We start from the raw sequence: 144,179 nt of genomic DNA on the forward strand, positions 1-144,179 counted from the left end.
TAAAAAGAGATGGCAATGACTAAGCACTGACTTCCAGTGCGAAACGCGTTGGACATACTGTATGTTGTTGGTTTGCAGTGACTGTATGCACAGTTGAAAAATAAAAGACATCTCTTTTTAAGAAATTTTGGAGTGCGGCTGTCCAGTTTTCGTCCTTTTTATTTTTGCTTTAACTCTTCTGGGAAGGCTGTCCACAAGGTTTAGGAATGTTTGACCATTCTTCCAGAAACGCATTTGTGAGGTCAGGCACTGATGTGAACAAGAAGGCTTGGCTCACAGTCTCCGCTCTAATTAATCCTAAAGGTGTTCTATTGGGTTAAGGTGAGGACTCTATACAAGCCAGTCAGGGTTCCTCCACCCCAAACTCATTTATCTACACTATATTGCCAAAAGTATTGGGTCGTCCCTCCAAATCATTTGGTGGAGGGGGGGATTATGGTGTGTTTTTTTTTTTCAGGCGTTGGTCTTGGTCCCTTATTTCCAGTGAAGGGAACTCTTAAGGCGTCAGCATGCCAAGTCATTTTTGACAATTTCATGCCCCTAACTTTGTGGGAACAGTTTGGGGATGGCCCTTCCTGTTCCAACATGACTGCGCACCAGTGCACTAATCAAAGTCCATAAAGACATGGATGATTGAGTTTGGGGTGGAGAAACTTGACTGGCCTGCACAGAGTTCTGAACTCAACCCGACAGAACACCTTTGGGGTGAATTAGAGGAGGCTGTGAGCCAGGCCTTCTCATTCAACATTAGTGCCTGACCTCACAAATGCGCTTATGGAAGAATGGTCAAACATTCCCATAGACACACACTCCTAAACCTTGTGAACAGCCTTCCCAGAAGCATTCAAGCTGTTATAGGTGCAAAGGGTGGGCAAACTCAATATTGAACCCTACGGACTAAGACTGGGATGCCATTAAATTTCATGTGTGTATAAAGGCAGGTGTCCCAATACTTTTGGAAACCTAGTGTAGATCGATGCATCTCAAAGATTTTTCTCTACACAAGCCCTTAAAGCTGATTAGCTGGTAACTGACTAAAGCTGGCCATATGTGGATGGAAATTTGGCTGATTCAAGAGGGAACGGCTGAATGTTGATCCATGTGTGGGCACTGTGGTTTAACAGAAGATAATCTACTGATCAACTTCATCAAAGCAAAAGAGTGCTGGACACCTGAGCCTATCCTAGTAAGGATGTGTACATGTGAAAGCCTCATTTAATGCTGCTCCTCAGACCATGCCCCCTGATAACGTAGTCAGTACAGGAACTCTGCCCCTAGCCCATCTCCTCACAACTTTCTGCCATTTTCTCACTTGTTTCAGAAAATTGTTCCATAGTTACACACATAGTTCATGACTGGGTCCTTTAAACCATCAATATCTTAATATACAATGCTTTCCATCACTAAACGGAGGCATGCCTTCATGTGACAGAGCAACACAACTACAACGTTCTGTACCATCATGTTGTATGACCAAGCTTATGAACATCAACTTCTGCAAAGAGAAATCGACTTCCATACTGCATATGTAAATTCACATTATCAGCAACATCCTAATACTGCATATTCCCTAAAACTATGCTAATTAATTAAACCAAACAGCTTTGAGTAGCATGATTGATTGCACAAGCTGTCTTTTTCTTTGCGAAGATCATGTGGATTGGTTGCTGGAAGTCAATAGAGCTTCACCTCATACACTAAACCAGTGTTTCTCAATTCCAGTCCTCAGGCCCCCCCAACAGGTCAGGTTTTCAGGATTTCCATTATTTTGCACAGGTGATTTGATCAGTTTCACTGCCTTAGTAATCACCACAGCCTTTTCATCTGAGGGAAATCCTGAAAACCTGACCTGTTGGGGGGGCCTGAGGACTGGAATTGAGAAACACTGCACTAAACTAAGGGAATATTCTATGACAAAGTGAAAATTTCCTTGCAAATCCAACCACCTGTTTGTCTTTCGAAAATCCAACCAATCCTGGGTATCTTAGGTAGTTACCAAATTACCCATCCACCATTATATCCAAGTCCAGAGCTTTTTTTCTCAGAAAATAGGTGCAGGAACTCAACCACGACCCGTTCAGATTTCACAAACAGTGGAAGGGTCTTAAAGGGGCATTAAATACAAAAATTGCATTACATGCAGAGTGCAGAGTTCAGGGGGTTACACAGCTGTCACTTGTAAACACAGAAACCAGACTTCTGTGTTTACAAGTAATTGTGGTGAACAGGCACCAAAGGGTCTGGGCCAGAGGTGGTGGAACTGAGTTCCCCCAAGTTCCCCCTGAAAAAAGCACTGTATCCAACAATTACAATATATCCACTGCAATGTATTGTGGACAGGTGGGCCACACAGGCAAAAGCGACATACTGGTACATCGCTGTCTGTTTCTGGGATTTGGACACCAAGTCTGTCAGCAGATCCCGGCCAATGCATATAGGTTACCAGAGAAGTAGAGTGACTTGATTAACCTTCTCCGAAAACTGGTAAGATGGAAAGACAAGTGCCAGCTATAAGAGCCCCCACCCACTCACAGATTTTTGCCAATAGCAGTGTTTGGGTGCCATGGCAGCATGCCTGGTTTATCTGTAAATGCGTCAGAGTCCCTCAAATGTACCACTCCAGCCCTCTCCGGGTTTGACCCTTATGGATCTGCAATTATACACTTGTGATATTCAGTTTAATATGGCTTGCAATATCAATATCTTGCTTGTACTTACATTTTCTCATTTCTATTGCTCGCAACTGCTTTGCTGTTTTTCCTGTGAATTTGAAAACATTAATAAAAACATTGAAAAAAAAAAAATCATAAGTGTAAACCTAGCCTTCAAATGCACCTTTCTCCTTACTTTTGCAGTTCCTTTCAATACACTGAATGTGCTAACAGTCTTCAACAGTATAATCTTCTCTTTCAAAAGTTGATTTAAAACTTTAAAATTATACGTTGTGCATGCCCATGGAGAAATAAAGCAATAGCAATTATCCAATGGACCACAGCAACAAGGTGGGTGCAGGTGGGGGGTAGTTTTTTTTTTATACCAGGCAGTGTATACTTTGTAAGGAGGTGTGATTCATATTAAGTCCCTTTTGAACATGCCACAGTTTTTGTCAGCAGGCAAAAGAATAGTACTAGTGTTGGAGAGAGAAATCATCAAACTCTTGCAGAGGGGTAATAAAGAACAACTGGGTCATGATTTGACTTGATGCTGTGTTATGAGGACTAATACAGGGAAGAGGCCATGAAGAATAAAGTAAATAGGAGCCAGGGGTTACATCATCTTTGTTGTTGCATGTGTAAATTGGAAAAGAGAGAGCGGGAGTAGTAGGAGGACAGAGTGCAGAGGCAAGCTCTCAAGCTGAAGTTCCCATGGCTTTTCTGCATCTTTGTCATTACCACCATCATATTTCTCACTTTTAGATTAGCTATAGACTTCATTGCCAGCACTACCGCCATCTGCACAGGCATGGAAAATGACAATTGTTCCACCCTCACAGCTCTCCTGCATTTCAGCAGTGTATCTCTCTTTTAGAGCATATTATTCTGGTTAATGGTCTTTTCTCACACAGTATGCCTGCTGCTCAGTTCCATATTGGGTCTTAGATTTAGAAATGAGTTAGATTTTACTTTGTCTATCAAAATAAAATGCTGTAAGTTAAAATAACTACTCTTAGCTCTACAACTTCAAAATCTAAAAGCTGATATCACCAAAACAGGCATAACTCAGGGTATAACTGAGATGTACTGCATGTGCAATACATATGCATCCTAATGTCTTCCCTTGTCATTTTATTATTTTAAAACATCATTTAGATTTAACAGTGCTTTTTAATCGATTGTAAAAACTTGTTTTTTTCCCCAATAAAAATATTAAACATGTTATACTTACCTGCTCTGTTGCAGTGGATTTATACAGAGTAGCCCAGATCCTCCTCTTCTCAGGTCCCTCTTCTGTGCTCCTGGCCCCTCCCTCCTGTTCAGTGCCCACACAGCAAGCAGCTTGCTATGAGTCACAGCTTAAAAAACAGAGAGCAGTGCAGCGCTAATAAATGATGTATACACTTAATCAAATTAATTGTGCATAAAAATTCATTCTAAAAGTGAAATCAGAAAGATTAAAAAGAAAATTTAGTGTATAAAGAAAAAAGTCCATTTGAAAACCAAGAAATAAAGTTCGTGTGACTTAATCCAGTATACTTTCTTGTGAAAAGAATTCTTAAGTAACCAAATGTGATAAACTCTTGATTGCTGTGAGATAAAATTCACCCGTGCACTCGTGAAGTAGGATTGCCTGCTTACCAGAAACAAAGACTGTTTTACATCAGTCTCATAGGGCTTGTGGGAAGTCTGGTCTCCCTAAACCTTTTCAATTTAAATGATGGCAGTGGAACTCAGCATTCAATCCAAGGTGTCATATAACAAAAAATAGCGTATAACATTTGTCAGAGAAAGAATCCGGCTAATCCCCCGTAGAAGTCCTTCTTGCGACAAAACGATTGTTGGGTGCCGTGACGTCATCGCGTTCCGTCTTGAACGCTGGCCGTGTTTTGCTGACTGTGTAGCGAGGAGCATTGGAACACTACAGCGGAGGCGCTTTCCTCCTGTCCATTATCTACGCTGCTCTTTTACAACTTAAGTGTAAGTGCATTGCTTAATAAATTTCTTTCTCTGACAAACGTTATACGCTATGAGAGGACCTTTCTCTTTTTTTGTTATATGACACCTTGGATTGAATGCCGAGTTCCACTGCCATCATTTAAATTGAAAAGGTTTAGGGAGACCAGACTTCCCACAAGCCCTACGAGACTGATGTAAAACAGTCTTTGTTTCTGGTAAGCAGGTAATCCTACTTCACGAATGCACGGGTGAATTTTATCTCACAGCAATCAAGAGTTTATCACATTTGGTTACTTAAGAATTCTTTTCACAAGAAAGTATACTGGATTAAGTCACACGAACTTTATTTCTTGGTTTTCAAATGGACTTTTTTCTTTATACACTAAATTTTCTTTTTAATCTTTCTGATTTCACTTCAGAATGAACTTTTATGCACAATTAATTTGATTAAGTGTATACATCATTTATTAGCGCTGCACTGCTCTCTGTTTTTTATGTTTTATTTTGTTGTTGTACACAATTTAGTGCTAGCAGCTTTTCTTTATAAGGTAACATATCAATAATTATCTACATATCAACAATTATCCACGATCAGCGCAGCGTCAACCGTTGTTTTTTTTTATAATTATGAGTCACAGCTCCCTGTGTCCAATCAGACACGGAGCTGTGGCATGGCCCCACCCCCTCTCTCTCCTGATTGGCTGACTGACTTTGATTGACAGTAGCGGGAGCTAATGGCGCTGTTGCTGTGTCAAGGCCAATCTGAGGGCCAAGACACTCGTGGACATCGCTGAAAAGAGAGGCCTCAGGTAAGTATTAGAGGGGCTGAGGGGAGATGCTGCACACAGAAGGATTTGTATCTTAATGCATAGAATGCATTAAGATAAAAAAAACTTCTGACTTTACAACTCCTTTAAGAGTACAAAGGAAGTATTACAGAGGCTGTAAAGGCTTTTTTTTCCAATAGCAAACATGTTATACTTACTTGCTGTGCAATGGTATTGCACAGAGTGGCCTTGAACTTGAGCTTTGGTGGTCCCTAGGCCCCTCCCCTTCTCGGTGTACCCCAATAGGAAGCCATTTCCTATGGTGGTGGGCTCTCTCCTGAGCCAGACTGTGTGCATCCATTGTCACACACAGCTCACCTCAGCCCCTCCCCCACTCCCTCCTTACAGTATTTGATTGACAGCAGCAGGAGCCAATGCATTAGCATAAAACAATGTCTAGCCTTTAGAACCATTTTAAAAATAAGGGTTGCGTTTAAAGTAGACTTGCCACCTCAAAATTATCCTTGCCTTGCAAAAGTGTGTTAGTTAAATTTATTTAGGGCTCAGCTCTGTTCATGTTACCTAAACCAAAACAAAGGTCACTTTCCGAACATTTTTCACATAGCAGATAAACTACCATTTAAATAGCTGCTGCATCTCATAAGGCTTCCTTCCAAATTCAGCTTTAGATCTGCTAAGAATTTGAGTTCTGCCATGATTGAGTATTCTGCTGCAGTTGCTCCTCCCCTTTAGTAATGTGGTTGCAAAGTCAAATCTATGATATGCTTTTCTTCTTCCTGTTTAAGAACACACAAAGTACAGTGTGTGTTTTTTTAATTATAATGCTAAATACCCTTTTTGCCCAGGGCTGCTGTGCAGTCACACGCTCTCTCTTTTGCTAGCTTGCATACGTCAGAATTGAATCTCAGCCATTCCCATTGTACTTCCTTAGATCGGGAAGGAGAACAGAAGGATGACATGTGACCACACAGCAGAGCTGTGAAGGTATTTAGCATTATAATAAAAAACAGACACACTATACTTATTATGTTCCTAAAACAGAGAAGATAAAAGTATATGTAGTGGTACCCCGTGTAGGGGTTGCTAAGTATTGTGGTTTGTCTGTTACCCTGCTCAGTCCTGCATTCACTCTCAGGCTCTCCGAGACATAAAGCAGTCAGTGAACCTTTTTTTTATATTGAGGAAAATAACTTGGATGGGGATGGGAGATATCGAATGCATAGCGCAGATAAAAAGCAATTGGTTTTGGGACAACTATGTACACTCCCTGTACATACTCTTTCAGCTTCCTCCTGCACATTACTTGCTTGAAGTCTATCACTCCTCACTCCTCCAGCCCTCCTAGGTGCACTCTCCCGCTGTCCTCTCCTTAACCTGCCAGGACCTTTTCACGCGTTCCTAAAAGTGGTCCCGACTGCACCCGAGCCCAGACCCATGTCCCCCCCCCCCAGACTGGGGAGCTCCCTCAAAGGCCCCAACAGCCTCAGCACTCTCTAACTCAAGCTCTTCTACCCAACAACTACTCAGCTGGGCTATCCCTGGGTATTTGAGGAGACCTGCCCCTGCGAATCCAAGTTGGGGATTGGTCAGGTCTCCCCAGAACAACCCAGGTGGCTCCACCTTCCCTCCAGCCTCGCTTTCTAGAAAGCCCTAGAACCTTCTAGAAAGAAGTAGAAGGTCTTAGTGATGTCACCTGTGAGTTACCCAGCACTACTCTAAACCACTCCCAACCCAGAATGAAAAAATAATAGGCCTAGCATACAGCCAAGCCTGCTTAAATTTACCTAACCTCTTTAGTACACTGCTAGAGGGTGCTACATATGTAACAGATTTGACTTTACAACCACTGTAAGGAAATGGAGTGGGAGAATATCTGCCTTAGATGCAGCAAGATTTTGTTTTAAACACAGTTTGTACACATATGCAAGAAAAATGAATGTATTTCAATGAGCCTAGTTTACACAATTGCTGTGTTTTCATGTGATTTAAAAGTGTATCATACTGCATTTTTTTCATGTAAACATACCAGAATGTATGCATGTGAATGTACTTCATTAACCACTTCCTTACTGGGCACTTAAACCCCTTCCTGACCAGAGGACTTTTTGCGATTCGCCACTGCGTCGCTTTAACTGACAATTGCGCGGTCGTGCGCAATTAACAAAATTAACGTCCTTTTTTCCCCACAAATAGAGCTTTCTTTTGGTGGTATTTGATCACCTCTGCGGTTTTTATTTTTTGCGCTATAAACAAAAATAGAGCGACAATTTTGAAAAAAAAAAACATTTTTTTACTTGTTGCTATAATAAATAGCTAAAAAAATTTTTTACGTTTTTTTTTATCCTCAGTCTAGGCCGATACGTATTCTACATATTTTCAGTAAAAAAAAAAAAAAAAAAAAAAAACGCAATAAGCGACTGGTTTGCGCAAAAGTTATAGCGCCTACAAAATAAGGGACATAATTATTATTATTTTTTTTTTTTTTACTAGTAATGGCGGCGATCTGCGATTTTTATTGGGACTGCGACGTTATGGCGGACACATCGGACACTTTTGACAAATTTTTGGCGCCATTCACATTTATACTGCAATCAGTGCTATAAATATGCACTAATTACTGTATAAATGTGACTGGCAGGGAAGGGGTTAACACTAGGGGGTGAGGAAGGGGTTAAATGTGTACCCTAATTAGTGTTCTAACTGTGGGGGAAGGGGGGTGACTGGGGGGGGGTGACCGATCTGTGTCTCTATGTAAAAGAGACACAGATCCGTCTCCTCTCTCCCCTGACAGCACCGCTGTCTGCGAGAGCCGGGAATGAGAGATTATCTCATATGTAAACATATGAGATCATCTCTCATTGGCCGCACAGATCGCCTAGGAAACGGCCGCTCCGATTGGCCGTTCACGGCGATCTGTGACTGGCTGTGTCCGAGGGACACGGCCAGCACAGTTCCCCACTGCGCGCTCGGGAGCGCGCGCGGGGAACGTGCAAAGGGGCGGCCGTAAAAAGACGGCCTGTTAGAGATTGGGAGCCGCGCTGAGGCGTACAAAGTCGTACGGCCGTCAGCAAGTGGTTAAAGAGGAGCTCCAGGATCCGTTAGTCATCCTGATGAAAAACCTGCAATGCACTGGTTGTTAAGGAGCAGGGCCAGGAAGCTGGCTGCTGTGTCCTTAACAACCGATGAGTCATCAGCTGTTAATAGGTTTCCCTGCTGACAGCTGAACAATAAAAAAAAGTGCCGGTTAAAAAATAAAAACGGCTTTGGGTCCCCCCCCCAGTCCATACCAGGCCCTTTGGGTTTGGTATGGATTTGGAAGTGAAACCCCAAGCCAAAATTAAAAAGAACAGGTGTGGGGTCCCCCCAAAATCCATACCAGACCCTTATCTGGGCATGCAGCCTTGCAGATTAGGAAAGGGGGGGCGGGTGTGAGCCCCCCCTCCTGAACCATACCATGTCCTCAACATAGGGGATGGGTGCTTTACAGCGGGGGAGCTCTGACCCCCCCCCACCCCAAAGCACCTTGTTTCCATGTTGATGGAGACAATGGCCTCTTTCCGACAACCCTGTGCACAGCCGAAACATAAGTCAGGGGGTCGTCAGCAGCCGGGCAGTGCAGGTACAGAAACGTGAGGCTGAAGCAAGAACAGGATACAAGCTGGGTTCAGTACACAATCGGGCAGCAAGGTACTGGAGTATAAGACAAGAGCTGAGTCAAACACAGGCCAAGGTCACTTAGGCAGGCAGAAGTCCAAAGGAAGGTTCAGGTGAAGCCGGGTCATAAACAAGTAGACAGGAAACATATCCGAGCACAGATTAACAGGAACAAGCTGAAAGACCAGTCAGCAATGTGTTTATGTCATTGCTGGGTTTAAAAAGGCTATCTGGCGCCAGAACGTGCATGTGTGTGTGCATGCACTCACGCATGAACCAATACAAGTTTCTTATTGTGCACACACTAGTGTGCCCGCGCCTGTGTGCCAATGTGTGTTTGTTTACTGGACTTCTCTTACATTGCCCTCCCAATGGGCAATCTCTGGATGCCCATTTGCAACATATTTTCAGGATGAGCCTGGAAGAATGCTCGTATCAGTCTCTTGGCATGAAGATTGTTTTACAGGTTCCATGAGTTCTCTTCTGGTCCATAGCCTTTCCATTTAATTAGATACTGGATAGTGTTCCTTCTTTTCCTACAATCCACAATTGTCTCGACCTCATATTCTTTGGTGCCATCAACTATATCAGGTGCTGGTAGACCTGACTCGCGACCAGGGAATGGCTCTAGCCTTGCAGCTTTTAGTATGGACACATAAAAGACAGGGCTGACCTTGTATGTCTCTAGGGAGTGAAAGTTTGTAAGCTGCTGGGTTGATTTGTCTTTTGACAGGAAATGGACTAATATACTGTATCTAGGCCCCAGTTTTTTGGACGGCATGACAATTTTAGATTGGCAGTAGATAACCAAACTTGGTCTCCTATTTCAAGTTTTAGATCACCTCTCCCTTTTCTGTCAAAAATTATTTTATTGTCCTGTTGTGCTTTGGAGATGGTATCTTGCAACGCCTTGTTGTTTGACTGCAGAAATGTTATGCTTTCCTGGACTGTAGGAACTGGGGAATCTGGCAAGATGTTGGGTCTGCTTGGTGATGTCCCTCCTCCTCTGGGTACGTGCAAGATAGCGCATCAGGCTTGCCGTTCTTGGAACCCGGTCTGTAAGTGATATGAAAGGTTGGTACTGAGCAAAGTCTTTATCCAATAGCTGGCACTAGGAGGTTCTTTCCGGGGGTCTGAAGTGAAAGTGACAAGGTGATATGTGCAGATCTCCTCCTCACAGAACAGTTGGCAAGGTACCATATTTATCGGCGTATACCGCACACCTTTCCCCCCTTAAAATAAGGGGAAAATCGTGGGTGCGCGATATACGCCGATACCCACTTCCCGCGCTCAGTTTGAATGCCTGCACCGACATATACCGAGTGCAGTACACTGGGCTACATTCGGCCAGGCACTGCTTCGCTCGTGCTCACGCATAAACGTCACAGAGTGTGAGCACGAGCAAAGCCGAGCCTGGCCGAATGTAGCCGAGTGTACTGCACTCGGTATATGTCGGCGCAGGCGTTCAAACTGAGCGCGGGAAGCGGCGATTCGACGGGGAGACAGTGTGGGAGAAGCCGGGAGGACACCACCGAAGCCGCAGACAGACGCCGGGCCCGACGAGGCCGCCGATGGACGCCGCGCAAGACACCAAAACTGTAAGTACTAAAATGTTTTTTTTTTACAGGAAGCACTATACGCCGGATCGCACAATACCCCGATAAATACGGTAAGTAGAGGGAGTAGACTTGGATTTTGTGGGCCTTACAGGGCAGTTCTGAAGGTTATGTCCTGCTACTCCACAGTACAAACATAAGGTATACGGTCGTCTCCGCAGCCTTTCTTTACTAGTGAGTGGAGAGCGCAAGAGCCCCAGTTGCATGGGCTCTCCCCTGGAATTCATGGACATGGTGGAAGATGGATGAGGTGCAAGAGCTAAGGGTACTTGCCGTAATGTCCAAGTGGGTCTGGTGCTGCCAGCTCTTTATGTTCTTCTCTCTCTGAATCTGCGATACAGCTGAATAACAAAACAAATAAGGTTTTCAAGGGCACTGGGCATACCCACTCTAGCAAGTTCATCTTTGAGGCCTTCAGACAGGCCAAGGCGCAAATAATGTAATAGGGTTGCATCATTCTAGGTTGTATCAGAAGCCCACTGGTGGAACTCTGCAACATAGTCCTCTACGGGTCGGTGACCTTGTTGTAAGATGTACGGAAGATGTACTCAGCAGTAGTAGATCGCTGGGGGTCATCGTAGAGCTGAGCTTTTGCTTAAAAAAATTATGAGATTCCAGGATTGAACTGTTCTGTTCCAGAAGATGATGAGCCCATGACTATGGTTCTCCAAGAAGCAGAGATATGGCACAACCCACCTTAGTGGTCTCAAGTGAAAAAAGTCCTTTGTTGCAAGGCCAAATAGAGTTCACAAGAGTTCTTAAATGCCTGGAACTTGTGCCGATCACCGGAGAATTGTTCAGGGGCAGGTACCCAGGGTTCTGGTGATGGCATAACCACTGTAGGTGCAGGTAAAGTCCATTTAGACATGGAGGGGCCAGGAGCTGCAGCAGGTGTGGAGATGGAGGTCATGGATTGGATGTGACTCTCTAGCTGGAAGTAGCTGTCTTGCAGGGTGTGGCCTGCCTGGTTAAGAGAGGTAATTTGCTGGCACAGCATCTACAGAGGCGAAGCCCCTCTCTCGATCTTTGACATCTGGCTGAGTGGTACTGTCACATACCTGGTGGAGACTGAGCTGTAGAGAGGGCTTCTCTTGCACCTCCTGTCCAACCCCCCTGATAGAGATGAGGTACTGATTCTGCTCCAAGCGTGTTGGTGTCTCTAATAGTGTCCCCACTCACAACTTCAGGTGCAGGCTCTGTAATCATGTAGGAAATTGAAGAAAACAGCTTAACACCTTTTACTCGTGGCAAAACAGTGTAAAAAATCCAAAATCTGTTACATCGTGGTGATGGAAGGTACAGACAGGCTAACACGTTTCACATCAATATAGATTCTTAATCATAGCTGGTGACCATAATCAGACTGAAAATATTTATAGTGAGATAAAACCAATTAGGGGATAGACAACCCCCAGAAACTCCTCCCATATCTAATCAGGCTAAAGTGGAAACCAAATGTGCAAAGAGAAATGGGCAGCACATTAATGTTTACTTAGTAAAGTCAGAATAGAGCTTGTTCACTGTTTTGACATGCTGTCCTTTAGCAGATAATATTGCTAAAAGAATTCTAATATAGATACAATATACAGTATAACAACATGACAAGGCACTGAACAATGCATTAAATGTATCTGCACGGCTGAGCTTAATCAAACATACCACAGACAATAGTAGTGAGAGACGATCACGATAAAGATGACAGGGAGTGTAAGACACAGAGTGGCACTAGGGCCGGTATAGCAGGTGGCACCATCTGGGGCTTGACAGGAACCCGATGACCGTAGATCAACCCACAGGCACTGGAAACTGGAACTCCGTGTTGCTGGATCAGTAGGCAGGAGTGTAGCCAGAACATAAGCCAGGGGGTCGTCAGCAGCCAGGCAGTGCAGGTACAGGAACGTGAGGCTGAAGCAAGGATACAACAGGATACAAGCCGGGTTCAGTACACAATCGGGCAGCAAACACAGGCCATGGTCACTGGTAGTCAGGCAGAAGTCCAAAGGAAGGTTCAAGTGAAGCCGGGTCAAACACAGGTAGGCAGGAAAAGTGTCAGAGCACAGGTTAAGCACACGTGCACCATGCATATACGCCAATGCAAGTTTCTTATTGTGCACACACTAGTGTGGCCACGCCTGTGCGCCAATTCACTTTTGTTTACTGGACTTCTCTTACACTGTCGTTCGTTTAGAATTTTTGCTTTCTTGATTTCCTTTTTACATATTCTGTTATATTCTTTGTAACATTTAAAAGATGATAGCGTTCCTTTGTTTTTGTATTTTTTAGAAACTTTTAGGTGCTAGTCTTTCTATCAGTCTGTGCTATCATTGCCTTCCCTGTAGTCAGTCCAATTCATGTAATCAATTCGGCATAAAAAAGAACTACAGTAAAGTGCTATCAGCTAGTGGTTTATATCATATACCAATAAAAGCAGTACAATTTAAAAAAAAATTCAGTGGATCACAGCACAGAACAATGAAATAATAAATAATAAACAAAGTGCAGTAATCTATATTGGCTAATTGAGTTTCTTTTTACTGTGTTTGTTTGGTTGCTATAAGTTACTGTATGTTACATGGTTGCATAAGTCACCTAAATGGAGTTCACTTAACCCTGCAGTATTTGAGTGTGCAACATCATGGTAACAGGTCTTGCCATAAGTGACCACGTTATAATTCATACTTTATCTGTAGTCTGCAGCCCAGCAGAATTTCCAGCTCTTCATATATTTTAATTTAGCATTAATGTGCATTATCAACACTTTGTAAACCCACAAGTCTATTAATGTTTAATGGGAGGAACGTAGATTAATGAAAAAGAGAACATCTCAGAGGAGCCATAAATATGTGCCTAGTCTCTGAGATACAGGAACATTTTTCCCCAGCAATCTTTCAGTAGGAATGCTTTGGCTTTGAATCATTAAACATTTTTCATTTCTTGTATTATATTTTCATTTTGATGTAGAAATTGGTATAATTGCTATATACAGTATGTGATTTACGTCTTTATGGTTATTAGCACTGTGTGAATATTTTGTATTTACCGTAAATAAAATTGTGTAATAATATTCATACAAAGGCAGTGTGTGATATACACATATAGAATAAACATTTATTAGATTCAGCTTTAAAAAATATCACAAATAAACCGAACAAGGGTATACAATCTAAATCCCTAAATATTAAAAAAGCTGAAAACCTTAAATGGCGCCTTCAGCTCTGCAGGACATTATAAGCTGCAAAGTGAATAGTGAAAGCCTCACAATTGCTTCCAAACAGAAATATATTAACATGTATATTGTAGGTGCTCTTGTAAAAAGTGTGTAAGGCACTAAGAGCCTGGTGTGATTGATATTGTATGTGGAAAGAGGAATATCAAGCAATACCATCAGAAACTATGATGTCATGTGATTTACATGTGTTATACTAACCTGCCACCAAATCCAAGAACACTCTAGGTCTATGTACTTGGTTGAGTTAAGCCGCATACACACGATTGGTCCATCCGATGAGAACGGACCGATGGACCGTTTTCATCGGTTAACCGTTGAAGCCGACTGATGGTCCGTCGTGCCTACACACCATCGGTTAAAAAACAGATCGTGTCAGAATGCGGTGACGTAAAACACAACGATGTGCTGAAAAAATGAAGTTCAATGCTTCCAAGCATGCGTCGACTTGATTCTGAGCATGCGTGGATTTTTAACCAATGGTCGTGCCTACTAACGATCGGTTTTGTCCTATCGGTTAGGAATCCATCTGTTAAATTTAAAGCAATTGGCTTTTTTTTAACCGATGGTTAAATAACCTATGGGGCCCACACACGATCGGTTTTGACCAATGAAAACAGTTCATCAGACCGGTATCCTCTGGTTAACCCATCGTGTGTACGAGGCCTTACTGTTTGAGCTTGTTAGCTGTTGGTCCTCCATCATGTGTCTGTTTGTATACAGTTTAATCTCTGTTCTGCTCTAGTCCTTAGTAAAAGAGTTATCTTCATACTTAAAGTGGAAGTAAACCCTCCTATTGTTTTCATCCAAGGAAGCTGTCATCTTGGCCTCTGTTAAGTTTTCAAATGTCATGATGCTGCACATGTGATCAGTTATGACACCAGCCAGTGGATGGTTTGACAGTTTGGTTGAAAGCACAACTAAATGTGACAGTTAACATTCCCGGCATGCCGGGAATGTAAATGTTTTTTGAAACTGTTAAATCGTTGGGTTTACTTCCGATTTAAAGTGTTACTAAATCCACAACAGTAAAATCTATCTGTATATGCAAAATAGCATGCTTGTTATACTAGCGATGGAACTTAAAGCGGAGGTTCACCCAAAAATCCACGTTTTGACATTAGCTGTAGCATACTGCTAACATCTGCAGTATGCTGTTTTTTTTTTTTTTAACTTGTACTTATCGTTATATGAGCCCTTGTTTTCCGGCTCCGAGCGGGGAATCCTGCGGGGAATGGGCGTTTCTAAGCGAAGAGGAGTTGATTGACGGCTGCTAAGGCGCGTCTTGGCCTCTGTTTAATCTTCAACTGCCATGATGCTGCACATGTGATCAGTTATGACACCAGCCATTGGATGGTTTGGCAGTTTGGTTGAGAGCACAACCAATGTGACAGTTAGGCCCCGTACACACGACCAAACATGTATGCTGAAACTGGTCCGCGGACCAGTTTCAGCATACATGTTCGGTCGTGTGTAGGCGCGAGCGGGCCGAATTCCAGCAAACATTTGCCCGCCGGGCCTTTTCCCAGCGGGCAAATATTCGTGGACGTGTTTTAAAACCGTCCGCTGGAATCCTGCCCGCTCGGACATGTACGGTCGTCAGTACAGACCTACCGTACATGTCCAGGCACCCGCCGTCCCTCGCATGCGTCGAATGACTTTGACGCATGCGTGGAAGCCTTTAAATGGCAGGCCCGCCCACGTCTCCGCGTCATCGCCGTGTCATCGTCGCGGCGACGAAGCGGACACGCCCCGCGTATTGTTTACGCGCGGACTTCTGTACGATGGTTAGTACAACCATTGTACAGAAGCCCTCTGGCAGACATGTACGGTGAAAACGGTCCGACAGATTATTCCCTCCTGCACTGCCTATCTTGCAAGGCCATATAATACAGTGAGGGTAGTCATCCTGCACATGCTCAGTTTAATCTCTATTGCTGGAGATAACATTTCCTGTTTCAGTTGAACTGTTCAGGTCACATGATTATGACATCACACATGTGGGCGTGTATACAGGCAGTAGTGGAAATCTCCTCCTACTTGAACTCTCAGCACTGGACAAACTGTGCAGTTTATCATGTGGCCATGTTATACAGATCAGCAAAAAAGGTATATAGTGGCAGTATTTTAATGTAAAAAGAAGATTTATAAGCTGTGTGCTTAGTAACACTTTAGGTTCCAGAGTGTCAATCCCTAGCTAGAATCAATCTCTCTGGATGTTTAGACATACAATACCTAATGGGTCGTCCATAGATGTGTGAGTACATTGTATACTGATCTGCAACACACTACGGTGCGATTTCACTGCAAAATCGTGTTTAAAAATAGTTTTGTCCCTTTTGTAATACTAGGTAGGATATGCTGCGAGTTAATATGCAATGCACAACTACTTTGATTCCTGAAAAGAAGGTCATTTTATCTCTTGATCAGCTCATTCATAAACCCAATTAAGCAGCCTGCTGCTTGTAATGAATTCTCCACTGGATATTCAAAGGTTGTGAAGTTCTCTGTAGGGCTCTAGAGTGTAAGTTATTTGGAGGCAGAAACCATTTATCTTGGCTATTAGTGGTTAAGTGAGCTCTTAGTGTAAGTGCACAGTTGCGCACTGCACAGGCAGCGGGCCAAAATATGGAGGAGGATTCCTGAAAATAAAGGTCAGTGTGCAATATGTACGCAGTCACAAGGCTCTGATAAATAGCAATATGTCTGTCCCGGGCTGATGAAACAAGTCAGACAGCTGCATTTGCTGAAACCATTTCCTCTCCTGTGTCAAAGCATTTATTATATAAACAGAACTAAAAAACAACATCTGTGGAAAAACAGGAAGGGAAACACTGAGAATAATAAGACACGCATTTGATGTAACAGCATGGGAAAAGGTACAAATATTTCCACTGTGTATGAGCAGAATGCGTAATGAAAGTGGATACGATAAGGCAGAACTCAGCACAATAATAAAAATCCATGGCTGTTCTATATAGTATTACATTGATAGTTATCATACTCTTTTTCTGTCAAGCATATGTGAAAATGATTTCATACATCCAACAAAGTGTCCCAGCATAAAGGTATAAGGCCCTGTACACACGATCAGTCTAAACCGATGAGAAAGGACTGAAGTTCAGTTTCATCGGTCCAAACCGACCGTGTGTGGGCCCCATCAGTCAGTTGTCCTTCGGTCCAGAAGTGTAGAACTTGCTTTAAAATTGAACTGATGGACTGGTAACCGATAGGTCAAAACCGACGGTTAGTATGCAAAAGCATCGGTTCCAAACCCGGGCTTGCTCAGAATCAAGTCGACGCATGCTTGGAAGCATTGAACTTAGTTTTTTTTTCAACACCGTCGTTGTGTTTTACGTCACCGCGTTGGACTCGATCGTTTTTTAAACTGATGGTGTGTAGGCACATCAGACCATCAGTCAGCTTCATTGGTTAACCGATGAAACTGAACTTCAGTCCGTTTTCATCAGTTTGGACTGATTGTGTGTACAGGGCCTAAGAGGTGGGGTCCTTCTTTACTCTCCGAAGGACCCCCAGGGAACACTTTCACTCAGAAGATCAGCCTGGGGGGCATTAATGTGAAATGAAAAGTATCAGTCATTGAAGTGCACCAAAACTCAGTATATAGTGGCACACATGAGGTTACTCATACTGACTTCTTGGTAGCTACCCTGTCATGTTGGGTGAGTGCCTATCCTCCATTCTCTGTGCATTACTCAATGTATCCTCTTGTGCAGCATACATTCTTTTATAGTGCAGCTGAATACAAGGAGCACATCCGTGCTTTTACTTTAACCACTTTAGCCATTTTAGCCATTTTTTGCAATACGGCACTGTCTTTACCGTAACTGACTATTGTGTGGCCATGCAATGCTGTACCCAAATAAACATATGCCATTTTTCCCCACAAATTGAGCTTTTTTTGGTGGTATTTGATCACCACTGCGGTTTTTATTTTTTGCGCTACAAACAAAAAAAAGCCAACAATTAAAAAAAAAAAAAAAGATTTTTCACTTTTTGCTTTAAAACATATCCAATAAAAAAAAAGAAAAATCCAATGTCTTCAAATATTTATGTCAATATAATGGGTTGAATAGGTGAGAAGTGTACTAAACAGTGAACAACACTATGAATGATCTAATAAATAAATATATACTGTGCAAACAATGCGTAAATAAGAAATGTGATCAAGTGAAAATTAATGGATGAATTCCAATCAAACATAAAAATGGAATAAATTAGAAATTGACAGCAAACTGTCAAAGTTCATCAAAAATAACAATAAAGATTCAGTGCAATCCTATGTGCAAATGAATAAATGTTCCAAATAAAAATGGTATATGAATAAATAAGATTCCCAATGAAAAAAGTCTAATCCAGAACAGCTGGCAAATAAAATAATCAAATGGCAACACAGATGTGTCTTCCTCTTGTGGAAAAATCGCCTAGAATAACCTCCAACCAGATAGATGGAAACTGCAACGTCCTGGGTGCTGTATTGTAGATCCTGGTCTTCAAAACAATGTAGGCTCACCATAGGGTGCAGGTATTATCCAGAAAAGAACACAAACATGGAGACTTCCATCGTGAAATATATCAAAAGGAGGGTGATTTATTAAAGACTAAAAACTGCTTACACACATAAAATATCAAAACGCTGGATAACACAGAGTTCCGGTCGGACGGGGTTCCGCGTCACTTTCGGTCATGTCCATCTATCTTTTCTTATGCGTTACGTCACGGCACGTGACTTCATCAGAGGATCTTTATTCGTATTTATGCCAATATGTTTTTGTTAAAAAAAAATCACAATAAGCATATATTAATTAGTTTACATGAACGTTATAGCATCTGCAAACTACAAATACATACTGGAATTTTTTTTTATTTTTTTACTTGTAATGGCGGTGATCAGGAACTTATAGCAGGACTGCGATATTGTGGCGGACAGTCGGACACTAAGTAACACTTTTGACATTTTTCAGGAACCAGTGACACTAATACAGTGATCAGTGCTAAAAATATGCACTGTCACTCTACTAATGGTACTGGCTGTGAAGGGGTTAGACATCTAGGGCGATTAAAGGATTAACTGTGTGCTGTATTACTGTACTATCTGTGATGCTTTTTCTAGTAGAAGAGATGGATTTGAGTCCCTGCTTAAACAGGCAGAGCTCCAATCTGAGTCTCTGCACGACGTTCGGCCAGTGCCAGCTGACAGCGAGTGCCTGGCACACACGGATCGGCTTCTGCTGTGAATATTTACAGCAGAAGCAGTGCACCGGCGGCACACGCATGCTCCCTGCAGGTGGAAGTCCGGAATCACATATATACAGTCTACGTGATTCAGCGCACAGCTGCCACCCTGTAGCAGTAAAACTGCCGTTTTCTCCTCGAAGTGCTTCCCCCTGCAGTGTTGCCTGTGTCACCCCTCCTGCCCCTTAAATAAACACAACCCCTCCTCTCACAAACTGTTCCTCCAATCCCTACATACCTCACTTTCTGAACTAACTTTTGTTACCCCTGCTGTCCCTTATCACTCCTGTCATGCCGGCTGCTAGCTCCTTTGCAATCCTCTCGCTCCAGGCCTTTCTTTCTCTAGACAGACCTATAGGAACCTTTGAACTCTAAAGATGTGTCCTCTTTTAGCCCTTTTGTTTGGGGGGGGGGTGACAAATAACCCTCCCCAAGTAGGATATTGCACTAAACCTGCAGGTAAATAAGAGAACCAGAACCTTCACTAAGTGGAAGAGAGGCTTTGATAACAAAATTGGCGCAGCCTCCACCCAGGACAGGGCCTCTGTGAACAGAGGGGATTCCCATCTTCAGAAATTAACCAGCAATCTAATCAAAGTAATTGGGAGCAGAGGAACTACTGCAAACCAGTACATATCATTAATTATAAGTATATAGAAGCACACCAGTATAGATGTAAAAAGAGATTAATAACTGTACATATAATACATCCAATCTACAAACAGTTATTATCAGCAAAGGGTCCAGCAAGAGTCCTGGTGGAATTGTGCACATATACCTAACGAGCAGGGCCCTCTGATCCCTCCTGTATTGATTTGTATTGTGACTGTACTGTTTCCCCTGATGTAAAGCGCTGCGCAAACTGTTGGCGCTATATAAATCCTGTATAATAATAATAATATACCCAGGTATATACAGTTATTACTAAAGGTACCTCTGGTTGAATGTTGCAGCAAAGTCCAGTTGCAGGGGCTCTTGAGAATAATCACAATGTGGCATCTGTCTTTGTGTCAAAGATCTGAAGACAATATCAATAAAGTGCACCACACCTGCAAAATATAATAGATATCTATGGCAAAGTGCAGCATAAAAGACACAGTGCTGCACCTATGGTGTGGGTAAACTGCATCAGTGTGAAAGCAGCCTTAGTTCCCTTTCACACCATCGGTCTGATCAGATTCACTTGTCCATTTTTCAGGTGGACCCTCCATTCACCTCTATGGAGTGTCCGTTTACACCTGTCTACCTCAAATCTGATCACTAAAATAAACCCAGAAAGGGATCCGTTCCCTTCTATATGGGTGGATCGGATCGAAGGGCACTTAGAGTATAGCAGGCTGTGTCCGTGTCACAGTGGATACGGACCTGTCATCCGCCCCCCTCCAGTCAGCGGAGGATCAGCAGACAGATCCCCTGCTGAGCAAGATAATTCTGCCCCGTGTGATTATCCCCTGCAGCAGGCTGCCAGCTTTCCCTCTTCTCCTCTCTCTCCAGCTGCTGCAGGGGATATTTTAGAATGGAGAACAGGGAAGGAACTGGTAAATATGTATGGCCCCTTCCTTTTCTGCTATTATTCATTATTATTTAGTATACTATTCAAAAAGGAAAATAATGAAATTCTGAACTGTTTCGTTTCATTGTGGCCCACAACTTGGTGGTTACCAAGCCCTCGCTCTTCAAAAGGTTGAACACCCCTGCAGTAGCCTATGCTTGTTATTGAGCCCTGAGCTAAAACTATCTAGAAAAAGACCAGAAGGGACAGGGTTATCTAAAATAATAGGAGCTGTTCAAATTGGGCCTATAGCAATTTGATGGCAGAATCTAAATTGCTGCATTTGTACATTTCGAAAGCAATGTAAAGGAATTGTAGTGGTAAAAAGAAAGCACTTGTGGGTTTAACTAATATTTTTTTTGTATCATTTTCCTTTAAGGGGGCACAGCAGGGGGTGTGTCCTATGCCCACAGATTTTTGTTAAATGGTTTCCGTTATTCCTATCTCAAAAATTAGGAATGTATGCAGATCTTTCTATCCCGCACTGTTTGTGTGAGATAACAATAGGACAGAGATACATCTGTCATTAGGATTCAGATCTAGAAGTTATGGGCAGATACAATAAAACTGCCAAAAACACTGGAACAATAGTACCTGCTTCTCATGGGCGTCCGCTCCATAGGGCAAGGGGGGGGCAATTGTCGTCCCTGGAATCGTAAGAGAAGACACTTGACTTTCCGCCCGCCTCTGCATCAGCCGTGGACTTTTTTTTCTAAGTCTGCTGCTGGCCTGGGGGCTGGGGCGGCTCTCAGTCTGTTCCGACTTATTCACTGCGATACATACAGACACATTCATCCCTCCCTCCTCACCCCCGGCCTGAGCATCAGATTGGGTCTGCTGCTCGGGCCTCTGCTTAACATCCCGGCTGTTCTGTTCCATGATTGGCTGCCTCAGCCTGCCTGCCTGTGTAAATGTATGTTGCACTTGCTATGCCTATGCCCATCCGGCCGGCCGGCGAGGTGCTGGCTCCTCCCACAGGTGCATGGCGTGCAGTGGCCGAGACGAGAGAGTATTCTGTGCCACACCACTGTGTCAGTTAGGAGGAGAACATTTTATATTGCAATTTTCTGCTTGTAAAGTTGGACAGCTAAGCTGAGCTATTGCTGGAAAAATATATGTGTGTGTAACAATGTATGTTATATAATCTTCAGACTTCTTCACTTTGTATGGAACTTCATGACATTGTCAAAAAGGGACAGAGCATGGATGACCTTAAAATTATGCCCCCCCCCTCCCCCTCAAAAAAGTTCCGGACGCCCATTTGGTTTCTGGTCTGGATTTGCAGCATTTCTTTCATCAGGGCACGTGGTCTCCACTCCTTCCCCTTCTCTCTCTCTACTTCCACCTTCTAGGGTTTTTAAAGCCATCCTCTCAGAGACATATACCTAGCAGCTTACAGTAGAGGGCAGCAGATCCCTACACTTATTTCTTCTGTGTTAGTCTACACTGTTGTAAGTAGGATGGGACTTGATGGTGTTTCTAACTCAACTTCATCGAGGGCCGCATCTGCATTATGATTGCCCTCAAAGGGCTGGTTGTATCTATAATACTAGATGTCCAGAGTAACCCACCCCCCTTACATCAGATGTCAAGAGTCCCCCCCCCATACACTCCCTTTAATCAAAGTGCACCCCCTTACCTTATGTTGCTAATAGGAATAAGCTGGGGGCGGAGCTGGGAATAGGGTTGCCACCTCATCCCTTTAAACCCGAACACATATTAATTACACAGGTTCTGTGGCTGATTTAGGTGGTAATTAACTCACTTGGTGCCTTTCCTGCATTAAATTAGACTCAGAACCTGTGTAATTCATGTGTGTTCGGGTTTAAAGGGATGAGGTGGCAACCCTAGCTGGGAAGCAGAAAGTGCAGGGTCTGGAGGAGGCCCAAAGGTGGGCTGGACCTCTACTGCAGCTCTAGGAGAGGTGCGAGGGCCCTTTGAAATGCTCCCATAGATTTCAGTATAAAGACACTTTTACAGACATATATGTTTACAAATATTTACATCTCAGACATCTGTTTTAAAGCTAATATTAGAAACAGTTTGTAGTTTGGTTTCCTCTGTTGGTTGGGTGGGCTATATGGTAGAGGGTTTTGGTGTTGTACAATGTCATACCTATATTTGGGAAACAGTGACTTATTGGGGGGACTGAAGGGATGAAATTAACTACTCCTACTCCTTATCCTACTCAACCCTGCCCTAGACCAGGTGATCTGTTGCCTCTGTTTCTTGCCCATGCTAAAAGCAGGTGCACAATAGAAAATTCTCAACAAATTCTCACCCACAGTGCATGCTAGAACCGGTCTATTTGGAGTAGGACACATTGATCCAGATCATCCCTGCTTAATCAGTGGAGCTGAAAGTGAATGAGCTGATTACTTTGCAAGAACCGGAGAAAGGCTTAAAACAGTTAAGGACTAGCTATAGTGAAACAAGAAATAGCATTTTCCAATTGAAAAAAGTTACAGCAAGCTAAAATAGAAAGTGGAGTTGGTCTGGATGAATCTAGACTAAATAATAACTGTAAATATGTGCTGCAGTCAGCTCAAAGGAAGGGGAATGGAATTACTCCAACAGCTGTCAATGCAATAGAAGGATGAAAGTCCACAAAGCATCATAGTGCATAGTGATTTATAATTGGATAAAAAGGTAAAATACAGTAACAAGAAACAGAGTGGGAATGCAGAGCACTGTACTCTAAAGGAAACACTGTATAGACACAAATTGGAACTAATGTAAATCGAAACAATCTGTATGGAAACATTACGCATGCACACAGGCACAATGAATGATTTGGTATATGATTTGTAACAGGAATATCTCCTAGGATTGTCAGCTTTATCCAGTGCCTATAATGCGGTATTTTTTTAAAATCCATCAATAAAAAAAAAAAAAGTATGTGGCCACTAGATGGAGCTGATGATCATATGAGATAATCATATTAAAAACACTAGACTATCACTGTGCCTGTGCAAATGCATTAGTCATTTTATGCTGTACATGGGTCTCTTAAATTTAAAGATTAAGATGATGACGGTGTTTGTTAGTATGCCATGCTGAAAAGTCAGCAGGATAAAGAGAGAGCAATGCAAAGCATCATAATTTAGTTAAGTGAAGATTATTAAGAATAAAAACAAATAAAAAATACTCCCCTAAGGCCCCATACACACGATAGAATCCATCCGCAGATAAATCCCAGCAAATGGGTTTCTGCGGATAGATCCTATGGTGTGTACACGCCAGCGGATCTGTTTCCGCGGAGAAATCTCCTCTGGGATGGATTCCAGCAGATCGGATATTTGCTGTGCTGCACAACAAATCCATCTGCTGGAATCCATTCCAACGGATGGATCCGCTCGTCTGTACAGACTTACCGGATCCATCCGTCCAAAGGGATTCCCCGCACGCGTCGTAATGAATTGACGCATGCGTGGAATTCCTTATATGACAGCGTCGCGCCCGTCGCCGCGTCATAATCGCGGCGACGGCGCGACACGTCATCGGCAGAGGATTTCCGCGCGGATTTCAATGCGATGGTGTGTACACTCCATCCCATCGAAATCAGCGGAAATCTTTGAGAGGATTTATCCGTGGAAACGGTCCGCTGGACCGTATCTGCGGATAAATCCTCTCGTGTGTACGGGGCCTTAGAGTGGGAATGCAGAGTATATGGAGCACAGTTCTACCCAAAAGTTTTCTTCAATGACCAGAGGATGTGATGGAAAAAAAACGACATTTTCTGTGAAGTAAAAAACAAAGTTTTTGAAACTTCAATTTTCAAAAACGACGTTGCCTACACACCATCGTTTTTTCACCATGCTCTAGCAAAGCGAGGTTACGTTCACCACTTTTTTCCATTGAAGCTCGCTTCATAACTAGCTTCTGGGCATGCGCGGGTTTAAAAACGTTGTTTTAAACGTCGTTTTTGCTACACACGGTGATTTTTTGTGAAACAAAAAACGACGTTTTGAAAAACTACACAAAAAAATTGAAGCATGCTTCAAATTTTTTTTGTCGTTTTTCACAAGACATAAAACGGCGTTTTCCCCCACACACGGTCATTTTAATTGACGTTTTTCAAAACGTAGTTTTTTTTCATCACATAAAGTGATGGTGTGTACGCGGCATTACTCTTTCAGTGTTATGGTAAAAGGGTCATCTGGACCAATTGCCCCAGATTCACAAAGCACTTGCCCTGACGTATCTCGAGATATGCAGCGTAAGTGCAAATATGCACCGTCGTATCTGTGCGCCGGGCCCACAATACTAAGGCCCCACGAGAGGATCCATCCGCTGAAAAATCTCAGCGGATCGGTTTCAGCGGATAGATCCCCTGGTGTGTACGTTCCAGCGGATATTTATCCGCGGAGATTTCCGATTTCCAGCAGATAAAAATTTGTAGACATGCTAACAAATCTATCCGCTGGAATCGGCTCCAGCGGATCGATCCGGTGGTCTGTACAGACTCACCGGATCGATCCGTCCGAACCCGTCCCTCGCATGCGTCGTAATGATTCGACGCATGCGTGGAATTGCTTATATGACAGCGTCGCGCATGTCGCCACGTCATCATCGCGGCGACGGCGCGACACGTCACCGCGGTGTAAATTCGGCGCGGATTTCGATCCGATGGTGAGTACACTCCATCGGATCAAAATCCTCAGAGGATTTATCCGCGGATACGGTCCGGCGGACCGTATCCGCGGATCAATCCTATCGTGTGTACCAGGCCTAAGATACGCCTAAAAACAGGCTTCATTCCACCGACGTAACTTGCCGGCGCTGAGTGGGCGCATATTTACGCTGGACGCATTTGGCGCTCCCAGTGATTTTATATTCAAATATGCGCCCGATGCAGGCTACGACTGGTGCGCGTAAGTTGTATGTACGGCGTAAAGTTAAGCCCCATAAAGGAGGTGTAACCCAGCAGCAGACATGCAAAGGTCTGCGCCAGGGAACTCAAGCCGGCGTATTTTACGTAGTTTACGTTGGACGTGAATATGGCTGAGCGTAGGTTACGTTCACGCTGTAGGCAGTGATCCGACGTATCTTAGGGAGTAGTTCCGACGTGATTCTGAGCATGCGCAATGGGATGCGTCCACCGGATGGCCAATGCGCCGTTCGTTATACGTATCTGTCTGGCGCTCGGCCCATCATTTGCATAGGGTCACGCCTCATTTGCATGGCTCACGCCCTCTTCCGCCTATTCCGCTTACGCCTAGGAAACCCAGCGCAGTTTTGGGAGCACTGGCTTTGTGAATTCAGTGCTTGCCTCTTTGCGCTGCGTCGGCGTAGCGTACAGGAGATACGCTACGGCGGCATAAATAAGCGCCGCTGTCTGTGAATCCGGGCCATTATTTGTGCCCTTGCGTGCCTGACTCAGCTGACCATTTTAGTCACAGGCATAGAGTCAACTCATTGGATACATTTTATTGATCTGATTCCAATATGCATTGCCCATCAATTAAATAGATAATGCAATTCTACATAATTGAGTGTTTGGCTGGGGGACATTTAGAGCGGTGCTTTGCCGTTGTTTTAGTGGCGGCACTTTACGGACGTTAGCGGGCTGCTTTTAACCACCAAAAATTATATATAAAACAGCGCTCAAGTGTGTGTGATCCACACTGTGATGAATAATAAATAATAATAATCCAAATATAAATACAAATGAGTCAAAAGCCCGTGATAAAAGTGTTCATAGAAAAACATAAAGTTCATGGAAGAGCGAAAAGGAAAAACACTTCTTTCTCTCCTTCAAGGTGTAAAATCTTCAAAACATATTCAAAGAAATCTTCCACCACACCCAATGTGAAAAAATTGTGAATCCTCCACCAATAGAAATGGCCACTCACCGGAACTATATGCCTAGCACTCTCGTGTTTTGGCACAGTAGCTTTGTTATAGTTAGTTTACATCAGCAGGCGAGCTTCCGTTCCCAGACAGGTGGACAAGTAAGATCCTCATAAATGAAGAAAGTGTGACATACTTTCTTCATACTTTCTTAAAGCGGATCTCCACTCTAAAGTGGAGTCCCGCTGATCGGCACCCTCCCCCCCTCCGGTGTCACATTTGACACCTTTCAGGGGGGAGGGGGGTGCAGATACCTGTCTACAGACAGGTATCTGCACCCACTTCCGGCCCTACGATACGGGCAAAGGACGGGTTTTTTTTCCCCTTCCCGTCCGTCCCCCGTTGTATGCTGGGAACACTCGGCTCCCAGCACACAGCGGGAGCCAATCGGCGGGCGCAGCGCGACTCGCGCATGCGCCGTAGGGAACCGGGCAGTGAAGCCGGAGCGCTTCACTTCCTGGTTCCCTCACCGTGGATGGAGGGGGGAGCAGCAGGGTGACGAGCGATCGGCTCGTCATCTGCTGCGATCACCGCTGGACTCCAGGACAGGTAAGTGTCCTTATATTAAAAGTCAGCAGCTGCAGTATTTGTAGCTGCTGGCTTTTAATATATTTGTTTAGTGGCACATCCGCTTTAATAATTGACTTATTCATTCCATGAATAAGTCAAATTTTACGACGAAACATGTCGGAAGCTTGGTTATCATCTGATCAGTGACCAATTGCTAACGTGAGAAGATAGGCCAGTTGCGTGTTTGTTCGCCAGTGACCAGCGTTCGGTTTTTCGTTCACGCCAGCTTCAATTTCACTTCCAACACAGTGTGGAGATCGAGTGGTGTGAGTTGCCTGGGTTTTATTTTTTGGGTCCGCCGAGACCGTTGCATTTCAGCCGCACAATACAGAGGAATCTTTGCTGTGTATTTATCACGCTTTTTAATTTTGGCATTGTGTGAGTGCATCTTTTGAAGATTTTGCTTGTGGTTTGTGATTAAATTACTTTTGCGGTTTTACACTATGTCACACTTTCTTCATTTATGAGGATCTTACTTGTCCACCTGTCTGGGAACGGAAGCTCGCCTGCTGATGTAAACTAACTATAACAAAGCTACTGTGCTAGGCATATAGTTCCGGTGAGTGGCCATTTCTATTGGTGGAGGATTCACAATTTTTTCACATCGGGTGTGGTGGAAGATTTCTTTGAATATGTTTTGAAGATTTTACACCTTGAAGGAGAGAAAGAAGTGTTTTTCCTTTTCGCTCTTCCATGAACTTTATGTTTTTCTATGAACACTTTTATCACGGGCTTTTGACTCATTTGTATTTATATTTGGATTATTATTATTTATTATTCATCACAGTGTGGATCACACACACTTGAGCGCTGTTTTATATATAATTTTTGGTTTATTGGTTTAAACACGTTATATATACTTTTTCATATTGACACTTTTAGAACAGCAGCTGTGATTTCTACTATTGTTGTTGTCCTGAGCGCAGAGGTGTGAATCAATAGGGCGCCATTGTTTGATCACATTTTTTTGCTTTTAACCACCGCCAGCAGCTGAAGAAAGGGTTAATAGCACCCAAAACGCTCTGCAAGCGATTCAGCATCGCTGTCCATTCATTTCAATGGGCAGGGGTGGTAGTGGAGTGGTGTATACACCTCCACCTATTTTTAGCCCAAACGCGCCTGGAAAATGCCCCAGTGTGAAAGGGGTCTTTGAGAAAGGTCTAACTAGTTGCTTATTAAAGTTGTTGTAAGCCCCCCCCCCCCCCCAAAAAAAACTGCAAGACAAAGGCACAATGAGCTAGTATGCAGAGCATACTAGCTCATAATGAAATACTTACCTTAGATCGGAGCCCCCGCAGCAACCAGCGACATGTGATTGGCCGGAGACACGATTACGTCACTCCCACACATGCGCATGGGAGCCGCCGTTAATGGCACAGCAGCTTAAGAGATGCACAAGCCATTTCTTCAGTGCTCATATGCCGATGACGTTGGCACATGTTAATACAGTGAATATCTCCTAAACGGTGCAAGTTTAGGAGATATTCAGCCTTATTATAGGTGTACCTGTAGGTAAAAGTGGTGTGTAGGGGTTAAGAAACAGATTAAGAAATTGAGAAAGATTATTTAACCACTAGGGTACCGCACAATACCCTATTGTTCTGACAGGACGTCATATGACGTCCTGTCATTTAGACCCGTCGCGTCACTGGGAACACAATGCGCGTGCCCGGCGGCCGCGATGGCCGCCGGGCACCCGCGATTGCCCAGTAACTGAGCAGGGACGTGGAGCTCTGTGTGTAAACACAGAGCTCCACGTCCTGTCAGGGAGAGGAGACCGATGCTGTGTCCCTTGTACATAGGGACACAGATCGGTCACCTGCCCCAGTCACCCCCCTCCCCCTACAGTTAGAACACTCCAAGGCTACACATTTAACCCTTTCCCCGCCCCCTAGTGGTTAACCCCTTCCCTGCCAGTCACATTTATACAGTAATCAATGCATATTTATAGCACTGTTCACTGTATAAATGTGAATGGTCCCAAAAATGTCTGATGTGTCCGCTATAATGTCGCAGATCACCGCCATTCCTAGTTAAAAAATAAATAAATAAAATCATAATTATGTCCCCTATTTTGTAGGCAATATTTTTTGTGCGCAAACCAGTCACTATACAGTTATTGCAATTTTTTTTTTCTTTACCAAAAATATGTAGAAGAATACGTATCGGCCTAAACTGAGATACATTTTTTTTTTTAATGGGATATTTATTATAGCAAAAAGTAAAAAATATTGCGTGTTTTTTCAAAATTTACGCTCCTTTTTTTGTTTATAGCCCAAAAAAAATAAAAACCGCACAGGCAATCAAATACCACCAAAAGAAAGCTCTATTTGTGGGGAAAAAAGGAAGTCAAATTTGTTTGGGAGCCACGTCGCACGACCGCGCAATTGTCAGTTAAAGCGACGTAGTGCCGGAAGCTAAAATTTCATCTGGGCAGGAAGGGGGTGTAGGTGCACAGTAGGCAAGTGGTTAAAGGTTAGAGCAGGCCTGCCATCAAAAAATATACAGTTTTGCTCAAAAGTTTGCATACCCTGGCAGAAATCGTGACATTTTGTCATTGATATTGATAATATGGCTGATCATGCCAAAAAAACTGTTTTTATTTAAAGGACAGTGATCATATGAAGCCAATTATTTTTATATAGTTGTTTGCCTCGTTTTTGAATCATAATAACAGAAATCACCTGATAAAAAGTTTACATATCCTGGAATGTTTGGCCTTAGTACAGACTAGAGGTGAGTTTCCCCGTGGGGTCACGGGTGACCCCACCCCCCTCTGACGCATCACAGGAAACCCCGTTGCGTCAGAGGGGGCGGGGTTACCCATCCACGTCACAGGTGGCCCCGCCCTTTGTTATTTAAGAGCTGTCAGATGGGTCGTGCATCATTTGGCGGGCGCTTCCTATGGAGGCTGTATTGATTGCAGCATCGGGTCGTAGAAGGATTACAGCGTTGGACTTGTCCCAAGCTGTGTGTGTGTTTTTTTAATGGTAGGGGTACAATGTACCCCGTTACCAATTCACATAGGGGGGGCAGGATCTGGGGGTCTCCTTTGTTAAAGCAGGCTTTCAGATTCCGATAAGCCCCCCACCCGCAGACCCCCACAACCACCGGGCAAGGGTTGTGGGGATGAGGCCCTTGTCCCCATCAACATGGGGACATCCTCCCCAAATTGAGGGCATGTGGCCTGGTACGGTTCAGGAGTGGGGGCGCTCCCTCATCCCCCCTCTTTTTTTGCGGCCTGCCAGGTTGCGTGCTCAGATAAAGGGTCTGGTGTGGATTTTTGGGGGGAACCCCATGCCATTTTTTTTAATTTTGGCATAGGGTTCCCCTTAAACTCCATACTAGACCCTTCTTTTGAGGGGGACCCCTACGCCATTTAAAAAAAAAAGTTGGTGCAGGATTCCCCTTAATACCCATACCAGACTTGAAGGGCCTGATATGGAATTTGGGGGGACCCCCAAGCATTTTTTTCGGATCTCTTTCCAATAGCAAAAGGCACTCTGTAGGGTTGCTCTCTATCTCCACCTTAGTTTGTCCTTGCCATAAAACCCATTGCCAACCTAATAAGAGAAAATCCAGACATAAAGGAGTTGGGACATTACCACATGCTCAGACAATTTGCTCATGAATGTCTTATGCCGTGTACACAAAAAGTCTGATGGGAGGTTTGCATCTGATATTCCGACCGTGTGTATGCCCCATCGGACATTTTCCGTCGGAATTTCCGACGGACTTTAGATAGACAGCGTGTCCTCTATTTTTCCGTCCGAAATTCTGACAGAGTTTTGCCTGGTCAAAAGTCAGACCGTGTGTACGCGGCATTACTGTTCATTTCACTCCATAAGTCTCTAAACCCAACTTCCTCTGATCTCTTAACTTGATAGCGCAAATTCAAGGCCTTGAGGTAAATACCACAAAATCAACAGCTATGAATGTTTCACTCACCCCACCAGATGTCTGCTAACTACAATATTTGTTTCCCTTTTACGTGGACACCATATTCATTGGCATATTTTGGAATTAATTCTTTCCTGTTCAAGCCCCTGCATTTTATCCTGCATAAAGGAGGATTAATCAAATCCAGAATTCCCAAAGACACCTTACTCCAACACAAATTATGTGGGGGACTAAGGCTTCCCAACCTTGCCAAGTAATATCAAGCCTTGCAGCTGGCACAGCTTACTAAGCTTCATGCCATTTTGTAAATTGTGCTTGGATCTCCGCCGAAAAAAAAAAATATTAAAAGCCAGCAGCTACAAATACTGCAGATCCTGACTTTTAATATTAGGACATTTACCTGTCCTGAAGTCCAGCGCCGTCGGCAGCAGAGGACGAGCGATTGCTCATCACTCTGCTGCCCCCACCGCCATCCTCGGTGAGGGAACCAGGAAGTGAAGCATTGCGGCTTCACTGCGCGGTTCCCTACGGCGCATAGGCGAATCGCACAGCACCGTCCTCACTGGTTCCCGCTGTGTTCTGGGAGCCGGGTGTTTCCCAGAACACAACGGGTGGGGGCGGGAAGTGACGCATTCCCAGCAGAATCCCCGCAGTGACCGTACCAGGTAACAATCCTTCAACATGGGGGTGCTCCCACCCACCTCATGTGAATGAGTATGGGATACATAGAACCAATACACATTCACCAAAAAATATGTGCAAAGTAAATAAAAACACACAAACAGTTTTTGACCTTTATTCAAAAAACCCTAAAAAATAAATGTCCCCTGAAGTAGTTCCAACGTCAATCATGATAAACACTGGCTGACAATCTTAACGAAAAAGAACCCAACCGGCACCGACGCATGGCTCCTGCCGAATGACAGCTCCATCACCTACCCGCTGCTAAATAAAATACAGGGCAGGGTCACCCAATGATGCCAATGGGTGACCCTGCCCCTTTTGACATAATTGAATCAGGCCTGGCTCATCATGACCCATCATGCCCGGTCCCAGCCGGGCTGCATGCTCAAATCTCATATCTCTCAGAAGGGTCTGGTATGAATTTTGAGGGCATTTCGTTTTTTGTTTTTGACATGGGGTTCCCCTCAAAATCCATACCAGATCTGAAGACTCTGGTATGAATTGGAGGGGCCTATGCTTTTTTTTTTTTTACAAAATACAGTTAATCTTCATTGGCATTGAGTCTAAATCAATGCATAATTGTGATATCATCGAAATTGTTTGTATTATTTCTATCCAGTAATTGATTCTCATGCTGCGTACACACGATCATTTTTCAGCATGAAAGAAAACTGTTTTTCAGCATGTCCAAAAAACGAAGTTTTTCCAACTTCATCATTAAAAACGACGTTGTACACCCACCATCGTTTTTCAAAAATGATGAACAAAGCGCGGTGATGTACAACACGTACAACGACACTCTAAAAGGGAAGTTCTATTCGCCTTTGGGCTGCTTTAGCTGATTAGTAAAAGACAATTCACGCTTTTTTGTCTGTTACAGCGTGATGAATGTGCTTACTCCATTAGGAACGGTAGTTTTACCAGAACAAGCGCTCCCGTCTCATAACTCGCTTCTGAGCATGCGCGGGTTTAAAACGATGTTTTAGCCCACATACAATCATTTTTTACAACCCGAAAAACGTCATTTTTTAAAACAACGTTAAAAAATGCAGCATGTTCAAAAAAATTTTTTTTGCGTTTTTCAGAAACTGAAAAACGATGGACGGGCTGTCCATCGTTTTTCAGTTTCTGAAAAACGAAAAAAATATTTTTTCGAACATGCTGCATTTTTTAACGTTGTTTTAAAAAATGACGTTTTTCGGGTTGTAAAAAATGATCGTATGTGGGCTAAAACATCATTTTAAATGACGTTTTTTAAAAACTATGTTTTTTTCATGCCGAAAAATGATCGTGTGTATGCGGCATTAGACCAGTGAGCTTACATATTTCTCTGTCAGTGGGAACAGTCACATTTTATGTTCCTTAAGCAAGAGCTGGTATGCAAAATGTATCCAAAATGTAATTGTGCATCTTCTCAAGCACTATAATTTATCCATAACAGCTTCAAATGGCCCTTTTTTTAAAAGTTACTTTTCTTACCTTCTGCATAAGCGTTCCCCAACACCGGAAAATGAATGAATGAACACAGTTTTACTCCCCGAGTGAACATTAGCATAAAATTGCCTATGCAAATTTTCCAGCATAATTTACTGGCTAATACAGTTCCATAAATATAGTAAATCTTTCTAATTGGAATTCTCATGCATCAGGCCCATTGCTCCTGCTACATTTACGTTTTGTGTTTACACCCAGCTGTACAAGATGCAATGCCTCCAGAATGAAATAATTATAATCCTATTATTTCAAATGGAAAAGCATTACTTTTTAAAACCTTATTTGCATTAATACAAAACATTAGGTTTATTTAGAATACATGCCTATTGCCTTGCTGCGATTGTAATCATTAAATATTTAATGGTTCTTGCTTTTGCACGCTAATCATGCCGTATGCCTCAGGCATGGTGTCTTATCAGCAATTATTATAGAGTGATAAGGCTCACTTTTAAATGAAGCAATAAATCTAGAGCAAACAGTAATGAAAGTTCTATTGTACCTGTAAGCTCTAATAAAAAACATAATTAAAGCTGCATTATCATGGGTTAGACTGGATGCAGCAAGGTAAAAATTAAGTACAGGATGCCAGGACTTAGAATTCAGACACTTTTTTTATAAGAATCTTCCTGCTGATGCTGAACAATGGCAGCAAAAATGATTTCAACAAAAACATAGAACAAACCAAACAACATGGATCATCCACAGATTGCTCTTAGAATAACTATAATCGGTGTGCGCGGCCTATTGCATTAGGGTGTGCTCCTCAGAGCACAAACGCACGTGCGTGTATATCAGCTGAGCAGTGGAAGGTGTCAGTATAGAAGAGATTGGTGCCAGTAGGGCAGTGGACGGTGTCAGAAGTTTTTTACTTTTATTAATTTTTTACAATTTTGTTTGTGATTTTATTTATTTTTTTACAATTTTTGTTTTGCAATAATTGTTTATATATATATATATATATATATATATATATATATATATATATATATATATATATATATATATATATATATATATATATATCTTTTTTAGTTTACTATGCTTTAGTTAGAAATGCACACAGGAGCGATCTGTACAGATAACTCACTGTGTTCATCCAGAAAAGGAAGGGGTAAATTAAATATTTACCAGCCCCTTCCCCCCGCGTTCCATCTAGAAGCATCTCCTGCAGCAGCTGGCGGGAGGGAAGCTGGCAGCACTGCAGGGAGGAGACAGAGGGCACCAGGAATCAGGGGGAATCAGCACTGCATAGGGCAATTAGGGTATGCCCAGGCACACCCGGCACACGCTATGCGCACGCCTATGACTGTAATAAATGATAGGTAAAAAGCTGTTTCAAAAGTTATGCTCTAAGGGCCAGATCCACAAAAACCCGGCGCAACGTAACTTTTTCAATTTAAGTTACACGGCCGGAAAATTTCTACCTAAGTGCCCGATCCACAAAGCACTTACCTAGAAATTTTCGGCTGTGTAACTTAAATCCGGCCGGCGCAAGGCGTTCCTATTCAAATGGGGCGAGTCCCATTTAAATTAGGCGCGCTCCCGCGCCGGCCGTACTGCGCATGCTCACGACATCATTTTCCCGACGTTCTTTGCGCGGTTTTACGTTGCGCCGGGTTTTGAGAATCGCGACGGGCGTAAAAAAATACGAGTTGCGGCGGGAAAAAAAACATTTGAAAAAAAAAAGACGGCGACGCGGGATAGAAGGGTCTACTTTTACAAGGCCTAAACAGTTTAGGCCTTGTAAAAGCAGCCCTAATTTTACGATTGCAAACTAATACTTACGGAGAAAAAACAAAGTGTAAAAGCTTCGTGGATCTCCGTAAGTGCTAATTTGCATACCCGAAGCGGCATTTCGACTCGAAATGCCCCTAGCGGCGGATGCGGTACTGCATCCTAAGATCCGACAGTGTAAGTCCCTTACACATGTCGGATCTTCTGCCTATCTATTGGAAACTGATTCTGTGGATCAGTTCCAAAGATAGAAACAGGGATACGACGGTGTATCAGTAGATACGCCGTCGTATCCCTTTTGTGGATCTGGCCCTAAGGCCCTAAGTGGGATAATGGCATTGGTTCTCCCAGCTCCTTCCTTTTACAGCTAATCAACCTTTTACTTTGGTTATATTATGGAAAAAAACTAAAATATGCTATTTCAGAGGAAAATTCTCTTAAAGCGGGGGTTCACCCTAAAAAAAAACAAAAAGAAAACGATTACCCCCAGATGGGACTTTAAAGGCCAGACTCCAGTAAAGATATATAAATTTTATTAGGTGGTTAAACCAAAATGGGTTGACATTTGTTTACAGAATAATTCTGGATGTTGGATTACAAGAGTCTTCTGGAACAGTCAAAAATTAAAAACATAAAGAAGATAATGTCCCTAACGCTGGTAGGACAACACACTTAAAACCACGGCATTTGGCATCAGGTTCCCCTATACATATTCAGCTTGGGATTCCCCCGAGCACCGTTAAGAGGACCGTCCACATTGGACTCAGTGAACTCACTTACCTGCTGCACTCTTGCCCTTAAAAAGTCCCATATCTGGGACACCGTGTGTTTGAGGTCAGTCGGAGCCATCCCTCCCTTTCTCTCTACCCCTAGGACCTTATAATCGGCTCTGGGGACATCTAGAACCCAAAATTTGAGGGTCAATTTTCTAAACCTTTGTTTACTACAAACGAGAGAAAAAAAGCTTGTAACCATACACTCCTGTGGCCCCTGATGAAGGTCTGTTGCTCCATCAACAGACCAGAAAGACGTCGGGCAATTCTCCACTGCTCTCTACAGAGTGTTTTTTAATCTATTTTGTATGTTATTGTCACGAGGTTTATTTTTTGTGTTTTTTTCTGGGTTCCATACACGGGACGTGTGTCCCAGGTGTCACTCTATTATCTTCTTTATGTTTTTAATGTTTGACTGTTCCAGAAGACTCTTGTAATCCAACATCCAGAATTATTCTGTAAACAAATGTCAACCCATTTTGGTTTAACCACCTAACAAAATTTATATATCTTTACTGGAGTCTGGCCTTTAAAGTCCCATCTGGGGGTAATCGTTTTCTTTTTGTTTAAACTACCAGGGATGTGGCCACCCTTCCAGTTCAGGGACATATGAACCCCTCTTTTTTATATATTTCTAAAAAAAAACAAAAAACTGTTCTATCCAGCATACTGCTGACATCAACAGTATGCTGTTTTTTTTTTCTTTCGGTCTGTACTTACCTTTTTCCGTCGTTTTCACCCGACTTCCGGGTTCTCGCTCCCCCGGGGAGTAGGCGTTCCTAAGCTCTGCATAGATGAGTGACGTGCGCGTCATCGCCTTCCGAAAATATCCGAGTGGGACTCGGCACTTTGCGGCGCCTGCGCAGTTAGCTCTACACGGCAGGCACAGGCGCCGTATAGTGCCGTAAAGAGCCGAGACCCCGTCTGATATTTTCGGAAGGCGATGACGCGCACGTCAATCATCTATTCAGAGCTCCCCATCAGGGAAAAGGAGCGACACGCCCACTCCCCGCAAGAACGAAGACCCGGAAGTGCGGCTGAAGACAGGTAAGTGTACACAAAAAAAAAAAATTGACAATGCTACAAGCCTTTATTAAGGCTAGAGATAGGTTAGGGAAAAAAATAATTTTAGGGTGAACCCCCGCTTTAAGTAAGGGGAAATCCCCTCCTAATCAGTTGTGCCTACTGGTCCCTAATTTATCCTTATCTCTTTTTTGGGGATTTCCAATCATGTTCTGTCTTGGTGATGGTGGTCACCAGACAAAGTAGAAGAGATTACTCTACCCAGCAAAAGCACAGACAGCAATAAAAGCATTGCAGGGGCTCTAATCCTTATATTCATACTGTAACTAACTAAAAAAAAAAAAAACATTTGACTACATTTTAATGAAGAAGGGACCTTCAAATGAATGAAGCTGGTATATATTCACTGCTCTATATACAGTCCTGGTTTGAGCACTATACGTAAAGTATATACGGAGTTAGGGACCTGGCTTTGCAAAGGTGCCTTGATGTGACAGTGTGATTTCATACAGATTTGCAAATGTATGCAACAAAACCTTCCGTTTTTAATATAAATGTTAGTATCAGTCTAATTGGGTGGTTTGTTCTAACTAGCTAGATCGACTGCTGGGTAATTATTGTATTGCTCAGTGTGCACCAACTCATGTGTACTGTTCCTTTGCTAGGTATAAATTGATTTGAGTCTCTGCCACTTTTGTTGTTGTTACCTTATAAATAATGTACACTTACAAAGCACTTATGCTTACCCATACAAAAATATGCTCATGCACTGACAAAAAGATGGAAATGTTTTGCAAAATGGCCAAAAATGTAGCCTTTCTGAGATTGTAACATCACCTATGATTCTCAGACAGTGAGGTTAACTTACTAAAGGAAAATGCACTCTGCAAGAGCAGTTACTCCAGAGCTTATTAAATGAGGGGAAGCTCTGCTGACTTCTATCATCCAATCATGTGGAGGCAGTTTTTTTCTATTTTCCTTGCACCTGATTGGGTATTCTTTGTAAATTGAAGCTTTACCTTGTTTACTAAGCTTTGGAGCAACTGCATTTGCAGTGTGCAGCTGCATTTTTGCAAAGTGCACAGTCTGTTTGCCTTTAGAAAATCAACACCAGTGTGTCAGGGTTTGTTTTAGAACAGCTTGGAGGGGTACCATTATTCAGCAAAATCTCCAATCATTCTTGAAAAAGCTTGCCATTCAGACCAGATATTCCCCCAGCACTCTGACCCCTCTACACCCTAGATATCCCCCCAGCACTCTGACCCCTCTACACCCTAGATATCCCCCCAGCGCTCTGACCCCTCTACACCCTAGATATCCCCCCCAGCACTCTGACCCTTCTACACCCCAGATATCCCCCCAGCAATCTGATCCCTCTCAATCCCAGATATCACCCCTGCACTCTGATCCCTCTATAACCCAGATATCTCCCCAGCACTCTGATCCCCTCTACACCCCAGATATCCCCCCAGCACTCTGACCCCTCTACACCCCAGATATCCCCTCAGAACTCTGACCCCTCTACATCCAAGATATCCCCCAGCACTCTGACCTCTCTACACACCAGATATCCCCCAGCACTCTGACCTCTCTACATCCAAGATATCCCCCAGCACTCTGACCTCTCTACACACCAGATATCCCCCATCACTCTGACCTCTCTACACACCAGATATCCCCCCAGCACTCTGACCCCTCTACACCCCAGATATCTCCTCAGAACTCTGACCCCTCTACATCCCAGATATCCCCCAGCACTCTGACCTCTCTACACACACCAGATATCCCCCCAGCACTCTGACCCCTCTGCACCCCAGATATCCCCCCAGTACTCTGACCTCTTTACATCCCAGATATCCCCCCAGTACTCTGATCCCTCTGCACCCCAGATATCCCCCAGCACTCTGACCCCTCTACACCCCAGATATTCCCCCAGCACTCTGATCCCTCTACAACCCAGATATTCCCCCAGCACTCTGACCCCTCTACACCCTGCTTTGGGGAAAGTGCAGGGGCCCCGCATGCAGCTGGGGCCCCTGGGCAGTGCCCAGGTGTGCCCTTTCATTAAGACAGCCCTGGAAGCAGGTCATACCTGTGTTTTTTAACCTTTTGTTAGTCATGACACCCTTTGAAAAGTATGCACTCTCGAGGTACCACGGTTTAACACGTAAAAAACGTAAAAATGACTCATCAATGGAAAACCTGAGCCTGAGGAAATGCACATGACCATTTTCATTAAAAAACGTCACAACAGAAGCCCCTGTTTACATCAGCAAAATGTTGAGGAGAAGATATGGACAGCCGCAAACCAAAGAAACCTTAAAAAGGTGGCCTTTAATGGTAAAAGAAAAACAGGCACTACAAAGCACAGCAAGCAGTGGGGTATATATCTGACGCGTTTTGCACTGGGGTTAAGTGCTTAGTCATAGCTAAAAACAAAATGAAATACATTCCAAATATATACACCCGTCTGAAAACATTGTATGATCTGCCCTGCCTGTGATTGGTCATTGCACAGGCAGGGCGGATCATACAATGTTTTTAGACGGAAGATAGTCACCGCTCCAATAGGGTATGTGGATGAATCCTTATCCTCTCAGAGAAACCCAGGTGCTGGCAATGCACGAAGCAATAGTAGAAAGAAATGTTTGGACAGCCGCACTCTGGAAAAACCTTCTTGGTTGCCTTTTATTGATAAAAGTTTTCAAACCATACACATCACAGCAAAGACAGGGGCATACAGATCATGTATTTTCTGTGATGTGTATGGTTTGAAAACTTTTATCAATAAAAGGCAACCAAGAAGGTTTTTCCAGAGTGCGGCTGTCCAAACATTTCTTTCTACTGATGTTTTTAGACGGGTGTATATATTTGGAATGTATTTCATTTTGTTTTTAGCTATGACTAAGCACTTAACCCCAGTGCAAAACGCGTCAGCTATATACCCCACTGCTTGCTGTGCTTTGTAGTGCCTGTTTTTCTTTTGCCATTAAAGGCCACCTTTTTAAGGTTTCATTGGTGTGCGGCTGTCCATATCTTCTCCTCAAAGTTTTGCTTTGTGCATTGCCGGCACCCATTTGGTTCTGAGAGGACACTGATTGCTTAGTACACTCACCTGGAGCGGCAGTTTTCCTCTTTCTGTTTCCCGTTTACATCAGAGTCCCCCCAAAACTTCAAAGTCCCCCCAATCACACAGAGCCTCAGTCACTTCAGAGCCATACCTTTTGGTTACAGGAGTGCTACAGAGGGTGGGAGGTGGAGCAGGTCTGGAGGAGGACTTCTCCTCTCTCTCTCCTCTTCTGAATGCTAGGAGTAGCCCTGTACACTGGAACAACATAATGCATTGCCATGATCCAGATGGGCCAACACCATAGCAATGAATGACGGTGTGTTTTCTGGACCTAGAGCATCATTGGTTGTTATGGTGCTGATGGACAGCCTGCCCGTAGCATGGCTGATCCAGACCAAACTAGGTCCTGTGCTTACAGCACCCCCGGGGATCCCAAATGGCCCACACTGCCAGAGGTGCTGCGGTACCTTCAATTAAGAAACACTGGGTTAGACAGCAGTTAGATTAATCTCAATATGAAGCATTGGCTCTGTAAAACAGCAATAAATTTAAAATGATATAGACAAAAAACACACATGTTGTGTACATATGAGATCAGGTTTATGTTAACATTCAAGCATTGCTAAATAGCAGGACAACCATCCACCAGAAAAAAGTGTAAAGCGGCGTACACACGACTATTGTTAATGTCCTAGAAAAAACGTTTTTTTCAACGCGATTCTTGTCAAGCCTGCCTTGCATAGACATCAATCGTGAAAAAAAAAATGCTTGAGCAAAGCGCGGTGACGTACAACACGTACGACAGCACTATAAAGGGGAAGTTCCATTCAGATGGCGCCATCCTTTGGGCTGCTTTTGCTGATTTCGTGTTAGTAAAAGGTTGGTGAGAGACGATTCGTGCTTTTCAGTCGGTTACAGTTACAGTGCTATCTCCATTACAAATGCTAGTTTTACCAGAACAAGTGCTCCCGTCTTATAACTTGCTTCTGAGCATGCGCATTTTTTCACGTCGTTAAAGCCTACACACAATGTGAAAAACTATGTGAAAATTTAGAGCATGTTCTAAATTTTTAATGGCCTTTTTTCACATCGAGAAAAATGCTCTGGAGCCTACACACGGTCGTTTTTAATGACTGTTTTAAAAAATTGCATTTTTCACGTCATAAAAAATGGTCGTGTGTACGCGGCATAAGTGGTGATGACTGCAGTTACTGAATTATGGGGAATAATAGCCAGACTACCAAGTTCTGAGCTACAAGCATTGGCGCTAGTAATATCTGTAGCAGTGCCCAGGAAGTAGAACTGCGGTTTTCTTCATAAGTGTTTTTTTCTAGTGTTTGGATGCAGAGGCCCAGCAGATGGGGCTTAGGTAATACTCAAAAGTCAGCTTCCTCCAGCATCCAAATAGCAGTTTCAGAGCACTAATGAAGCCAATCAGGAAGCTACTAATTCTCATTCAGCAAGAACTACAGTTGTGATATAAACATAAAGGGCACGCAGGTTACCCTGTTGCCAAAGGCACCCCAGTGCAGTGTAACCAAAACAGCACACCACACATGACATGCATAGAGGGGCGGTGTATTGAAAAGGGGAATTGCCATTTTTTTTTAGCTTAATGGTGGCTGCAAATCCATTTAAAATGTATGGGATGCAAATGCAGCACAGCACACCCAAATGAATGCATTGCATTTATGCAAGTTCATTGACACAATGCATAATAACATCTACACAGGCTGCCATTGCTGACCTCTCCTTCAGAAAATGATTGTTACCTGGCTATCATGTCAACTGTCTGAATCACTGACTTGTAACAAGTATACAGATAAGGAGTTCTGCTTTCATCCACTGCAAGCTTGTACTGGTCCACTTGACCCAAAGTAATGAAAGACAATCAAGCAACTAACATTTCTTAGGGAGGTCATCAACTTTTAACCTATATACTTCTCATATGCTGCGTACACACGATAGGTAAGTCTGAAGAAAACGGTCTGATGGACCGTTCTCATAAGACCAAACCGATCGTGTGTGGGCCCCATCGGTTATTTATCCATAGGTTAAAAAAATATGAACTTGTTTTAAAATTATCTGATGGATAAAAAACCTATAGAAAAAATCGATCGTCTGTGTGTACGTCCATTGGTTAAAAATCCGCGCATGCTCAGAATCAAGTCGACGCATGCTTGGAAGCATTGAACTTAATTTTTTTCTGCACGTCGTTGTGTTTTACGTCACCGCGTTCTGACACGATCTAACTGATGGTGTGTAAGCACGACTGATCATCAGTCAGCTTCATTGGATAACTGATGGAAAAATCCATCAGACCGTTTTCATCAGACTAACTTATCATGTGTACGTGACATTAGTGTTTAGGTTCTCAGTTTTGTTGGGAGTTTGCGTTCAGTTGGTTCAAGTTACACAGAAAAATATACATGTACATAAAACTACTGGTAGTGTGTCCTACAAAATCAAAAGCAACAATTGTGTCTCTTTAACACGGACCTCTGCTAATGAAAAAGTTAATCATCTTTTTTAATGAAATAAATATTCACAAACTGGCAGGTTCTGTTCTTTTCTGGGCTTTCACATGGAAGCTATGACACACAGAGATTTCCAATGGCACAGACGTTTTCCAGTTACTAAATGATGCCCAATGTGGCTTTGACCCTAAATATGTTCGGTCCAAGGTAAAATGACATCTGAATTAGTATATAAGTGATAACGGTGTAGTCCTTTTAAATTAGTAGACTTGGAATGGAATTAAATCTGTGCATTTATTTTTCCACACAAAACAAGCATTTAACATCTGTAATTACATTTCTTTGTTGGGTAGAGAATAAAATAACAGACACGTAAGAGTCATAAATGCTTTTAGAGATTGTAGTTGACTGTTATGCTAATGCTGAACTATCCTTGGGAAGCAAAATAACCGTTTCTCAAAAATTCCCACAGCGACAATTTATAGCAATTCTTTAAACTGTACAATAGTGCATTATTCAGAACGAGAAAATCTCTCAAGCAATTCAGTTATTAAATGCCAGATACAAAGCAGCTGTAACCAATGCAGCTGTGGAGAGCTGCGAGCAGAAAAATTTGGGGATTGTGTACTACCACAATATAAAAGTTGTTGCACAATAGATACCTAGAACTTTAAAGGAGTTTCCAATTTTAGCTTTGAACTTATGAAATTCAGTCTTGAACCTCTTGACAAAATGATTCAAATATACGGTATATATAATTTAGATTATACAGTATGTTCTCATGTTGTCCCTTACCAAAGCATTCACATCTTTTAGCCGCAGCAACACCTTGATGATCACAAGATTATAAATCAGAATTTCTGTATGTATGTAAGTGTGTTTTAAGATGTGTGTTTAAAGATTACAAATGGTTCATGTTAACGTACAAAATGGGAAATCAGTGCTCATCAGTGCTACCTATCAGTGCCCTACAATGCCCATCAGTGCCATGCCACCTATCCATGCCACAGATCATTGCTTATCAGTGCCCTACAATGCTTATCAATGCCATTGCCACCTATCAGTGCTGCGCATCAGGGCTGCCTATCATCCTCTGCGAGAGAGGAAGGAGGGAGGGGGGAGCAGAGAGAACTGTTGGCTCTGAGCTGTATGAGAGACGCTAACTCCGCTCAGAGCTGTGGGACTAGCAACCCTGCTGGGGCCCTCCAAAAAAGGCGGAATGCCAGGGCCCAGTCACAAGTATGACTGCTGCAACCCTGGTAGTTCCACCACTTCCTTAGTTGCTTAAAGTAAACCAAAATACATTGCCTAATACTGCCTACTCTTCTGGAAAAATGTATGACTGGGAGGTTATGTTCACAATTTTTCCTTTAATATTAACCTGGATTATTGTATGTACAGTATGCAGTTCAGAGAAAGTTATTATCTACATACTTGCTCCAGGTCAGTGACTAAAAGTATTAAACTAGAGTAAGGGAGTGTTATAACCCCTGAGTTTTGATATTTTTTTTCACCATCTGTGTCCCATTGCGGAGATTTACCTTTACTTTCTGTTCCATAGCCAAACAGGAAGGGAGAGGAAATCTCTAGAAATTAAGGGAGTTTTTAGGGACCCCCAGGTCACCAAAACTAAAACTAGTGTCCCAATTGGAAAATTTCCCCTCTATTACCTTCCTGGGGACAATCCAAAACAACCCAACCCAACCCAAAACAACCCAAAACCTTTACTTTCACTTTCAATAATAACTGTAAACGGGACCAATAGACACGGTCAATCTCCCTAACGGGGGTACAGACAGCAATAGAAACTGACAAGCGTAGTAATCTCTCTCCTTCTATCCAAAACAAAAAAAAAGTTTTGCCTTTAGTTATACTTTAATGCAAATACATCTACATAAGAACTGAACAATCTGCACTTTTGGTTTGGTCTACACAGCCTCTATGTCTCTTTCTTGACAGGTTTCTTTGTATTTTTGAAGATCACACAGTATTATCTGGAATTCCCTTTTAAATATGTACATGCCCATAAAGATTCTTTTTTTTTTGTATCGATGGGCAGGTGCATTGGCATGCATACATGTGTTTTCCACATGCAATTGCATTAAGCATTTGGAGTGAATAGAGTTAATCAAGCCTTGTGTAAACCAATACCTGTTGCCAATGCATCAAAATATATGCTATATGCTTTTTGATGTGCTGCCATTTACTTCTATGGGTCTCCCAATGCACCTAGAAATCATTCACATGGGCACCTGATGGTCGGTAAAAACAGACAGCTGAGCCATCATATCACCCCTGCCCACCCAAATGCTAACATTACAGCCTGACAGGGGTGTACACATGCTACTGCTACAAGGCTTTGGTTGAAGGCCACAGATATTTTAAATTAGACTGCTGAGTTTGACAGGTGACGCCACCCGTTAAAAGTATATATCTATACAGTAAATATACATTTATGAATGTACAGTAAATGAAGCATGTTATATGTAAGTTGGAAGCTTCTAAGTAAAATACTACACACGAACAGAAATAGTGACAGGCAGATTTGAAAGGGACTAATGTTAAACTGGTAAAGGGTCCAAAAGACGCCTTACCATTTCAGATTAGGGAAACAAAGTGTAAATTGTGATTAAATGCAAAAGCCTCTCTTCACCACCATAGATTGGCAAAAAAATTCTGAGAATTCTTATGTTTCATTTATTTTTTGACCAGTCAAAAGTGCACTTATCTTGTTACTAATAAAATTATATTGAGAAGAGTAATATGGGCAACAAAGTAAAACCAATCTGAGAGAACTTCTTAACCTCCCTGGCAGTATGATTCTTTCAGAAAAAAGGTGCTGAAAGCGGTACCATTATTTGCAAGGAAATTTGGCGTTTTATACTGTAGGCCTGTAATTCTTAGGAATAACATGGTGCCGAGATCTCGCCGACATCTCACACTCACTGGAATAGTGACAGCACATCCCAGCAAGCGCGTCATAGTAGCGACGGGAGATCCGACTTGGATTCCCGCCAATTCTACACGTGTGCGGTGTTTGTTATGAATCCTGAGGGGGAAGTCCCCACCGGATTTTAAATAAAAATCCGGCATGGGTTCCCCCCTCAGGAGCATACCGGGCCCTTAGGTCTGTTATGGGTTGTAAGGAGAGCCCCCCTACGCCGAAAAAAACGGCGTAGGGGGTCCCCCTACAATCCATACCAGACCCGTATCCAAAGCACGCTACCCGGCCAGCCAGGAAGGGAGTGGAGACGAGTGAGCGCCCCCCCCCCCTCCTGAGCCGTACCAGGCTGCATGCCCTCAACATAGGGGGGTTGGGTGCTCTGGGGCAGGGGGCGCACTGCGGCCCCCCCACCTCGTCCCCACTCCCTTCCTGGCTGACCGGGTAGCGTGCTTTGGATACGGGTCTGGTATGGATTGTAGGGGGACCCCCTACGCCATTTTTTCGGCGTAGGGGGGCTCTCCTTACAACCCATAACAGACCTAAGGGCCCGGTATGCTCCTGAGGGGTCAACCCATGCCGGATTTTTATTTAAAATCCGGCGGGGACTTCCCCCTCAGGATTCATAACAAACGCCGCACACGTGTAGAATTGGCGGGAATCCAAGTCGGATCTCCCGTCGCTTCTATGACGGCTCTGTCTCCATCGCGGCAAGCCAGCTCGGCGCTGGCTCCCGCGATGGGGCTCGTAGGTGCTCAATCTCGCCGAGAAAGGGAGCGATATTGACACAATATCGAGTTCACCTACTGTAGGCATCCCGGGTATGACATTTTTTTAAAAAACAAAATGATAAATTATAATATAATAAATAATTATAACAATAATAATAATAATATAATTATAATAAAAAATATTCAATAATGTAATTGTGCTGCCCCAATAGGGGCATAGAATATGAGATGCATAGCCTCAGTTAATATTAGCATTGTTATATAGATTAGAGTCTATATAGTGTGGTTTGCCTACTATTTTCTCATAGCTAAATCTATGTGTTATCCTATGCTGCCATCTAGTGGCCTTTGTTGCAATGCACATGTTTATGTGAATCTTTGAGTTACCACATATTTTCACTGTATGTATGCCCCTCCCTGCTTCCTGTGTGGAGTACTTCCTGTGTCATCTCTTCAGCCAGCAAGCCACATGTAGAAGGACACTCATGTACTCTGCCCAGGGTAGGAAAGGCATCATCTTTTGACCGTACAATACTATCACCATTCATCTGCTGTTCCTGTTATCTGCTGTAACCCCTGAAGTTAAAGAATAAACACCTCTTTTGAATGAATCGGTATTGACGAGTTCAGCTGTCTGACAAGGATTGTCCACAGTGAGTATATCTGCTTATACAGGCCAGGCATAGAGGTCTCAGCAAGGGATATATCGCTATCACAACAATCGGAGTCAGAATAGTCAAAAGATGCATAGAATTCTTACAGCCTGCTGGGTATATGTGTGTGCCTAATCTGCAATCAAGCTCAGTGCCAGCCGCCATCTTGTGTAAGCACATGGTCGCACAAGCTTACTGCGCTTCATGTGAATGTTGAAAGCTGTTTCTCTAATTGAACTGTGTTACCCCACCTGTCTAAGCTGCTGTTCGTCTTCTTAAAGAGACAGTACCATTTTTTACAAAACCGTGAGAAATGTCTAGACAAGGCTCTGAACACTCTTTTACGGCTGAACCAACGCAGATTCATCATGCCTCTGAACCCGCAGACGTACAGGGAGCAGACTCTGCAGATATTGCTGAACAGAGTGTAAGACCCAAGCGTACAATAAAACCAATACAGAAACTCAGAGAAAACTACGAATACACTAGAGATAAGTTCTCCAGCAAGCTATCAGACTTCTGGGACAGAACTTCACACTGCATGTCAGTTTTGCCACACTTTAATGATCAACCGGCTGAACTAGGAGATTCTATAGTTCGCCTATCTGCTGCGTATGAACACTACCAACGGCTGTCTGCAAAATACACTGCTTTCTTGCAAGACTGTAATATAGAGGACTCTTCAGCAGAACTGACCAAGACTGATGCATTGAACCAACAAAGGGATCTCTTAGTGAAAAATGCTCAGTGTAAGGCAGAACTCCGCATTGCTCAACTGCAAGAGACCAGATCTCACAGATCAACATCAACCAAGCACACTGCACGTTCTTCTAGATCCTCTCGCTCCAGAAGTTCAACATTAAGCGACAAGCTAATAGAGGCCCGCGCTGATGCTGAATCCAAAAAAGCGCAAAGCTCCCTTGCTAAGAAAGAAGCAGAGATGAAGGCCCAAAGCAAAGCTCTTGAAGCCCAGAGCAAAACTCGCCAAGCAGAGATGGAAGCCCAAATAAAGATTCTGCAAATAGAGAAAGAGGAAGCAGGTGCGCTAGCAAGGCTGAAAGTCCTTGAACAAGCAATGGGTCAAGGTACTAATTCAGACTGTCTTATCCCAGCAGAACTGGAAGATCCAATTGATCGCACCAGTGATTATGTGCTAAAGCATAATGTTTACAAAGATACAGAGTCATCTCCTGTACCTCCTACTAACAACACTGTTCTGACTCTCAACTCAGGGACCTCCCAGCTCAAAATGCCTGAGTCTCCTCAAGTCCACAACGCCAGAGCATCTACGCAGCAAACCACATCAACTCCTGCCATCAACAAGGTGACTTCCAGCGACAAGCCGCAGCTCCAGCCACAGCCAGCAGAAGCCTTAAAGACTACACCAAAGTTAAGCGCTCATGCAACATCATTTCATCCTGGTAAACCTCACCTTTCTTCACCAGAGAACTTTCACACCCAAGGGGTTCCACAGATTACTTTGGCACCAAAGAGTGAGAGATCAGACTTGAATGACTTAGCCAGCTATATGGCACGCCGTGAGCTCATTATCACCAGCCTCTCAAGGTTTGATGACTGTCCAGAGAGCTACAGGGCCTGGAGATCAACCTTCAAGGCTGCTATTGCTCATTTCAACCTTACTAGCAAGGACGAACTTGATTTGCTCATAAGGTGGCTGGGGCCAGAATCTGCAAATCGTGTTAAAAGACTGAGGACAGTACATGTTGACCACCCAGAGGCAGGTCTTGTTGCCACATGGGCAAGACTTGAGCAAGCCTATGGTAGCTCAGAAGCCATAGAAAGCGCTCTATTCAAGAGACTGCAAAACTTCCCAAAAATAGGGAACAAAGACTATCGCAAGCTCCAAGATCTAAGTGACCTCCTCATGGAGTTAGAGTTGGCAAAGACAGACCCACGTCTACCTGGTCTAAGCTTCCTGGACACTGCTCATGGTGTCAATCCAGTGGTGTCTAAACTGCCATACGGCCTGCAGGAGAGATGGGCGCAGCAGGGCTCAAGGTACAAAAGAGACTATAACGTATCCTTTCCTCCATTCTCATATTTTTGCAGGTTCATCAGTGAACAAGCCTGGATGAGAAATGATCCCAGCTTCAGCTTCAGTGAACCCAACTTGCCTGCTTCATCACCATCTCCAAGGTATGACAACACAGCAGCTAAACACAGAGACTTTCATAGAGCAATATCTGTTAAAAGGACAGACATCTCACCACCCGTATCCTCTCATGCATACCAGAGTAATTCGGGTGACAAAGATCCTAATCGTCAGTGCCCTATTCACAAGAAGCCTCACCCTCTTAAGAAATGCCGAGAGCTGAGAGCAAAGACTTTACAAGAGCGCAGGGAGATTCTCCAGAAACTTGGAGTATGTTACAGGTGCTGTGCTTCTTATAGTCATTTTGCCAAGGACTGTAAAGTTGTCATCAAGTGCACAGAATGCAGCAGCGAAAGACATGTGACAGCTATGCATCCTACTCCACTTACAGACAGCCCACAGCAGCTACCTACCTCCACCCCTCTCTCAAATCATGGCGGGGAGCAACGAAGCCACGCTCTAGCCCAGGAGAATGTTTCTTCTTCATGCACAGAAGTCTGTGGAGAAGGTTTAGATCACAAGTGCTGTGCCAAGATATGCCTTGTTAAGGTATACCCAGAGGGTCAACCTGAAAAAGCTGCCAGGATGTATGCCATAATAGATGAACAGAGCAACAGATCCCTGGTCAAGCCTAAATTCTTTGAGATCTTTGGCATTGAGGGTCATGCCACACCGTATACTCTCAGAACCTGTTCTGGTCGCGTAGAGACTTTCGGCAGAAGGGTCGATGGGTTCATGGTGTCTCATATCGAAGGGAAAGAGGGCATACTCCTACCAACATTAGTCGAGTGTGACCAGATACCAGACGAAAGAGAAGAGATTCCTACTCCAGAGGTTGCATATCACCATCCTCACTTAAGGCACCTTGCTGATGAGATTCCCGCAATGGACATGAATGCTGAAATCTTAGTCTTGCTAGGAAGAGACATTCTTAGAGTACATAAGGTACGTGAGCAGTGTGATGGACCTGAGGATGCCCCTTATGCACAAAGACTTGATCTAGGCTGGGTAATAGTGGGCGATGTATGCTTGGATAGAATGTGTACATCATCTGAGATCCACTCCTTCAAAACTTACATGTTAGGAAATGGACGCGCATCCCACTTCAAAGAGTGCCCTCACCATTATGAAATAAAGGAGAAGCCTCTTGACATCATCCAAGTACCTGATGCCACTCCTATCCTGTGTGATGACAACCTAGGTACCACAGTGTTTTGTACCACAAGTGACGACAACAAAATAGCCTTGTCAGTTGAAGACAGAGAGTTCATCAAAATAATGGACAAAGAATTCTTCAAGGATGAGTCTAACAGCTGGGTTGCACCATTGCCTCTTCGTGCTGCAAGGGTCAAACTGCCAAACAATCGGGAACAGGCTTTATCCAGATTCAACTCACTTCAACGAACATTAAAGAACAGGCCTGAAATGAAGGACCATTTCATTACCTTTATGAAGAGGATCTTTGACAATGAGCATGCTGAGCCAGCTCCACCTCTTCAAATACACGATGAGTGCTGGTACCTACCCTTCTTCGGAGTGTACCATCCACGTAAGCCAAAACAAATTAGGGTAGTGTTCGACTCCAGTGCCAAGCATCAGGGCGTATCCCTGAACGATATTCTTCTCACTGGTCCTAACCTTACCAACAACCTTGTAGGTGTACTCATGAGGTTCAGAAGAGAGCCAGTTGCCATAACTGCGGACATTGAACAAATGTTTCATTGCTTTATTGTACGAGAAGACCATAGGAACTTCCTAAGGTTTCTGTGGCACCGTGACAACAACATGAACAATGAGATGATTGAATACCGCATGAAGGTTCATGTTTTCGGAAATAGCCCCTCACCTGCCGTCGCAACATACGGTTTACGAAGGACTGCTCTTGACGGAGAACAGGAGTATGGTGCAGATGCTCGACATTTCGTCGAGAGAGATTTCTATGTGGACGATGGACTTAAATCTTTACCTACAGCGGAAGAAGCCATAGACCTGCTCCAAAGGACACAAGTTATGCTTTCTGAGGCTAACCTCAGACTACACAAGATTGCCTCAAACAGTGTTGCTGTTATGAAAGCCTTTCAATCTGGCGATCATGCCACAGGGTTTAAAGACTTAAATCTGGGGATGGACATGCCACCTGTGCAGAGAAGTCTGGGACTACGGTGGGACTTATTAAAGGACAGCTTCGGCTTTCAAGTCAGCTCTGCAGACAAACCATTTACCAGGCGTGGAGTTCTGTCAGTGGTGAACAGCCTATACGATCCAATGGGATTTGTGGCTCCCATCACCATACAAGGTAAATCCATACTTAGACAGCTCTCAGAGACTATCAAAGATTGGGATGCCCCACTACCAATAGACAAACTTTCAAGGTGGGAGTCCTGGAAACAGTCGTTACATGCCTTAGATGGAATCCGTATACCACGCTGCTACACTCCGACTTCCCTTGCTACCAGTCGGAGGAAAGAGCTGCACATCTTCTCAGATGCATCTACTGAGGCCATAGCGGCTGTTGCCTACCTCAAGGTAAGGGATTCAGCTAATCTAACCCATGTAGGGTTTCTGTTTGGGAAAGCTAAGTTAGCACCCAAGCCTGAACACACAATTCCTAGGCTTGAACTTTGTGGGACTGTGCTAGCTGTAGAGATTGCAGATTTCATACTGCGTGAGCTAGACATTCAGATAGATGACATCAAATTCTACACAGACAGCAAGGTTGTTCTGGGCTACATATACAACCAGACTAAACGTTTCTATGTCTATGTCAGCAACCGTGTAGAAAGAATAAGAAAATCATCTAAACCTGAACAATGGCATTATGTTCCATCTGAAATTAATCCTGCAGATCATGGCACCAGGCCAGTGTCTGCGAGTGCCTTCGTAAATTCTTCTTGGTTAACAGGTCCTGAATTCTTGTTGGCTGATCCAGAAGAAACCACGGCTGACGTCTTCAGTCTTCTAGAACCCGACAAAGATCCAGAGGTTCGTCCTGAAGTTAAAACCCTTGTCACCAGAACTGAACAAAGATGTGCCTTGGGCTGTCAACGCTTTGAACGTTTCTCCAAGTGGACAAGGCTGGTACGCACCACCGCAAGGTTAGTTCATATTGCACACTGCTTTCACACAAAGCTCACAGATGCTCACTGTCAAGGTTGGCACATGTGCCAAAAGCTTCTTTCTGCAAAAGACATTGCTGAAACTGAACTGATCGTAATACGCAGTGTACAACAGGATGTCTTTGGCTCAGAAATCAGACGTATCCGTGACAAGGGGGACATTCCAAAAAACAGTCCAATTGCTAACCTGAACCCATTCATTGACAATGATGGCACGTTAAGGGTTGGTGGACGCCTAAACAAGGCTAAGTTCAGTGAGCAAGAACAGAATCCTCTCATTATACCTGCTCGCCATCACATCACCACTTTGCTCATACGGCACTACCATGAAAGGGTGAAACACCAAGGTAGACACTTCACAGAGGGAGCCATAAGAGTTGCAGGCCTTTGGATTATAGGGACTGTAAAGACTTTCATCAGACCTATCACGGAACTCATTTTGCTCTTGCCGTTTGGAGACTGAACTTACTTGGGTATGCTGTTGGATCCTACCTGCGACTTCGAGAAGGAAGTATCTGGAACTTTAGTTGTCACAACTTGAAGCCTTATATTATAGTTGTTGTATTATATGCATGTTCTCCATTATGTCTTTCAGGTTTTCAAGACATCAAGCAAATTGCGCTGTTGTTTATTTGCATAACTACCATTGTATTATGTAAATAGTGGCATTATCATGCCAGACGGGGAGTGTGCTGCCCCAATAGGGGCATAGAATATGAGATGCATAGCCTCAGTTAATATTAGCATTGTTATATAGATTAGAGTCTATATAGTGTGGTTTGCCTACTATTTTCTCATAGCTAAATCTATGTGTTATCCTATGCTGCCATCTAGTGGCCTTTGTTGCAATGCACATGTTTATGTGAATCTTTGAGTTACCACATATTTTCACTGTATGTATGCCCCTCCCTGCTTCCTGTGTGGAGTACTTCCTGTGTCATCTCTTCAGCCAGCAAGCCACATGTAGAAGGACACTCATGTACTCTGCCCAGGGTAGGAAAGGCATCATCTTTTGACCGTACAATACTATCACCATTCATCTGCTGTTCCTGTTATCTGCTGTAACCCCTGAAGTTAAAGAATAAACACCTCTTTTGAATGAATCGGTATTGACGAGTTCAGCTGTCTGACAAGGATTGTCCACAGTGAGTATATCTGCTTATACAGGCCAGGCATAGAGGTCTCAGCAAGGGATATATCGCTATCACAACAATCGGAGTCAGAATAGTAATCAACTCAAAATCACTGAAATTTGCTCAGTTGCAGAATTGGCGCTGTCATTACTTTTATTTTTTTATGACGAATTTCCCCACAAATCGCTATCGCACAATTCTGCAAGTGATTATAATTTATTATCGCTGTTTTCTAGCTGCTCTAAAACCATTTTTGACATAAAAAGACACTTTTGGTTGTTATGGACAATCTACAGTTTTCAGGGAGAAAGAACCATTTTTATTATATAAAAGTACATGCAGGACACTGGGCAGACCACTAGGGACAAGGGGGGGTGTATTTTTTACATACAGTACTGTAATCTATAAGATTACAGTATACTGTGTGTATTGTGTTTGTTTACGTTTTTGAATTTGGCGCCGTTCTCCGCTCCCGTGCGTCGTAACGTCGCAGGGAACGGAGATCGGCGGCACAGGAGGACGCTGTGTAAATCGAGCGAGGACCCGCTCTCTCACACAGCGCGGTGGCATCGCTGGATCCAGGGACAAGGTAAGAAAACACTGCCTGTGGATCCAGCGAGGCGAGTCCGAGTCTGTCTCGGGGTTACCGATCCTAGCACAAAAATCTAACCCCGAGTCAGACTCGGGAATACCGCCAGGGGGGTTAAAAAGAGAGCGTTGAGTCAACATCGTAGAAGAGAAGAAGGCAAGAAGGCAACGCAGAAGACCGAGCCCCCGCTGGTAAAAGAGCTGAAAGAAGACAGCGGTGGTGCCTGGCAGAAGGGAAAAAGAAACGGAGAGCGGGAGAAGAGACCCCCAAAGTCGGAAGAAGACCCCCGAAACTGCCTATTAAACTATTTTAAAAACCTGTCTAGTGTGTTTTTATTCTTGACACTTTTTACCCCCCAGGTGAATGGGTAGGGGTACGATGTACCCCATACTCATTCACATAGGGTGGTGGGGCCGGGATCTGGGGATCCCCTTATTAAAGGGGGCTCCCAGATTCTGATAAGCCCCCCGCCCGCAGACCCCGACAAACAATGGCCAGGGTTGTTGGGAAGAGGCCCTTGTCCCAATCAACATGGGGACAAGGTGCTTTGAGGTGGGGGGGCCGCAGAAAGCACCCACCCCCCATGTTGAGGGCATGCCACCTGGTACAGTTCAGGAAGAGGGCGCTCGCTCGTCCCCACCCCCTTTCCTGACCGGCTGGTCTGCGTGCTCGGATAAGGGTCTAGTATGGATTTGGGGGGACCCCCATGCCGTTTTTACGGCATAGGGGTTCCCCTTGAAATCAATACCAGACCTAAGGGCCTGGAATGCCCTTGGAGGGGAACCCATGCCGGTTTTTTATTTAAAATGTATTTAAAATTTGGCGTGGAGTTCCCCTGTGGGAGGGAGGGGCTTGCCTTAGAACAGGTTCACACTCCTGTAAAGTTGCCTCACTGTGAACAGGGATCCGAATTGGAGGCGACTTCCATTGAAATCAATGGGTACAAGTCGCCTACAAGTCGGATTGAAGTAGTACAGGAACCTTTTTTCAAGTTGGAGCGACTGCACTAGTGTACTAGGACTGTTCTCCTGAAGAAGCGGCAATGTCCGAGAAACTCCTAGTGACCTCTACTCCCACTATGACCTTCCCCCTCTTATGGGTCGATTACTGTGGTGATACATATGGAGTGTCACTTTTTTAATTTACATGTTTGTTTGTATCTTATTGTTCTACATCAATATTAATAAAAAAAAAAATGTCTTTACATGTGCATTCTTTACATTTGCTTACCGTACCGCAATAGTCCAATCGCCCACAATCCCCCTGGTTTTTGGTTTGGGACCCGAAATTCCAATCTTTAATTAACTTAGAATCCTGGATGATGGTACTTTTAACTAACTTTACACCATATGTATCCTGTAGAGGCCAATCTTATAAGACACCCTAGGGAATAAAATGACGGTCATTGCAACAATCGGGCGGGCACTAGATTGTCGCCGGGGAGAACACACTGGGACAGCCCAGCCATGGAGGGAAAGGGGGGGAGAGTGGCAAAGCAGCTCGATCCTTGGAGGAACAATTGGTAAAACAAAAGTACAATATAAAATACGTATATGGTAAAGATAATATACAAACTGATACCGATAAGATACAGTGATATACAATAAAGATATGGGCATAAATTGATAATAAATGCCACTGGGATCACAAGCAAAATATTTAAGGGTTGGCCTAACGGAAAATAAGAGAACAGAAAACAATAAAAACAAAGGAAAGAGGGAATTACCGTCAATCTAAGCACCTATAAGGTGAATAGGGTAGATAGTATATAATTGATAATAAGGCCTCTACAGGCTGTAGGCAACGACCGAAAATATAAATTGCTAGTGAATCGCACAGGTAGAAAAAATAAAAGTAAGATTAAAAAATTTACAAAGAGAGGCTAGTAAAGTTGTCAGGCAAGGTGCGGAACCCCACTAAGGAGCTAGACCACATAGCTCCTAACCGTGGTGGTCACCGCAGGTCGTCAGACAGGGGCCCGGGGGTGTTATCCACCTAGTCAATGTGATATAAGATTGGCCTCTACAGGATACATATAATGTAAAGTTAGTTAAAAGTACCATCATCCAGGATTCTAAGTTAAATAAAGATTGGAATTTGGGTCCCAAACCAAAAACCAGGGAGATTGTGGGCGATTAGACTATTGCGGTACGGTAAGCAAATGTAAAGAATGCACATGTAAAGAAAAATACAATTTTTATTAATATTGATGTAGAACAATAAGATACAAACAAACATGTAAATTAAAAAAGTGACACTCCATATGTATCACCACAGTAATCGACCCCTAAGAGGGGGAAGGTCATAGTGGGAGTAGAGGTCACTAGGAGTTTCTCTACTAGTTTCGCGGACATTGCCGCTTCTTCAGGAGAACAGTCTGGAATAAATTAACAAACAATCAATAACTAAACAGATAACAGGCATATAGATACAATCAAGCCTGACTTACATTAGATAGGGGGGGAAACAAGGGTTGAGCTGCTTACCTACGACCCCCACCATCCGCGGGGGCAGGAGTGACCAGGTGAGGTCGACCGTGTGTATAGCCTATCGGTCTGTTGTCCTTCGGTCCAAAATTTTAAAACATGCTTTAAAATCTAACCGATGCCCGATCGGTCCAAACCGATGGTTAGTACAGAAAGCATCGGGTCAAAACCTGCGCATGCTCAGAATCAAGTCAACGCATGCTTGGAAGCATTGAACTTCGTTTTATTCAGCACGTCGTGTGTTTGACGTCACCGCGTTCTGACCCGATCATTTTTTGGAACGATGGTGTGTACGCACCATCAGGCCACTTCAGCGGTGAACCGATGGAAATGACCCGTCGGACCATTCTCATCGGTTTGGAACTTCCGTGTGTACGCAGCCTAAAGGTTCGTTTTTTATTAGATCAATTGATTGCTGTAAGATAGAGCATTTAAATATCACCTACCGTGTTTTTCCTTTTGACCTCCAAAATACAGTAATCCAGGTTTGAAAATGCGATTTTCTGTCTCTCCTCCTCTTGCTTTCCACCAGCATCTGAGCCGTTTTGCATGGTGGAAAGCAGAATGTGCTCACCCCCTCCCTATGACTACTGCCCTGCATGAAGATGCTCTCTTATCCCTCACAGGCATGGAGGCTAAGCCTAATGGGAACTGTAGTTCCCATTAGGCCGTGATGTAGCAAGAATGAATGCGCACGGCAAACCAGGAAGTCAGTGAGAATAATGATTCAGGAGTGACGGAGGTGAATAAAACAGCTCGATTTCAACAGGTATCAAACTAGTTATAATGCAAAACATTACTTTTTACTTTATCAGCTACTGTCAGACTTTAATTTAAGAGGAAAATATTTTTGTCTTTACAACCCCTTTAAAAGGATTGTCCTAGGCAAAATTCTGAAGAAAAGATTCAAAATCTTGCACTGCATAATGATGTGTTTTTCTGGGGACATCTACTTACTGTTATACATCTGTGTGACATTAAATTGTAATTATTAGAACAGAAAGGAAACTTCTGCATAAGCGATGATCCTTTGTATTAAACATCTTTGATACCATCTGTTGTGTTTGAATGATTGACTCCTACTTACTGATGCCAGGGCACGAAGAAGTTTAATGCGCTAATCATTTTAAAATACTGTACGTTGTTTTGCACAGTAGACCTATTCAAATCAGTGCATCAGGAGGAAGATTAAACCCATATAATAAAGTGACAGAAAACAGCATTTAAATGCACCAAGGAGTGTGGTGGTTGCATATTTGCCTAGCAACATCGTATATTTTAAAGAATGACTGTACATTATAAAGTAATTATTAATACAGTGCCACACCAGGCCTAGTGACACACCTTAGCGCCAGGATGCCAGGCCACAAATGATATGTTGACAATTCAGTCAATCACCTAGAGGTTAATGGTCTGACACACAAACCTCCAAGTAGTAAATGTGGATATATTAGTATTTACCAAAATATCATATAAATAGGTAAAAGTGTGTAAAAAGCAGCTATTTAAAACATACTATCATAAAGACGTATGCATCAAAACATAATAATGAGAGTACCACTCTAAAAAACAGAAAGTTCAATGTGGTCAAACAGCGCTAAAATTGGTAATAATTGTCCAATTTCAATAAAATAACGTGCAGGCATTCATCTGAAACGAATTAAGGAGATCAAGGTAGTGAAGATAGTTGATAGAATATCCTACACCTCTTCCCAGGATAAGTCACCACTTGTGGGGCACACTCCCCTTCGGGGTACTCACTCACCAAAAGGCATAATATAGTATACACTGAAAGGTATCTTTACTCTCTGGATCCTCCGTTTCTCAAGTAGGTATCAGGCAAAGGATAAGGCTCCACATAAAAACAAAGAAGGGTACCAGACAATAGTGTAATCCCGTTTTTATTCCATAAAATGAAGCAATCCCTTTTAAAACAACAGATCCCCGCTCTAAATGCACGTACCGCACAATAGATGGTAACACACGTAAATCCTCGGTAAGTGAAGGTGTCCTCTGACCGGCATCCAATCTCCCAGGTAAACTTCACAAACAAATTTGCTGGCCGAAGTATGCAGGAAACCGTCGCATTGAAAAAAGAGTGCACTTTGAAACGCACGCTTGGAGCGCACGCGTCACTTCCGGGTCGCCGTAAGAATCTTGCCCTGACCAGTTTCGCTGTCCAATCAGCTTCTACAGAGGGCGTGAGCAGAAGGCGAGAATAGCTACTATATATGCACAGCCCATTGCTTACGTAGCACATGTGGGCGGTGCACCCTAGCAGCATCCACAATAACACCGATACGGAAGCCAAGAAGGCTCAGAAAGGTTTCTATATATCGGGGATTTAAATCTTTGCTGCACAAGTCGGTGGACAGAAAAAATGACATTTCTTTTAATATCACTATTCTGTATATACAAGAGTCAATAATATAAGATGAGCATATAATAATGCTTCAAAGTATATCATTAACACCTTATTAGAAAGGGACTTTGTATTTAAAAAACAAAGTATCTATAGAAGAAGCGGATGTTATATGTAAAGTGCCCTGGGGTCAAGGGTAACCGATCAGACACACCTCCTAAAAAACAGGAAAATACAGTATAAACTTAAGTGAATATTACTCCTAATATATACAATCTCATTTGCAATAGACAAATCGGTGTATATTTAGTAGGTGTATATAAATATTCCAATGACTGGTTTAAAACGCATTAAAATACTTTACATATAATTAAAAAATTACATTATAAATATATAACAAACACGGAGGCAATAGGTTTCAAACAAGAGACAATATTCAAAACCAAGCCCAACTCTATGTTTACGTTCCTAAATTTCATAATTAGCGGAAATCAATTCATAGAAACTGGAAAATGAATCAATGGTAGATAATGAAGGAGATAGTATAATGATATCATAATTAATATAATATTAGAAAATAATTAAAATTGTTAAAAATTTATTAAAAAATTATTAAAAAATTAATTAAAAATCACTAATAAAACAATTGATATCCAATTCCACGTTGAGGCCTCTCGGAGCTAATGTGTCAATACAGTGGATCCATTTAGTTTCAAGCTTGGAGAGCTCTCTTACTCGGTTGCAGCCCCTCCAATTGGGGCTCAGATGCTCTATTCCCCAAAATTTCAACCCAACTGGATTTTCATCATGGAACATCTTAAAGTGTAGAGACACGTTGTGGTCCTTATAGCCAATCTTTATGTTGGCTATATGTTCCGCAATCCGTATCTTAAGTTTCCTTTTTGTACGGCCTACGTAGAGCAATTTACAAGGACATTCTAATACATACACTACATGAGTGGTGTTGCAAGTGATAAAGTCCTTAATCTGGAATATAGTATTATTACGGGAAGTGAAATTATCGAGCCCTCTCATTTTGCATGGTACCTCTTTGCACGGGCCACATTTTCTACATGCAAAAAAACCATCCTTTTGCCAAAAAGTGGCAGGTTTAGTAGGTGGGTCTAAGATTTTTTTCACAATCCTATCACCGTAATTCGGGGCTTTCCGATAAATAAAATTAGGTTTTACAGGAATCACATTTCTTAAAATTTTGTCCAACATTAAAATGTGCCAGTGAGCAATAAAGATCTTCTCGACTTCTCTATACTGTGAGTGGAAGCCGGAAACGAAGCTCCATTCATGATTAGTCAATGGTTTAGTTGAAGGAACATTATTAAGATTAGAGGAAGGAGGTAGAACAATCAGTTGTTCAATAATGACATCCAACTTATTTTCATTGTATCCCTTTTCCACAAATTTATTCTTTAATATTAGGGCCTGTGAGTGGTAATCTTCGTCATTGGAGCAGTTCCGTCGGACCCTCATAAACTGCCCTCTAGGGATGTTTCTTAGCCAAGTTGGATGATGACCACTTTGGGTTGGTAAAAAACTATTGGCATCGGTAGGTTTAAAATAAACTCTTGTTCCTAGTGTATACTATTTAACCCCCTTGTGGGGTCGAATCAACCTTTGGACGTGTTTAAAGGTCTAGTATTACGCGATTTGGAGAACATTGTACCTAAAAGGAATGTTAATCCACGCTACATTAAGGAGGGTATAGAATCTCTGGAAAAGAGAAAAGAACTAGTAATAAGACCAGCGGATAAAGGTGGAGGGGTAGTAATCATGACTAAATCGTACTACCAAGATCAATTAACAAATATGCTGATGGAAGATGCGACATATCAAAGATTAAATAAAGATCCTACCGCTCAATATGAAAAAGATCTCAAAATACTAGTAGAAAAGGGACACCGCACAGGAGTACTCTCAAATAAAGAGAGGAAGTACCTTATACCGAGTAATGGACGGATCCCTACGATCTATACCCTCCCCAAGATCCATAAAGATAAACTCCACCCCCCAGCACGTCCTATTGTCAATGGTATTGGCTCATTAATGTCACGGATGGGACAATACCTTGATCATTTTTTACAGGACAGTGTTAAATGCACAAAGGCCTATTTAAAAGATACTAAGGATCTATTGGCCCTGTTGAGTAACATCAATCTTGTTGGAAAGGATGAAGTTTATTTAGTGACCGCAGACGTCGCTTCATTATATACAATTATACAACATGACGACGCTCTGCTGGCCTTGAATTGGGCATTATGTAAGAGGGATGACCTATGCTATACACAAAGAGTTTTTTTACATAATGCATTGGATTTTTGTTTGAGCCACAACTTTTTTTGGTATAATGACTCATTTTTTTCCCAAAAGACCGGCGTTGCAATGGGGGCTAAATTTGCCCCCAGCATCGCAAACCTATTCATGTCTGAGTGGGAGGATAAGACAATTTTTAACATAAAAATAGATGAGTTATTATTATACCGTAGGTATATAGACGACCTCTTCTTTATCTGGACAGGAACCTTGACCTCGTTGGAAAACTTTCTAATTACACTAAATAATAATAACCGAAATATCAGACTATCTTGTGAATATAACAAATTAAGTGTACACTTCCTGGATTTGCAGATATACAGAGATGAGGATACACTAGGAACAAGAGTTTATTTTAAACCTACCGATGCCAATAGTTTTTTACCAACCCAAAGTGGTCATCATCCAACTTGGCTAAGAAACATCCCTAGAGGGCAGTTTATGAGGGTCCGACGGAACTGCTCCAATGACGAAGATTACCACTCACAGGCCCTAATATTAAAGAATAAATTTGTGGAAAAGGGATACAATGAAAATAAGTTGGATGTCATTATTGAACAACTGATTGTTCTACCTTCTTCCTCTAATCTTAATAATGTTCCTTCAACTAAACCATTGACTAATCATGAATGGAGCTTCGTTTCCGGCTTCCACTCACAGTATAGAGAAGTCGAGAAGATCTTTATTGCTCACTGGCACATTTTAATGTTGGACAAAATTTTAAGAAATGTGATTCCTGTAAAACCTAATTTTATTTATCGGAAAGCCCCGAATTACGGTGATAGGATTGTGAAAAAAATCTTAGACCCACCTACTAAACCTGCCACTTTTTGGCAAAAGGATGTTTTTTTTGCATGTAGAAAATGTGGCCCGTGCAAAGAGGTAGCATGCAAAATGAGAGGGCTCGATAATTTCACTTCCCGTAATAATACTATATTCCAGATTAAGGACTTTATCACTTGCAACACCACTCATGTAGTGTATGTATTAGAATGTCCTTGTAAATTGCTCTACGTAGGCCGTACAAAAAGGAAACTTAAGATACGGATTGCGGAACATATAGCCAACATAAAGATTGGCTATAAGGACCACAACGTGTCTCTACACTTTAAGATGTTCCATGATGAAAATCCAGTTGGGTTGAAATTTTGGGGAATAGAGCATCTGAGCCCCAATTGGAGGGGCTGCAACCGAGTAAGAGAGCTCTCCAAGCTTGAAACTAAATGGATCCACTGTATTGACACATTAGCTCCGAGAGGCCTCAACGTGGAATTGGATATCAATTGTTTTATTAGTGATTTTTAATTAATTTTTTAATAATTTTTTAATAAATTTTTAACAATTTTAATTATTTTCTAATATTATATTAATTATGATATCATTATACTATCTCCTTCATTATCTACCATTGATTCATTTTCCAGTTTCTATGAATTGATTTCCGCTAATTATGAAATTTAGGAACGTAAACATAGAGTTGGGCTTGGTTTTGAATATTGTCTCTTGTTTGAAACCTATTGCCTCCGTGTTTGTTATATATTTATAATGTAATTTTTTAATTATATGTAAAGTATTTTAATGCGTTTTAAACCAGTCATTGGAATATTTATATACACCTACTAAATATACACCGATTTGTCTATTGCAAATGAGATTGTATATATTAGGAGTAATATTCACTTAAGTTTATACTGTATTTTCCTGTTTTTTAGGAGGTGTGTCTGATCGGTTACCCTTGACCCCAGGGCACTTTACATATAACATCCGCTTCTTCTATAGATACTTTGTTTTTTAAATACAAAGTCCCTTTCTAATAAGGTGTTAATGATATACTTTGAAGCATTATTATATGCTCATCTTATATTATTGACTCTTGTATATACAGAATAGTGATATTAAAAGAAATGTCATTTTTTCTGTCCACCGACTTGTGCAGCAAAGATTTAAATCCCCGATATATAGAAACCTTTCTGAGCCTTCTTGGCTTCCGTATCGGTGTTATTGTGGATGCTGCTAGGGTGCACCGCCCACATGTGCTACGTAAGCAATGGGCTGTGCATATATAGTAGCTATTCTCGCCTTCTGCTCACGCCCTCTGTAGAAGCTGATTGGACAGCGAAACTGGTCAGGGCAAGATTCTTACGGCGACCCGGAAGTGACGCGTGCGCTCCAAGCGTGCGTTTCAAAGTGCACTCTTTTTTCAATGCGACGGTTTCCTGCATACTTCGGCCAGCAAATTTGTTTGTGAAGTTTACCTGGGAGATTGGATGCCGGTCAGAGGACACCTTCACTTACCGAGGATTTACGTGTGTTACCATCTATTGTGCGGTACGTGCATTTAGAGCGGGGATCTGTTGTTTTAAAAGGGATTGCTTCATTTTATGGAATAAAAACGGGATTACACTATTGTCTGGTACCCTTCTTTGTTTTTATGTGGAGCCTTATCCTTTGCCTGATACCTACTTGAGAAACGGAGGATCCAGAGAGTAAAGATACCTTTCAGTGTATACTATATTATGCCTTTTGGTGAGTGAGTACCCCGAAGGGGAGTGTGCCCCACAAGTGGTGACTTATCCTGGGAAGAGGTGTAGGATATTCTATCAACTATCTTCACTACCTTGATCTCCTTAATTCGTTTCAGATGAATGCCTGCACGTTATTTTATTGAAATTGGACAATTATTACCAATTTTAGCGCTGTTTGACCACATTGAACTTTCTGTTTTTTAGAGTGGTACTCTCATTATTATATAAAGTAATTATGTTTGCAAAAAATTCAAATTTTCACTTTTTCAAAACACAACACTTTTGGGTGTGTCAGAGACCTAGGGCCTGATCCACAAAAGGGATACGCCGGCGTATCTACTGATACGCCGTCGTATCTCTGTTTCTATCTATGGAACTGATCCACAGAATCAGTTTCTCATAGATAGGTAGAAGATCCGACATGTGTAAGGGACTTACACTGTCGGATCTTAGGATGCAGTACCGCAGCCGCCGCTGGGGGCATTTCTCGTCGAAATCCAGCGTCGGGTATGCAAATTAGCACTTACGGAGATCCACAAAGCTTTTACGCTTCGTTTTTTCTCCGTAAGTATTAGTTTGCCGTCGCAAAATTAGAGCTGCTTTTACAAAGTGTAAAGTTAGTACACCATGTAAAAGTAGACCCTTCTTTCCCACGACGCTGTCAAATTTTTTTTTCAATTTTTTTTTTCCCGCCGCATCTCTTTTTTTTCCCGACGCAACTTTTTTTACCCGGCGCGATTCACAAAACTCGGCGTAACGTAATTTCGCGCAATGCACGTCGGGAAAATCGCGGTCAGTGCCAGGGTTAGTGTTTGGGTCAAGTATGGGTGAAAGGTCAAGGTCAGGGTCAGTATATTTTGGTAACAACAAATGCCCTGGGGAATTCCCAGGAAAAAAACAAGCCTACTTACTGATCAGCTCGCAGACAACCATTTAACCTGTCTAACAGTATGCGTTAAAAATAGGGGTTTTGTCCGCATGCATTTGCAAACGTATACGTGGACAACAGAGCCACGGCACGACACCCTAGAATCTGTGATCCTAACACTAAACTTTGAGTGTCCCCACAATGGAGGCACATGCATTCTGATAGATAGATGAGGACAGGTGGACTGAAGGGGAGCCCACCCCTTCTTAAAGGTACAGGAGCACACCAAACACCCAGCATGTAGCTCAATGGCTGCAAAGGTGTTGGTGCGTTGCTGGACCAATACAAACACCAATGTGATATGAAAAACAAACTTGTCCACCGCCCTCATCTATAGCTGGCCATTGCAGTAAGCAGCATTGGGAGGCTGAAACAAGTAACAACAAAAGCCTGTGGAAAGCCCAGGAAAAACCCAAGCCTATTGATTCTGGGCTGTACTATGGGTATAAACAACAAATAATATACACATATGTAGTATTGGTGTGGTCGTCAGGAGCAGTAGAATTTATTTTGGGCTCTTCTTTGGTGGTAAGTTATAGTAGTAACAAAAAATATACAGCCACATAAAAAAAAACATGATATTTTGGCCCAGTTTTTCCCTCATGATAAAAAAAAATCAGGAGATGCTTAATACGATTTACCACCAAATGAAATATGGCCAGAAAAAAAAACAGGGTACTGTATAATCCAAGGTATACACAAAGTAGTTGAGGTGATATGTAAATGTAGCGCCCCCTTACTTTCAGTATGGGCACTACGCTAATGTTAGTGGGGAATGGGAGAGTTATTTTGCTCCCATTTACAATTTGCTAAAATTGGGACTTCTGTCACTCCAGAAACGTCCACTGGGTCAGTCTGTGCTCCAGGGATGCAATACCATCCCTGGCCAGCAGTTGGCACCAGAGGGGTTCTGGCAGAGCAACTTTCCCCAGCAGCCAATTAGAGAAGTTTCTACCTCGCAAGGCATGCTGGGGAAGGGTATATCTGTGACAAGTGTCATGTGCTAAGCAAGTTTCTTGGGGTCCCGGTTCCAGGTGCGGCATCCACCTTCAGGGTGCGTGCATCCATGGACTCTGCCAGCGAGGCCCACCACACCAGAATTGCAGTCTACACAAACCCTCATCCGGAGGTAAAAGGGAACTCCAGTGACTTACTGGGTCCCCAGTTCTATTGAAAGGATCCCAGGCTGGGTGACGTTCGATTGGGGGGTCGGCTTGAGGAGAACCCGGAGGCAGGTTGTCCAACAGGGCTTGAACGAACCAATCAGGGATCTGGTGACAGGAATGTTGACAGGTACGTTTTGCTGTCATCCGGTGACCTATGCTAAAACCTACTGGGAGGATTCGCTCTATTTATCCATCTAACTCACCTAAAGTAATTGGCCTGTGGCAGAGGCTCTAGAGCCAGGTCTGTGAGAGAGATCTGTTCCTCCCAGCAATTCCTAAGTGACACTTTGGCTGCCAGGCTTGTGAGAGTAGTCTGTCCGGGGGCACTTTACCCACTCCAAATAGAGTGGCAACGAATAACAATTTGGTACTCTATTGAGCAAGTACTGCTCAATTAATATCCGGGCCTGACACTGCAAGGTTCTCCCTTTTCTTCATCAACCTGCTCTTCCCATTTAATGTTGATGTTGGCCGTGTTTGGCCAGGAAATAAAGCATTGGAAAACCTTTATTCACTGTCTGGACCTTCACTCACTGCTTTGTTCTCCAACACATTAAGGTAACTCAATATGCCGATCCCAATAACAAATTAGCGGCCCCTGCGGGGGTAGCGCTACATACAATTTTACTAACACATGTCAAAGTTGCAAAATTGTGCTTAGGCATTAACTAGTGGCCGACCAGCCACCATCATTATAGGCGCCATGTTGGCTCTCCTTCGCGAATCCTAGTAGCTTTATGGCGGCTTGCACAGGTGCAGTTGTGGGTGGGCACTAGCTGCCAGCGGCCTGCGCTCGCGCCCACGGCGGGAACGGGCTCGCAGGTCGGATGGATTTAATGCACGCTGGCAACCTGCGATCGCCTAGTACAGAGGCAGAATGGGGATCTGCCTTTGTAAACAAGGCAGGTCCCCATTTTGACAGGGTACATGTCAGAGATCTACTGCACAGTGATCTCTGTCATGTCCCTGACAGTCCATGCCCTACAGTTAAAACACACTGAGGGAACACAGTTAACCCCTTGATCGCCCCTAGTGTTAAACCCTTCCCTGCCAGTGTAATTTTTACATTGAACAGTGCATTTTTATAGCACTGATCAATGCAATAATATCACTGGTCCCCAAAAAGTGTAATTTGGGGTCAGATTTGTCTGCCGCAATATCGTAGTCCCGCTAAAAATGGAAGATCGTTGCCATTACCAGTAAAAACAATAAAAAAATGTAAGTCCATAAATCTATCCCATAGTTTGTGGACACGATAACTTTTTGTGGACACCAATCAATATACGCCGATTGCGATTTTTTTAACCAAAAATATGTGGAAGAATATATATCGGCCTAAACTAATAAATAAATTCGTATTTTTTTTGTATATTTTTTGGGGGTATGTATTATAGCAAAAAATATATATAGATTTTTTTTCAAAATGAATGCTCTTTGTTTTTTTTATAGCGCAGAGGTGATCAAATACCAAAATAAAGCTGTTTGAAAAAAGAACCTAAATTTTGTTTGGGTACAGTGTCGCATGACTGCACAATTGTCAGTTAACCACTTAAGACCCGGACTAAAATGCAGCTAAAGGACCCGGCCATGTTTTGCGTGTCGCTTTAACAGACAATTGCGCGGTTGTGCGACGTGGCTCCCAAACAAAATTGGCGTCCTTTTTTTCCCACAAATAGAGCTTTCTTTTATATTTGATCACCTCTGCGGGTTTTTTTTTTGCGCTATAAACAAAAATAGAGCGAAAATTTTGAAAAAAATGCTATACTTTTTGCTATAACAAATAAAAATATCCCCCAAAAATATATATATATAAAAAAAAAATTCTCAGTTTAGGCCGATACCTATTCTTCTACCTATTTTTGGTAAAAAAAAAAATCGCAATAAGCGTTTATCGGTTGGTTTGAGCAAAAATTATAGCGTTTACAAAATAGGGGATAGTTTTATTGCATTTTTACTAAAAAAACATTTTTGACTACTAATGTCGGCGATCAGCGATTTTTTTTCGTGACTGCGACATTATGGTGGACACTTCGGACAATTTTGACACATTTTTGGGACCATTGTCATTTTCACAGCAAAAAATGCATTTAAAATGCATTGTTTACTGTGAGAATGACAGTTGCAGTTTGGGAGTTAACCACAGGGGACGCTGAAGGGGTTATGTGTGACCTAATATGTGTTTACAACTGTAGGGGGGTGTGGCTGTAGGTGTGACATCATCGATTGTGTCCCCCTATAAAAGGGATCACACGATCGATGACGCCACCACAGTGAAGAACGGGGAAGCTGTGTTTACATACAGCTCTCCCCGTTCTTCAGCTCCGGGGACCGATCGTGGGACTCCAACGGCGATCGGGTCCGCGAGTCCCGCGGTCACGGAGCTTCGGACCGGGTCACGGGCCAAAAAGATGGCGCAGCCAATGTTAAGTATGGACGTCGGGACAGCCGTCGAATTTCACGTTGTTTACGTCGTATGCGTAAGCTGATTCAGAATGGGGCTGGGCATAGGTTATGTTCATGTCGAAAGCAAGGAGTATTTGCGACATGATACTGAGCATGCGCGCGCATGCGCCGTACGATCAGCGCTTCATTTACATGTATGGTAATGAATAGTGAATTCATTACCATACAACACGCCCCCTACCTGCCTATTTTGAATTAGGCGGAGCTACGCAGACATAACTTAGGAGGCAAGTGCTTTGTGAATACAGTACTTGCCTCACTATCTTACGTCAGCGTAGTGCAAATGGGATGCGCGGCCGTACGTGAATCTAGCTAATAGTTCCTGTTATAAATTGTATGCATATGGAATAAACTCAGTTGGCAAATTGCATATTTCTTACATATGTTTTAAATACAACAAAGATAAAGATTTTTTTTTTTACTTTCTTAGTTGATATCAAGGCTGCCTTGCTATGCTGCGTTTTTATTCTCTTTAAATTCCGTGCATTCCCAGGTAAAGATTGTTTGTATTTCACATAGCTTTAGAAGGCTTCCATTTATTTTTCCAAGTTATTGTTAACATTTTTAGTCAGCAATGCTTTAAACTTTGTACTTTTAGCTGACAGTAGAGAATCTTCTAAGAGGTTTTCTTTCTGCTATCACTTTTAGAAGTTTGTATATTATTTTCTTTTATAAGAAATCTTGCAGATAGCTTATTGCATATGTATTTTTTGGTAAATTATTTTTGCCAATAAGTTTCAAACTGCATTTCTATCAGTGTTGTAAGTTCCTTGCGTAAATTTAATGTAGTATCTTGATGCATTCAGCTTTGTATTTAATAATTTTTATATTCTTAATTACTCTTGAATTATCTAACGCCAAAATCTAATCTGTACAGCGTTCACAGTAAGCATATACAGGGTCTGTGACAATAGCATTACTAAATATAAATAACAAATAAACAATTCACTCTCAGGATTCATTCCACAGGCAAATTGAAATTAGCAATTTGCTTCTTAGATTGTTTTATTGCAGCCTGCTGGCTTGAAGTGGATCTGTAAAGCTACCTTTTAGACCAATGACCAGTTCGCTGCAGTATTGTGCATTCCATTTTATAACCCCCTCACTTGATAAGCATGGAATACATTTTCAATTCATAGTGAAACAAATATGAATAAGGGGTAAAAAAGTCCAAAAACATATAAATAAATCTTGTACCTTCTTCATATTTTCTCATGTGCACATCCAGGTGAATAAACCAACCACCACCTGCTCTTAGACAGAGGGCTAGATTCAGAGAGGAGATACGCCGGCGTATCTCCAGATTAGGGTTGCCACCTCATCCCTTTAAAACAGAACACATAGTAATTACACAGGTTCTGTGGCTGATTAAGGTGGTAATCAAACTCACTTGGTGCCTTATCTGCATTAAATTAGCCCCAGAACCTGTGTAACTATGTATTCTGTTTTAAAGGGATGAGGTGGCAACCCTACTCCAGATACGCCGTCATATCTCTGAGTCTGGCCGGTCGTATCTATGCGCCTGATTCATAGAATCAGTTACGCATTGATTTCCCTAAGATACGACCGGCGTAAATGTTTTACACCGTCGTATCATAGGCTGCATATTTACGCTGGTTGCTAGGTGGCACTTCCGTATAGTTAAACGAGGAATATGCAAACGAGCTAGATACGCCGATTCAGAAACGTACGTCCGGCCGGTGCATTTTTTTACGTCGTTTACGTTAGGCTTTTTTCAGCGTATAGTTACCCCTGCTATATGAGGCGTATCCTATGTTAAGTATGGGCGTCGTTCCCGCGTCGAGTTTTGGAAATTTTACGTTGTTTGCGTAAGTCGTTCGCGAATAGGGATGTACGTAATTTTTGGGATCGTGCACGTGGTCATGTTCTGGGTAAGATGGCCTTTTGAGGGTTCACCACATAAAGTATATCCTCATTCTGTATCTAATGAATATTTTGATGATTGTATGAGATATTGATTAATGTATGTTTTTTCCTTGTGATTTATAGTTTGAAATTGGTAATCGCTCTATAGTATCATGTGTATGTGTACAATAAAGTTCCTGAAGAAGCGGTATCCTCGTCTGCAAAACATGTCGAGCAATTAATACTCAGATGGTATATTCTTTCAAATCTGTGACCATATAAAACACTTTGACATTAACTGACAATGATACTAATTTAAAAAAAAAATCTACAGGGTGGGCCATTTACATGGATACACCTTAATAAAATGGAAATGGTTGGTGATATTAACTTCCTGTTTGTGGCACATTGGTATATGTGAGGGGGGAAACTTTTCAAGATGGGTGGTGACCATGGCGGCCATTTTGAAGTCCGGCATTTTGAATCCAACTTTTGTTTTTTCAATAGGAAGAGGGTCATGTGACACATCAAACTTATTCGGAATTTCAAAAAACAATGGTGTGCTTGGTTTTAACGTAACTTTATTCTTTCATGAGTAATTTACAAGTATCTGACCACTTATAAAATGTGTTCAATGTGCTCTCCAGTGACATGCGGCGAGTGCTATGCTGTGGGCTCTTGCTGAATGAAGCTAGGACAGCCACTGATGTGACATTAGTGACAGATTTCATGCATCCACATTTTGGCAAATCCAACACTGAACCAGTTTGACGAAACTTAGCAAGCAGTTTGCTAACTGTAGTGGGAGATGGGTGGTCTTGTAGGCTGTCTTGCAATGAAATCTGCTGCAATGACCCGGTTACTGCGTTCACCAGACATCAACACAATTTCTATCCACTCCGGACGTGTTAACCTTGGCGACATGTCAATGGCTGTAAACAAAGAGAAAATTGTAAATAACTAATGAAAGAATAAAGTTAAAACCAAGCACACCATTGTTTTTCTTGTGAAATTCCAAATAAGTTTGATGTGTCACATGACCCTCTTCCTATTGAAAAAACAAAAGTTGGATTCAAAATGGCCGACTTCAAAATGGCCGCCATGGTCACCACACATCTTGAAAAGTTTCCCCCCTCACATATACTAATGTGCCACAAACGGGAAGTTAATATCACCAACCATTCCCATTTTATTAAGGTGTATCCATATAAATGGCCCACCCTGTAGATTGGACTATATTGGCTAGAGGACACAACAATGTAAAATCAGATATATTTATAACAAAATAATAACAACAAAATCATACAGTATTTGTTTATGACTGTGACAAATATATATTTTTACTCATATGATGAGTCAACTGCATATACAGTTGCAATAAAAAGTATGTGAACCCTTTGGAATTATATGGATTTCTGCACAAATTGGTCTTAAAATGTGATCTGATCTTCATCTAAGTCACAACAATAGACAATCACAGTCTGCTTAAACTAATAACACACAAATAATTAAATGTTACCATGTTTTTATTGAACACACCATGTAAGCATTCACAGTGCAGGTGGAAAAAGTATGTGAACTCTCGGATTTAATAACTGGTTGAACCTCCTTTGGCAGCAATAACTTCAACCAAACGTTTCCTGTAGTTGCAGATCAGACGTGCACAACGGTCAGGAGTAATCCTTGACCATTCCTCTTTACAGAACTGTTTCAGTTCAGCAATATTATTGGGATGTCTGGTGTGAATCACTTTCTTGAGGTCATGCCACAGCATCTCAATCGGGTTGAGGTCAGGACTCTGACTGGGCCACTCCAGAAGACGTATTTTCTTCTGTTTAAGTCATTCTGTTGTTGATTTACTTCTATGCTTTGGGTCGTTGTCCTGTTGCAACACCCATCTTCTGTTGAGCTTCAGCTGGTGGACAGATGGCCTTAAGTTCTCCTGCAAAATGTCTTGATAAACTTGGGAATTCATTTTTCCTTCAATGATAGCGATCCGTCCAGGCCCTCATGCAGCAAAGCAGCCCCAAACCATGATGCCCCCACCACCATACTTCACAGTTCGGATGATGTTTTGATGTTGCTGTGCTGTGCCTTCACACATAGTGTTGTGTGTTTCTTCCAAACAACTCAACTTTGGTTTCATCTGTCCACAGAATATTTTGCCAGTACTGCTGTGGAACATCCAGGTGCTCTTGTGCAAACTGCAAACGTGCAGCAATGTATTTTTTTTTGGACAGCAGTGGTTTCCTCTGTGGTATCCTCCCATGAAATCCATTCTTGTTTAGTGTTTTACGTATCGTAGATTTGCTAACAGGGATGTTAGCATATGCCAGAGACTTTTGTAAGTCTTTAGCTGACACTCTAAGACACTTTGTCTTACCGTGGATTGATGAACAGCAAGGCTTTTGGAGATACTTTTATAACCCTTTCCAGCTTTATGCATGTCAACAATTCTTAATCGTAGGTCTTCTGAGAGCATCATTCACATCAGGCAATGCTTCTTGTGAAAAGCAAACCCAGAACTGGTGTGTGTTTTTTATAGGACAGGGTAGCTATAACCAACACCTCCAATCTCATCTCATTGATTGGACTCCAGTTGGCTGACACCTCACTCCAATTAGCTCTTGCAGATGTCATTAGTCTAGGGGTTCACATACTTTTTCCACCTGCACTGTGAATGTTTACATGGTATGTTCAATAAAAACATTGTAACATTTAATTATTTGTGTGTTATTAGATTAAGCAGACTGTGATTGTCTATTTTTGTGACTTAGATGAAGATCAGATCACATTTTATGACCAATTTGTGCAGAAATCCATATCATTTCAAAAGGGTTCACATACTTTTTATTGCAACTGTAGTTATAAAGAAACTAGCATTCAATGAATCACGACAATGCCAAATACAAATATACATCTTAATGAGTTTGGACTATCACATGAGTAAAAAATATATATATATGTTTTTAAGTCACAGTCATACACATATACTGTATAATTTTTAACTATTTTGTAATAGATAACGGTATATCTGTTTTTACATTGTTGTGTACTCCTTATATGGCCAATATAGTCTGATCTAGATTTTTCTTTTTGTTGTATACATATTACGGATGATGGCATTTTAAAAAGTGTTTTTTTTTTAAAAACCTACTGAAAATATACTGACCCTGACCTGTGACCCTTGCCTGACACTAACACTGGCACTAACCTAGATATAGCCTCAATCTATGTATTTTTCTTTACTTTTTAAAAATGTATGTATTTATTTATTTTTACACATTCTTCCTCTAATGCAAGGAGAGGAAGAGGAAGTAAACACACATGTGGGCTCACAGTGACTGACCAGGTGACCTGGAACTCTGGGAGTACTGGGTCCCGATCATTAGTATGAGACCCGTTGTGCTCAGTAAGAGCATGATCACTGTGCTGGGAGCAACCTGCTAAATGCTTCCAGCACAAAGAGAGTTAAGCATATATGCAGCCCCACAGAAAAAAGCCCAATCCAGCAAGGCAGCATATATGTGTACTAGCGGTGGAAAGGAGTTAGGATAAAAAGGATAACAATTGCCATACTTCCATTCATGTGTATATGCATTGTGTACTAGGTATATGTAAATTTGTTAAAAAATTAGGTACAGCGCAAAAACAATACATGTGAAAATTTAGTGATGACACCAAAAAAGAAAAAAAATGAATGCATAAAATAATACCCCAAAAAAATAAACCACAACCTAACGTGATTGATATAAATTGTGTATATAAACTAGAAACAGGGTAAGTGAATATCAATCTGTTTGTGGCCAAGAAAAAGTGGATAATCAATCCAAGAATGTGACATTAACACAAATAAATCAATACAAGTGAATGGAAATGTCCATAAATAAGTCCCAAGTGTAATAAGAGTGAAAAATGAATCCAAAGTCTTCTTATAATAGGTAATGTGACATCAGAGATTAAACCTCCTTCCACCAAGTGAGCACCCGAGTGAGAGGGATGTAGTCTCCTTACCAGATACTAAGACCACAAACAGGCGGTCAGACCAGGCACAGGGTTTTTAAAGTCTCCCAGAAAAGACTCATGGCTGGAGCTGGTTCAAATTTGCTGAATCAAATGCTGATAGGGATCTCAGGTATAAAAACCGAAAAAAAGGCCCATAGTGTAGACTGCGACACAAATTTTAATAAGAAATGGTAATGCACTTACAGAAACTGTATGTAATGTGTGCGCGATATGATGTATGTCATGCGTTGTACAAAAGAGTCTTGGCGTCCCCTCTTGTTCCTTCTCCTGTATCAGTCTGTTCCGAAGAGCGTGATGACGTCAGGACGCAAGCCACACCTTCACGTTTCGTCATATGTTGACGTCGTCTGGGATTGCTTGCTAAATTTGCCCAAAAAAATCTACAGGTGTTTTATCCATTGCTTAGTCTATCCAAAATTAAATAAAAATTAGATGTGCTTAAACTTTTACAGGTAAGCAAGAAGACGTGCTTACAGTATAGCTCTGTTTGGCTTGGATGGAGCTTGGATTGGCTGCCTTATTGTGATGCTCTTGATGAATGCCACAGGAAAGCTTACGGTTTAGTTATTTGTAATCAGGAGTCCTGCTTTTGCCTTGCTGTTCTATTATTATGTAATCCACTTTCAGACCATGTTTGGAGTACGTTCTATATATTGTAGCTAACTAGGATACTCTCAGATGCATTTTCACATTCAGTTCAACCAACACTTACAATGTCTTTAAACATTAATTTTTGATTCTATTGATTTATGTTGTGGGGATGAAAGGGTGCTGGAGAAAATTTGGCTCACTCATCTCTAATTAAAATGGCATTATCTTCTTTAATATTGGATTTGTTTTTCTACTACTAAAGTTTCATTTGTCAGTTGAAAAATAAATAGAGTCTCTTGAATAATTGCTGATTTCAATTTAGCATCTTTCCATATCTCTCACACATTTTTTTTCTTATCTTTAATTCCAGAGTCATTTTATTTACACGTGAATACAAACCATCTATATCGCTTCTAAAAAATCTAATTAATTTAGCGTTGTTCACACTTCCTTAAGATATAATTGTCTTTAGAAGTTAATATATGAAAATGACATTTACATTGTAATGATATTTTAAAATATTATTTTTCCTTTGCACAAACTAGCTCAGATGTACTGTATTTTACAGCTGTAAAACTAACCAATTTAATTAAAGAAATACAATGTATTAGAAATAAAAAATGACGCAGTATATATATTTTTACTGTTTAATCTTATTCAATAAAACAGATTCAGTGTGCTTCCTCAGACTCCAAGCATATGGTGAGATGATGATGTACAATTCCTTGGTGATATACCACCTCCAGTAACATAAGGTAATGACAAAGGCAATCCACAATGGGTGATTTCAGCCTGCTTGTGCTGATAGGTGGTTTACTACACATCTTTGGGACACAGTCTTTTTGATGTTACCCTGCCTACTAAATAAAATGCTAGACATGCACTTCTGCAAAGTGTAGTTTCCAGATCTTTAAAGTTCTAATGTAACGGGTTGTAGAAACCCATGTTAGCAAGCATTAGGTTTCTAAAAAAACATTCACATTTCTTTTCTCTGCATTTTTGATACACTGCACACTAATACATTTACACTTTTGTATAGATACTATATGGATTAAAGGTACATGTTGGACCACATGTTACCTCTGGAGGTTTATCACCTAAAAAGCAACAGAACAAAAACAGGACAGGTCTTTTGGAATGGTTTCAAAGAGTTGTGGAGAGGAGCCACTCTACAGGGTCATCAATAATGACAGCTTCTGAACATCTTCTCAAACATGTTGGCAGGAGACCGCTATTGCTATTCATTTGGTAAATCCTAGTAGGGATCATGTAAATTCTAAATTTCAATAGTTTTTATTGAAAACATTTTCAGGTAAATACAAAAATAAACCAGAAAATATAACAATGGGCCAGTGAGTATATAAATATATTGGTATTAAGTTATACTTGGATGATACAATGGTCAGTATCTGGCAACAGGATTAAGAACATAAATAAACAGGGATCATGTAAATTATACAAAGGATCGTAATGCGGTTCTTCACTCTGTTTAAAAAATAAATAAAATTAAAGCCAGCATGGTATAACTAGTGGTAGTTAGTCACATTGAACTGAATTTATTCTGTGGTGTTGAAGATGTTTTGTAGCTTATCCTAACCACTTGTTCAGTTCAAATGTGAGCAGTAGTTTATGGCTTTTGGAGCTTCTACATATTCACACTTGCACTCTAATATTAACCCTATATGCCAAACATAGTGTTCTTGAGGTTCTAATGCCAGAGTGTCTCCCCAACCACAAATTGATAAAACAACTAAGCTCTGTACTTCTGAAAAAAAGACAGTTTAAAGATATTGAGAAATATTGTGTGCACTAACATTGTCATAATATAAAATATTATGACTGTTATCCTTATTACTGCTACCAGATCTCTTTTTTTTATCGACTACTACAGTAGTTCATTTTGTGGTGGAATTTGTGTGTGTACGTGCCCTTCCTTCAGAGCCCTGTGCCATAAACAGTGTCACTCACACGTTTGCGTGGGAGTGGAGTAATCATGGCTCAGACCTTTCAAAGGATCAGCGCCTGCGAACCCGAACAAAGACTAGGTGAAACTGGAAGCCCTGTCAGCAGTGACAGCGAGGCCCTGGAGGGTTTCGTTTAAAGGTAAGTTTCACATAATGTCCTAGTATGTGATGTATACTAGCACATTATAACATTGCCTTGTAAAATGATTAAGAAAATTGTATTGAACCTTCTCTCTGTCTGAAACATGAAAGTCCAAGCATTGGATTGCTGGGGAGCTCTGTCCCTAGAGTATTGCAGAGTTTGAATTTGTGGTTGATTGTTCGGAAGCTGGAGAACAGGAAATTTCCCTTCCAGTGATATGTAAGATAGTAACCACTGATTCTAGTCTCCCCATTGGGGGGGCTGGTTTGGAGGCGGCTGCAGTTCAGGGGACTTGGTCTCCACAGTAGAGAATACTGCCCATCAATATCTTGAAACTTTGGGAAGTACCCCTTGCTCTGAATTATTGGACGAACCAGTTGCACAGGTTTGTGGTCAGGGTTCAGTCCAACAATGCCATTGGAGTGGCGTATATAAACTACAAGGGTGGCACCAGAAGTCGTGGGGCCCAGGAAAAGGTGAACCACAATCTGTCTGGGGCAGAACAGCATGTGCCGTCTCTGTCGGCAGTACATATTCCAGGTATAGAAAACTGGCAGAGTGTTTTTCCCAGCCATTATCGACTAATACCGGAACAGTGGTTCCTGCATCCCAAGACATTCTCAGCAATCCACCAGCGTTGGGGAACTCTGGAGGTGGATATCCCAGATTGCAATTTCTATAACAAGTTGGACAGGTTGTGTTTGGGATGAGAGTCCCACTGGCATTAGGGGTAGATGCACTGGTAACACTTTAGGGACCAGTTCTCCCTAATCTAGGCCTTCCCCCTGATTTAACTACTGTCCTGTCTTTTGCAAAGGATCTGAGAGGGGGTAACACAGATTATAGTGGTAGCCAGGCCAAGCACAGGTAAACTGATATAGTGAATCTGGCAGTGGACACTCCTTGGACACTTCCAGCCCGACCAGACCTATGGTCTTGGGTCCTGTTATCTCTGCACTGTTAAGAGCTAGGAAGCCGGCTTCCGGGAGCTTTCATTACAGGACTTGGAAATCTTATATACCTGGTTCGAAGCCAGGAAGTGGCACCCATGGAAATATGTGAGTGGGAAATTTTTCCTTCCTCCAGTCAGGAGGGTATATTAAATTGGCCTTAAGTACCATTAAGGGTCAGGTTTTGTCTCTATACTTTTTTTCCAGATACCATTGTTTCTCACTCCTAGATTCATACCTCATGCAGGGTGTAAGCAGACAGTACCATGTGTCTTTGTGACTTGAACTTGGACTTGGCTGTCCTTGAAAAAGCCACCTTTTGAACCAATTTGAGAAACTCCATTAGTCCTTTGACTCAAAGAGTGGTTTCTTTGATTACTATCACTTCAGTAAAAAGAGTGTCAGAGCTGGTGGTTCTTTCATGTAAGGAGCTGCTCTTGGTCTTGCATTATGATAAGTTAATGTTGCATCCTCATCCATCTTTCTTGCCTAGAGTGGTTTCTAGTTTTCACTTGAATCAGTATAGTGTCACGCATTTCTTTTTTCCTAGTCCACAGTTGGCAGGGGAAAGATTGCTGCATACTCTGGATGTAGTTCAGGCAGTCAGGATTTATTTGAGTTTGTCGGCACAGGCCAGGAATCCTGATTTGTGTTGCCAGAAGAGCTCGGGAAGGGCAGGTGGCATCCATGGTACTGTAATTATTTCTCATTGAATCCACCAATTAATCATTCAAGCCCATGGTTTGAAAGGGCAAGGTCTCACTCTTTCTGGTGAGAATGCACTCTACCAGGAGTGTGGAGGCATCTTGGGCTATCCACCATCAGGCGTCAGTGGCTCAGGTTTGCAAGGCTGCTACATGGTCTTTGGTTCATACATTTACAGGGTTTTTCCAGGTAGATGTCAGAAACACAGAGGATACTGCCTTTGGCCGCAATGTGTTACTGGTGGAAGAATAAGCCCTTCTCTGGTGGCAGTTTCTGACAGGCCACGTACACACGACCTGTTTCCTCGGCAGAATTCATCATTAAACATGTTGGGAGAGTTTTTTTGCAGAGGAAACTGGTCGTGTGTACATTTTTCATCGAGGAAACTGTCGAGGAACTCATCGAGCCAAAAAGAGAGCAAGTTCTCTTTTTCCTTGACGGGAGTCAAATTGGCTCGTCGAGTTCCTCGTCGAGCTGGTTTCCGACGAGAAACTCGAGAGTGTGTATGCTAAGGAACCCGCACTTGCTCATAATAAAGTATGAGACGGGAGTAAAAGTAGCATTTGTAATGGAGAGAACACATTTTTAAAGCTGTAACAGACTGAAAAGTGCACATAGTCTCTTACCAAACTTTTACTTAACACGCAAACACATGAGATTAGCAAAAGCAGCCCCAAGAGTTGTGCAAGTGGAATCGAACTTCCCCTGCCGTCCTATGTGTTGTAGTCACCGCGTTTGAAAACAAGGAGATTTTGTCTTGACAGTGTGTACGCAAAGCAAGCTTGTCGAGTTCCTCGACAAGCCTAACAAGGAACTCGACGAGGAAAACGATGTGTTTCGCCTGACGAGTTCCTCGGTCGTGTGTACGAGGCCTAATTGTGTCTCCCTCCTCTCAAGTGTAATTGCTTCGGGACATCCAAGATAGTAATTATTATAGCCTATGAAGGTGATGGGAGTGTCTGCGCTGTAGAAGCCAAAAATGGGAAGGAAAGGGAGGGGAAGGTGGACAAAAAAATGGACTAATGTGATAGTGGGGTGTACTTAGCAGAATAGAAGTGACCTACAATTGGAAATAAATAGGTATAAACTAACCCAGATTATATAGAAGAAAAAAACGCACACATAAAGGTCTACAAATATAACTAATGAGTAGACCACCGTTTGGAAACGGAATCCTGTGGTGGATGTGGGAATAGACAAAAAAATTATTTAAATGTACTGTGAATATAAATTAACAGGACTTGGAGCAAATGTGATATAGAATCTTGTGAACAAAATTGAAATACAATCCAACAACCGGACAAATATAAAGTGACAAACTGAGTAGGCCAGTGTTATAAGTGTAGGAGATAACAAGCTTAGGTGAGTAAAAGTGTGTGATAAAGTAAAATCCACACACCGTGCACCCTTCACCGATGGTGAATCAAACAGCTTACCTCCCTGCTCTTATACAGACCCAGGTATATCACTGTGCCAGCTAGCTGTTTAGGCGGATATCTGCTTGTCTGATCTCAATCGCGGTATATACATAAAAGAACAAATGATGTAGATGTTGTAGCAAAATCTTCTAATAGGCAAATGGAAACCATAACATTCAAAATAGGAGGTGGTTAGCTGTCCACTTACACAACTTACAAGAGTGTGTAGGGAGCATGTGCCTATCTCCACGAGCACCGCGCTCGTATCCTTATCCACTTTCAGCTGTCAGTTTCTCCACTTGATATCGCTCGAGCCGTACGCTCGTGATGGGTTATGAAAGGCAGAAGTGGAAGGAGAGAGGGGGGCACATTGCGTGGAGCTTGCAGCAAGGTAAAATTTATTAAAACGAAAAATCATAAGTAAAAACACTCACATGGGGCAGTCTAAAGGCGGTCGCGTAGCTACGAACACCGCGCTCGTCCACCGTCCGTCAGGTACTGCTCCTGGTCTGTACTCTAAGTTCCCGACGCGTGTTCGTCACATCACGTGACTTCACATGATGAAGTCACGTGATGTGACGAACACGCGTCGGGAACTTAGAGTACAGACCAGGAGCAGTACCTGACGGACGGTGGACGAGCGCGGTGTTCGTAGCTACGCGACCGCCTTTAGACTGCCCCATGTGAGTGTTTTTACTTATGATTTTTCGTTTTAATAAATTTTACCTTGCTGCAAGCTCCACGCAATGTGCCCCCCTCTCTCCTTCCACTTCTGCCTTTCATAACCCATCACGAGCGTACGGCTCGAGCGATATCAAGTGGAGAAACTGACAGCTGAAAGTGGATAAGGATACGAGCGCGGTGCTCGTGGAGATAGGCACATGCTCCCTACACACTCTTGTAAGTTGTGTAAGTGGACAGCTAACCACCTCCTATTTTGAATGTTATGGTTTCCATTTGCCTATTAGAAGATTTTGCTACAACATCTACATCATTTGTTCTTTTATGTATATACCGCGATTGAGATCAGACAAGCAGATATCCGCCTAAACAGCTAGCTGGCACAGTGATATACCTGGGTCTGTATAAGAGCAGGGAGGTAAGCTGTTTGATTCACCATCGGTGAAGGGTGCACGGTGTGTGGATTTTACTTTATCACACACTTTTACTCACCTAAGCTTGTTATCTCCTACACTTATAACACTGGCCTACTCAGTTTGTCACTTTATATTTGTCCGGTTGTTGGATTGTATTTCAATTTTGTTCACAAGATTCTATATCACATTTGCTCCAAGTCCTGTTAATTTATATTCACAGTACATTTAAATAATTTTTTTGTCTATTCCCACATCCACCACAGGATTCCGTTTCCAAACGGTGGTCTACTCATTAGTTATATTTGTAGACCTTTATGTGTGCGTTTTTTTCTTCTATATAATCTGGGTTAGTTTATACCTATTTATTTCCAATTGTAGGTCACTTCTATTCTGCTAAGTACACCCCACTATCACATTAGTCCATTTTTTTGTCCACCTTCCCCTCCCTTTCCTTCCCATTTTTGGCTTCTACAGCGCAGACACTCCCATCACCTTCATAGCATAAACCTTTGTCTTGAGAGGACATCTCTTTTTGTTTGCTGCAGTATTTCACGTTCACTCACCCCATCACTCCCTTTCTGGCCCATTCCCCCTTGCTTATATTCTATACAGCGCAGGAGTTCCACCTAGCATAATTATTATAGCCTGCTCTGTGTCCCGTGATGTACAATACAAAATGTATTATTTTTTCTTACATATTTAGATGTAAAATCAGGTTCTTGAAGTACATAATGGGATAACAAGGTCCTTCTCCTCTTTCTGGGAATTCATTGCTTGCTACAAAACTGAGGAACTTCCTATATAGGGGGGATTTAAATGGGAGGACTTCCTGCTTGATTGATCTGCTAGTGTCCATTCACCTATAGGTGGCGCATAACCCAGATAGTAATTGTTATAGCCTGCTCTGAGTCCTGTGAAATTGATTTTACAGGTAAGTATGTCAAAACAATTTTCACACAGTGCATCACATTGTGCGAATAGAGGAGCAGTTGAATGACAGGATCTTCTCCATCCATTCACAGAATGCCGTGCATTATGGGACTGTGGTCATATTAGCAATATAAATGGTGTGGAGGGTAGAAGCAGGGCAGGTCGAGCAGCACTAATTTCCTTTGTAGCAAGGTCTGCTTTTCTTTTGCAATAATTTTTATTGAAAATTGTACATATCAAATTTTCAATGCAAAATATTGTTTACATGAGATAAGCATTGCCCTATACAAAATGTCTGAAGATACTAGAGATGAGAGCAATATGGTATACCTTAGCAAGGGTGCTCATTGTATTTCTCATCTCTTTAATCACTTCCCGCCCGGTCAATATACAATTGACGTTCGGGAAGTGGTTGTGAATTCCTGACTGGACGTCTATTGACGTCCTGCAGGATTTCATGCCGGCGCGCAGCGTGGCGATCAGTGATGCAGGGTGTCAGTCTGACACCCTGCATCTCGCTAAAGAGCCTCCGGCGGAGGCTCTTTACCACGTGATCAGTCGTGTCCAATCACGGCTGATCACGATGTAAACAGGAAGAGCCGTTGATGGCTCTTCCTCACTCGCGTCTGACATACGCGAGTAGAGGAGAGCTGATTGGCGACTCTCCTGACAGGGGGGTTCGCGCTGATTGTTTATCAGGGCAGCCCCCCCTCGGATGCCCACACTGGACCACCAGGGAAGCCCACACTGGACCACCAGGGAAGGGGGCAGTAAAAAATAAAAATAAATGAGAAAGATGCCAATCAGTGCTCACAAATGGGCACTGACTGGCAACATGGGCACAAGTGATGCCCAGCAATGCCATCAGTGCCACCCCTCAGTGTCCATCAGTGCCACCCCTCAGTGTCCATCAGCACCACCCCTCAGTGTCCATCAGTGCCACCTCTCAGTGCCCACCCATGCCCAGTGCCCACCCATGCCCAGTGCCCACCTATAAGTGCCCATCTGTGCCACCCATAAGTACCCATCAGTGTCACCCATGAGTTCCCATCAGTGTCGCCTATGAGTGCCCAGTGCCGCTTATGAGTGCCCATCAGTGCCTCCTATGAGTGCCCATCAGTGGCGCCTATGAGTGCCCATCAGTGCCGCCTATGAGTGCCCATCAGTGCCGCATACCAGCGCCGCCTATCAGTGCCGCCTATCTGTGCCCATCAGAGCCCATCAGTGCCGCCTCACCGGTGCCCATCAGTGCCGCCATATCAGTGCCCGTAATAGAAGAAGAAAACTTACTTATTCACAAAAAATAACAGAAAAAAATAAAAACTTAATTTTTTTCCAAAATTTTCGGGGTTTTTTTAGTAATAAAAATCGCAGAGGTGATCAAATACCACCAAAAGAAAGCTCTATTTGTGGGAACAAAATGATAAAAAAATTGTTTGGGTACAGTGTAGCATGACGGCGCAATTGTCATTCAAAGTGCGACAGCGCTGAAAGCTGAAAATTGGCTTGGGCAGGAAGGTGCGTAAGTGCCTGGTATGGAAGTGGTTAAACTTCAACTTAATGAACTACATGAGAAACCTGTTACAAGTGAAGAAAACACAGACAAACAAATACCCTACAGAAAGGAGAAAAAAAAAAGGAGAGGATTAGCGCTTTCTTGGGTCCCTGTCATCCCTTCAGGCTTCTTGAAGATGACGAGGAGGAATCCATACCATGTGACCATGTGGCCTAAGTCCTCTCCCTGGTCACTCAAACAGAATATAGGGGAAGAAATGAAAAACCTGTGTTGCCTTGGGTGAATCGTTATATCTAATCGCCATAATTGTACATAGATATAAATTTGTACTCAGAGTCTCAGGTAATCGTGCTAGAGAAAGGTCTGAGGGGAAACAGGGAAATTGACCTGAGGTGTGCCGGGGTCACGTGGTCGGTATGCCTAAAAGGGGGCATACCCAAGTAGAAGTAAAAGAAGAAATAGCAAGAAAAAAGGGGATGGGTGGGTGGGACACCAGAAAGCCGACACCCAGAAGGAGGAAGGAGGGCGGGTTTAAATACCTCCCGACTCCTCCTACAAATACAGGCTGACCTGCGGTCAGCCTTACAACTTGTACTCAGAGTCTCAGGTAATCGTGCTAGAGAAAGGTCTGAGGGGAAACAGGGAAATTGACCTGAGGTGTGCCGGGGTCACGTGGTCGGTATGCCTAAAAGGGGCCAAAAATAAACAGTAGGATGAGCTAGCAAAGAGATTGAAAATGAAAGTAACCGTATGTAAACCACAAGCTCCCAAAGCAAGAATGCCTGTGACAGACATGCGGAACTGGGATATGTCCGGAAAAGACAGCTGACTACCGCTAATCTAACTTCTCAACAACGAACATACAGACCCCTCGATGAAAAGCAGCAGAACTGCACCTGTACTAAAGCACGGCCCGGAGAGAATATCGAAGTGCTACCCTAGCTAGGCAGCAAGGAAAGGCTGCGTGTCATGCCCTGTGCTAGCAGGAAAGGGAGTGCTAGGGAAAGGAGGATGGCCTATCTCTGAGTACCTCCACGAAAGTCCGGCGCCTAGACTGTGCTGGGCACCGGCTTGAAAAACCTGTTGGGCTGAAAAGTGGCCAAAAGAACCAAACCGCAAGTAGGTACAGAATGTTTGTGAGAAAAGAACCCAGGATACTGAGATAGAAACGCCTGGAAGATATCCCAGGCCGAGTCAAGAGCTACTAGGCTGAAATGAAAAGGACTTAAGATCAAGCTTCATCTGTGACAAAAGAGAAGGCCGTATCGGGAGGTACAAGAGGGCTTGCCACCATGTATGGAACCCCGGAGCCGGACGGATGGCGGCAAAATCTTCGATTTTTCTGCCCGTGACATGACTTCTGCAAACAAGAACAACATCGTTAAAACAAAACATGACCAACAAGCCCCAACTTACCTTAGGAAAAGGAAAATCCCTACCTTTCCTAACCCCTACCTATGTGGGTGTCCGTGATTGACACACTCAGTGACGTAGAGCAGGAACGAAAACGTAGCACAAGACTGAAAACGTGTCAGTCTCAAGAACCTAGCGAGGCTGAGCAACCTGAGGCAAACCAGGCCAATTGAAAAACGTAACACTTAAGCCTATGAACCTGAAGGCGTGTCAGGCAAGTGATGTGAGTAGTAAGATAACATGACGTACGAAAACGTAATGATAGCTGTGAGAAACGGATGAGGGGACTTGCCACTGCACAAGACAATTAGAAACGAAACATCTCAATCCGACAGTACCCTTGAACGTGACAGGTACCCAGCAGTGGAGAGTGGCCATGAACAAACGTGAGGATATGAATGTGGCATGTGCCCAGACTATGAAAATGTAGGTAAGTGTAGGACTAGTGCAGCTGAACTGACAATGTGACAATCCCATGAAATGCGAAGGCCGAGCAACCTGAGGCGTAGCAGGCAAATTAAAAACGTACACTCAGGCCTGATGAACCTGAAGACGTGTCAGGTCGTTGTGTGAGAAATGAAATGTTTAAGATGCATGAAACGTGTGAGAAACGGATGAGGAGACTTGCCACCGTACAAGCCAATTAAGAACGATCATCTCAATCCGTAAACACCCATAGACGTGATGGGTGACCCCCCCCCCAGCGGTGGAACGCCATGAATCTAAACAGAACATGCTAATACTACCAACTGAAAACTAACACAACTGGAACCTGCATGAGAAACGTAAGGTTGCATGAGAAACGTAAGGTTGCATGAGAAACAAACACATTCGAGAACATGAATAGCATGAGATACGAAAACATGAAAAGATAAATTGTATGAGAACATAAATTGCATGGGAAACGTGAACACCCGAGAACATGATTGCATGAGGAACGACAATACACAGTAATCGTGTGAGAAGCGGAACTCGTATGAAAAGCGTAACGTAAGAAAAGCGTAACGTATGAAAACATGACCAATGTAATTGTATCACAACCTGCCAGAGAAACGTAAATGCGTGAGAACATGAATGCATGAGAAACGTGACGAAAAACGAAACATGGAAATGTAAAAAATTGCATGAGAACATGACCCGTACGAGAAGCGTAAACCCATGAGGACCTAACTCGCATGAGAAATGTCATCGCATGAGGACACGCAACCGCATGAGGACACGCAACCGCATGAGGACACGCAACCGCATGAGGACACGCAACCGCATGAGGACACGAGCATGAAAAACGTAATGCATGAGACAACATAATGCATGAGAAACGTGGTCGCATGAAAAACGTAATCGCATGAGAACTACCCTGGGAAACATGACCGCATGCGAACTACCATGTGAACTGTAATCGCATGAGAAGGTGATCGCGTGAGAACTACCGTGTGAAACGTAATCGCCTGAGAAACGTAAACACATGAGGACATGACTCATGAGAAACTTGATCGCATGAGAACTACCATGCGAAATGTAGTCGCATGAGAACTACCATGCAACCCGTAATCGCATGAGAAACGTAAACACACAAGGACATGACTCGTAAGAGAAACGTGATTGCACGAAAAACGTGATCGGATGAGAACTACCATGAGAAATGTAATCGCATGAGAAATGTAATCGCATGAGAAATGTAATCGCATGAGAAATGTAATCGCATGAGAAACGTAAACACATGAGGACATGCCTCATGAGAAACGTGATCGCATGAAACCACCATGCGAAATGTAGTCGCATGAGAAACAACCACAAGAACAAGACTCGTGAAAAACCAAGATCGCATGAGGAACGTGATCGCATGTGAACGTAATCGCACGAGAACCACCATGTGAAATGTAATCGTAAGAGAATGTAATCGCATGAGAAACGTAAACACATGAGGACATGACTCATGAGACACGTGATCGCATGGGAACTACCATGCGAAATGTAGTCGCATGAGAACTACCACGCGAAACGTGATCGCATGAGAAACGTGAACACACAAGGACCCGACTCGCATGAGAAACATGATCGCATGAGAAACATGACCGCATGGGAAAAGTGACCGCATGGGAAACGTGAACGCATGGGAAAATCGCATGAGAGACATAATCACATGGGAAATGTGATCGCATGAAAAGAACGCATGGGAAACGTGATCGCATGAGAAGAACGCATGGGAAACGTAAACGCATGGGAAACGTAAACGCATGGGAAACGTAAACGCATGAGAAAATCGCATGAGAGACGTAATCACATGGGAAACGTGATCGCATGAAAAGAACGCATGGGAAACGTGATCGCATGAAAAGAACGCATGGGAAACGTGATCACATGAAAAGAACGCATGGGAAACGTGATCGCATGAAAAGAACGCATGGGAAACGTGATCGCATGAGAAGAACGCATGGGAAACGTGATCGCATGAGAAGAACGCATGGGAAACGTGATCGCATGGGAAACGTAATCGCATGAGAAAAACACCACGAGAACGTCATCGCATGAGGAACATCATCGCATGAGAAACGTCGTCGCATGAGAAACGTCGTCGCATGAGAAACGTTGTCGCATGAGAAACGTCATCGCATGAGAAACGTCATCGCATGAGAAACGTCATCGCATGAGAAACGTCATCGCATGAGAAACGTCAATACTTGGAAACATGACTAAGCCTGAGAAACGTGACATGAATGCATACCGAACCTGACTGAAAAATGCACTCACTGAAAAACACTGATCATACACCCACTTCAACCAAAACCTAGCAGAAAGGTGAACCACCCCCCCCCCCTCTTGCCGCCAGTAAGGCCCGGGATGTGAGCCCCCCGCAAGACCCCCAAACATGCCCAGGATGAGAGCTGGGTGAAGGACGCCCCCCCCCCCCCCCCCCCCCCCCTCATGCTGCTGGAGTGAGCATAGGAGACACAAACGGAGGAGTAGGCTCAGCCAGGGGGGGGTAAAGGAAGATTTGATTGGCACCTGCATGGACCAGCGACGGGCGGCTCCCTTCAAGCAGGAGGGAGTAATACAGCGGGCGGAGGTCCCCCCCCCTCCCCCCCGGCGTGAACACCGGAGGAAGCGGTGGGCGGCTCCCCGCATGCTGGAGGGACTGAAACCAGCGGGCGGAGGTCCCCCCCTCCCGACGTAACCACAGGAGGAACGGCAGGCGGCTCCCTCCATGCTGGAGGGAGCAACACAGCGGGCGGAGGTGTGTACGCGGCATTATAGTGTAAGTCCAAAACTTTTTTTATGAAGAGTATGAAATTGTAATAATTTTTTTGTATTTATTTTTTGCTGTCTGTGCTCCTGCTGCATAGATTTATTAGTTTTGTATGTTCTGGTGATCAATGTGTCTCTGGTGCAGAAAGTGATGTAAAAGTCAACATTTCTCAGATGCCACAAGAACAGAAGGTAACATTTGCATTATGCATTAGCCACCGTGTACATTGCAATAGGAGATGATAACAATATATACATCATTAACCGCTTCCATACATGGCATTTTCACCCCCTTCCTGCCCAGACCAATTTTTAGTTTTCAGCGCTGTTGCACTTTGAGTGACAATTGCGTGGTCATGCAACACTGTACCCAAACTAAATCTTTATGTTTTTTCCCCCCACAAATAGAGCTTTCGTTTGGTGGTATTTGATCATCTCTGCGGTTTTTATTTTTTGCGCTATAAACAAAAGAAGATCGACAATTTTTAAAAAAAACACAATCTTTTTTACTTTTTTATTTAATAAATATCACAATTAAAAAAAAAAAAATTCTTCTACATATATTGATTGGTTTGCGCAAAAGTTATAGCGTCTACAAAATAGGTGATAAATTCATGGCATTTTAATTTTTTTTTACTAGTATTGGCGGCGATTTGCGATTTTTTTACTGTGACCGTGACATTGCGGCGAGCACATCGGACACTTTGACACGTTTTTGGGACCATTCACATTTATACAGTGATTAATGCTATAAATATGCATTAATTACTGTGTAAATGTGACTGGCAGGGAAGGGGTTAACCACTAGGGGGCGTTGAAGCGGTTAATATGTTCCCTAAGGTGTGTTCTAACTGTAGGGGGGAGGGGACTCTCAAGGGCAGGAGACCGATATGTGTTCCTCTGTACTGGGAACACACATTGGTCTCCTCACCGCTGACAGGAGGAGGATCTGTGTGTTTACACACACAGATCCTCACTCCTGCCGTGATTACCGACAATCGCGGGCACCCGGCGGCAATCGCGGCCGCCAGGCACCCGCGCCGGGTCACGAGCGCTGCCGCGGGCGCCCTAGATCGCCGGGAACACAGGATGTCATATGACGTCCACCCGGATCGGCGAGGGGTTCCTGTCGCCGTCATTTCCCTATGACGCGGTATGGAAGTGGTTAAAGATAAGCAATTCATAGGTTGGTTGTAGTTTTACCAGTATCTACAGTAATTTTTGTTAACCTCCACCCAAAACAATATGTTTTCAAGTGACATTCTTACAGTCGCTGTAGATCCGAGGGGGATATGCAAGGAAAATAAAAAACAGCATTTTAGCTTGCACATGATGGGATTGAAAATCAGCAGAGCTTCCCCTCATTTCAGATCTACCCCTCAGATTTACAGCGACTGCACTTCCAAGTGTACTTTCAGTGCAATTTGAAGTGCACTTTGCATTTGTAGTTTGCACTTGTAGTGCAAAGTGGATTTGCCTTTAGTAAATAACCCCCTTTCTATCTCATACATCCATTTTTTCCTAGCATTTACAAACAATTCTATGTGTAGTATATCATTTCTTTGCTGGTACTGACATTTTTATTTCATTGCTCTGTATGCAGCTGAGGAGTTGATGATTTTCTGTACACTGTGAGAGAGCTATATTTTCAAGATGGATATTGGATTAAGTGTGCAGCAGAACTAGAACCTTGCTAACGTTAAAGGTTACATGAAGTGATGAATTATTCAGATTTTTATGGTGTTAGTTTTGTTTCTTTCTTCCACTATGGTGACTCTGCAGACACAATGATAGATGAGACCCACTAAAAGACTTAGAGGAATATTTTTATCATAAGATTGTGACAAATGTGCTCTTATTATGTATTGACATTGTATCTTTTTTAGGAGTATTTAAACAATCTACTGTCTAGATATTGTATGTGAATAGCATTTTATAAATGACATTTTTATTTTCCTTAAAAATAATATTGTATATGTTATTTGATGTATTTCTTCTTAATATATTCAGGGCCAGTTTTATACTTATTTTCTCGGGTCAGCTAGCAAAAGATGAGCATGTCTGGAAGGCAGCATATACAGTATGTGAAATTGCCTTACAAAGAACGGCACAGGTTTACTTTTGCATGCCTCTTTGCTTCTCCAATTTCTACCCCTGTAAAAGGATGTCTAATTGGCTAAATGATCAGAAAGTAACTGTAACTTGCAGTTTACTAAACAAGTGCAAAGTTAGAATCAATAATGCAAATCGTAGTCAGAACAGCAAAGAGTATACATGCACTCAGGGCCGGTGCTACCACTAAGTGAACTAGGCAGTTGCCTAGAGGCACAGCCACTGGTTGTCATGGAGATCCCTGGCTTGATGGCGGCGGGAGAGGAACAGTAAACAATGTGTCCTCAGAGTGCTGGCATCTATCTCCATGCGGTGAGCATATTTGTAAAATACCAGGGTTCTAAACAGACCCCTGATGTCTCAGTTTTGATACAGAACAGGGACTGAGGGCAGAGATTTCTCTGCAGCCTCAGCTGCACTGGACTATGAATGAATGGGAAGTGCTTTGTGCTGAACAGCTTATTGTTCATTCACACAACAACAATTTACAATGCTTATGAATAAACACAAGTGAGTGGCTGATACTGATCTCTCCTGTGTTCATTCAGAAAAGGAAGGTGCAGGCAAATTACATATTTAATGGCCCCTCCCTACTCTCTATCCTGAAACGATCCCTCACAGCAGCTGACAGGAGAGGAGAGGAAGCTGGAGGAGCTTTCGGGAAGAGGGGACCAGTAGAGCACATATGGGGCCGGGCAGCAGAAACAAGAGGAACAGGAACAGGAGGGGCGGCAGGGGCAGCATTTACTGGTACCAATCCCCTGTATTTTCCTCCAATGGCAGCAAAACTCTGACGGGAGGGAGAGGAGCAGAAGCCTACTTTTAGCTGCTGCGGGAGGAAAATAGAGATCGATCCCCTGGATTCCAGGCCATACCATTGGAACTGTAGTGATCTGGAAACAATTGGGAACATGCTTCTAACAATAGCTGGGTTTTCTGGAGAAGCTGCCTACTACTAGGCTTTGACTCCAGCAGTGGAGGGCCTATCACCTGGCCGCAGATCACATATCAGCTACCAATTCCTCATCAGTAGTGGCCTCTTGTAGCATCACTTTAGCCCACTTCTTTCCTGTGGGAGTATTTATGCTGCAAAGTCTTGCAGCTCCAATGCATATTTGGGAATGGATTCTCCCACTGCTTTCTGTTGGTGAGGTGTGTGCTAAGGTCCCCTAACATTACCACTTGGCAATACAGAGCTTCAAAGTAGTCAACCATCAACTCAAGGAGATCGTAGTCTTCTGCTGGGTGGTCTCCATCAGCTAGCTATGGCACCAGTTCTGCTGCAGTAACAACTCTTTCTAAAAAAGTAGCAACCGGATTCAGGTAGAGCGGCGTATATTTGAGCGGGTGTAGCGCAGCTCATATGCGGCTTCCGCCGTTCATCTCTTCCATCCTCCTCCTAGATATCTAATAGGATCGCCTGTCCTTTCAGCCAATCGGGAGGTGGATCAGTGTGAGAATAGCGAATATTCATGCGCTAATCTCACACAACTGAGTGGGCTCGTAGCGTAATGCTCTGTGCCCCAAACCCACCCTTTTTTGGAGCCTATTAAAGCCTTTGTCTCTAATCACATGCTTCAAAAAAACCAAACTCACACCCATTGGAATCCATGTGTCCGATGCCCTGCATTTAGATTAGGGGACTGGACTCATGGATAAGGAGGGCAGCGCCTGTGCGCCCCTAATGGACGGGCTGCCACTGGGTAGAGTGCTACCAGAAACAAACTATAAATTTATGGATGTGTAATAAACAACCCCTAATTAATAATAGCCCCCGCCCCTTATTGGGGCATAGGACCTCTTTATTTTTTTCCCAAGTAATGCAATATACTCAAAATAACCTAATATATATGCAATATACAGGGATGGTGCAATCCCCTATGTACACTTAATAACTTGTGCGTATTAAACTAATTATGCCGCGTACACACGACTGTTTTTCATGACGAGAAAAATGCAATTCTTTAAATTAGGTCATTAAAAACGATCGTGTGTAGGCTCCAGAGCATTTTTCTCGACGAGAAAAATTGCCATTAAAAATTTAGAACATGCTCTATTTTTTCTCGTTTTTCACGTCGTCATTTTTCTCGTCGTGAAAAACGGTCGTGTGTACGCATTTTGGTGCAGACACTTGTGTGACTCCTCCACCAATAACTCACCTCCATCCACAGACCTAAATAACTCATAGGCCATAAGCGCTTTGCCCTTTTATGTTGGGACCAACATATGAAATGGCCGCAGGTTGTAATGTAGATAGACTCTTAATGGTTGGTACACACGATCCAACTTTATGGCCATAATTGGCTGACGGACGTGTCGGATAATCCGACCGTGTGTATGCTCCATCAGACAATTATTGGCTGAATTAACGACAACAAAAGTTGGCTCTTCATGCTCATAAATCGTTGGACAATAAATCTGTTACATCGGTTTATCCGAAGTACAAAGTACAAACACGCATGCTCAGAACCAATGCTAAACATCAGACAACAATAGCAGAAGTTGCCCAAAGGGTGGCTGTAAAGAGCGGAAAAAAAATTGTGATTTGGTGAATGTTGGCTAAAAATGTTGGGCCGTGTGTATGCAGAATAAATTCACGGCCAACGCTCTTCGGACCAAAATCTACGGAAAAGTCTGCTGAAAGTCCGATTTTGTGTACGAGGCTTTCAAGATGACAGCTCAAAAGGCCACGACTCTCCATAACTCCATAACTCCACTCCTCTCAAAAGGGAGATTGAGTACTCAAAATAAAATAAAAGGAACCATCATCGTGCAACGTATAAAACATTCAATGTATTTAAAAAAAAATTTAAAAGCACTCACATTTACATGTGCACAATGACTAGTGCACTTAGATGTATCAAACTAACACTACTTAAGGAGCATGAACCCTCAATCTCACTTCCAATGTGTCCTGACATCCCACCATGCGATGATGAGGTGGAGTTTGGATTTGTTTGTTTGGGGATCCGTTTTTACTTTGAAGTTAATTTGTGCTTGCTCATACAGGGCAAAACAACAGGTTAGTTTAATTACCTATCTACCTCTTCCCCCCAGCTGCATGTAATCACATTTTTCTTGATGTAATCCTCTTTCTCCCACAATGCAGTGCTGCGTGCCAAAGTGGTCAATCACTAAGCATCAGCACTGTAATGTCAGAGAGGGAACATAGTCCAGCATTAAAGGGATTGTAAAGGTACAATTTTTTTTTCCTAAATAGCTTCCTTTACCTTAGTGCAGTCCTCCTTCACTTACCTCATCCTTCCATTTTGCTTTTAAATGTCCTTATTTCTTCTGAGAAATCCTGACTTCCTGTTCTTCTGTCTGTAACTCCACACAGTAATGCAAGGCTTTCTCCCTGGTGTGGAGTGTCGTGCTCACCCCCTCCCTTGGACTACGGAGAGTCAGGACGCTCTCTACATTGCAGATAGAGAAAGGAGCTGTGCGTTAGTGGGCGTCCTGACTCTCCAGTAGTCCAAGGGAGGGGGCGAGCATGACACTCCACACCAGGGAGAAAACCTTGCATTACTGTGTGTAGTTACAGAGAGAAGAACAGGAAGTGAGGATTTCTCAGAAGAAATAAGGACATTTAAAAGCAAAATGGAAGGATGAGGTAAGTGAAGGAGGACTTCACTAAGGTAAAGGAAGCTATTTAGGGAAAAATAAATTGTACCTCTTTTTAAAGCGGATGTGCCATGAAAAAAAAATATTAAAAGCCAGCAGCTACAAATACTGCAGCTGCTGACTTTTAATATTAGGACACTTACCTGTCCTGGAGTCCAGCGCCATCCGCAGCAGAGGACGAGCGATCTCTGCTGCTCCCCCCGCCATCCTCAGTGAGGGAACCAGGAAGTGAAGCGCTCCGGCTTCACTACCCGGTTCCCTACGGCACATGCGCGAGTTGCGCTGCACCGCTGATTGGCTCCCGCTGTGCTCTGGGAGCCGAGTGTTCCCAGAGCACAACGGGGGGAGGACGGGAGGTGACGTTCTCCCCGCAGTTTACCCGAAACTGTGTGGCCGGAAGTGGGTGCAAATACCTGTCTTTAGACAGGTATCTGCACCCCCCTCCCCCCTGAAAGGTGTCAAATGTGACACCGGAGGGGGGGAGGGTTCCGATCAGCCTGAATTCCACTTTAGGGTGGAGCTCCGCTTTAAGGTCAATTTCGAGCTTTCACTTGGCTTCTTTTTTTTCTCACATGGGTGAATGGAGCAGCTGAGGAATGAAGGTAAGTTATCTATAACCAGCAGGAGGGGGTACCATGTTGCTTTGGCCTGCGTGGATAAAACAACGTTTCACTGATACAAATATGATTACAATCAATTTAGTGTATATAATCAACAGGTGTTAATGTTTTACAAAAAGAATAATATATGCACTTGGTGCAAATTGGTTATTTCATACTGTGCTTCCCCTATTAATACGTATTGATAGGTACATTTTGTGACTAAAGCCTAAAATTAAACCAGTTATTTTATATTCACAATAAATCACCTCCAACCAAACTGGCTGAGAGCATCATGTTGAGAGTTTTACAGATTAATTGATTGTGACATTTGTACCCAGCTTATAGCTCATTAGCAAAAAGCTGAAAGCTTATCCACCAGCATATGAGTTTTTATTGTTATGTGCTACCTCATAGTAAGATAATTTAGGGCATCCCTGTGTGCAAGTTTCTAAATTAAGCAGTTCAAAGAGTTTATTTTATCCTGCTCAGATGACATCAGTGCTTAGAAGAACAATTTAGTTGGTGGCTTTTCCTATTCAGCTGGCGCTTGGATCTAAGAAAATAATGTGACCTGCTGTTTTTTAAGCTTTTGCGGATTATTTCATATATGCTCTGGGCAAACCTATCCTTGTGTAAAGAATGGTTAGGTTTAAATGTCTAAATCTAGTTATCTATAATGCAGCAACCAAATGAATAAAATTATTGTAATTTAAGCACGGTTATTTCTTAATTGCTTTAGGGAAATGAATAGAGTTCCTGGCTTTGCAGGTCATTTGACTCCCTATTTATTGGTTGTGACGGTGTAGAAGCAACTTATCCCAGGTCAAAGCAAAGTTACACTATGCACAGCAATTTTAATCTTTTTTTTTTGCTGCAACACACATTAAAGTGGTTGTAAAGGCAGAAGTTTTTTTACCGTATCTCACAAAAGTAAGTACACCCCTCACATTTTTGTAAGTATTTTATTATATCTTTTTCATGTTACAACACTGAAGAAATTACACTTTGCTACAATGTAAAGTAGTGAGTGTGCAGTTTGTATAACAGTGTATATTTGTGGCCCCTCAAAATAACTTAATACCCAGCCATTAATGACTAAACCGCTGGCAACAAAAGCGAGTACACCTCTAAGTGAAAATTCCAAATTGGGCCCAAAGTGTCAATATTTTGTTTGGCCCCAATATTTTTCCGGCACTGCCTTAACCCTCTTGGGCATGGAGTTCACCAGAGCTTCACAGGTTGCAAATGGAGTTCTCTTCCACTCCTCCGTGACCACATCACAGAGCTGGTGGATGTTAGAGACCTTGAGCTCCTCCACCTTTCATTTGAGGATGCCCCACAGATATTCAATAGGGTTTATGTCTGGAGACATGCTTGGCCAGTCCATCACCTTTACCCTCAGCTTTTTTAGCAAGGCAGTGGTCATCTCAGAGGTGTGTTTGGGGTCGTTATCATGTTGAAATACTGCCCTGCGGCCCAGTCTCCGAAGGTAGGGGATCATGCTCGGCTTAAGTACATGTTGGCATTCATGGTTCTCTCAAGGAACTGTAGCTCCCCAGTGCCGTCAGCATTAATGCAGCCCCAGACCAATGCACTGCCATGCTTGGCTGTAGGCAAGACACCCTGCCGCCCCACTCGCTTGACACCATCTGAACCAAATACATTTCTCTTGGTCTCATCAGACCACAGGACATGGGTCCAGTAATTGATGTCCTTAGTCTGATTGTTTTCAGCAAACTGTTTACAGGCTTATTTGTGCATCATCTTTAGAAGAGGCTTTCTTCTGGGACAACAGCCATGCAGACCAATCTGATGCAGTATGGTCTGAGCACTGACAGGCTGGCCCCTAGCCCTTCAACCTCTGCAGCAATGCTGGCAGCACTCTTCCCTTTATTTCCCAAAGACAACCTCTGGATATGACGCTGAGCATGTGCACTTAACATCTTTGGTCGACCATGGCGAGGCCTGTTCTGAGTGGAACCTGTCCTGTTAAACAGGTGTATGGTCTTGGCCACCATGCTTAAGCTCAGTTCCAGGGTCTTGACAATCTTCTAAACGCCTAGGCCATCTTTATGTAGAGCAAAAATTATTTTTTTTAGATCCTCAGAGAGTTATTTGCCATGAGGTGCCATGTTGAACTTCCACTGATCATTATGAGAGAGTGAGAGCGATAACACCAAATTTAACACACCTGCTATCCATTCAGACATTCTAACACTAACGAGTCACAAGACACCAGGGAGTAAAAATGGCTAATTGGGCCCATTTTGGAACTTTTCACTTAGGGGCGTATGTAATTTTGTTGCCAGCGGTTTAACCATTAATGGCTGTGTGTTGAGTTATTTTGAGGGGACAGAAAATTTGCACAGTTATACAAGCTGTACACTCACTACTTTACATTGTACAGTAGGTGACCGCGATATTGTGTCAATCTCACTCCCTTTGTCGGCGAGATTGACCACCTACGAGCCCCATCATGGGAGCCAGCGCCGAGCTGGCTTGCCGCGATGGAGACAAAGCCGTCATAGAAGCGACAGGGATCCGACTTGGATTCCCGCCAATTCTAGCTGCGGCATTTGGTATGAATCCTGAGGAGGAACTCCCACACCAAATTTCAAATAAAAAAACGGCATGGGTTCCCCCCCCCAGGGGCATACCAGGCCATTAGGTCTGTATGGGTTGTAAGGAGACCCCCCTACACCGAAAAACCGGCGTGGGGGTCCCCCCACAATCCATACCAGACCCGTATCCAAAGCACGTTGCCCGACCGGACAGGAAAGGAGTGGGGACGAGCGAGCGCCCCCCCTCCTGAGCCGTACCAGGCCGCATGACCTCAACATGGGGGGGTTGGGTGCTCTGGGGCAGGGGGTCACCCTGTGGTGCCCCTCACCCCAGAGCACCCTGTCCCCATGTTGATAAGGACAGGGCCTCTTCCCGACAACCCTGGCCGTTGGTTGTTGGGGTCTGCGGGCGGGGGGCTTATCGGAATCTGGAAGCCCCCTTTAATAAGGGGGCCCCCAGATACCAGCCCCCCACCCTAGGTGAATGAATATGGGGTACATCGTACCCCTACCCATTCACCTGGAGGCAAAGTGTAAAAGAAAATAAACACACGACACAGGGTTTTTAAAGTAATTTATTAGACAGCTCCGGGGGGCCCCCCTCTCTTCTTTAGCTCTTTTTCCAGGGGGCCTTCTTCTTTCGCTCTCCGGGGGTCTTCTCCGCTCTTCTCCGGGGGTCTTCTTCCGCTCTCCGGGGTCTTCTCTGCTCTCTGGGGGTCTTCTTTGCTCTCCGGGGGTCTTCTTCCGCTCTCCGGGGGTCTTCTCCCATCTTCTCCGCTGTCATCTCGGCGCTCCCCGGTGCCTTCTTCTTCAGGGTTGGCCGCCGCAATCTTTGTGTGTTAGCTCAATTACTAGCGGCGGCCAGCCCGCTCTTCTGTGACGTCTTCTTTTCTTCTTCTCTTCTTCTCTTCTCCCGATGTTGACACAACGCTTCTTACCGCTGCAATGACGGGTGCGCGGTTCGCACCAATTTATATAGGCCTCTTATGATGTCACAGTCCCATCATGCTCCGGTACCTACCCACGTGGGTAGGTACCACGTGGGTAGGTACCACGTGGGTAGGTACCGGAGCATGATGGGACTGTGACATCATAAGAGGCCTATATAAATCGGTGCGAACCGCGCAACCGTCATTGCAGCGGGAAGAAGTGTTGTGTCAACATTGGGAGAAGAGAAGAAGAGAAGAAGACGTTGTCACAGAAGAGCGGGCTGGCCGCCTCTAGTAATTAAGCTAACACACGAAGATAGCGGCGGCCAACCCTGAAGAAGAAGATGACAGCGGAGAAGATGGGAGAAGACCCCCGGAGAGCGGAAGAAGACCCCCGGAGAGCGGAAGAAGAAGGTCCCCTGGTAAAAGAGCTAAAGAAGAGAGGGGGGGGCCCCCCCGGAGCTGTCTAATAAATGACTTTAAAAACCCTGTGTCGTGTGTTTATTTTCTTTTACACTTTGCCTCCAGGTGAATGGGTAGGGGTACGATGTACCCCATATTCATTCACCTAGGGTGGGAGGCCGGTATCTGGGGGCCCCCTTATTAAAGGGGGCTTCCAGATTCCGATAAGCCCCCCGCCCGCAGACCCCGACAACAAACGGCCAGGGTTGTCGGGAAGAGGCCCTGTCCTTATCAACATGGGGACAGGGTGCTCTGGAGTGGGGCGCCCCCCTGCCCCAGAGCACCCAACCCCCCCATGTTGAGGGCATGCGGCCTGGTACGGCTCGTCCCCACTCCTTTCCTGTCTGGCCAGGCAGCGTGCTTTGGATACGGGTCTGGTATGGATTGTGGGGGAACCCCCACGCCGTTTTTTTGGTGTAGGGGGGGTCTCCTTACAACCCATACCGGACCTAAGGGCCTGGTATGCCCCTGGGGGGGAACCCATGCCGTTTTTTTATTTGAAATTTGGCGTGGGAGATCCCCCTCAGGATTCATACCAAACGCTGCAGCTAGAATTGGCGGGAATCCAAGTCGGATCCCCGTCGCTTCTATGACGCGCTCGCTGGAATATGCTTTGTCTATTCCAGCAAGTGCGAGATGTTGGCACCCTGACGCCGAGAATCCACGCGATGCTGTCGTGCTGGAAACACATTCTCGGCAACAGTACTGTAGTGTAATTTCTTCAGTGTTGTCACATGAAAAGATATAATAAAATATTTACAAAAATGTGATGGGTTGTAAAGTCTCATGGTTTTTCACCTTAACGAATTCTATGCATTAAAGTGAAAAACCTTTTGTGCTGTTGCTGCCCCCAGAGCCCCCCATTTTCTTACCTGAACCCGGTTGTTCCAGCGACGTACAACGGCTCCACTGCAATTTTATCTCAGTGTGCAGTACAGAAACACATGGCACTGTACAGCAGTGTCACTGTACAACAACATTAATGAAGTATACATTTGCTTTTACCACACTGCCCACTACCGCTGTCAGAAACAGGCACCTACTGGAGAGGTGAAACGCTCTGGCAGCTGTCCGTTCTAGTATAAATTCACTTATTGTGTTATCTTCTCAGACTCTTTTTTTTTTCTTTTTTATTCTGCATTAGTTCACTCAGTGCATTTGAACAACCCATATGCATGTGTAAGGACAATGGGGCAGATCCTCAAAGAAATTACGCCGGCGTATCTCTTGATACGCCGCGTAATTTCAAATTTGGCGCGTCGTATCTTTGTTTTGGTATCCACAAAACAAGATACGACGGCATCTGTGTTAGATCCGACAGGCGTATGTCTTCGTACGCCGTCGGATCTTAGATGCAATTTTTCAGCTTCCGCTAGGTGGCGTTCCCATCGTAATCCGCGTCGAGTATGCAAATTAGCTATTTCCGACGATCCACGAACGTACGACCGACCGTCGCATTTTTATACATAGTTTCCATTCGGCTTTTTCCGGCGCATAGTTAAAGCTGCTATATGGTGGCGTACTCAATGTTAAGTATGGCCGTCGTTCCCGCGTCTAATTTTGAAAATTTTACGTCGTTTGCGTAAGTCGCCCGTGAATGGGGCTGGACGCCATTTACGTTCACGTTGAAAACAATGACATCCTTGCGACGTCATTTGGAGCAATGCACCCTGGAAGTTTTTACGGACGGCGCATGCACAGTTCGTTACGCGCGGGGACGCGCTTCATTTAAATGAAACACGCCCCCTACCCGCCCAATTTGAATTCTGCCGCGAGAGATACACTACGCCGCCGTAACTTACGGCGCAAATTCGTTGAGGATTCAAACCAACTCAAAGTAAGTTACAGCGGCGTAGCGTATTTGACATCTGCGCCGGGCGCAGCGTATGTATGTGGATCTGCCCCAATATGTGCAAGATAATTTCTAAATACCTTTTGCCAGCAGTGCTTCTGTGCAGTCATGTGGTTTTCTCAGGTCTTTCTCCCAAACAGAGAGACTCCAGTGGGAGGGGTTTACATTTATCTGCTGTTAGTTTCAGTTTCAGGATGGGAGGGGTGGGGAGAGGATCAGCTTCACACAGACCACAGAAATGACAGGAAGAGAGAGGGAGAGAGGGAGATATAGATGCTGTATGGGTTACACAGTCCTGACCATTACACTCAGTGTTACAAACTCCTGACACATGCACTCAAATGTTATGTACTCCTGACCCCTGCACTCCGTGCATTTCTTTCTCCTGACCCCTGCACTCTGGGTTCCTTAGGTACACTTGACCTGCACTCTGCATTACATACTCCTGACCCCCGCACTCTGTACCATATGCACCCCTGACCCCTGCACTACTGTGCATTACATACTGCTGACTACTATGCTGTGCCTTATACCTCCCGATCTGTACTCTGTGTTACACACTTCTAACACATGTGCTCTATGCCTTATGCACTCCTGACTCCCTCACTTTATGTGATGCACTCTTACCCTCGGCTCTGTACCTTACACACTTCTGACAGCTGCACTCTGTGTTTTGCTCTCCTGACCTCTGTGCCCTGTGGTTTGAGCACCCCTGCACTCTATACCTTATGTGCTGCCAACTAACTATCGCACTGGGCTATATATAACATACTCCTCCTGACCTTTGCACTGTTGAACTAACCACTGCACAATTAAAGCACACATAATCTTAAAACCATAAAAATGTAATAGCAAGAGCATAAAAAGTTTGCTTCAAGCTTTTCAGATAATATTTTTTTTTTCAGCCTGCTTTCTTACTTAACCAGAAAATGTGTAATATAGGCACACTACCTCTCATGCAGCAAAAAGATGTATATTACACAACTGCATATTATGCAAAGGAGAAGTATTTTTTTTAGCCTTTTTCTGTTTTCAACATTCAACACTCGTCTGTGATTTTCCTCCTTGTAGGCAGTATTGAATTATCAGTTTGTTCTTTCCTGAATGCTTTCGGTGCCACAGATTCCTGGGGGGAACCTTTCTCTAAATATCAGACACATCTCACCAAGATGTGCTGAACTTATTTCATTCAAGAGGCCTCAGCACAATGCAGAGCTATATGCAGTGTGGAAATTCACCATTGTGCAGAGTATAATGTACATTTCATTTAGTAGTTTACTAAGAGGGCTGCAGATTTATTATTTCCCCACATAAAATCTTGGCAATAAGTAGAAGCTCGCAATTTAAAAAAAAACGCAATACCCTTTATTTATGGTCAGACTCTGGTTCACATTAAACCAGACTCTACTTTCTGCTAAACATCTAACCTATCGACATAACCAAAACACCTCCAATGCTATTTAAAAAAAACAACTAACTGCTTATTCAGTCTGCATGCCTTCAAAACTTACGGGCATGTGGAATAAATTAGAAAATTGTTTCAAAATGCATCATTATGCTTCCTTTTCAGCATTTCATAGAGGTAAACAGTAGCTTACTCAGATAATGACCACAAAAATACATACTTGAGAGCTTTTGTAATCTAATAAGCCTTATGCCGCATACACACCATCACTTTATGTGATGAAAAAAAAAAACATTTTCTGTGAAGTAAAAAACGACGTTTTTGAAACTTCAATTTTCAAAGACGAAGTTGCCTACACACCATCGTTTTTCTCACAATGTTCTAGCAAACGTTCCACCACGTTTTTCCATTGAAGCTCGCTTCATAAGTAGCTTCTGGGCATGCGCGGATGAAAAAACTTTGTTTTAAACGACGTTTTTGCTACACACGGTCAATTTCTGTGAAGTAAAAGTTGACGTTTTGAAAAACGACACATAAAATTGAAGCATGCTTCAATTTTTTGGGCTTTTTTTTTAGAAGACATAAAAAGACATTTTCCCCCACACACGGTCAATTAAAGTGACGTTTTTAAAAACGTCATTTTTTTTCATCACATAAAACGACCGTGTGTCATTAGATTCAGCCGGGGGTGTGGGTGATAGTGTTAAAGTGCTGGCCCGGGAGCATGGCCAAAATATCCTACAGGAAGAGGGATCTCACAGGACTGCAGGAGATTAAATTAACCAGTTAGCAACCGCCCTATAGACAAAATACGTCTACAAGGCGGTTGCTTAACTCTGGGAGGGCGTCAATGTACGTCCTCCCAGAGTCGCGCTCCCGCGCGCCCTGTGGGGCGCACACACGGGAGTCTCCGTGACCGCCGGGTCCTCCGCTTATTTTGTAAAGAAGAACAAGTTAAAATTTCAGTCTTTAGATGTACAAAGCTGGTAAAGACATCCCTAATAAGACTTGCAGCTGTAATTGTAAATAAAAAGTGATTCAGCGCTGGAAAATAAATACAAATTAAACTAAATTGCAAGCCAGCACTGTAGATATAACTCAAGAATATCTCAAAGTGAATATGTAGAAAAAATAGTGCAGCGCAAATAACACAATAAATACAATAATAAATCAATAAATCTATTTGGTAAAGTCCATAAAGTGCAAAGTGATAAAAGTGCTCCAAAAAATCAATGGTGATCAAAAGTGCAATAATCTTCAACAGATCCGTGACCCACAGGAAAGGGTTAACCTCCACCAAGAGTAAAGGGTGGCCTCTCACCTCAATACTTCGACCTGTGGCTAGGTCAAAAGGCAAGAAGCAAAATCTCCAGAGATAGGTAATCAGCTTTACATGGGTTCAATTCCAAAGAATCCACCAGATGGCACCAGCGGGCAATAAGCAAGGCAACACTCTCCCATACAGCAATTACATGGACCGAAAAGGAGTAAGAAGGACAATTCTAAGTGCTAACTGCTTAAAACGTTTAATGAAATTTAAAAACATAAGATAAAAAACTCACATAGTCCTGCACTCATAGACCGAGTGCAGGTATAACAGCAGTTACCGGAACGACCGGATCAATGTACACAGCTTGTTGGGTCTCTGTGAGGCAAACGCGGATGACGTCGACGTAGCTCCTCCCCCTCGTACGCGTTACGTCCCAAAGTGGGCGGGACTTCATCAGCGTGGGGCGGGGATCTCCGTGAACGTCCCGCAGCGCAATATATACCATGTGGTTGCCATAGCAACATTCACAGGGACTAATTAGCCAGCGCCATCTTGTGTCCACACAGCAGAGTACAAGATAGATAAAATATTTATTTAAGGGCCAAAAAGTTACAATACAATTAGCCTAAGGCTGGCGCCATCTAGTGTTTAAAGAAAAAAGCACCAGACAAAGGATAATAAATCCTAATGTACATCAGCCAGGCAATATAAAATTAAAAACAAACGAATAAATATAAATTAGACGTCAGCCGCCTTTACCTCTTCCAGACCTCAATTATCACATGATCATCATCATAAGAACCAAGCAGTAATTAAATAATTCAATAAAAACATTTAAGATAAAATACAGATATATTATTAAAATTTATATATATAAAAATCCCCAATAAATTTCTCAACGATTAGATATAAAACAGTTGAGATCAAACTCAACGTTTAATCCCAACGGCACTGAAACCTTCATCTCATAGATCCAATAGGACTTTTATCACTTTGCACTTTATGGACTTTACCAAATAGATTTATTGATTTATTATTGTATTTATTGTGTTATTTGCGCTGCACTATTTTTTCTACATATTGCAGCTGTAATTGCAGGGAAAGGTGGTTCTACAAAGTATTGACACTGCGGGAGCTGAATATAAATGCATGCCACACTTTTCACATTTTTATTTGTAAAAAAATGTTTAAACGATTTGTCATTTTCCTTCCACTTCACAATTATGTGCCACTTTGTGTTGGTCTATCACATAAAATGCCCATAAAATACATTTAAGTTTTTGGTTGGAACATCACAAAATGTGGAAAATGTCAAGGAGTATGAATACTTTTTCAAGGCACTGTATAAAACGAATATTACCATCTGCTATAGATGAATTGCACGTCCCAGCTGATCTAGCCTTCCAAGCATTGACATATGCAAATATCTGGATTACCCGCGATTGGCCATTCCAGCCAGTGACGAGGGTATGAGGAGATGGAGCGGATTGGCCGGGACATATGATGCTGCCGACGATCCTGAGACGCTCGGGATTGGCGGCGGCAACTAGTGACGAGTCCAACAGAGGCGGAGCTGACTATGTTGGGACGTATCACACATAGGGAGGGGCGGGCAATTAGACCTGAGCATTCCCTTAAATAAGGAGCAGTCGTATCGTGTAGCCACGCCCTCTGAAGACGTGAGCCAATCACGAAACGCGTCAGGGCGTGACTACACGACAAGCTTTCTTGCACTGAGACTGGTATTTACCCGGGACTTACAAAACAGGGGATAGAGATTTGTGAACATCCTCCCTGCGTGAGCTGATACCATAGTTTTGAGTGACAAGCCTTTTATGATTTTAAACCGTGTAAGCATATGTGGGCAGCAGGGGATTATTACTAACAATAAAAGGGTTTTACACTATCTAGTCTCCCTTTTTCTCCCTGCATGACCGTTGTGCTGCACCAATGTTCCAAGGAAACACCTCTTTACAACTGCAGAGAGACAAATTGTAGCAAGAGTGATTCCACACCAGGATCCCATCACAGCTGACATCCATTCAGAGTTTTGAGGAAACAAGCAGAGATCCAGGATTTCTTATGCTGTCTTTCACCTAATATGTGGTGAGTACATTACCTAGAGGGGGAAGATATCAGTGTGAAGCATACAGTCCTGTAGTGCTTTGAGAAGTTTTTCATCTACAATTCCTGCTTTGGCAGCAATATGTGAATGGACACTTCATCACACATACAGCTTTTTGACCGAGCTATCTATATAAAGAGACTGATAGGAGCTGCCAAACAAAAGTTTTGACTCTGAGAGCTTTTTTATCATCTCATTTAAGGTTATGAGATTCTTTTGAACTCATAAGTCACGCTAGTGACTTGAAAGCGCTGTTAATGTTTTATTAAGTTTTTTCCTCTGATAACACATATTTTTTAATAATTGTTGATTTTATAATAGCCGCTATATACCTTATAAATTTGACATTTTTTTGATTGCACCACTGAGCGCTGGGATTGGAGTAATTTTAGGATTATATCTGATATTTTATATTATAAAACGAATAGTTCATAATTTTTGTTATAAATTATTTTGATGCATTGATTTAATGCTCCTTTTTGGTTGTAGTTAATATGGTATGAACTGTTAGTTTTTTTTTATATATTTTTGAGTAGCGATGTGGGTTGCATATAATATCACTTTAACTCTTAATAGTGGCTATTCAAAAAATTGTAGTTAGAATTTTAATAAACCCAATTCGTTTTTATTAACTTCTTTATCCCTTTCTTCAGCTTTCTTTTTTTTCATTTATATGTAAAAAAAAAAAAAAAATTGTGGGGCTACATTATAGAGCTAAGAGGGTGGAGGGGGAGAATGGGGGCGGGGAAGAAGAATGGGGATGAGGAGGGATTTAGTGACTTTGGCATTCTCACCTGCCTTGTCATGGCACTGCCACAAAGCTTCTTGTACTGTACTGTGGACAAGGTATGGCAAGAGGCTCAGTTAGATGTAGACCTCTACTCAACTGGATACAAATGTGGTCCTCTGACCCTTTTAAATTGGACATAACTGCCCTAGCCCTAACCTAAACCACCTTTGTGTACCAGCATCCATACAATAATATTCCATTAGCATTTTTTATATATTTTTTTGAGTTGCAATGAATGTTTGTACGTTCATCTCATGCTAGGTTATCTTTGGAAGTCTTTTTGTAATTATATGATTTATATGCATTTTTGTCTGTCTAATTTAATTGCTGGTCTTCAAAAATTAAGCATGCTCGTTTTTCAACCATTTACGGCCAATCTAAACATTTTTAATTATTAGTGACAAAACTTGAATAAATTGTGTTTAAAATTCTTCATGGAAGCTGAAAGCTCTAGAGACTGCTGTTTTTTCACAGTATATTAAATGCTACACTTTAAAGCCTAATTTCAGGCAAAACTTTGTAGTTTCATCTTTAGAGTGGGGAAATGTTTAATTCTTTCAAGTTTTATATGCCATCTGTTTCACCACTGAGATTTTTCTAAAGCATCAGGGTAACTCCCACGTAAGCTTGTTCTTTGTTCAGTTAATGCTTACATGTGCACCACCTATTTAAGTTTTACATTGATCATGAAACCTCCTTTTGTTGTGTTCACAACCTAAGGCCTCCTACCATATTCGCATAGATATGTATTGTATACAAAATGGTACATTTTCTAAAGAGACATCAGCCTACAAGTGTCAGGTCACCTGTGGCCAGATGACAAGTGCACCCCGTTGGAGTCAGGGATGCACCACAGGGTAGTGAACCCTATAGCCAACTGCTGCTATCAGAGAGGAAGTGTGAACCCAAGATTCCCCAGGGCGCGAAGTCTAAGACCCAGCTTTGTGTTCACCAGAGCCTCTAGTGGTGAGGATGGCCTTCGCTGCAGCTGGATCCAGGTCGCGACCCCTAGGATCCCCTAGGTCACGCTCCGCAGGGAGAGAGGGGAAGCAGCAAGCAGGACAAGCGATAGTGATGGGTAAGCCGAGGTCAGGGCAACAGGCAGACAAGGGTAACCGAGGGACAGGCAAAAAGTCAGGGTCACAGGCAAACAGGAGAAGTCAGGGACGAGCCAAAAACAGTACACAGGAAGGTAATCGTAGCACACTGCAGACAGGAACTTAAGCTAACAACACGGTTGAACAGCACTGCAGACCTGTAGTGCAACAGTTAATATAGACTTCCTAGGATGGCCTGGGTGGGGCCATACAGGAAGGAGAGGTGATAAAAAGGCAACCAGAACAGAGTCAGGCATCTAATGAACAGATGGAGACCGGTAAGCTGCCAGACTTTATTGTATATCCATGACAAGTATGTTTCTGCAGTTTAGGACGTAACTGTAGAAAAAAATACAGAAACACACAAATATTTAAATATAAAAACTCCAAAGAAATCCTTGGAACTTCTGCCTTCGTAGTATATATACCAACAAGTTATGACATTCTTCATATTGCAGGTCAATTAATATTATATCAGCTTTTATTAGCCTAAATATCATAATGCTAAAATAGCTTACAGTGGTTGTAAACCCTTACATATACCCAGTGAAGTGACTAGCCTCAGGTGATACACAAATCCTTCTACATAAGTTGAACCTCTTTATCTGCAGGTCCTCTTTTCTCTACAGACATTCATTCCAGAACTTAGATAGCTTGTCTGAACTTTCAGAAAGCAGGGGGCGAAAAGGTAAAGTTACACTCTGCAGAGCTCAGTGAGGAGAGCTGAGAGCTGATTGGAGGAAATAGACACAACCCCTCCAAACCACACACAGGAACAGAGCTGAAGCTGTCAATCTGCTGGATCTCCCTCCCATGTTACCATTTTACCTCTTGGTGTCAGGAAAACCTGTCAGAAATTACTCATGCATATAGCAGAGGAACAAGGCAGCAGACAGCTACCTCGCTGCTGCCATAACCACGGTATATAACTTCAAAGCAATGATGTATATATACAGTGGGCAGTCCAGAAGAAAACATGAATACTGCCATTCATGATCCCTACCTTTCGATATTGTTCCTTTTACTGGTTTAATTGTTTACCTCTGGCTTAATACTTTACGTCTGACCAGAAGTATGCATGAAAAAACTATTAGCTCTTCTGACATCCTTACTCCAGGTCAATGACTCAGAAAGTATTGAAGACTATAGTTCAGAATAACAGCAAGTAGTATTTTCAGAAAGAGGTCAGCTCTTGTCTCACACAAGATTTACCTTAAAGGAGAAATGCAGCCAAAGCTAATTTGGCTGTACTCCTCATGTGGATCACAGAAGTGCAGATCGTTCCGACACCAGGCACCCGACTCAGCCTCTCAGGGAGCTTTGAGAACCTGTTAGAGCTAGGGGCACTGATGCTGGATCCAACTAGGTAAGTATGATTGGGAAAATACAATACCATACTTTTCTTTTAAAGGGGATGTCTATCTTAAGGCAAACAGTTACTGTCAGGGACCTGCCAATAGGCTCTGGCGCGCGCGCATGCGCACGCATACCAATGCCCAGAACCAGCAGCAGCTGTCTGTTCCTATGCGTCGGCGCGCGCATGCGCCAAATGCACGTGCGCGATGGGTGCACGCGCAGCGGTAGCGTGCGCATGCACATTAGCGCGCGATTAGCGCCATTTCTGCCTTTAAAAAGCCAGCAGCTGCAGTGACACTTTGCTGTCTGATCTGCAGCTTTGTACCTGTAAACCTGTGACCTGTTGAACCTGTTACCTAAACCGACCCGGCTCTGTCTAACCACCCGAACCTCTCCAATCCGACCCTTGGCTTACTCTGACTCTGCTCTGCTCTCCTGCCCACCGTTGCCAGACCCTGTGCCTGAATCTGACCACGCTTATAAGCTTACAAGATTACCCATCTGATTACCTGCTTGACCCAGCTTGTCTGACCCTGATACCAGCTGTTGCTCTGCACCTAACCTGGCTTGCCTTACCAGCTCCTGCTGCTGCTATTCCAGTACCTGTGCCTGCTCCAGAGTCGCTGATCCTCCACATCTGCAAATGCTGTCTCCTGGACCAGCCCTTCCTGAAGGACCACCGACCATGCTGGACTGCTGCCATCACCAGGCACTCCTACCTCGCTGCGCTCCCGAGCTTGCTGTCTCCACTCCAGCAGCTCCTGAGCCAGGGCTGTAAGAGAGGCCTCCTCCTGCAAACTAGGCTCTGGCTACAAGGTAGGTTCCCGTACATAACAGTTACATATAATGTTCTTTCTCTTAAAACCTAGTGGTGATGGGCACTAGGTAAACATATGACATATTTGCCATTTGTGCTGCCACAGTAGCCTGTTTATTTTGTGTCCCTTAGTATGTTTCCCTCCTCCCTCTCCTGTTTGATGCTGGTTGGTACAGTCTTTAGCTAACCACTCCCAGCCTTAGACTAGCAACAGATCCTAGGGAAGTTATTGTCTTCTTACACTTTCAAATACTTGAAAGACATCCTTTATACTGTGTATATATATATATATATATATATATATATATATATATATATATATATATATATATATATACTTTATACTATCTCCTTAATAAAAAGTTCTGGAAGCGACAAGAATTTTGTTCCTTACGGTTTTGCTTTCATGTACACAAGCCGGTACTGGCTTGTGAAAGCATCTGATCAAAAACCTCACTTTGATCACATGATTTGAAGGCCTAAAAGAAAGGTCTGGGTTCTAAAAGACCCTAGCTAACTCCATAAAGAGGACCATCACAGCCCATGCTGTCACAAGAGATGTTGTTCAACACTAGCAAAAAAGCTGACCAAAAAAAAAAATCTAACGGTACAGTGTAAAAAAAAGTTAATAAAATAAATAATAATAATACATTTAAAGCGCTTCCATGCAGGTCCTGCACACTTATGTAAATGGGAATCACACCACAAATGTGAGGTATCGCCACGAATGTCAGAGCAAGTGCAATAATTCCAGCACCAGACTGGCTCTGTAACTCTAAACTGGGAACCTGTAAAGGCTTTTAAAGTGTTGCCTATGTAGAGTTTTTGGGTACCGTAGTTTGACACCATTGACACCAATTTACACCATTTGACACCATGGGTGCGTAACTTTAACAGATGACATGTAAGTTATGTATTTACTCAGCGTAACATCATCTTTTATGTTCTACCAAAAAAGTGGGTATTATATTGTGTTCCTGAAAACTCATTAAAGGGGTTGTAAAGGTTTGTTTTTTATTTTATAAATAGGTTCCTTTAAGCTAGTGCACTTACTTTTCCTTTGATTTCCCTTTTAAATGTTTTTTTTCTTTGTCTAAATTTCTCACTTCATGTTCCTCCTCAGTAAGCTTGCCTCCATCATCCGAGCCATTCTGGCTGGGGTTTAGTCAGCGTGTTCGCCCCCTCCCTTGGGACTACATCCCTGCAGGGAGACGCTGTGAACATAGACAAAGAAAAAAAACATTTAGAAGGGAAATCAAAGGAAAAGGTAAGTGAACCAACAATGCACTTTAAACCTATTTAGAAAATAAAAAAAACGAACCTTTACAACCCCTTTAAGTTGTACAGCCATTCAAATTAACTGACTAACTTAGGGAAATGTACATTAAAGTGGAGTTTGGCGGTCTCAGCCCGGCTCCCGGTGGGTATGCTATGCGAGGTAAGCCTGCGCTTAGTATGCCCACATCCCTCCCACAAAAACCACCACACCTACACACGCACTCAAAATTGGGTTAACACACACGCACTTTGACCACGCGGTCTCTAAAAGAGAGGCAAAGGACTAACGGGGCTGGTTGAGCGGGCTAATCCTCTCACTCCCTTATAGGGAGTCCCTCTGCCCCGTTGGGCTTCAAAGCGGAGCAGGGAGGGCGGGCTGTGTGGGAGGACCCCCTCACACACCCGCCATTGCCACCCGGGGCATGGAGAAAGGTGGCAGATTGCCTCTGGGGGAGGCCTGCCTACTCCCAACTCCTGCAGTCCGGCTCCTCTCTCGAGTACACGCACAAAAAACACTTAAAAAAAAAAAGTGGAGGTTCCATCAAAAAAACAATTTTGCTTTAAACTGTAGCTTACACCTAAAAAAGAAAAAAAATGGAAATGCCTGTTGCTATGCGGTCCCATGAAATCTGCCTTTGAAACCACCTAGGATTCTGACATCATCTCCCTCTAATGCTCCTGGGAAATGTGTGTCATCATTTCCCAGGATGCAGTGCGCTGTCCAATTATCACTCCCCATCCAAGACTTCCAGGAAGTAAGTGCTTGTAGGCTTCACAATGCCCACAAGCAAAATGACAACGGTGTAGATATAGTTTTATAAACTATCTTTTTTGAATATCTATGCGGATCGGCGGCAGATTGTAAAATAGTAAGTGACCGGATTTATATTATAAAAACGCAGGATGAAAGGACATACATTTAAAAAAATGCTAATTGTGGTTGGAACTCTGCTTTAAAGCATGACATTGTGTGCATGAACCCATGCAATAAAGCACAACAACGGACTGGATATTTGAGAATGGGCCCTTATAGTTTTCATATAAATCCAACAGCTTACTTCCTATTGAGATCTAGAGGAAACAGTTCCATTCATGAGTAAATATGTAAATAGGGCTCTTACAGTAAAACTTAAATAATATCGTTTTCCAGATATATTCAAGAATTTCACACATAAAAGAAATTCTTCTGCCTATTCTTACCTGAAGCACAGCAGGTAACTCTACATCAGCAGTGTATTTAGCTGGCAAATTACTTTGTATTTCATTGCCTGAGAATAACTAATTTATTCTGAAGCATCTCCATAAGTGCTTGGCTCTTAATACCCATTCTGTAATAAGAGTAACTCTTTCATTGAGTAGACTTCAGTGGTTCAATTTCTCTGTAATACAGAACTCTGGATTGATTACATTAATCAGCACTAAAAGATGCCTGGGTGGTCCCTGATGATTTTGCTCATTACTATCCTTTGACCTTACAGTTTCTTTGTGTTATCTCCTTCTAAGTTGGGATAAAAGTAAAACAATGGGAGATTTCTTCTTTAACGAAACATTTAGGAAAGAAATGTTAATTCAAATGATTTATAGTTAGTATTATATGAAGGCGGATTACATAGAGAGAGAAATTTGAAAATTGATTTGTAATGTGGCTTTAATAAATGTGCAGTATCTCACAAAAGTGAGTACACTACTCACATTTTTGTAAATATTTTATTTTATCTTTTCATGGGACAACACTGAAGTAATGACACTTTGCTGCAATGTAAAGTCGTGAGTGTACAGCTTGTATAACAGTGTACATTTGCTGTCCCCTCAAAATAACTCAACACACAGCCATTAATGTCTAAACCGCTGTCAACAAAAGTGAGTACACAATTAGCCATTTTCCCTCCCGGTGTCATGTGACTCATTAGTGTGACAAGGTATCAGGTGTGAATGGGGAGCAGGTATGTTAAATTTGGTGGTATCGCTCTCACTCTCTTATACTGGTCACTGGAAGTTCAATATGGCATCTCATGGCAAAGAACGTACTGAGGATCTGAAAAAAATAAGTGTTGCTCTACATTGAGATGGCCCAGGCTATAAGAAGATTGTCAAGACCCTGAAACTGAGCTGCAGTACTGTGATTAAGACCATACGGCTGGTTTAACAGGACAGGTTCCACTCAGAACCTCATGGTTGACCAAGAAGTTGGGTGCACTTGCTCAGCATCATATCCAGAGGTTGTCTTTGGGAAATAGAACTGCTGCAGAGGTTGAAGGGGTGCGGGGTCAGCCTGTCAGTGCTTAGAACATACACCACACATGCATCAAATTGGTCTGCAGGGCTGTCTTCCCAGAAGGAAGCCTCTTCTATAGATGATGCACAAGAAAGCCTGCAAACAGCTTGCTGAAGACAAGCAGACTAAGGACATGGATTACTGGAACCATGTCCTGTGGTCTGATGAGACCAAGATAAACGTATTTGGGTTAAATGGTGTCTAGCGTGTTTGTTGGCAACCAGGCGAGGAGTACAAAAAAAAGTGTGTCTTGCCTGAGGATAAGCATGGTGGTGGGAGTGTCATGGTCAGGGGCTGCATAAGTGCTGCCGGCACTGGGGAGCTACAGATCATTGAGGGAACCATGAATGCCAACATGTACTGTGACACACTGGAGCAGAGCATGAATACCTTCCTTTGTACACTGGGCCGCAGGGCAATATTCCAACAAGATAAAGACCCCAAACACACCTCCAAGACGACCTTGCTAAAGAAGCTGAGGGTAAAGGTGATGGACTGGCCAAGCATGTCTCCAGACTTAAACCATATTGAGCATCTGTGGGGCATCCTTAAACAGAAGGTGGAGGAGTGCAAGGTCTCTAACATCCACCAGCTCTGTGATGTGGTCATGGTGGAGTGGAAGAGGACTCCAGTGGCAACCTGTGAAGTTCTGGGGAACTCCATACCCAAGAGGGTTAAGGCAGTGCTGGGAAATAATGGTGGCCTCACAAAATATTAACACTCTGGGCCCAATTCAGACATTTTTTCTTTTTACTTAGGGGTGTACTCACTTTTGTTGCCAGCGGTTTAGACATTAATGGCTGTATGTTCAGTTATTTTGAAGGGACAGCAAATTTACATTGTTCTACAAAATGTACACTCACTACTTTACATTGTAGCAAAGTGATATTTCTTCAGTGTTGTCACATGAAAAGATATAAAAAATATTTACAAAAATGTGAGGGGTGTACTCACTTTTGTGAGATATTGTTTATAAATAAAAATACACAATTTGCTAGATGCCAAATATGTTATGGATTGTATGCATATTTCTCTTTGAAAGTCTAATGTGTCTTATGCCTCGTACACACGTTCGATGGTAGTTTTTTGTTGGAAATTACGACGGTGTGTAGGTTCCATCGGACATTTGCTGTCGGAATTTCCGACAACAAAAATTTGAGAGCTTGTCCTCAAATTTTCTGACAACAAAATCTGTTCTCAGAAATTCCGATCGTGTGTGGACAATTCCAACGCACAAAATTCCACGCATTCTCTGAATCAAGTACGAGATGGAAGCGCTCAGTCTGGTAAAACTAGCATTTGTAATGGAGATAGCACATTCGTCACGCTGTTACGGACTGAAAAGCACAAGGCTGAAAAGCGCGAATCGTCTCTCACCAAACTTCTAATAACATGACTGGTATTGAACTTCCCTTTAATAGTGCCGTCATACGTCTTGTATGTCACTGCGTTCTTGGCGTTCGGAATTTACGACAACATTTGTGCGACCATGTGTATGCAAGACAAGTTTGAGCCAACGTGGACAAAAAATCCACGGTTTTGTTGTTGGAATTTCCGATCGTCTGTACGCGGCATTAGTGTCCTAATAATGCAATCACTTTTTATTAAGGTAATGCCATTCATGTTACCTCTGCTTTTTGATAAATGTATTTTAAACTGTAATGTGCTTTGTCAAATAGATCACGGGACAAGTTTATGTTCTGGGATACTGAGGTTCTTCTTGCCATGTCATAATCAGGATCTCATAATTCTGGATGCAAGTAGCATTTCGGCACTATTGTGTGTAAGCGACCAAAATAGTGTGCCACAGCAAGCCAGATATTAGTGTTATAGTCCCTCTTTACGTTTAGGTTAACTTAGCTCTGAGGAACATGGTGCCCCCCAAAATGCATCACCTTGCCAGCTCTGTGGGGTTGCATGTTGACACACAATTCCCACACTCTGTGACATCTCGTAGTTTTTACTGGAGCCCTGCTCTATGCGTCCTTGAAACACATAGAGACGCGAATTGGCCCCGCCCCCGCTCTCTCCTTAGTGACTCACTGGCTGTGGTTGACAGCAGTGAGAGCCAATGGCTTCCGCTGCTGTCTCAGCCAATAAGGAGAAGAAGCCAAGGCTTTCGTGTTCATTGCTGGAGGGGGCTCAGGTGAGTATTGGGAGGGCTGTGGGGGGAGAAGCACACAGAATGCACCAAGGTAGAAAAAACCTTCCGCTTTTACAACCACTTTAAGCTGAGGATCAATAACACAATGGATTATTTCAAGGGTTTATCCAATATGAGCCAGATTTGTACTTTTTTCTACCCTTAAGGCAGTGCTGGGAAGTAATGGTGGCCTCACAAAATATTGACACTCTGGGCCCAATTCAGACATTTTTCTTTTTACTTAGGGGTGTATGCAAGACAAGTTTGCATGTTGTCTATGCACAGTGGTTTGCATATTTCATAACCAAACACTTTCCATGGTATACATTAAATAACAGAACTAAAGGTAGCAAATAAGAGTATTTAATCTTTAAAGTGATTGTAAAATCTTGTTTTTCCATCTAAAAATAACAAACATGTTATACTTACCTGCTATGTTGTAGTGAATTTGCACAGGGCAGCCTAGAATGCATTAAGATAAAAAAAAAAAACGTCTTCTTTTACAACCACTTCAAGGTTTACATACACTTTAAAATCTAAAATATACTTTTTACAAAAATAAATCTTGAAAGTTCTCACAGCAGTAAAATTCCTGATCCCTGTGAAGGGTAAACAACTTCTCTAAAAAAGCAGCTATATGCATGAACTAGGTAGGTACAATCTATGAAAATGCTTACTAAGATTTTGAATAATTGGATGATTTATATGATTTGCCAGGTGAGAGATGTACTGATGGAATTAGTTTAAATTAATACATCTAATTAAATGATGTATAAATAATGGCGACAAATTACTCTGTTCCCTTTACACATATCTTTAATGCATTTTATAGGAGCATCTCTATGTAAGGTTCCATAGGATCATCATAATTATTTGTTTTGCAATTGAAACACTTTCAACAATCTAAAACACTGCTATGTTGCTAATTTAGATATGGTTATATATGTTATTCCTTCTAAAAAGCTATACATCTGCTTTTTTTTACCTAATTTCACCACACATGCCTGTCTACATCACACATCTATGGTCAGAACTTTAACCAGATAATGTTATCTGTTGTCAAAAATATGTCCGCTCAAAGTCTTTGATTATAATCAGTAGGGATGGCCCGAACGACTCTGTTCGGTTTGCACCAGAACTTTCGAACATTGCAAAAGTTTGAAATCGAGTAACGAACCTCATTGAAGTCTAAGGGCGGACAGGAGGTTTGTGCTATTATCGCACACCACCATTCCTATCTCCAGCTGGCATGGCATGAACCACCTCTGGGCCTGCCCCTGCAAAGCCGCAAGAATCTCTGCTTCGGTGTGGTTCCTGTCTCCTAGATACACCAGCAAAAGAACTGCATGTCACCTTTTAGCCGGACTCATTGAATAGCCCTTTGAACGCTTAGGGGGTACTTGTGGTTCATAGGAAAATTCAGCAGAGGAGGGCATGGAGGAGGAGGGGGGGGGTAGAGCTGACAAATCTCGCATCATCACTACTAGCTGTATGGCGAAATGGAGGCACAACAAGCTGCATCCTCTCAAGTTGCAAGCAGAGTTACCAAGTTTGCTATCAACTAAATATATCGTCCCTGACTATGCTTACTGGACCACGTGTCAGCAGTAACATGGATTTTGGGGCTGACTGCCTTGCCCAACGATGCCACAAAATTGCCTTCCATGTGATGGTACAGAGCTGGAATGGCATTACATGAAAATAAATAGTGACTGGGAACCTGCCACTGTGGTACAGCACAATCTGAAAATTAACAGAAGGGGGCTGAATCCACCAGCCGGAAAGGCAGAAGTTGTAGTGCCAGCAGCTTTGACAAGCTTGCATTTAGACCACGGCCATGTGGGTGGCAGTGACTGTATAAATGTTTTTGCTGCAGCAGATGGGGCAGAAAAATATGTCAGCTATAGTCTACAGTTGGTGGTGTGCTGCTGGTAGATGTGATGAAAAGACCTGGGACACCCTGCACTATACCATCATTCCTGTTAGCGGAGGCTGCGGAGAGGTCATGAGGTATAGCGGGGCAGACTGAGGTGAGTAAGAAGGAGAAACAGATTTTCTCCCCTTTTGTGTGGCTTTTAGGTGCTCTTGCCAACAGGCTGAGTGGTGGGATGTTAAATGCCTTGTCAACAAATGGCTGGTGTTTTTGTCACGCTTGATGTGCTTGAGACAAAGTTTGCAAATTGCAACAGTGCGATCAGCTAAACGTGCTAAAAAAAGGCCCAGACAGCTGAGCTGTGGGAAGTGGGCCGGGAGATAACAGCTCCACAATGTGAAGAAATAGGGTGGTGGCTGCTCTCTACACTTCCATGATGGCTGCCTCGTTGGGGTTGTGCCTCACCCTCACTTTCCTCCTCTGCTCTATCTGATGCCCAAGTTGCGTCAGTGACCTCATCATCATCATCTCCTCCATCCTCATCACCACACTGTAGCTGGGGGAACGTGACTGCCAATTTGTGTACCAGTGTTCTTCCCTCTCTGTAGGCTCATGTTCCTGCCTTCCCAACCTCAGAACCAACATCTGAATCAAGTAATGGCTGTGCTGTGTTCAAATAAATCAGCTGACTCCTTCATGCCTGATGCTGGGGCTTTAGCAGGAATAGCTGTGGACACAGAGGCAGGTTTAGACACTCTGGCAGCTGCAGTGGACTGCACACTAGTATCTTCTGGGGTGATGGAGGATGAGGAGGATGGAGTGGTTTAGTAAGCCAGACCACCACCGCCTCTGCATGCTGTGGCTGGATAGCACGGGAAACATCAATAAACAGGAAATGAGGCCCTGCCTGAGGACTGGCCATGTCCACCTTTGTCTGTGGACACATATGCTGCTGAACCCCTCACAGTGCCATGGGAACGTCTGTCTCTCCTTGTTGTCTTCCCAGACATGATGGGGGGGGGGGGTGCTTAATTAACTTAATTGGTGCACTTTAACTTAAGTACTCACTACACAGACACACTCCACTGATACTCTATAATATACTGCAGTAAAACTGCACTGATGCACTGCAATATACTGCGTCAAACATGCAGTAATGCACTAAACTATACTGTGTTAAACGGATGGTAACACACTGAAGTATATGGCGTTAAACTTGCAATAATGCATTGAAATACACTGCGTTAAATGGCACATAACTCACTTAAATATACAGTGTTAAACTTGTAGTAATGCACTGAAATAAACTGCGTTAAACAGATGGTAACGCACTGAAATGTACGTCATTAAACTTGCAGAAATGCACTGAACTATCCTGCATTAAACGGCACGTAACGTACTGAAATATATGGCGATAAACTTGCAGTAACACACTGAAATATACTGCATGAAATTGCACATATTGCACTGAAATATATAGTGTTAAACTTGCAGTAACGCGCTGAAATATACTGTTTTAAGCGTGTACTAATGCACAGAAATGTACTGCGTTAAACAGCACATAACACACTGAGATATATGGCTTTAAACTTGCAGTAACACACTGAAAAATGTGACTTTAAACTTGCAGTAACGTACTGAAATATACAGCGTTAAATGGAAAGTAACGCACTGAAATATACTGCATTAAGCTTGCTGTAACGCACTGAAATATACTGCATTAAGCATGCACTAATGCACAAAAATGTACTGCGTTAAACAGCACGTAACACACTGAAATATGCAGCATTAAACTTGCAGTAATGCTCTGAACTACACTGTATTAAACGAAGGGTAACACACTGAAATATACAGTGTTAAGATTTCAGTAATGCACATAAATAAACTGCGTTAAACAGAGCGTAGCGCACTGAAATATACAGAAATAAACCTGCAGTAATACACTGAACTATACTGTTAAAATGGTCACTACACTCACACTGACTGAATTATCCCTAGATTCACACTAATGTAAAGATGAATGGTGGTCACACTACACTCAAAATGACTGAACTCTCCCTAGATTCACACTAATGTAAAGATGAATGGTGGTCACACTACACTCACACTGACTGTACTATCCCTGGATTCGATTTAATGTAAAGATGAATGGTGGTCATTACACTCACACTGACAGAACTATCCCTAGATTCACACCAATGTAAAGATGAATGGAGGTCACTGCCTTCACACTGACTAAACCTTACCTAGATTCACACTAATGTAAAGATGAATGGTGGTTACAATAGACTCACTCTGACTGAACCATCTCTAGATTCACACTAAACTGATATTCTACACTGACAATATCACAATAGCACACTATAGCACACTAACTGTCTATTAGCACTTAAAAGTTCTATCTCTCTCCCCCTCAATATCACACAAAAAAATTGAAATGTGAAAGAACATTGAAAGAATAATTTTATAGTGTGGGGCGGGACTAATGCTGCGTACACACAATCATTTTTCAGCATGAAAAAAAAACCTTTGTTTTGCAAACACGTCATTTAAAATGATCGTGTGTGGGCTTCACATCATTTTTCAGGTTCTGAAAAACAATAAAAAAAAATTCGAACATGCTGCATTTTTTAACGACGTTTTAAACTATGTCGTTTTTCGGGTTGTAATAAATTATCGTGTGTGGGCTAAAATGACGAAAAAAACCTGTGCATGCTCAGAAGCAAGTTATGAGACGGGAGCGCTCGTTCTGGTAAAACTACCGTTCATAATGGAGTAAGCACATTCATCACGCTGTAACAGACAAAAAAGCGCAAATCGTCTTTTACTAACACGGAATCAGCTAGAGCAGCCCAAAAGCGAATGGAATTTCCCCTTTAAAGTGCCGTTGTACGTGTTGTACGTCACTGCACTTTGCTAGATAATTTTTTAAAAACTATGATGTATAGGCAACATCGTTTTAATGATGAAGTTGCGAAAACAGTTTTTTAGACATGCTGAAAAACGTTTTCTTTCATGCTGAAAAATGATCCTGTGTACGCGGCATAAGAGCAATGAGCCATGATTTGATAGAGTCATCACAACAACGTCCAATCATGGCTCTAAACATGCTCTGTGCCCTGATTGGGCAATGCTTTTATTACTTCAGCCAATCAATGCTTTCAATACAGCTGCGCAGTGCATTGTGGTCATGCTTGGGTCAAACCGTTCACCCATCCCTAATAATCAGTACAGAAGCAGTGAACAGGAAGTGTTGAAGTTTAAATCTTCTGTTCAGAGAGCTCTGATACTTACATTTAGTGCCCTAGTGAATATTCAGTTTTTAATCAACTAAATACATTCCAGGTGCATCAAAGCTAAAGGTGCTCAATGTTCTACAGCTTGAGAAAAGTCTGTTTCCTGGCAGCACCTGCAGAGTGGGACCCCTACTCTCTGCTGAGACTCCTACTGAGCCAGACCTATGCTGGCAGGGCACTTGCTTTTCTACTCAGATTGCGGCTACTTTCTAAAAGAAAATGAAAGCCCTGTACGCACGATCGGTATTTCCATCAGAAATTCCGACCATGTGTATGCCCCATCGGAGAAATTCCATTGGAAATTCAGATGAATTCCATCTGAGTTTAAATATAGAACATGTTCTATTTTACTCCGATGGAATTCCGTCGGAATTACGATGTGCTTTTGTGCGCGGCAGAAGTATAAGATTTTTTACATATTTTGTGGATATACAGTACCTGAAAAATATTTCACTTATTTCAAATGAAACGTCAATTGGGCTTTAAAACAAACAAATACAACATGGCCATAAACTGAATGCTATAGCTGATGATATTATATTATGGAGGCTCTCATACTATGCACACATGTAAAAACCTTGCCATGCAAAGTAGCTAAGAGTCTACTTCTATCTATAGCTTTAAAGACAAACCAAAGATTAACATTTAAAATGCTACATGGTTTGTTGTACCAAATTACTCAGTTTACTCGGTACAGTGAATGAAGAAAGAACAATGTTGTTAATGTGTTAATTATATATTGAGAGCTGCAAAATATCAAACTGTCTACAATTCACGTTCAATTACATTCTTACTGCCTGGTGATGAAATTACTCCCCTTGTAATCGTTGTTTGCCCCAGCTTTGTCAGATCTAATGAAATTATGATACAGAACCATCTGCTGTACATCTTGCTAAACAAGTAAGACGAGTCCATTACATCTTAATTGCATGCTGATCTGTTTACCCCACTTTGTCCATTTGTAGCCATAATAACAGGGTAACGGATTGGCCACTTGCGGAATTTTATCGATCTCTGTATGAGAATGTGTAAACTGACAGCTGAAGTCATATTTGCACAGATAGCCTGCATAACACAAAATGTCATTTCAGAATTATAAAGCTAAATAGCATAAGTAATGGCCAAGAAAATGAGATGTGCTTGTAGACTGTCGTTTTTCTTTCCCCCAAGTAATGGTTTCTCATTTTCTGCCAATAAATGTTATTGTTTACCTAAAAATATTGCTATAAAGTTCATTAAATATTTCATTAAATATTTAAATTTGCAGATGCAATTTAGAATTATTAGTAACTGAATTTTAAAGGATAGCTAAACCCAAGAACAAACATTTAATAGTTTTCTTTCTTTAGGCTTAAGCTGGCCATAGACTGGCAGATTGCTGAATGAATTCTCATATAAACATTTGTACAAAAATTCTCATCAATACATTTGACATAATTCATGTTGGTGGAAATTACTTAAAAACGTTTTCTTTTAACATTTGATTTTGGAGTGAATGGACATTCCCAGCTGGAATCCACATTCACTGTTAGAAATCCAGTTGTTCAAAATTTTCCATCCTAAAACTTTGAATGCTCTGGTCATTAAGGTTAAAAACAAACATCGATTTGACCCCACTAATTAAAGACTATAAAATTATACGAATTTTCATAAAACCATTTAAATCCGTTTTACCTGTTTAGAACTTGTAGTTGAATTTGGCGCATGCTGCACCACTTTTAAAATGCATGCAAGGTACTGTCACAAAATTTGTCATTGTACACCAAAAAAAATGTTGGTCTTAATTAGCTCCACCTTGTAAGATGTGAACTGTCGTTATTTTATTTTAAATTTGGCACAAGTGTTGCACCACAATGTAGAAGAGGAGAAAATATAAACTACCTGAATTTGGTGCATTTCGGTGTCAGAACCAAAACTGTCATTGATTTTTTTGAACTTGGCATTACAAAAGCAATTACAAAAGCATTACAAAAGCGAATAACGTGGTTAATGAGCGTTTTGCAATACGAGCACTGTATTTTTAAAATCCTTACTTTTGTCTCGAAAAACAAGTAGGATTCAGGCCAAAGCGGTGTGTAGTACCACGTTTGGCCTGAGGTGGGGGGTGCCGGAGCCGAGCGGAGCCGAATGGAGCGGATCCGAGCCGATCGGCGCCGTTCAGAGATGTTCGGAAATGCTCAGAAAGACATGTAAATACTCCGTTCCCGAGTCTTTCTGAGGTTTGCCAAGGTCAGCCGAGCTGTCCTCGGGCCTTTCCGGCTGTTTCCGAGGCTCTCCGGCACCCCCCACCTCTGGCCGAATGCGGTATTGCATGCCAATGAAGTCAATGCAGAATTAATTATTTTCGTTTTCATTGACTTCAATGGGGAAACTCGCTTTGATATGCGAGTACTTTGGATTACGAGCATTCTCCTGTAACGGATTATACTCGTAATCCGAGGTTCCACTTTACCAGAAAACTGGAGCATTATTCTTATTGAATTCCCCCTGCAGTGTTCTTGCCACTTCTGTGAGCTAAACAAAAAGCACAAGCAACTTAACTTACTTTTGTAAACTACTAGACCTGTCAGCCCCCATGTAATGTAGATGAACATAGGCAGACATGTTTGAATTCCAGCCTGGGTAACAGGCATGGCTGCCTCCACTAATACAATGGAGAAAAAGTATCAACAGGAAAATACAGGAAGTGTGTTATTCGCAGGTTTACCAGTAGAAAAGAAGAAAAAAAGCCTGAAAAATAAAACAAGAAAAAAAAAATACATAAAACATACAAAAATGCATAAAACCATCTAAAACAAAAAATATACTATTTTTTTTTTTTTAATAGGCAATCCACCACTATTAAGGACTGGAAAACTGAAATATATTACACATTTCTTTTTTTGATTTGGATACACTTTAAGAAGCTGTTAAATTTCTTGCTAATTTATTCACACTTTTGGTTGGCATTGCCTATAAAATAAACCTGAGGTTTGTGGCTTGTTGAACATTCACAAAATGTTATTATTGGTGGCTTATTAAGAACCGATCGTGTGTGGGCCCCATCGGTTTTATTCCCATCGGTGAAAAAACTTAGGGCCAGATCCACAAAAGGGATACGCCGGCGTATCTACTGATACGCCGTCGTATCCCTGTTTCTATCTATGCGACTGATTCACAGAATCAGTTACGCATAGATATTCCTAAGATCCGGCAGGTGTAATAGTTTTACACTGTCGGATCTTAGGATGCAGTACCTCGGCCGCCGCTGGGGGCATTTCTTGTCGAATTTCTGCGTGGGGTATGCAAATTAGCACTTACGGAGATCCACAAAGCGCTTTCCCTTCATGAAGTCTCCGTAAGTTGTTAGTTTGCAAACGCAAAATTAGGGCTACTTTTACAAAGTGTAAAGTTAGTACACCATGTAAAAGTAGACCCTTCTTTCTCGCGACGCTGTCAAATTTTTTTTACATTTTTTCTTTCCCGCCGCATTTCTTTTTTTTCCCGACGCAACTTTTTTTACCCGGCGCGATTCACAAAACTCAGCGTAACGTAACGTCGCGCAAAGCACGTCGGGAAAATCGTGTCGGGAGCATGCGCAGTACGTCCGGCGCGGGAGCGCGCCTAATTTAAATGGGACTCGCCCCATTAGATTGGGCCCGCCTTGCGCCGGACGAATTTAAGTTACACCGCTGAAAATTTCTAGGTAAGTGCTTTTTGGATCGGGCACTTAGGTAGAGATTTTGCGGCGGTGTAACTTAAATAGGAAAAGTTAAGTTACGGCCGCTCGTTGTGGATCTGGCCCTTAGAACCTGTTTTAAAATTATGTGATGGTTAAAAAAACGATAGAAAAAAACGATCGTCTGTGGGGAAATCCATCTGTCAAAAATCCACGCATGCTCAGAATCAAGTCGACGCATGCTCGGAAGCATAAGTCACCTCGTTGGACACGATCAGATTTTTAACTGGTGTGTAAGCAAGACTGATGAAAGTCGGCTTCATCGGATATCTGATGAAAAAATCCATCGGTCCGTTTTCATCGGATGAACCGATCGTGTGTACGTGGCATCAGTGTGTTTGCTAGCTTTTGCATGCTAGCCAGGCACAGTAGAAGAGTTATTCTTATCACCCTTCAGTACGCCACGGAGATCTGTATCTACTGGGGACACTTTGTGTGCATCCGCTCCGCATGCAAGTTTTACTACCTCAGCTCCCGGGACAGACAATTTCAGTGGCCCCTGCCTTGCAATACCACATGTCATTGAATTCCATCCCCATGTAAGTAATTAGGATTGTATATTTCATTGCTTTTTTTATTCAATCCTCCTTTTGATGTTCAAGTTAAATATCATATTAGATTGATACCTATGTCTTTTTTAGACATGTTGATGCATCTGCTCCTGAAGAAGTGGATTTTAACCACTTGAGATCCGCGCTATAGACGAAATACATCCGCAGCGCGGCTCTCAAGTGCCAAGTGGCCGTTTAAAAACGGCCTTTATGTGCATTACCCGCGCGCCACTGGGTGGCGCGTGGCAGGTAAAAACTGTCCCGACGCATCGCCGAAGACCCGATGCGTGTACCTGGCGGCCGCGATGTCCGCCGGGTACACGCGATCGTCGGTGACACGGCAGGTGACAGCAGGGACGTGGAGCTCTGTGTGTAAACACAGAGCTCCACGTGCTGTCAGAGGAGAGGAGACCGATCTGTGTCTCTTGTACATAGAGACACAGCATCGGTCCCCTCCCCCAGTCACCCCCCTCCCCCCACACAGTTATAACACACCCAGGCTACACATTTAACCCCTTCCTCACCCCCTAGTGTTAACCCCTTCCCTGCCAGTCACATTTATACAGTAATTCGTGCATTTTTATAGCACTGCTCGCCGTATAAATGTGAATGGAGCCAAATTTGTGTCAAAAGTGTCCGATACGTCCGCCGCAATATCCCAGTCCCAATAAAAATCGCAGATCGCCGCCATTACTAGTAAAAAAAAAAAATAATAAAAAAAATCATAATTCTGTTCCCCATTTTGTAGGCGCTATAACTTTTGCGCAAACCAGTCGCTTATTGCGATTTTTTTTATTTTTTTACAAAAATACGTCGAAAAATACGTATCGGCCTTAACTGAGAAAAAAAATAGTTTTTTAAAAAAAAATTGGGATATTTATTATAGCAACAAGTAAAAAAAATATATATTTTTTTTAAATTGTTGCTCTTTTTTTGTTTATAGCGCAAAAAATAAAAACCGCAGAGGTGATCAAATACCACCAAAAGAAAGCTCTATTTGTAGGGAAAAAAGGACGCCAATTTTGTTTGGGAGCCACGTCGCACGACCGCGCAATTGTCAGTTAAAGCGACGCAGTGCCGGACGCTGAGATTTCGCCTGGGAACGAAGGGGGTTTATGTGCCCAGTAAGCAAGTGGTTAACCATGAAATACATTGAGCATTGTAGGATGCAGCCATGTTTTTTATACATTGTTACTGTCCGTGCAGACTATGCCACTTATTTCCCGATATTATCAACAACTCCACTACATGGAACATAAATATCTTACATACCTTACATCTGACTCATATAAAGTGCCAAACGTTCCCCCTTCAAATTCCTGACATAGGGATGGAGGCATATGATTACATATGCTTCATTTAAAGTCCCACCTACCTTTCCTTTTTTACAGTAGAAGAGTCAGTGTTAATTGTTCAAAAAACCTGTAGAGAAAGACAGCACACGTCAAAAGCAACATGTTTTAGATATTGCATGCTTTTAAAAGAGGCTTTCTATTCTAAATTAATTATAATTTAACAAATTTATTAAGTGATTATGCTTCCAAAACTGTAAACAATGTACCTGTTATTGTATTTGGTACCATCTTGAACAATGCTGACCAAAAGGATGTCAGAGGTCTGACAGGAAAGCCAATCAACAACCTGGTCTGAACAGTCTCTTCGCATTAATCCCTCCAGTGTACTCTATTAGCAGTAACCAATGCCATGAATAAACACCACCACATTTAATAAGTTAAGGGAAAGTTCTCTTTTAAAGTGAACGGTTGTCAAATAAGTGTCTGTAGTAGTGAGCCCTTGTAGATCGCCAACTTGGGATTCCCCAGGGTGCAGAGTCTAAGTCCCAGCCTGCTTATTCACCAGAGCCCCTGATGGTAAGGATGGACTTGCAGCTAGCTGGAACCAGGTCACGGCCCCCAGGTATGCCAGCTGAGGATGTAGAGACCACTTGCATGCACAGAGTACAAACAGCAGGAGGCAACATGAAGTCCAGGAGACAAGGTCAGGGTGGACAGCAAACAAGCACAGACGGTGAACAAAGTCAGAGTCAGTACATGGACAGTCAGGTACAGGATACACAAGTAGCAAGCGACTGGTAACTCAGAGAACTGTAAAGTTGCTCAGGCAATGTGGGCTACACTGAGCATGTCTTGTATAGGCAAGCAAGCTAGAAAGACCAGGAGGGGATTGAAGGGAAAGAAATAAAAGCCCACAGAATAGCAGGCGTCGCCCATAGGTCAAACCACACATGTGAAAGGTATCAGTGTAGGAAAAGCACTGCAGCAAGGGGGTAAGAATACATAAACAGGAAACTGCAGGCTTATGACAGTACCCCCGTCTATACCCCACTTAGGGGTATACTCACTTTTGTTGCCAGTGGTTTAGACATTAAAGGGCTGTGTGTTGAGTTATTTTGAGGAGAAAGAAAATGTACACTGTCATACACTCACTACTTTACAATGTAGAAAAGTGAAATTTCTTCACATGAAAAGATCTAATAAAATATTTACAAAAATGTGAGGGGTGTACTCACTTTTGTGAGATACTGTATGTGCTAATGCTGAGTGTTCAAATCTGGAAAAAAGTTGAGTAAGTTTTCAGAAAAAATTTCATTAAACAAAGTTCTAGAAGACAGTTGGGATGTTACACATGCCAAAGGGCATTGCACGGTAATCATAATGCCCGTTTCTGATGTTGAAAGCAGTTTTCCATTCATCACCCTCTCAGATCCTAATTAGATTGTGTGATTCACCTCTATAATCAATGCTGGAGCGTTAACATCCTTTTCTCTCCACAAAGAAGTAGCCAGCCCCAGCAGGAGAATTGAACTTACTGATAAATTCTTTCTGCAGATTTTCCCAGACGTACTCGTAGATGGTATGAGTCTCAGGGATGGAGAGAGGGTAGAGTCTACCTCAAAGGCGGAGTAGTCCCTGGTTGGAGGTTAAAGGGGTTGTAAAGGTAATTATTTTTTTCCCTAAAAAGCTTCCTTTACCATAGTGTAGTCCTCCTTCACTTACCTCATCCTTCAATTTTAATTTTAAATGTCCTTATTTCTTCTAAGAAATCCTCACTTCCTGTTCTTCTGTCTGTAACTACACACCGTAATGCGAGGCTTTCTCCCTGGTGTGGAGAAAGCCTCTTGAGGGGGGAGGGGGCGAGCAGGAGTTTCAGGACGCCCACTAACACACAGCTCCTTTCTCTATCTGCAAAGTAGAGAGTGTCCTGACACTCCTGCTCGCCCCCTCCCCCTCAAGAGGCTTTCTCCACACCAGGGAGAAAGCCTCACATTACGGTGTGTAGTTACAGACAGAAGAACAGGAAGTGAGGATTTCTCAGAAGAAATAAGGACATTTAAAAGCAAAATTGAAGGATGAGGTAAGTGAAGGAGGACTGCACTAAGGTAAAGGAAGCTATTTAGGGAAATTCATTTTTACCTTTACAAACCCTTTAATAGCGCATGATGATGAGGAGGCAAACTGTCAGTAGCTTTTTTACAAAAAAAAAACACATATTGGAATGCCTGATAATGCAAAGGGAGCATTGGATTGGTGGTGACCTCAGCCGCAGGTGCACAGAGAGGTGGGCACACTTTAGGGAGACAAATCTGATTGTATTGCGACCCCCTGTGACAACACTTGGTCAGAGTTCCAATCTAAATATGGTGAGTGTTTCTACTATCATGAAAGTTCAAGAATGATGGGAGTAGAAGATTTAGGAAGGATCAGGAAGGAGATTTCCTCAGGATGAAGTACACTGACATGCATAGTTATGGAGGTAGTTCAGAATCGTAGGGGTACTAAGCACAAGGTAAAGCCATTGACTGCAGATACTGTTAGGGTCAACACACTAAGCAAGATTCAAGTAAGGATACATATGTCTCTCATATGTAAACAAAACTTCTTATCCCAGAATTCAGCTATAATTTATTTTAAAATAAATCAAAGAAAAACAAGAACAAGAAGCCAGACTTTGCATCAAGGTTCAACAATTGTGTAGACTAAGGCCCCGTACACACGGTCGGTTTGGTCCGATGAGAATGAACCGAAGTTCATTTTCATCGGACCAAACCGACCGTGTGTATAGGCTATCGGTCTGTTTTCCTTTGGTCCAAAATTTTAAAACATGCTTCAAAACCGAACCGATGGACCGCTGCCCCATCGGACCAAACCGATGGTTAGTACAGAAAAGCATTGGTTCAAAACCCGCACATGCTCAGAATCAAGTCGACGCATGCTTGGAAGCATTGAACTTCGTTTTATTCAGCACGTCGTGTGTTTTACGTCACCGGGTACTGACCTGATTGGATTTTGAACTGATGGTGTGTACACACATCAGGCCGTACGGCCACTTCAGAGGTGAACCGATGAAAACGGTCCGTCGGACCATTCTCATCGGTTTTGTTCGACCGTGTGTACGGGGCCTTAGCAGCTGCACATGGACCCCTGGGTAAAGTAGAATTCCTGTCTAAAGCCAACTATGCTTAAAATGCAACAGTGATTCAGCTAGGGTCTGCAAGCAAGAGTGTGCTGGAGGAAGAGGTCGGATCTGTATATAGACTGTATATAGAGACTGTATATAGCAGTAAATCTCAACCTTTCTAGTGCCGTGACCCCTTGATAAAATTTGACAAGTTGGGGGGACCCCTAACAGTAAAATTGTTTTTGTAGCGTGGGTTTTCATCACCCAAGGCAAGACAAGTAATTTGCGCCCCTAACCCATGGACATATAGCGTTCCCTGTGTCCCTTCCACCTGTACAGTATTAAAACCATTAATGGTACATTTTAGGATGTACCACTCTTTCTCTTTCTTCTCATTTCTTTTCCTTTTAACTCTCTCTATCCTAATTTATTATTTAATTTTTTTCTCCATCCCTCTCTAGCCGTATTTCTTGTTCTTTCTCTTATTCTTTCTCTTCATTTTTCTTTGTTCCTCCCCCTCTTTTCCTCTCTATTCCATGTATTCTCCATTTTTATTCCTTCTCTTATTCCTTGGTGGGGTGGGGATAATGAGATGAGTGGCAGTGCTGGTGGAGAGTGGGATCAGCCAACGTAGGTACTCATGATCTCTAGTCTTCTGCCCCCCAGCCATACTATGAACTGAATGGATGGCTGTGAAGAGGCTGAGTGGGCGACCTCTGGTTCCAGGAACAGCCCAGCTGGGCAGCAACAGGCTCCAGGGACAGTCCTACTGGGTGGCCACAAAAAAGCTGGGAGAGTGTTTCAGGCTTCAGGAACAGCCCAGGATTCAGTGACCCCTGGCAAATCATCATTTGACCCCCGGAGGGGTCCCGACCCCTAGGTTGATAACCACTGGTATATAGGAAGGATGTCCCTGAAGTTCTGCTAAAGTCAAATGGACATCCCAAAGCCCCCCATCCCTATCCAAGTTATTTACCCTTAATAAATATGGTGTGCCTGGCTATGCTGGGTGGGGAATCCCAGTTTAACTGTGGCCTACACAGATATCATAAAACTAAAGATAATGCCCTCCAGCTTCTTAAGCATTCATTATTGCATTTATATGACTCCTGTAGAATTCTGGTCTAAGGTAAAACCTGATGCTTCCTCCAAGGTTAGTAAAACATAACTTACCTAAGGGGGGGAGAAAAGAACCCCAGATTGATGGAAACAACTATGTGTTATCGCCACTTATATAGTGGAGTGGGAAAATATGTTGTTTGTGTGTTTTTTTACATCAGTTTAGGTTTTGGGCTTTTTCCCTGGGTACTTCCTTAACCAACTTCTTCCCAGGGCCTGGGTCTATCTCCCTTATATCCACCTCCTCTAAAAAACATGTGCATGCAACCTGTAGAACGTCGCCTATGGAGATTTTTAAGGATAAAAGTTTGTCGCTATTCCACGAACGGCGCAATTTTGAAGCGTGACAAAAAATGGCCTAACATTACTGATGTCTTATTTTTTAATTAAAAAATAATATTTTTTTCCAAAAAAAGTGCACCTGTAAGACCACTGCGCAAATACGGTGCGACAGAAAAATATATATATACCCTGTATAATGTTTGTGGGTTCTAAGTAATTTTCTAGCAAAAAAAAAAGATATTAACTTGTAAACAACAAGTTTTAAAAAAAAGGCCTGGTTCTTAAGTGGTTATGTTCTTCTATGATTCATTAAACTTCTTAAGGACCCCTTCACGCTGATATACGTCGGCAGAAAGGCACGGCTGGGCACATCCACGTACCTGTACGTGGCCCTTTAAGCTCAGCCACGGGGTCGCGCGCGCGCGACCCGGTCCTAAGCTCCGTGACCGCCCCCCGCGGGACCCGCGGACCCGATTGTCGCCAGTGTACCGCGATCGGTCCTCCGGAGCTGAAGAACAGGGAGAGGTGTGTGTAAACACACCTTCCCCGTTCTTCACAGTGGCACTGTCATTGATCGTATGTTCCCTGATATAGGGAAACACGATCAATGACGTCACAAGTCCAGCCTGCCCCCCTACAGTTAGAAACACATATGAGGTCACACTCAACCCCTTCAGCGCCTCCTAGTGGTTAACTCCCAAACTGCAATTGTCATTTTCACAGTAAACAATGCATTGTTATAGCACTTTTTGCTGTGAAAATGACAATGGTCCCAAAAATGTGTCAAAATTGTCCGATGTGTCCGCCATAATGTCGTGGTCACGAAAAAAATCGCTGATTGCCGCCATTAGTAGTAGTAAAAAAAAAAAATATTAATAAAAATGCAATAAAACTATCCCCTATTTTGTAAACGCTATAAATTTTAAGCAAACCAATCGATAAACGCTTATTGCGATTTTTTTTATCAAAAATAGGTAGAAGAATACGTATCGGCCTAAACTGAGAAAAAAACATTTTTTAGATCTTTTTTGGGGGTATTTATTATAGCAAAAAGTAAAAAATATTGATTTTTTTTTTCAAAATTGTCGCTCTATTTTTGTTTATAGCGCAAAAAATAAAAACTGCAGAGGTGATCAAATACCACCAAAAGAAAGCTCTATTTGTGGGAAAAAAAGGACGCCAATTTTGTTTGGGAGCCACATCGCACGACCGTGCAATTGTCAGTTAAAGCGACCCTTAATAAATATGGTGTACCTGGCTATGCTGGGTGGGGAATCGCAAAAACTGGCCAGGTCCTTTACCTGCATAATGGTCCGGGCCTGAGTGGTTAATTACATACAACCCATGTTCTATACAATATTTCTTTCACTTCTTGAGGAACCTGAAAGTATGTACTGTAGATGCTCTGCAGGAATTCCTTTTTCTCTCAGACCCCTAAATTTAACCCCATAGTTAAGATGTGACTCCAAAGAAGAAATATGCAATTTCCTATCGCGGCTCCGGCGCTGTGATTGGTCGGAGCCACGATGATGTTACTCCTGTGCATGCGCGCGGGAGCCGCCAGTCACGGCACGATTTCCTTTATAAACGTCACAATCGCTGTTTCTAAAGGTTTCTACAGTGCGCCTGCGCCGTTGTCTACGGCGCATGCTCCGTAGACATCGGCGCCTGTCTCTTTTGCAAATATCTCCTAAACCGTGGAGGTTTAGGAGATATTTTGAGCACCTACAGGTAAGCCTTAATCTAGGCTTACCTGTAGGTAAAAGTGGTTGTAAAGGGTTTACAACCACTTTAAGGAAGGTGGGCAAGCTTTGTGTGGAAAGCAGAGTAAGGCAGTGATTGACATAGTGTCGCAGTTTGGTAGTAATGGAAGACTCACATCTTAATTAGCATGTAATCAAGAGAGTTGTGAAAGGTATGTGGCTCTATAACAGATTAATGACCGATTAATATATTAAAGCAGTGTACTTTGGAAAATGTATGCAACCTCTCTCTTTATCCACAGGTTTTGATTGGATTGGATACAGAAAGTAAGAAGTGAACAGGGAAACAGAAATGTCAGTATTCAGGTCATAGTCAGGTCTGGAAAACCCTCAATTTCCTTTTTGGGATTTTTATGAAGATGTTGCATTAATAGCTCTGACGATTTGCATTCTCTCTTCATTCATCATTGTCAGACACGGAAGACAAAGATTACCAAGGAAATGACATTTGGAGAATACTTGGAAACAATAAAGAGGATGTAATTGTGTAAAAAGCAAAACATGGAGTAAGCACAAAAGGCACCCAAAAATTAATCAGCAAATGTCTTGTGATTCACTTTTAAAGGGATGTGAAACTATAGATGCTGACGTCAAATGGGGAACCAAATTGTTGATTTTGATCAGTAGAAAAAAAGACTGTAACAATCAGGAGTTTCATTTTGAACATTTTAATTCAATATGATGAAAATTCTAACATATATATTGTTCATGGCATGACAGTCTACTGAACACAGTGTACAAAAGTTCTGGCTAGTGTTTACCAATTGGTTTTAACTGGAGCCTTTGGTTATTCATAATAAGTAGATTTAAAGGCGAAGAAGGGCCAAAGCCCAAATAAAGTCTGCTGTTGGCTGCTCTCACTCTGCCAGTCCAGGCTCTGGATGGATCCTGACTTTAATGTCAGGATCTGCTCAGATGCCTGATTATCAGCAGGTTCAGCCTTTCAGCATGCTGAGCCAGCCGCTCTCACCCCCTCCATAGCCCAGCGCTCCAGAGATAACTTTAGGGGCAGAACAGGTAGCAAGTGACTGACAGCCATGGCTTTCTGCTTAGTGAAGAAAAAGCACTGTACAATCAGCGGCTCACTACTCAGTCTTAGGGGCAGTGGGGGACGGACATCATTATGCTTGTACTGTGCACTTAAAAGCTTAACCACAAGACAGCTTATCTTCAGACGGGGCTGATTTTTTCTCTTAGGACAGCCTTACAAGTTCTTGTACCCCATAGTCTCTGTGTGGAGGTGGTCACCTTGGAAGTGGAACAAGGATTTACGTCCTGGTGATAGGCTTGTCCCTGATTACTGATGATCTGTTGAATGCTGTGGTAATGACCAATATCCAGCAGGAGAGGTACTGTAGCGCTTCAGAATAAATGAAGCAGAAGCAGTGGTGGTGCATCCATAAGGGTGAACGGCACAGCCCCCTCTCTCCAGCCACCACCTCTATGACCAATGGATAGATTCATGCACTGGATGAATCTATCCATGGCCGCCACTGTCACCCCCTATTAAGGCGCCCTGCCCCTTTTAGAGTGCTGGCGCTTGAATTACAGCAGTGGGGGGTGTTTTTGAAGCACCTGATTAGAGCCATAATATGCTTCAAAATAGGTGAACTGTGAGCGCCATGCTCAAAAGATAGAATATAACTATCTTTTGAAATTCGAATTTCAAATAGAATGAATTTAAATTCGAATACATAAGAAAATAATGGAATAGTATAGAAAAAATCAAATAGAATACATTTAGAATTTGAATAGAATAGAAAAGAATAGATTAGAAAATAACAGAATAATTTAGAAAAAATAATATAACTTTCTATGTTAGTCTATTGTATTTGTTTCTTTAATATATTCTAATCTATTCTTTTTTTATTTTATTTTCTATTTGTTCTGTTTTACTCTATTATATTCTATTATTTTATTTTCTGTTATATTTATTTCTATTCTATTTTTTTCTATTCTTTTCCTATATTATCTATTCTATTTTATTCTCTTTGGAAATTTGAAAACGATTCAAATTTGAAAAATTTCGAATTAGAATTTTGTCCAAATATTTTTTCGTTCGTTCAGATTTGTTTAAATTTGGTACTATTGTAATTTGGAAATTTGGATACATCTGAATTTCCGAAAAACTAGAATTTGTCTGAATTTCAAGCCAGAACGAGACGAACCGCACATGTCTACTATCCACGTGCTTATGAAAGTGCACAGTGCTCAAGGTGCTTTTAGGACAATGAGACCTCTTACTGGACCACATTGATCTCAAACAACAGAGATCAATTGTGCTTTATCTATGTCACATAGAAGAGGTAACGCTCTCCCTCTTGGATCCTCAAACAGCACAGCAGCCCCCCATTATGAATATACAAGCCTCAGTCTGTACTCCACCAACACGCTCCCACAAGGGTATCAAAAAAGGGAAACGCCTCATAGCACAATGTTATTTAAAATATCTAAGTTGGAAGTTCTGTAACAATAGGTTACTATAATCAGAAAGGCCGTGATAGTTTAAACCAGGCAATTCTTGGGGTCCTTATGATCCTTTGTGAGCTGATGAAAGAAAGGGGTATTATAGAACTCTCTATATAAGAACCCATTTTTTGCTTTAGCAGCGATACCTTCACTATGAGCGGAATCAGTTAGTTTTGTTGAGCTCCAATCCGTAATTACAACATTACATAGAAGAGTCCGACAGTAGTTTTAGGTTATCCTTAAACCCAAAAGCAAACATGTATTATATCGCAGCTTACCAATTTTTAGATGTTATGGTTTTATTGTTTTTAATTTTTAGGCTTTCTTTCGATTATTTTCACCCGAGGATCTGGCTAGTAAGTCTGTTGTTTTTCAAAAGAACAAGCTCTCTTGCACATGTTGCAGTTAGAGAGATGAGACAAACCATTTACCACCGACATGGGTGCTTTCAACGATTAGCTTTTATTTTATTTTATTTCTATAAAATCTTTATCCCAAAAAAGCAGAAAAAAACTGTTGCTTTAACTGCTTATAAAGTGTGAGCTGGAGTTTGGCTTCAATTTGTTAGTGTATCAAAATCTGCTAGTACACCTAACACTCCCCTCCTCCCAGACTGATAATGCTGCCGTCCAAATGTGCTCCCTGTGTTTCTTCATCCAGAGTGGGGCGCTCTAATACAGCAGATGTGTTAGGCCCCGTACACACGACCGAACATGTCCTGTTTCAGCGGACATGTTCGGTCGTGTGTACGGCCTATCGGACAGGTTTCCAGGGGACATTTGTCCAGCCGACCGTTTTCCAGCGGACTAAAATTTCTTAGCATGCTAAGAAACATGTCCGCTGGAAGCCTGTCCGTCGGACATGTTCGGTCGTCTGTACAGACTCACCGTACATGTCCGCTCGGCCGAAAGCCCTCGCATGCGTCGAAGTGATTCGACGCATGCGTGGAAGCATTGACCTTCCAGGGCCGCGCACGTCGCCGCGTCATCGTCGCGGCGACGGCGCGGCCACGTCACCGCATATCATGTATGCGCGGATTTCTGTCTGATGGTGTGTACAACCATCAGACAGAAATCTCTGAGCGGACATGTCCGCTGAAAACGGTCCGGCAGACCGTTTTCAGCGGACAGTCCGTCCGTGTGTACGAGGCCTTTACTGGCAAGATCTCCCGGTTAAACAGGGGGAAAAAGAAACTCATGCAGTTGGCAAGCTCCAATGCTGTATATTACAATTTTGGTTTTGGGTTCAATACCACTTTAATGTAATTATTTTGGTTTAGAAATACTTATTTTGTCGACCTGCTTGAGTACAACATCCTCAGCCTGTTCCAGGGCTGATGGAGCTTTTTGCTTTGATTCGGACAATGTTGGATGGACCGTTCTGGGCTTAGATAGATCCACCAAGTCCTTGTATACCATATGATAGACTGCAGGGGGTAGATGCTGAAAGGGACTTTTATTACTGATTTATGCATGTTTGGCTTTGCTGCATTTATGGATTTTTACTTTTGTGAGTGTCTGACATTACCGGTACTTTATGAAAGGTGTGTCATACGTTCTGCACAGCTTGTCCCTTGCACTGTATTTTTCTCTTCTTATGTAGACATGCTTCAGAAGACATATGAGACTGCTAGAGGTCACTGCTTTGCGGTCCCTATTTAAATCAAAGCTTTCATTTTTTACCTCCCTAGAGCCCCTAAAATATTAATTTTACCATATTTCTCTCTGCACGATTAAACATAACATTTTTAAAGGGATGGACAGCACAGTAAAAGTAAGATAGTATAAAGGGAATAAGCTGGACAGTTTAACTACTAGAAACTAGCTTAAAAAAATATGTATCTCTCGCTGACTTTAGTCAGCACCAAAACACAGAACACTGTTTGCAAGGGTCCCAAAGGCCACACAGTTAGTGCCAAAGGGCCACAGGTTGAGCACTGGGGGTCCAGATTCTTGCTGGTGATATAATGTGCAGTTGCTGGTTGATGCTATTTGCTGTGACAGTGTTATTTGTATGATTTGATGTAATGGCATGATACAGTATGTAGCTGTGCATAGTGGTATGATTATGTGCCATTTCCTCAAAGATCATTACCTTTTCTCACAATTCCTTCAGTTATAATGCATGTGCTTATTGTCAGTTATTTTACCCATGTGAATGTTAGCAATTGTTATATCTTATTTGGTATGGGGGCAAATATAATTTCTACACAGGAGCCCATTGCTGAATTTATTCATCAGGCATAGGGTATCATACAGAACAGTGTATGATTGGAAATCTCTTCAATGGAGTCACTGAAAGCATTTAAAGAAAAAAATTCACCCTTTGAAAAATAAATAAATAAATTCACTGTTTTTTTTTTCAGGTAAAAAAACAGTGCTTTGAGTATTTTCTTCACAACCAAAACTATCCCTCTACTCCGCACCTTACTCCATCAGTCTCCTCTTGTATTACCAACTGACCTACTAACTGGCATATCAGCATGGTTGTCACACCACTTCCTAAAATTAAATCTTTCTAAAATCGAGCTGGTAATATTATACCTAATACTAATACTAACTAATGTAACCACCAAGCTATTCATTCACTCCCTTGTTATTTTCTACCTTTCCTACTATTGCAACTCCCTTCTCATAGGTCTGCGTATCCATAGGCTATCCCCTCTTCAATGCATCATGAATGCTGCTGACATTCTCATCTACCTTACAACCACTCAGTGTCTGCTACCCCTCTGTCCCAATCCCTCCACTGGCTTCTGATTGCCCATACCAATAACAACAACATACAAAGCCATATACAACTCTGCCCCAAGCTACATCATCAATCTTGTCTCCAAATATCACCCAAACCGTCCTCTACACTCCTCCAAAGATCTCCTCCTCTCTTATCTTCTCCTCCCATACTTGTCTCCATGACTCTTCCTCTGGAACTTTCTACCTCAATCTGTCAGGCTATGTCCTATTTTGGCCACCTTTAGGGGATCCCTAAAAAGTTAACTCATCTCTTCAGGAAATCCTATCACACTTCCAATTAACAACTAGGGATGGGTGAACAGTTCAGCCTGAGCATGAGTTCGGGCCGAACATTGGCTGTTCGTTCTTTCGACAACATGACCACAATGCACTACGCCACTGCACAGTGCATTGAAAGCTCTGATTGGCTGAAGCAATAAAAGCTTTGCCCAATCAGGGGACAGAGCACTGTCAGAGCCATGATTGGAGAAAGTAATGCTGACTCCATCCAATCATGGTTCACTGCTCTTAGTCCCGCCCCACACTATAAAAGTATTCTTTCAATAGCGGCCATTTGTAATGTGATATCAGTATTGTGAGAGATAGAACAGGGATATGTTCAGTTCTACTAGAAAGTTAGTGTGCTATAGTGTGCTATTGTGGTTCTATTGTCAGTGTAGATTCCCCATAGAGGGTGCTGAAGATGAAATATCTTGAGGATACCTTAAAGAGGAGTTTATCTAATGCATTTCCCGACTCTGGTAGGTCACAGTGTCATGGAAACCATAGTTTTGAGGCTTTTGTTCATCAAGAGAGGAGTGGTGATGCATTTCACAATTTTTTTAGTCCTCGTTGCCCATGGCTGTCAGCTTCCACATTCCATAGGAAGCATCTGCATCACATGGTGGACGATTATCTATGGGTGAAAACAGAGATGGAGAGCTTTAGAGTTGACGATCCACTGGGTTACTGGGTCATGAGAATAGACTACTGGCCAGAACTTGCCCAGTATGCAATTAAGCTGCTGGGCTGCCCTGCATCCAGCCTGTTTTCTGAATGGGCGTTCAGTGCAGCTGGAGGTTTTTTTACTGGTAGTCGCGCGTGTCTGTCCACAGACTCCTAGGACCATCTAACATTTATCAAAATGAATCAGTCCTGGAATACTAGCAGCTATGAATCCCCTGATGCTGGTGTTGCTGCTTAAGTGTTTTCGGGATGTGGAATCTCTGCAAGACTTCTAGGCTGCCTAGTGTTGTGGGTGTTGATTTTTTTTTGGTGTAGGTCTCATGGGCACAATTAACACTGTGCATATCATTGAAATTTTTGACAGCAAGGCCAATTCTTGCTTTCATCAAGAGTACTTCTAAAGGGTTCTGGTGTGAAAACACCTCCTACATCTAAAGACCAATTTTCTGCTACTTTTACTTCTATCCAAAGTCTGCGGAAGAGACACCAGAATTTATCCCAAAAAATCTCTAAACTTGTTTCTAGTGCACTACATTGTGGTCTCATCATACAGACTGGCTCCCCAATCCATTTAGGAAATACAATTTCATTTTTTGGGCTTTATAAATGCCAATTATTGCTGCAGCAGCTTCTATACACAGTACATATGTGCCACTTAACATGTAGATTAAGGGGACCCCCCAGGCACTATATTGAAAGGATTTATTTTTTATTTGTATAGTTATTTCTCATTTTTATGCTTTCACGTTAAGAATCGGTAAATCACTGCTCATTTAAAAATTACGTTTTTTACAAACTCCATGGCAGTACCTGGACCCCCGTAACTATTGTATGCCCAATTACTTGCATATAAGCCTTCAAAAAGGGGAACTTTTTATTTTTACATTTTGGGTCCCATAGACTTCAATGGGGTTCTTTGTTCGCTTCCAAACTTTTTCGATGTTCTACGAGTTGAGATTTTCTCGCAAAAGTTCTGGTGCGAACCGAACAGGGGTCATTTGGCCCATCCCTATTAACAACTGAACTTTTAACTATTCCATCAGTTAATTCCCCACAGTTATTACCGTTTCTACCATTTACCTGCTGCCACATTGAATACATGTGTAACATGTTCAGAAAGGTAAACTTAGCCTTTAAACCTTGTAAATTACAAAGAAATGTACGGTAACTATAACGCACATACTCTTTTACATAAAGCATAAATGTGAGAGCATGTCTAAACAGCATGATAAGTCCAGTAAACAGAAGGTACCAGCACACCAGAATCATGGCCAACATGTTTACTGAGGTCTGAGGTAAAAAATATAATTTTGGAGACACACAGTTTCCCTTTCCCAAGGTGACAGACAGATCAAAGGCACATCAGTAGAGATCAGGTGCGAAACAGTCAACCCACCCACACTAATGTAACTATGCCTCAAATAGGGTTCAGAAAAACAGAAAATAGTATGAATGAATGTTGAAAAAAGTAATAAAGATAGTGTTATGCCCCGTACACACGATCGGATTTGCCGTCGGAATAAACTCCGATGTTTTTTTCCAATGGAATTCCGCTCAAGCTGTCTTGCATACAAACGGACACACCAAATTCCAACCGCCGAATATGCAGTGACGTACAACACTACGACAAGCCTAGAATAATAAAGTTCAATGTTTCAGAGCATGCGTCAAATTGTTTCCGAGCATATGTGTTTTTTTCTCCATCGGAATTCCATACAGACGAACGGAATTTCCGATTGGGAAAAAAACAGAAAATAGTCCGTCTGAATATTCGACAGAAAAAGTCTGATGGGGCATACACACGGTCGAGATATCCGATGAAAAAAATCCGTCTGACTTTTTCCATAGGAAATTCTGACCGTGTGTACGAGGCTTTATATGTCATCCATGTCAACCTGTGGCAACGTTCACAGATGAGAGAAATAGCTGGTAACACGCTGCTCAAAGCCACCTGTGAGGATCTGATGAGCTACTGAAGAGATCCGAGTGCCTGCCTGTTCCACAACCAGGGAAATCCAATGGAAACAAAGAAGAATGGCAGCACATCCAGAAGTAAGTAAAAATCAAAAGAATTTCTTGAAAGTCCATAAAATCAAGTGAACATAACAAACATCAAACCAAAAAAGGTGCTCAGTGGACACATTTCATAGACATACTTACTCATCACTGGATGATGTTTGTCATGTTCGCTTGATTTTATGGACTTTTAATAAATTCTTTTCATTTTTCTTCCAGATGTGCTGCCATTCTTCTTTGTTTCCAACATTCACGGATAAACAGATGTATCATTCACACTGAGTTTACTTGAGCTTAGGTGCATTCGTTTTAATTGCATTTTGAAAAAAATAGAAATACGTGGATCCGAGAGCAGAGTACAAACTCAAAACCCATCTAAATGATCAGGTAAACACATTGGGCTAGATTCAGATAGGTGACCTGATCTTTAGATCCGCGTAACCTATCTGATTTACGTTACGCCGCCGCAAGTTTTTGAGGCAAGTGCTTTATTCAGAAAGCACTTGCCTGTAAACTTGCGACGGCGTATCGTAAATCCCCCAGCAGAATTCAAATTCCGCAGCTAGGGGGCATGTAAAATTTAAATCAGGCGCGTCCCCGCGCCGAACAAACTGCGCATGCGCCGTCCGTAAAATTTCCCAGCGTGCATTGCTCTAAATGACGTCGCTAGGACGTCATTGGTTTCGACATGAACGTAAATTACGTCAAACCGTATTCGCGAACGACTTACGCAAACGACGTAAAAAATTCAAAACTCGGCACGGGAACGACAGCCATACTTAACATAGGATACGCCGCATATAGCAGGGGTAACTATATGCCGGAAAAAGCCGAACACAAACGACGAAAAAAAAAAGCGACGGGCGGTCGTTCATTTCTGAATTGGCGTAACTCCTCATTTGCATATTCCTTCGCGTATACAAACGGAAGCGCCACCTAGCGGCCAGCGTGAGATTGCAGCCTAAGATCCGACGGTGTAAGTCACTAAGGCCTCGTACACACGACAGAGATTCTCGGCAGAATTCGCCGAGAAACTCGGTCAAAACCCGGATTCTGCCGAGAATCTCTGTCGTCTGTACAGTTTTGGCTCGATGGAGCCGCCGAGGAGCTCGACGAGAAAATAGAGAACATGTTCTCTATTTTCTCGTTGGCCGCGTTGTTCTATAGGAGAAGGCGGCCCGCCGAGCTCCTCGGCGGCTTCATCCCAAAACGAGACGAGGAACTCGACGTGCCAAGCACGTCGAGTTCCTCTGTCGTGTGTACGGGGCCTTACACCTGTCGGATCTTAGGGATATCTATGCGTAACCTGATTCTATGAATCAGGCGCATAGATACGACCGGCAGAACTCAGAGATACGACGATGTATCAGGAGATACACTGTCGTATCTCTTTCTGAATCTGCCCCATTGTTACAAATGCTTTAACTGCAATGTTTGGAATGCTATGATTTGTTGATTGATTTCCCATCCCTATACAGGTCAAAATGATCAGGTTAATGAATACTTTAATTGTACTTTAATTGTAACTATGAATATTGCATATAATGTATTTGTTCCTTCTGGATCCATACATTTGAGATGGCAAAGCCCAGGGGCTTGAACATGAGATTGTCCCCGGTATGTTTTTTTACTAATTAATATATTATTGGAATATTCAAGTGGTCATTTGTGTTTTTCTATAGTTGTATTTATTTTTCTTCTTTTGTGTGAAGCATGACCCCCTAGGGGACTGCTTGGATTTACCTTCTCATCTGTATCAACATGACGGCGTAGCGCATCTCATTTGCGATACGCCGACGTAACTCCGAGAGGCAAGTACAGTATTCACAATGCACTTGCTCCTAACGTTGCGCCGGCGTAACTTAATTTCGTTGGCGTAAGTGTAAGTGGGTGCAGGGCCGTTTGAAGGAATTTGGGGGCCCCAATCAAAATGGACATGGAGGCCCCCAAACCCCAGCCCCCCCCCAAAGCCTACAGGAACCACAGCATAGCGATACAGTTTACGTTCACCCACACGTTATATAAATAAAAAATGTTTACAGTGCAAATACTGCTGTTGCATATAATGTGCCGCAGCAAATGCGTGTAGCTGAATTGCGAGTGTTCTGCATGGAACGCAGGGGTCAGATATGTCCTCGGGAGAGGGCTAGTGCTATAGAGGGGAGAAATAGATATGTGCTGGGGGCAGAGGCGGTCGGTGCTCAAATTTGTTTGGGGGGGCGCAAACTGATTCTAAAAAAAAGAAACATCAAATGCAGTCAGTGTGCCCCATGAAATGCAGCCACCATGCCCCATGAAATACAGCCACCGTGCCCCATCATATGCAGCCACCGTGCCCATTAAATGCAGCCACCGTGCCCCATCAAATGCAGCCACCGTGCCCCATCATATGCAGCCACCGTGCCCATCAAATGCAGCCACCGTGCCCATCAAATGCAGCCAACGTGCCCCATCATATGCAGCCACCGTGCCCCATCAAATGCAGCCACCGTGCCCCATCAAATGCAGCCACCGTGCCCCATCAAATGCAGTCACCGTGCCCCATCAAATGCAGCCACCGTGCCCCATCATATGCAGCCACCGCAGAGGCGTTGCTAGGGGGGTGTGTCCCCCCCCTGGGTGACACCCGCTAAAGGGGTGACACCATCCCGATTTTTTTTTTTAGCTGACATGTGGGGGGGGGGGGGGGCGGCTCCCCCCATGCGACTTCAGCGATGAGCGCCGCGGAATGGGAGCGCCGAGCGCCGCTGTACAAGAGGAGGGGGGTTGCGGGGTGACACCGCAGCACCACCAATCCCCTCCTCTCACAGCCACGGGCTGTTAGCGGTGGTCGGCAGTCGGCACACAGGCACAGCCCCCTCCTCTCTGTTTGTGTGTACAGAGGGGGAGGGGCCGAGGGACCTTCTGTCCATGTGCCGTGGCGCTGCCTGCGATGATCTGAGGTACTGAATGGGGAGGGGGGGTGTTTGCACCTGGGAGGATTTCACTGAAGGGGTGGGGGGGATGTACTAAGGGGGTGTTTGCACTGAGGGGGGGTTGTACTAAGAGGGGGGTGTTTGCACTGGGGGGTTGCACTGAGGGGGGGTTGCACTGAGGGGGGGATTTGCACTGGGGGGGGGTTGCACTAGGGGGGGGGTGTCTGCACTGAGGGGGTGTCTGCACTGAAGGGGGGTCTGTGTAACATTCAGGGGTCCAGAGGTGCAGGTGGCTGTGTAATGTAAAAGGGGTGCAGTGATGCAGGGTGCTGTGTATTGTAAAGGGGTGCAGAGGGCTGTGTAGTGTAAAAGGGTCCAGAGGTGCAGGGGGCTATGTGATGTAAAGGGGTGCAGAGGTGCAGGCGGCTGTGTAATGTAAAAGGGGTGCAGTGATGCAGGGTGCTGTGTAATGTAAAAGGGTCCAGAGATGCAGGGTGATATGAGATGTAAAGGGGTCCAGTGATGCAGGGTGCTGTGTAATGTAAAGGGGTCCAGTGATGCAGGGTGCTGTGTAATGTAAAGGGGTCCAGTGATGCAGGGTGCTGTGTAATGTAAAGGGGTCCAGAGGTGCAGGGTGCTGTGTGATGTAAAGGGGTCCAGTGGTGCAGGGGGCTGTGTAATGTAAAAGGGTCCAGAGGTGCAGGAGGCTATGCGATTTAAAGGGGTCCAGTGATGCAGGGTGCTGTGTAATGTAAAGGGGTGCAGTGATGCAGGGTACTGTGTAATTTTAAAGGGGTCCAGTGATGCAGGGGGCTGTGTAATGTAAAAGGGTCCAGAGGTGCAGGGTGCTGTGTAATGTAAAAGGGTCCAAAGGTGAAGGGGGTTGTGAGATGTAAAGGGGTCCAGTGATACAGGGTGCTGTGTAATTTTAAAGGGGTCCAGTGATGCAGGGTACTGTGTAATTTTAAAGGGGTCCAGTGATGCAGGGGGCTGTGTAATTTAAAGGGGTCCAGTGATGCAGGGGGCTGTTTAATATAAAGGGGTCCAGTGATGCAGGGTGCTGTGCAATGTAAAGTGGTCCAGAGGTGCAGTTGTGGAGAGGGGGTACACAGTAGTAACAAAAAGATATTGAAGGATGCAGGGGGCACAGTGGGGTGTTTTTACATTTTAACGTGTGGGGGGGGGGTGCCAGATATTGGATCCGCCCTGGGTGCCAAATGCTCTAGGTACGCCCCTGGCCTATATGCTCCTGAGATGTGAATTCCGGTCCTGGAGAAAGAGAGGTGGGGGGACGGGACAAAGAAAAATGGAGAGAAAGAAGAAGGGATAGAACGAACAAGAAAGATGGATAGGGAGAGAGAGAAAAGGGGAAGAAAGGAGAACAGAGAGCAAACAGTAGGGTAAAAAATATTTGAAAAATGTTATTGGGGGGGGGGGTGACACCATATTTTACCGCACCAGGTGACACCAACCCTAGCGACGCCACTGAGCCACCGTGCCCCATCATATGCAGCCACCGTGCCCCATCATATGCAGCCACCGTGCCCCATCATATGCAGCCACCGTGCCCCATCATATACAACCTCTGTGCCCACATGTGCTTGGGGGGTCAGATATGTGCTGGGGGGAGCTTTGTGAGAGAAAAGATACAGTACAAGGGGGCAGGGCCGGCGCTAGGCAT

The sequence above is a fragment of the Rana temporaria genome, chromosome 1 (genome assembly GCF_905171775.1).
Source record: "Rana temporaria chromosome 1, aRanTem1.1, whole genome shotgun sequence".
Classification (NCBI taxonomy): Eukaryota; Metazoa; Chordata; class Amphibia; order Anura; family Ranidae; genus Rana; species Rana temporaria.